The sequence below is a fragment of the Salvelinus alpinus genome, chromosome 15, assembly GCF_045679555.1.
Source record: "Salvelinus alpinus chromosome 15, SLU_Salpinus.1, whole genome shotgun sequence".
NCBI classification, from domain to species: Eukaryota; Metazoa; Chordata; class Actinopteri; order Salmoniformes; family Salmonidae; genus Salvelinus; species Salvelinus alpinus.
This window is the reverse complement of record NC_092100.1, coordinates 16,852,877-16,969,689: the sequence shown is the minus strand read 5'-3', so window position 1 is coordinate 16,969,689 and position 116,813 is coordinate 16,852,877. Positions and strand designations below refer to the sequence as shown.

Below are 116,813 nucleotides of genomic sequence, written 5' to 3'. Positions count from 1 at the left end.
CAAAGTGAGATCGGTTCTGCTTGCTCTGTCCTGCCGGTTGCTAACCAAAGGTTTGCAAATTATAAAGTAGCTACACCACATTATTGATATATAAAGATACCTCAATAATTTTGGAAAAATGAATAAATAGAATTGTTAATGAATTGATAAGATAAAGGATTTGACATTTTTCTGTATGAAATAATTGGAATTCTATAATCTGCCTAAATGTGGCTGGCTGCACACACCCTTTCACATGATGACGTCTTCAAATGTACAGTGTGCTCTGGATGAGCCATGGCATTAGTTTGCTTTAATACCAGATGTGATATTACATAAAACTGATATTCAATTAGAACTTAGAAACTAAAGACAATGTGAGATCTGTATGCTTGTATAACTCTGCAAATGATCACCTCAACTGTAGCAAAAAAATAAAGTTGTTCTAAGAATAAGAGTTATCCAACTCAAGTAATAATAAATGTTAAAATCCTTTCATATTCCTTCTCCTTGAATAAAATGAAAATATCCTTAGCAATAAAGAGCATTATAACACAGTGAGTGCTTGGTCCACAAGTAATGTTGTGGGCATGGTAGTGCAAGCATTGGTGGCATGCATTTGGACCCAATCTGTTTTGATAGAGGCTAAAAGCGTCCACATTCACAGATAAAGCCGTCTACTGTACATTCTACTGCTATTAACTGAATACACAAACGATTGCTGATATAACAGATTTTTCTTTCTTGTTAAACATCTGTTTTAGCATTTATTCACTTATGCACAATAATAAGCCACTGATATGTATGTAATGTCTTGCAAAGTATTTCTCATGACTTCCCTATTAGCATATATAAGCATCTCTCTTCAGTGAAGCTTACCCTCTATGTGACATACAGTGGTCCCATTGATATGGTATATTTACAATTAGAAGAAAATCTGGTCTTGGAGAGGGACTCAAATATGGGTTTGGTTACAGTTGATATCCTGGGCACCAATGCAAAATATTATTGAATACAAACAAGATTGAGTGTTAGGATTTTCTTGACCTGACTTGTCATAATCAGAAATGCTAGACCTGCCGGCGGTAGACAGTGTTTCACAAAAAACGGATTTATTAGTGTGGAAATATACTGTAGGGTTTACACTTCATTCAGTGTCCTTTCTAATGAAATAACTACTAAGTAGTAAAGCTGTAATTCAGTAAATACTGCATTTTTTATTTCCTTCCATCAACCAATACGTATTAGTAGTTCATTTTAGTATAAATCATTACCTAGAATTTACCTAGTTATTTCATTTAAAAAGACAATGTCAAAAGTGTATCCCCATACAGTATGTACTCTACATGAAGGGTTAAAGTGACTGATATAAATGTTATACAAAAAACGATTTATTGAAACTTGGACACTTTTGTCAATGTTGGGGTAATTCTTCTGTTCACATGCATATCATTACCTGCAAAGACATCGGCCATCTCCTCAATGTTCATAGACCGTCTATGAAACTAAAATGGGATGCAGAAACATGTTGTCCTTCAGTAAGTGCTGAGGGTTTTACCAGTGCTCCAGGAGACATCTGTCCCATATTCACCTCCTCACACACAGCCTCTGCCTTTTAACATCATATTCTATTGTAACACTCCTTCACTCACTGTGGTTCCCTTGTCTTTGGAAATTGATAACTGTGCAAATGGGTGTAGGCCTAAATATACCTATGAAATGTAATATGGATGAAATAATCGTTGAAGGAAGAACTCATGAGTTCAGTCCCATTGAGGCAGAGGGTTTCCTACAGCTGTCGACTAGTCTCCTTTGAGCTGTCACGGATTTGGATCACAACTACCTGGCTAATGGTAAGAAATGTGAGGACCTTCGATTACTATAGACATTCTACAAGCTCCACCTTACCTAGCATTCATAATGAACAACCTTTCTTCATGTTGGTAGACCAAAGACTCTTGGACATATTCATGTTCTGCCTTCATTTCCATGGCATAGACGTACCCAAGACAAAGATGGGTCAGAGTGTTTGCTGGGGTCTTTTTTATATTGATAAGATTGAAAGGATGAGCAAGGCCTGCTAATCCACCAGGCTATACTTGAAGCATGCTAGGGTGGGAAATCATCAGTTGTAGATGGGGGAAATTAGTCCATCACAATTTAAGAGAAGGTGAAGGAGGTGAGATACTTTGGTGGGTGAGAGGGCAGGGATTTGTAGCTTCATCTTGTTTCACCCCTCTCAGAACTCAACTTTGCAGGCAGGGAAGGTCTCCTCCTGCATGGCCACAGTGCTGTTGCTGCCCAACACGGTGATACCCAGCTCTCTCTGCCTCTCATGGGTTTCCTGGTACCACTCGTGCATCGTCAGCGAGTCAAAGGTGGGGATCAGGGTCACCTGAGAGTGGAAAGGTAGAAGGGCAAATTCAAATGAGAACATAGTAGGCAGACTTAAAGGTAGACTCCGCGATATGACGTAGATGCAGAAAGAAAACAGCGGAGTAGGTCAATTTCAGCAACAACTAAGAGCATTGAAGTGTGAGGCTCAACTTCTCCACTGTTTTGGTACCCTGGCTAACACACTGTAAACAGCATGAAGCGAACCTGTACACATACGCAAATACTGCATCTCTCTCATCTCAATATCTCTGGTGCTGCTCGTGGCAATGTCATTTAGCGGAGTCTACGTTTGTTGACATTCTACAAATGTACATAGAAAAAGATAAATGAGAAGATTGGGGGCTGACCTGCACATCGGGCCAGGCAGTCTTTCCCTCCAGTAGAGCGTCGAGAATGGGTCTCATGACTGACTCCTTCAGGGGCTCGTCGCCACTAACAATGTAGCAGGAGGAGCGCAGGCGTCGGAAGAACTCCACGTCAACGGTGGCAGAGGCACAACCAGAGGGGAGATAAGCCATGTCCAAATAAACTGGTGCACTTCCAGCTGCACTGACCTTACTGCCCAGAGAACCTGCAGGACAGATAGCAGAGTTAGACATAAGAAGACTAAATGTATTGCAATAACTTGCAAGTACAAATAATTATTTTAGAAAACAAGTAATGAAAGATGCTAATATGCCATCATTCAAAGTGTAAAACCCTGTCTGTGCCTACCTGAAGAAACTGACTTTGAAGTTCCAGGTCTGGAACCACTAGTGGTATTGCGGGATGAAGGCCTTGTGTCAAGGCTTGAGGTGGTCTTCAATGTAGCAGTTGTGCTGCCAGCCTTGGTCTTGCTGTTCAGAGCTGTACTGGTGGCTGACGTTGACCTCTGTGTGACCCCGGCTGGTTTCTTGGTTTTTGTGGCGGCACTCTTTGAGGTCTTGCTTGGCGCATCAGCCTCAGGGTCAGTCATGCAGGTACCGGGCTGGGGCGGCAAGGGGGGCAGATCCTTCATTGGGGCTGGGGGAGGGTCCTGAGAGGAATATTGTGCTCCCCTGTTGGAGGAGTAAGAGCTGGGATGGTCATGTGGATGGTGGGGCGGGAAACTCCCAGAGTCCTCGTCTGACTCCATGTCTGCAGTGATGGAAGGGCAGTCCTCAGTCCCTGGGGGTATGTCTGAATCTGTGGCTGTGTTGAGGGATTCACTAGCAGACGTGGGAGGAGTCTCCTGGCCTTGAGGTGAATGTCGATCACTATTAATTCCGCTTTGTGGCTTAAGTAGCTCCTGGGAGTGGTTGCTGTCTTCAGAGAGTTCTCGCGGGCTACCCGTGGCTAGCCCTAGAGACAGATGCTGCTGTTGGTTCTCTGGGGACTTTGAGTGCTTGAATTCACAGGGTGAGACCAGGCAGAGGTCGACGTCATGGGGAACGTCAGGGAGAAGACCATGTAGTCCAGGAAGGCGTTCCTCTGAGCCATCCCCTGGTGGACGCATGTTATGAGATGTACTCAAGGGTAAGGACATCCCAATTTTGGGGTAAGAATCGGCAATATGCCCGTTTGAGTAGGACCTGTCCATATGGTCTCCCTTGGGTGACTCATCAATAGATGGGATCACCTGTTCAAAAGACACGGAAAGAGACTCGTCAACTTCTGTCGAGTGTGGGGAACCGATTTCAGCAGGCATGGAGGTAATATTGGGTGAGACAGAGTCAGGCAGCATGAAGGGACTCAGTGTCAAAAGACTTGATTGTTTGTCCTGGGACGATGTGGAGTTTTCTAGGTTCCCCCTCAAGGAGCCTACCTCGGAGTTCCTGCAAGAACCCATGACGTGGCAGTCTTCAAACCCAAGGCTAGGCACCCTTCCCCCGAGACTACTGTCCTCACCAGAGCACTGAGCATCCTCTTCAGGTGATTGGTGGAAAGGGGTATGCCCAGCGCTATTAGGGGCTGAGTCGGCAGGGGAGACCAACTCTAAAGTCTTCTCATCTGAGCTAGCGCAAACATCTTCTTGCTCATTTCTCAGGGCCCCATCAAGTAGCCTGTATTCAGTTGGTGTGAGATCAAAGTTCACGCTGTGGTCACTTTTAGGAGTTTTGTAAAGAGGCAAAGTGGTTCCCAGGGCTTTCTCTGGATTTGGCATTGTCTCCATGCAGGTGAACTTTTGTGGACTTTCCAAGATGTCCCCCCTCTCTACATTTGCTCTTGATCCCTTCTCTGTCGCAGGTTGCTCTATTCCTTCAATGTCCGCTATAGTGTTCACTACAACAGCAGTCCTTTTCTCTGACTTTGCATTTTCTGCTCTGAGGTTCTCGAATTCCGCTGTCATGTCTTCAGGCGTTGACATTTTGGAACGATCAGCATCCCCCTCAGAGGCAGAAGCTTTTTGATTCTCCGGCTCCTTTTTATCCGTCTTTAGCTTTGCTGCCTTGTTCAATGAGTCTTTCTTGGGGATTGCATCCTTCTTCAATGTTCCATTCTTGACTAAGGGCTTTTTTGCCTCTGCGTTTCCTAATGAAGGTACAGTTGTCGCTTTTTTGACATCCTTGTTGAGAGGTTTTGTTGGTTTCTTCTCCTCTGGCTTTACCTCCTTCTTGATATCTTTCTTTTGATCATGTTTGATGTCTTTCTTTGGTCTTGGACCAAGAGTTTCTTTCTTAACTGGTTCTTTCTTTTTCTCCAAATTCTCTTCCTTTTTGACAACACCTGTGGAGGCTTTCTCATCCTTTTTTACTTCTTTTTTCTCATCCTTTAAAGGTTCTTTCTTTGGCATAAGCTTTTCAGCCTTTGGAGGCCTTTGTTTAGCATCCCCATCCTTCAATTTGGACTTATCTTCCCCTTCCTTCCAATCTTTATTAGCAATGTCACTTGGAGCCTTGGGTTTGGACTTCATGTCTTGTTTTTTAACATCCCCACGTCCAACTTTGTCCTTCAGCAAGGCACTGCTAGGTCTTGAATCCTTGGGCAGGGACTTAAGGCTCTCCCGACTCTCTGCACGTTTTGGTTGTTTATCTGATTTGGATGCTTCAAGGTCCCTGAGGCTCACGGCTGGATGTTTCAGGAATTCTAGATGCTTTACTTTCTCAAGTCCTTCAAGAATCTTGGCCTGCGGAGTACACCCAGGGAAGAGAACTCGAATGATCTTCTCTTGAGGACTGGCAGGATGCCACACCAGTAGAGCAGAGATGGAGACAAGGCAAGACAGGGGCATCTCTGAGCTTTTTATGTTAGATCCATTGCCGGGCCAGGTCTTCATGAAAGCCTCAAGATCTTTACTGCCTTTGACTGGGTTAAGAATGTACAGCTCTAGTCTACCGACTCCCATCTTCTGGAAAAGAATAACAGGATCAATGCTGGGTCCATTTGAGCGACTAAGAGGTTCTGGATTGATTGTTAGCCTTTCAAGGTGTTGCAAAGTGAGTGCCACTTGGTCGCAGCTCCGCAGTTCTTTGGGATCACTCCGGAATGACTTCAATCTCTCTGGAGCATTAAGGAAAACGACCCCAATCTCAGGGGAAATTTGATTTTTCATCCAGTCCTCATTGATCTGAGAGTCAGTAGAATGTTCCTCCTCCAGTTCTACTGCTTTCCTTTGGAGAAGACTGTTCACCCCTGGCAGATTGTCATCCCCAATGTGGGTGAGGAGCAGGGAGTCAACTCTATCCAAATGTCTAACCAGTTTCCAGAAACAGGAGCGAGAATCTGACCCACCATTGACCAGCACGTTGAAACCGTTAACAGCAAAGAAGGCAGAGTCTCCTCTCCCACCTGGAAATACGTAGCAGCAGGGGCGGGAGAGTTTGAGGAAGCCCACAGTACTGGGGGGCTCTAGCAGCTCAAAAGGAGACTGTGGCTCCAGGGACTCTGAAAGGTATTCTGTGAACTCTTGCAGACCTTCCATTTCAGGTAGCACTGATGGTGGGTTTGTTTTGATGTTGATGAAGTCTTGTAGGTTATGTTTCTCCAACACAGAGTTCTTCCACACCCCAGAGTTGGGACAACTCAGCGTGAGGTTAGCTTTTTGTGTGGGGTCTGCAGAGCTCAACAACTCTCCAATCTGTTCAAAAAGATAGAATGGTTTGATGTAAATCCCTTCACCAGCTTATGAATAATGCTTTTGAATTTAGATTGATCTGTAACTTTGAATGAATATTACAGTAAAATATGAATTCACCTCCTCATCAGCAAATATCTGAATGAAGTCACTCAGAGAAAAACATCCTGTTTGTAAGACCAGATCTCCTGCCTCTTCAACACATTGTCCAGCAAGAACCAACAACTTGTGGCGAGACACATCAGATATAAGCCGGCGCACCTAGTGAAATGGAAAGAAAAAGTCATGAAAATTAAGCTCCATTTAGTTGCCTTTACTACTCCAAATAGGGCAATAGTAGACTGTGTTCGTGTTACAGAACACAGAGAAACAAGGCCTCTCATTCAAGTTTTTTTTGTCAACATCCAGCCTGTTTACAGTCTATAATATGACAAAAAGACAAAATGGCATTAAGTTATGGCCAGATAAGACCTTCATTTTGATCCAAATTAAATGCATACCAAAGGCCACAAACAACCCAGATGTAAAGGTATACAATGTAATCAAGTGATCAAAACAAAAAGGATACAGTCCTAGATGTTTCCACTTCACAATAACAGCACTTACAGTTTAACGGGGCAGCTCTACCACCGCAGACATTTTACAAAATGACTTGTTGGAAAGGTGGCATACTATGACGGTGCCACGTTGAAAGTTACCGAGCTCTTTAGTAAGACCATTCTACTGTCAATGTTTGTCTATGGAGATTGCATGGCTGTGTGCTCAATTTTATACACCGGTCAGCAACAGGTGTGGCTGAAATAACCGAATCCACTAATTTGAAGGGGTGTCCACATACAGTTTATATGTTAACATTTTCATGATAAAAAGGCAATCCATCAATAAACTCTCTATGGCAATATTCTACTGTTAATGGTATAAAAATAATCTCAAACTCACACTGATGACAAACAGCACTTCAATGTGGAAAAATCCTCACCCCCCCACCGAGAAAACATTTCAAGAATTACTGTTTACATATCCAGTACGAAGCCTACTGCAAACTTTGTTCAGGCATAACATTGAAAAAAAATACCTGAAATTACCAGCAGATGCGCTTGCAGAGAACACAGATAAAGCAAGAGATCGACTTTTCAATTCGCCATTTAATGCATTCTAAAATATCACAAGCGCATTAAGCATCAGGGACAGGCTAAAAGAGATTATGTTGGTTCGAATGAGGAGGGTTTTGTGAATCATTACAGCAGCAACACAATTTGATTTCCAGTATGAAATGAGAGCCAGATGGCAGGGAAAAGAAGCGTGTTATGCGATGGCAGTGTGTAGTGCAGATGTCATATGAGAAATTGGATCCTTTCCATTTCAGAACAGAGCAATAGCTATGCAAAGCAGAGCAAACCTTAGGAATATTGCTATTGAACAATAATCAAACATTACTTCAAGGCGAAGTTCAACAATTAGGATATTTTGTTTAATTACAGAGAAAATTTGTAGACATTTTGCTGAGTTATCACTTGCCATCGACTACAATGAAAATGTCAACCAATTTTCGCATTAACAAAACATAAATACGTTTTTGGGGGGGGGATAAACTACACAGGAGTGTAAATAAAGCCATGTGTAAAAATGGTTGAACTTCCCCTTTAATACTGACTTTCATAAAGATGTGATTTTATCATTCTGAACATATTCATTTTAAAATACTGGAAAATGAACTATAGACTACCCACAACATACCTTGAAACTGAATAAAGACTTCAACAACAAGGTCTGATGCTAACAGTGAGAGATTTAGCCTAATTAGGTCTCACCTCTGAGCAGACCAACTCATGGGATGGGTTCACCATCACCTGGGTATCCAGAATATCTCCACCGTGCTGCAGTGTCCTCTGACCTAGAAGGAAGGAGGGAAATGGTGGTCAGAAACCTGAGAGTAATGAGAAGCAAAAATGCGGCCTCCAGGAGATGAGGGGTTAAAAAAGGAACATAGCCTGTTCCTTTAGACCGGCAAACAATGGGTACTAGGCAATTAGTCTGTTTCATTTACAGACTACACTAAAAGAGACAGATGGTCTGAATGAAACTGCCCATGCAGGCTAATGACAGTAGGCTATATGTGGAGAGTTTGGGAATAACAGACTATGCATCCACTAAAACGGTTCAACAGGTTGTGCAAATCAGAAGTCAAAATCCAATCTGAAAGATCTTACAGTAAACCGTTTAGCAGATGTAGAGGCCTTCAGCGTACAGTTAAGTCTTGAGCATAGCCAGAGAAAGAGCTCTGCAAGCATCAGAAACAACCAGACTATAGACACTTCCCTGGGTGGAATGCCTCTAAAGAGAAGGTAACAATGCCGATTACATTAAGGTACAGAGCTTTGCATAGCCTAAAGATAAACCCTGGGCCAGCAGTGTGACTGTACCTTTCAGTGCAGGTCTGAAGAGAGAATAGGACAAACACCAGGCAAGGTACTGAAACGAGACAAGGCTGAGGCAAAAAACAAAATACCCCAAATAACGGTCTCAACAAAACATGACTTACAAGTAGTTAGAATGGTATTGATTCAACGGTCTTGAATAAGACAAAAACAAACAAATTGGTTACCAAAAAAAGCCAACATCTACACAATAATGCTATACAACTCAAAAAGAACAAAAAGGCAAAGCTTTTGAAATACCATATGTTTTTGTTTTAGGCTATATTTGTAAATAATTCTAGTTATTCACATGCTCCAAAAGCTGCAATGACATACTGAGGCTATTCAGGCTGAATAAACAACCTGTGATCCACACTCCTCCTACTGCATCACATGCCAGAATACAGGGACATTCACTCATCCACTGCACCAAACATCTCCATTTAGCCAACAATTTGCCACAACGACTCACAAGACGAAATGGGAGGGGTGGTGAAACGGTTTCACGACTGGGGCTACATGCTCTAAAAGGTAAAATAATCATGGAAGTCCTGGCAGAAAGCAAGGACAATGTTTTTTATGGGTTATATAGATAGCCTAACACACTATAAGGCTGTGGGAGAGGAAGAAAAGACTGCCAGCGAGATAAAGAGGAATAACTCAAAGTAAAAGTAACTGCACAAGCAATTTATGACTAGCCAAGCCTATAGTTGAAGATAAGAGAAGCCGACAAAAGACCAAAGTCTCTAGAGTGTATCCAGTATCACTATTGAAGCTGCAAAAGTTGTCACTTAATGCACCATGTCTTAACATATGAACAACAGCTCAAATGCACATTAACCAAAATCTCAGTAGATCCAAAACCGAGTGGACAATTACCCAAAGGCCCAGTCCAAGTCAGGTTGTTGGTGTAGATGGTCCAGCCAGTCAAGAAGGGAGATTGAGTATGTGATTGTTGCTTGCTGTAGTCATATGTGCTAGCAGGCATTGAGCATTTAATTGGATTACCACCCCATTAGGAAAGTAACTAAAGCATTACCACCCCCATTAGGGAAAACATCGTCGGATGTGGCAGGACTTAAACTATTACGGACTACAAAGGGAAACCCAGACGCGAGCTGCCCAGTGACGCGAGCTTACCAGACAAGCTTTTATGCTCGCTTCGAGGCAAGCAACATAGAAGCATGCACGAGAGCACCAGCTGTTCTGGATGACTGTGAAAATGCTCTTGGTAGCCCATGTGAGCAAGACCTTTAAACAGGTCAACATACACAAGGCTGCGGGGCCAGACGGATTACCAGGACGTGTGCTCCGGGCATGTGCTGACCAACTGGCAGGTGCCTTCACTGACATTTTCAACATGTCCCTGATTTGAGTCTGGAATACCAACATGTTTCAAGCAGACCTCCATGGTCCCTGTGCCCAAGAACACGAAGGCAACCTGCCTAAATGACTACAGACCCGTAGCACTCACGTCCGTAGCCATGAAGTGCTTTGAAAGGTTGTAATGGCTCACATCAACACCATTATCCCAGAAACCCTAGACCCACTCCAATTTGCATACCGCCAAACAGATCCACAGATGATGCAATCTCTCATCATTAAGTTTGCAGACGACACAACAGTGGTAGGCCTGATCACCGACAATGACGAGACAGCCTATAGGGAGGAGGTCAGAGACCTGGCTGTGTGGTGCCTGAATAACAACCCAGCCCTCAACGTAACCAAGACTAAGGAGATGATTGTGGACTACAGGAAAAGGAGGACCAAGCACGCCCCCATTCTCATCGATGGGGCTGTAGTGGAGCAGGTTGAGAGCTTCAAGTTCCTTTGTCCACATCATCAACAAACTAGAAATGGTCCCTACACACCAAGACAGTCATGAAGAGGACACGACAAAGCCTATTCCCCCTCAGGAAACTAAAACGATTTGGCATGGGTCCTCAGATCCTCAAAAGGTTCTACAGCTGCAACATCAAGCGCATCCTGACTGGTTGCATCACTGCCTGGTACGGCAATTGCTCGGCCTCCGACCGCAAGGCACTGCAGAGGGTAGTGTGTACGGCCCAGTACATCACTGGGGCTAAGCTGTCTGCCATCCAGGAACTCTACACCAGGCGGTGTCAGAGGAAGGCCCTAAGAATTGTCAAAGACCCCAGCCACCCCAGTCATAGACTGTTCTCTCTACTACCGCATGGCAAGCGGTACCTGAGTGCCAAATCTAGGACAAAAAAGCTTCTCAACAGTTTTTACCCCCAAGCCATAAGATTCCTGAACAGGTAATCAAATGGCTACCTAGACTATTTGCATTGTGTGCCCCCCCCACCCCCTCTTTTACGCTGCTGCTACTCTCTGTTTATCATATATGCATAGTCACTTTAACTATACATTCATGTACATACTACCTCAATCAGCCCGACTAACCGGTGCCTATATATAGCCTGTTATTTTTCACTGTCTTTTTTTTACTGTTGTTTTTATTTCTTTACTTACCTATTGTTCACCGAATACCTTTTTTGCACTGTTGGTTAGAGCCTGTAAGTAAGCATTTCACTGTAAGGTCTAGACCTGTTGTATTCGGTGCACGTGACAAATACACTTTGATTTGATGCTGACAGATGGTATCTGTTTTGAATAAGGGGACTTTGGCCCCTGTTAGGCTGGCTGTCTCCTTTTATAGTGGGGGGACTGGGGCGGTTTACTGGCTGCCCTGGTTACTTGAGCAGCTGGTGCACTCCCAGCAACATGTCATGTAGCTCCTCCTGTGATTTACAGCTTAGATTGTTTTTTAAATACCTGCCTCTATCCCGGCAGAGTGCACTGCAGACACATGGGATGGTGGGTGGGGGGGCGGCTGTCAGTGTCCCTGTGTGTAAGTTTGCATTCCTGTGAAATATTGAAGCAGTGCTTTTGCATGGTTGGAGTCTGATTGAGTGCGGTCTTAGTTCCAGCATCCGTCTGTGGTGGTAAATAAACAGCCACGAAAAGTATAGCTCAAAACTCTAGGCAAATAGTGTGGTCTGCATTTTAATCACAACATACTCTACTTCAGACGAGCAAAATCTAGAGACTTCCTTAGATTTCATGCACCAGCTGTTTACAAATATGCACAGACCACCCCCCCTCGTCTTACCGGGGTGTGCTGTTCTATCTTGCCGGTGTAGCGTATATCCTGAATATCCATGTCATCATTCAGCCATGATTCCGTGAAACACAAGATATTACAGTTTTTGATGTCCCGTTGGTAGGATATTCGTGATCGTACCTCGTCTAATTTATCGTCCAATGATTGCACGCTGGCGAGTAATATTGACGGTAACGGCAGCTTTCCCACTCGCCTTCTGTGAATCCTTACGAGGCACCCCGCTCTGTGTCCTTTGTACCTGCGTCTCTTCGTCTTGCAAATACAGTGGTGCAAAAAAGTATTTAGCCAGCCACCAATTGTGCAAGTTCTCCCACTTAAAAAGATGAGACCTCTGTCATTACGTTTGACCTCTGTCAATGCCAACAAAGGGTATATAACAAAGTATTGAGATAAACTTTTGTTATTGACCAAATACTTATTTTCCACCATAATTTGCAAATAAATTCATAAAAAATCCTACAATGTAATTTTCTGTTTTTTCATTTTTTTCATTTTGTCTGTCATTGTTGAAGTGTACCTATGATGAAAATTACAGGCCTCTCTCATCTTTTTAAGTGGGAGAACTTGCACAATTGGTGGCTGACTAAATACTTTTTTGCCCCACTGTAAGTGGGATGTTGGCCTTGTCGGGTGTTCGGAGAATGTCCTGTGCGTTCTGCTTGTTGAAGAAAAGATCTTTGTCTAATCTGAGGTGAGTGATCGCTGCAAACTATACAAATAACGGTCTGAAGGAGCTACTCAGCTGATGCTGTATGGTTGAGGTGTAGAGGAATAAAACTTCACTGCAATGTTTCTCCTGCTTTAGTCTTGTGTGCCAGGCTTCTAGGTTCTACTACAAAAAGAGGTTGCTTGTTGGCCTCTGGATATCACAGAAACCAATTCAAATTGTGGGACTTCTCCAACCCTGAGCAATCTGGCATTTCCAGGCTTCAGCATACAGAGCGAATATGAGAATACTGTGGCTATGAAGGAAAACTCCTGCTATAAATTAGGCGGGACACTGGGCTTTGGAAAATATTACTAGTTGAAACCATTAACTGACCTCACATAAATAAACGGCCTGCTGGCCAGGGAAAATGGACAGCACCAGTACCACCCATGGCATTGCGTACACAGTCCCAGGCAAATGAAAACATTGACTCATGTCTATCATTAGTGTCCGATGGAGAGTCCAAGAGGGGGCATGTAGTACAACGTGCCTTTTGTATTTGTCAACGAACGTCCATCCCTGTTCGCTTCCAGTTAACATAAAAAGGCCTATGGCCTCCTGATGCTTTTCCAGAGAGCTAAAACACTCTCACTGTTGTCACACTCTCACCTCATAGACAGTTTTGTTTGCTTCGATCATAAGGAGTGAAAAGCAGAAAGGATGCTGTCAAAATGCAGTGTCAAAGTCCTTTTAGTGCTGCTGAGAATGGTCACTGAACGAAAGGTAGCGCAAACAAGATTGAAGATGGGGAGAATGCCACGTGTGTGTATGTACACACCAACACACACACACACACACACACACACCTCTCCAGAACTGATGAAAAGAGTAAAATGGGCCCAAGGGGTAGTCTTCGTCAAAGGTTTCTGCAATCCACTTGGAATGTTATGCAAACGTTAGTTTGCTATTCTTCTTGAATGCTCTCATTTTCCAACAGAAGAGTATTTGTTTGGTTGTGTTTTGTTTTGCATTAACAGATGAATACACAAGCAGTATTCAGTCAGCTGAGTTAAGTTTCTCAGTGTTACGAGAACAACAGCCTGTGGCGAAAACATTGATGAATGGTAATGCAGTGTCCACAACATAATAAGAGGGCACACGCTTTCTGCCATAACCTCCAACCAAGGCTGGCGACTAAGGAGAAGTAAAGGCAATCAAAGCTTTTTCTCAACGTAATTTGTATAATTTCCCCAGATTGTAGATTACCTGGATGATAGATAAATATACATGCAACATGTAAAGTGTTGGTCACATGAACTGGATTAAAAGAGCACAGAAATGTTCCTTATGCACAGAACTCTTATTTCTCAAAAATGTTGTGCACAAATGTGTTTACATTCCTGTTAAAAGGATTTCTCCTTTGCCAAGATAATCTATCCACCTGGCAGGTGTGGCATATCAAGAAGCTGATTAAACAGGTGCACCTTGTGCTGGGCATTTTTGTCACACAACACAATGCCACAGATGTCTCAAGTTGAGGGAGGGCATGCAATTGGCATGCTGACTGCATTACTGTCCACTAAAGCTGTTGTTGGAGAATTAAAATGTTCATTTCTCTACCATAAGCCTCTTCCAATGCTATTTTAGAGAATTTGGCAGTACGTCCAATTGGCCTCACAACCACAGACCATGTGTGACCACGCCAGTCCAGGACCTCCAGATTCGGATTATTTAACTGCGGGATTGTCTGAGACCAGTCACCCGGACAGCTGATGAAACTGTGCTGTCAGAAAACATCTCAGGGAAGCTCGTCGTCCTCACCAGGGTCTTGATCTGACTGCAGTTCTGCGTCGTAACGGACTTCAGTGGACAAAGTCTCACCTTCAATAGCCTCTGGCATGCTGGAGAAGTGTGCTCTTCATGGATGAATCCCGGTTGCAACTGTACCGGGCAGATGGCAGACAGCGTGTATAGCGTTGTGTGGGCGAGCGGTTTGCTGATGTCAATGTTGAACAGAGTGCCCCATGGTGGCGATGGGGTTATAGTATGGGCAGGCAAAAGCTATGGACAACAAACACAATTGCATTTTATCGATGGCAATTTGAATGCACAGAGATACCGTAACGAGATCCGTGCCATTCATCTGCCGTCATCACCTCATGTTTCAGCATGATAATCCACGGCCCCATGTCGCAAGGATCTGTACAATTCCTGGAGGCTGAAAATGTCCCAGTTCGTCCATGGACTGCATACTCACCAGGCGTCACCCATAGAACAAGTTTGGTATGCTCCAGATCAACGTGTACGACAGCGTGCTCCAGTTCCACCAATATCCAGCAACTTCACACAGCCATTGAAGAGGAGTGGTGCAACGTTCCACAGACCACAATCAACCGCCTGACCAACTTGCAGTAAATAGTGTTCACACCAGATACTGACTGTTTCCTGATCCACGCCCCTACCTTTTTGTTAAGGGTATCTGTATTCCTAGTCATGTTAAATCCATAGATTAGGTCCTAATTTATTTATTTTAATTGACTGACTTCCTTATATGAACTATAACTCACTAAAATCTTTGACATTATTGCATGTTGCGTTTATATTTTTGTTCAGTGTAGATATCAGATGAATGTGCTAAGTTCAAAGAGTCTTTACAGCAACCAGATGGAGTTATCATGGGATAGACAATCTCTGGTGGGGAAGGAAGCAAGCTCTATCTCCACTGGCGTGTGAAGACGCTGAGCGAATGTAATATCACTGGTGTTTGCCAGGCTGAGCAGCCCCTGACCTGCCGAGCAAGACAGACTTTCTAATCCGCCAACGGTCAGTCCATCTAAGTGCTGCTACTGCTGATCTGCTAGATAAAGCCTCTCCACACGCAAACATCTAGTCCCAGGGCACCGCTGTGTTGCTAACCACTGTGGCCCAGCATGCCAACAGCAGGGAGGAAGCCCAGGGACAGACACACACCTAACAGTGAATAACATGAGAACGGGAACTGGAAGCTATCGGTGGTTCCAATGGCTCAGTTGGTTGGAGCATGGTATGTGTGGGTTTGATTCCCACATGAGTTCTCTAAGTGGCTTTGGATGAATGACCATATAATTATTCTCATTTAAAGCAACTTTCTCCTACCATTTAGAATGTTTGACTAATTTATGCTTATGATGTCTTCTCTGAGAATTGTGATCGTCATGGGATGTAACAGTGTGTTGGACAGAAAATGTGTAATGTAATTTTTTTTTCATCTTGTGTCCTCAATTTCACAGCTGTCAAGTTTGAAAAGTGGGTCATGAACAGCATTCACACAAATATTCAATGGGACTCATTTAATAGACTGACGGAAGAAAGTCAAAAAGGAGTCGAAGAACATAACTAAAAGAACAGCAGGCATTCACGTGTGAGTCATAAGTTTGAAAGAATGGCACGGGGTGGTGGTTTAGGGGTGATGAGGATTTCAGCTGTTCACTCAGCTGCCTAACACACCCAATTCCATCTTGGAAATGTACCCCATAAAGAAGAGTTGCTGGTACCAGTCTGTTCAGCCAAGGCAGACTGACTTGAGACTATGGATCCAAGCAATGGTGCAAGAGCAGTTGACAAAACAAACAGTGTATGAAGCATCTAATCTTCAATAGGCTTGAATTTTTATTTAACAAGGCAAGTCAGTTAAGAACAAATTCTTATTTACAATGACTGCCAACCAAAAGGCAAAAGACCTCCTGCAGGGACAGGGATAAAAATAAAAACATCACGACAAAAGAAAAAAACTACATAAAGAGAGACAAATTACCATTAACATCATCCCTTCAACCACTATTACATGCCTTGTTAACATACAGTGCATTCAGAAAGTATTCACACACTGACCTTTCCAACATTTTGTTGTGTTACAAAGTGGCATTACATTGATTTAATTGTCAATTTTGTCATCGATCTACACCAAATACTAATGTCAGTGTAAAAATATTTGTAAAAAAATTAAATAAATATTGATTAGATTAGTAGTCTATACATGTAACACCCGGATTATGCAACATTTGCCCATTATTATTTTCAAAATTCTTCAAGCTCTGTGAAATTGGTTGTTGATCATTGCTAGACAAATTTCAGGTCTTGCCATAGATTTTCAAATAGACTGAAGTCGAAACTTCAAGTCGGCCACTCAGGAACAGTCACTGTGTTCTTGGTAAGCAGTGTAGATTTCGCTTTGTGTTTTAAATAGCCCTGCTGAAATGTGAATTCATCTCCCAGTGTCTGGTGGAAAGCAGACAACCAGGTTTTCCTCTAAGATTTTGACTGTGCTTAGCTCCATTCCATTTTTTAATACTGAAAAACTCTCCAGTCCTTAACAATTACAAGCATACCCATAACATGATGCAGCCACCCCTACATTGTATGGGATTTGACCTAAAAACATAACCTTTATTTAACTAGGCAAGTCAGTTAATAACAAATTCTTATTTACAATGACGGCCTACCGAGGAATAGTGGGTTAAATGCCTTGTTCAGGGGGAGAAGGACAGATTTTTACCTTGTCAGCTCGGGGATTCGATCCAGCAACCTTTCGGTTACTAGCCCAATGCTCTAACCACTAGTGGTTATATTTTTATAACACTTTCTATTATTAAGGACAAAAAGTTAAGTGCTTTGCCACATTTGCAGTATTACTTTAGTGCCTTGGTGCAAACAGGATGAATGTTTTGGAATATTTTTATTCTGTACATGCTTCTTTGTTCCAACGTTGTCTCCTATCAAAGCCATTAAACTAACTCTTTTAAAGTCACCATTGGCCTCATGGTAAAATCCCTGAGCGGTTTCTTTCCTCTCCGGAAATAATTAGGAAGGACGCCTGTATGTTTGTAGTGACTGGGTGTATTGACACCATCAAAATTGTAATTGATAACTTCACCAAGCTCAAAGGGATATTCAATGTCTGCTTTTTATTTTTTTATAAAAATATTTATATATATATATATTTTTACACATCTACCAGAGGGGCCCTTCTCTGCGAACCATTGGAAAACATCCCTAGTCTTTGTGGTTGAATCTGTGTTTGAAATTCACTGCTTGACTTAGGGACCTTACAGATAATTGTATTTGTGGGGTACAGAGATGAGGTAGTCATTCAAAAAATCATATTAAACACTATCATTGCACACAGAGTGAGTCCATGCAACTTATTATCTGACTTGTTCTAAAAACATAATTCCACTTTGACATTATGGGGTATTGTGTGCAGGCCGGTGACAAAACATCTCAATTTAACAATTTTAAATTCAGGCTGTAACAACAATGTGAATCAGTCAAGGGGTGTGAATACTTTCTGAAGGCTCTGGACATGGGCCAAAGCAATGTGTTCTTAACCTCTCTTGGGCATGTGAGACGGTAGCGTCCCACCTCTTCAACAGCCAGTGAAACTGCTGAGCGTTATTTCAAATACAGAAATACACATAAAAATTCAGAAAACAAAACATATTTAAGGTTTAACCTTTACCGAACCTCAACCCCGTATCCGGGATCACCCCCCACCCCCCACACACTGATTAGCATAGATAGCATAGCTTCAGAAGTAGATAGTAGCATCTAAATATCATTAAATCACAAGTCCAAGACACCAGATGAAAGATACAGATCTTGTGAATAAAGCCACCATTTCAGATTTTTAAAATGTTTTACAGGGAAGACAAAATATGTAAATCTATTAGCTAAACACGTTAGCAAAATACACCACTATTCTAACTCCATCAGTTTCTTACTCCTTCAGGTGCTATCACCAATTCGGCTCAACTAAGATATTGATATCCACTAACCAAGAAAAAACCTCTTCAGATGACAGTCTGATAACATATTCATGGTATAGGATAGTTTTTGTTAGAAAAAAGTGCATATTTCAGGTAGAAATCACAGTTTACAATTGCACCGACCATCGCAAATCGACTAGAATTACTAGATAGAGCAACGTGTATGACCAATTTACTCATCATAAAACATTTCATAAGAATAGACAAAGCATAGCAATGGAAAGACCCAGATCTTGTGATTCCAGACAATATTTCAGATTTTCTAAGCGTTTTACAGCGAAAACACAATAAATCGATAAGTTAGCATACTACATGTGAAAACGTTACCAGAGCATCGATTCCAGCCAAAGAGCGCTATAACGTAATCACCGCCAAAAGATATTAATTTTTTCACTAACCTTCTCAGAATTCTTCCGATGACACTCCTGTAACATCATTTTACAACATACATATACAGTTTGTTCGAAAAGGTGCATATTTAGCCATACAAAACCGTGGTTACACAATGAAAATACTAGGAAATCAAGCCTCAATATGTCTGACGTCATCTATCAGAGTGATCTAGTTTAATTAAAAGCTAATCATATACTTGACTAAAAAATACAGGGTTGACAGGAATCGAAAGACAAATTAGTTCTTAATGCAACCGCTGATTTACATTTTTAAAATTATCCTTACTTTTCAATACAGGGTTGGCCAAGTGAAGCTATACAAAACAAAATGGCGATGTATGCGTTTAAAATATTTCGACAGAAACACGGTTTATCATATTAAATATTGCTTACTTTGAGCTGATCTTCCATCATATTCTTGGGCAATGTATCCTTTCTATGTTATAAACGTCTTTTGGTCGATAGATGTCCTCTGTCCTTCGAAATGTCCACTAACAACGACCGAGACCGCGAAACGTTCCCAAAGCTAGAAAGTGCACGACAAAGAAATTCCTCAGAATCGCACTAAACGGATATAAATTGCTATAAAACGGTTTAAATTAACTACCTTATGATGTTTCTAAGTCCTATATCGAATTAAATTACAGACGGATACATTTCAAGTTGATAACCGAGCCTGTGAAAATGGCGTCCGGAGGTCCCATCCTGCGTAAGGGCTTGCGTCGAAAGGGGGGCTACTCTCACTCCTTGGTGTTTTATAACCTCTGAGAGCTACCTAGAAGGCCCATTCCACTTCTCATTGGTTACTGACATCCAGGGGAAGGCGGGTGCAGTTCGTGTCGTGCCATAGGATAGACAGAGACCTTAAAAACTGATCTGAAACCAGAGCTTCGCTCTCAGACCTTTCACTGTCTGTCATGGATTTCGCTGTAGAAATTTTTCTGGGTCACCCACAGACATAATTTCAACGTTGTATGAAACTAGAAGGTGTTTTCTATCCAATATAATTAATAATATGCATATTGTACGAGCAAGAATTGAGTACTAGGCAGTTTAATTTGGAGACGACAAAATGCTAATTCGGAACAGCACCCCCTGTAGTCGCAAGAAGTTAAAGATTAACTTCTTGTGAATCCAACCACAGTGTCAGATTTAAAAAATGCCTTACGGCAAAAGCATACCTTACGATTATTTGAGAACATTGCCCACTAGACAAATCATTACAAACAGTAGCCAGCCAAGTAGAACAGTTACACATGTCAAAAATAGAGATAAAATGAATCCCTTACCTTTGATGATCTTCATATGGTTGCACTCAGCAGACATTCATTTACTCAATAAATGTTCCTTTTGTTCGATAAAGTCTCTTTATATCCAAAAACCTCAGTTTTGTTCACGCATTTTCTTCAGTAATCCACAGGCTCAAACGCAGTCAAAACAGGAAGACAAAAAAATTCTAATTGTATCCGTAAAGTTCATAGAAACATGTCAAACGATGTTTATCTTCAAGCCTCAGGTTGTTTTTAGCCTAAATAATCGATAATATTTCAACCGGACAATAACATTGTCAATTTAAAAGGTAAACAAGAAAGGCACTCTCGGTCTCGCGCATGAAAAAGCTCTGTAACACTTTAGGGTCCACTCATTCAGACTGCTCTTACTTCCTAATTTTTCAGAATACAAGCCTGAAACAATTTCTAAAGACTGTTGACATCTAGTAGATGGCATAGACACTGCAATTTGAGTCCTAAGTCAATGGATACTGTAATGGCATTGAATAGAATACTACAAAACCCCAAAAAAAACTACTTCCTGAATGGATTTTTCTCAGGTTTTCAGTTCTGTTATACTCACAGACACTATTTTAACAGTTTTGGAAACTGTAGAGTGTGTTCTATCCAAATCTACCAGTATATGCATATCATATCTTCTGGGCCCGTGAAGCAGGCAGTTTAATTTGGGCATGCATTTCATCCAAAATTCAAAATGCTGCCCCCTACCCTAGTGAAGTTAACCTGCAGAGACTACAGGCACTTTTAATACATCATACATAAATTGGTCAAATATGACCACACAGAGAGAGGTTAAATAAAAAGTAAAAAAATATGACAGATGAATGTACATGTTTTATTTCAGAGGTCAGTGGTGGGGAAAGTCCCCAAATTCTCCTTACCTTTTATTTCCTCTGAGAAGAAGGCAGAGTGTCGTGACACAAATAGCTTGAGCTGCTCATCCAGGTTACAGGCTGTCAGGTCCACGTCCCATGAGCGGATGCCTGTTGAAACACACGGTTAGGAGCACACTCAATACTCAGGTCAACAGCATTTTCAATTATTCAAACCAAATATTCACTTCTTAAAACTTCATATGGATCAGTGTCCCGTCAACGGGACAGTTGTTGCTCAATATGAATAATGTGATGTCGTTTTATACAAACAAAAAACAAACAAAATTGTTCAGTGTAGATAGCACATTCATCTGATAAGTTCAATCTGTCTTTACAGCAACCAGATGGCCGTGAATGGGAGTCCCATAGGTCAGCGCACAATTGGCCCAGCGTCGTCCGGTTTTGGCATCAATGTAAATAAGAATCTGTACTGACTTGTTTTAAATCTTCAATAGTGGTAGACTGACTTCAAAGAGACCATATTCAAGTCCTCCATCCCCAACTTAGTCTGACTGCTGCTCTCTGGCTCCACAACAAACCCCCTCCCAGCCATCTAGAGGTGTGAATACCCGGCCAGCCTACAAGTAGAGGATGCCATGTGCTTTACAGCAAAAAGACTTGGGACCAGCAGCACAATATTGTGTAGAGGGTGTTCTAAATACTGTAATTGTAAATAGTGTGTACATTTTAAATATCAATTTTTTTACTTTGTGTGTGGTTTGTTCACTTATGACAGATCAGTGTTGGCTGCTAACTTAACCCTTAAATATAACCCTTTTATATTCACTTTGTGTTTGGAGGCATTGGATAAGCATTCTTGTCGTGTCTCCTGTTAGTACATTTTATGTATGGAAGCTAATAATCCATAATGTATGACATTCCTGGGAGTGGGTAAACTTGTATTTTTTATTAGCATAGCATTTTTGTATGTTTTCTGTAGTTTGGTTCTAGAAAATTTACCAATTCGGCCACTTGGGTACATTTGGGAAAATCGTGAAGGACACCTGGGTGACTACACACTAAATGTCATGTAGCTTGCTCATTCTTGAAGTTATAAGTCTGAAACTTTGCACACACTGTTGCCTTATTGTGGACACCATCTAAATTACAGCTTCCTAGCTGAATGTGTGACTTGTCTCTTGCATTTCAAAGATGGTACCAAAAAAATAAACTTCTTTCTTTAACCAGATCTAATGTGTTATATTCTCCTACATTCATTTCACATTTCCACAAACTTCAAAGTGTTTCCTTTCAAATGGTATCAAGAATATGCATATCCTTGAATCATTGCCTGAGCTACAGGCAGTTAGATTTGGGTATGTCAATTTAGGCGAAAATTTTAAAAAGAGGGGCTGATCCTTAAGAGGTTCACGAGATAGGCACTTTTACTAAGCAAGGCCACAAAGTGAGATCCCAAAGGACTTACGAGGAATGTCAAGTATGAATTTAACATCTAAATATAATATCCCATCCTCATAATGAAAGACAATGCTAGCTACATTATAACAAAGCAATGAAAACAATGGATGCAACAGGAGGAGCTTAGCTGCACCCTGACTAGGGTTGCAAAGGGTAAGAAACTTACCGGTAAATTTCCAGAATTTTTCCATGGGAAGTTAAGCCCTGGAATTTGGGGAATTTTGCTGAAATTCATCAAAAATGTTAGCTTATAACAGTGCACCTTTTTTTGTGGGATACACAAGGCATATTTTGGTTAAACTACCCCCAATTCAATGGAATTGCAACCCTCTGCATGCACAGTGCATTCTTCCATCACATGGTACAGCTGATTCTCAAGATCTTGCACACTAATGAGATGCTATTGAGCCCACACTACCTGAGCCAAGGACTACATGTTTTCTGGTAAATTTTGATTACAATACTGGGTGGAGTTTAAATATTTTATATGACATACATTATTTTTGTTAACTAGTAAATAGTAGCCTACAGCAAAGTGTGTTTAAATCATGTCTAATTTCGGCTAGTTAGTTTTTGCTACCATGTGGGTTTTAGCTTGCTTGAGCCTGCTAACAGTGTTAACTCACCTGTTTCCATACATGTTTCATTTTAAAACATTTCTTACAAAAGGAGTTGTTTAATCTAACTGCTTAACTATTTATCTGTACATGGAATTGTATTCATTTTATTTCCCCCTCCTCACTCATTCTTTCCTAATGTTTACAGGAAAATGCTACGGACACTGATGTGTGGAGACATTTCACTGCAGCTAACGTAGAAGGAAAAGCTGTGTACATTTGCAAATACTGTGCCAAATCATATGTGAAGAATGCAACAAAGATACAGAATCATCTGGCCAAGTGCATAAAGTTCCCTCAGCGCTCACAACAACCAACTTCTGACAAAAGTCCCTCTACTTCTATTCGAGGTGAAAATGATGAATCAGACACCTTATCGATAGCAACAGCTCATGGTCCTCCTGGAATCAGAAGTTTTTTTGACTCAATGGAGGAACGTAGTCAGAGAAATGCTGATGAATGTCTTGCTCGAGCTGTGTATGCAACTGGTTCACCTCTGATGCTCACAGGCAATGTGTATTGAAAGAGATTTCTCCCTAAATGTTCTTCGCCCAGCATACACCCCTCCAACCAGACATGCTTCATCTACTCATTTGCTGGATGCAGAGTTCAACAGAGTTCAGGTGAAGGTCAAGCAAATCATAGAGAAAGCAGACATCTGCAATCATCTCTGATGGGTGGTCGAATGCTAGTGGGAAAGGAATAATTAACTACATCATCTCCACCCCTCAACCAGTATTCTACAAGAGCACATTGGAGATGAGCTGAAGGCAGTCATCAATTACCTTGGACCACAGAAGGTATTTGCACTGGTGACAGACAATGCTGCGAACATGAAGGCTGCTTGGTGTAAAGTAGAGGAGTCCTACCCTCACATCACACAGATTACCCTCACATCACACACATTGGCTATGCTAATCATGCATTGAATCTGCTCCTCAAGGACATCATGGCACTGAAAACAATGGATACACTACAAGAGAGCCAAGGAAATGGTTAGGTATGTGAAGGGTCATCAAGTTATAGCAGCAATCTACCTCACCAAGCAAAGTGAGAAGAATAAGAGCACCACATTGAAGCTGCCCAGCAACACAGGTGGTGTCATGTTTGACAGTCTCCTGGAGGGGAAGGAGTCTCTCCAAGAAATGGCCATATCACAGTCTGGCGATATGGACAGGACCATCAAGAGGATCCTCCTGGATGATATATTTTGGGAGAGAGCGGTAAGCAGCAGGAAACTCCTGAAACCTATAGCAGTAGCCATTGCACTGATTGAGGGAGACAATGCCATCCTGTCTGATGTTCAGACTCTGCTTGCAGATGTAAGAGAAGAAATCCGTACTGCCCTACCCACTTCACTGTTGCTCCAAGCAGAGGAAACTGCAGTTCTGAAATACATCAAAAAGTGTGAAGACTTCTGCCCGAAGCCAATTTTACGCCGCAGCGCACATGTTGGACCCCAAGTACGCTGGTAAGAGCAATCCTGTCTGGTGCAGAGATCAACCAACCCTATGGTGTCATCACTACTGTGTCTTGCCACCTTGGCCTGGATGAGGGCAAGGTTCTTGGCAGTCATGCGAAGTACACTTCCAAGCAAGGGCTTTGGGATGGAGATGAGATATGTTGGCATGACAGCCATATTGCATCAGCCACCTGGTGGAAGGGACTTTGTGGACCTGAGGCTCTTTCCCCCTGTTGCCGCCATCATCCTCTACATTCATCAGCCTCCTCAGAGCGCAACTGGTCCTTGTTTGGGAACACACCAAAGCACGCAACAGGCTGACCAATACAAGGGTTGAAAAATTGGTGGCCATCCGTGCAAATTGGAGGCTTTTTGAGCCTGACAACGAGCCATTGTCAACAAGGTTGGAAAGTGACAGTGAAGATGAGGCCTCAGAGTCTGATGTTCAAGAGGTGGACATTGAGGTCCAGGGAGAAGACATGGAAGCCTGAGAGGAAGACAACCAAAGCTTTAGTTTGTAGACAATTAATTTACAGATGTTTGTTAAAAATGTTTTTGGGAGATACGATTTGATCTTCGGGGATCATTCAATATTCCCTTTCTTTTGTTGTTCAGTGAAATCATCCCATGTGAAGAGTCAACTCATTTAATTAAAGTTCAATTCATAACTAAATACTTTTAAACATTTATATTGGAAGGATTTAATCATTTGCAATTAAGTCCACTTATGATAAGGTAAAAGGTTTATGTTTCTGTCTCCATATGATATGGTAAATATATCCAATGCAAAATAAGCTACATTTAAATGGTATTAATAATAATTTGCATATATTCACATATATTCCCACTTAAAGTTTCCACCTCTGAATATTCCCCAAAATGTGCAACCTAGCCTGACAGAAGCCAGGAAGATTTAGGCTTATATGTAATTAGTCCGTGCTGAAAGTGGAACCTACCCAGGCTCAGCAACCTTGACTACCTTATGTAGATGTAACATAGTAAATCTGTCCCTCTCCATTTAGTATGATACACAAATGAATACATATATTACGTTTCATAATGTATGTCCATCATCCATTTCGTATGATATGTTACAAATAGCAATATGTACAATGTGTTATGAATTTGCAATACGTATAAAATGTTACAAATTCCAACTTGTTGCCGCTAATGTTAGTTAGGCTAATAATAACAACAACGCAAGCCTATAGATACACTTTCCTACTCATTCATTACTGCTGCACTGCTTGTTGCAGCCCTGAGAGGAGGAAGAACACACATTGTATGGCTTATAAAAGTGTTGACAGTGCTGAGTAAGAACTTAAACATGAACTCACTCATAAAAACATCAGCTCTTTGCTGTATTCATTGACATTCTCTCTCTAGTCATGGTGTTAAACGTTTTGAAATCTCAGTATTAATTTTGCCATTGCTTTTTTATTGCCTGCTACGTTACTGCTGCCTGTGACTGGAACGAATTGCAAAAATCGCTTAAGTTGGAGACTTTTATTTCCCTCACCAACTTTAAACATCTGCTATCTGAGCAGCTAACCGATAGCTGCAGCTGTACATAGTCCATCTGTAAATAGCCCACCCAATTTACCTACCTCATCCCCTTACTGTTTTTATTTATTTACTTTTCTGCTCTTTTGCACACCAGTATCTCTACTTGCACATGCTCATCTGATGATTTATCACTCCAGTGTTAATCTGCTAAATTGTAATTATTCGCTCCTATGGCCTATGAATTGCCCATCTCCTCATGGCTTTTGCACACAATGTATATAGACAATTTCCCCCCCCCCTACTGTGTTATTGACTTGTTTACTCCATGTGTAACTCTGTGTTGTTGTCTGTTCACACCGCTATGCTTTATCTTGGCCATGTCACAGTTTTAAATGAGAACTTGTTCTCAACTAGCCTACCTGGTTAAATAAAGGTGAAATAAAAATAAAAAATAAATAAACTGCAGACTCGGTCATCTGAGCAATCTGATTGCCCAGCGGTAGCATAGTGCACTTGATTTCCTCACCAGGCCCACCGGGAAGGCAGAGTTGGTACCTTCAGACACATGAAATGGCAACAGTTTGCCTACCTGGCACGCAGGGCAGCGGAATTGGCTGCACCTACCACCAACAGCCCGAGACTAACAAAACAAAATAGGAACACAAGGCTTTATCGTTAGGTTTTTTACAGAAATGTTTGGCATTCAAATAGAAATGCCTTAGAGATCGACAAGTCGATCAACCGGTTGGTGACCACTGGGTTAGGAGAAGTGTTAGCTAACATGCTGCATAGTAACTAAAAAGTAGTAGCTAAGTGCTAAATTAGTGTAAATGTTAAAGTTGTCCGTGATCAGATTCGAACACGCAACCTTTGTGCCGCTTGACGTTTGCATTATACGCCCACACATCCACCTCTCCTTTCCGTTAAGTAACCACACCAAATGTAACATACAGTATCATACTCATTTGAGTGTCCCGGATTTAACTTTACTATGTTACGTATAGTTTATGAGACCAGGCTGGGCTCAGTGATTCCATAATAACATATACAGACACTCCCTGCCATTCTACAACCCGAGTATCGGGCGACTAAGACTATTTTAATTACATGGTTATAGCTGTGTTAATGCTGGTCAGGCTCAGAGGTTGTTTTAAGAGAAGGATTCAAAGTGAAACTAACTGGAAAGCATAGACTTAAGGGATGGGCTGAAAAACTCACTCACTCCCACAACTAGACAATGCTACTTGTGTACTCGTAATGAAATAAATCTATTTTCAGTTAATAAGTAACTCACAGTAAATAATTGACAGGTTCCATTATGGATCTGTCACTGTTGGAGGTACTTTCTGTAATGTCAACATGCTATGCAGCTGATATGTGAACAGAAGCCTCATATTACTAGCATCAGTGACAAACAAGAGTTACAATAAAATGCCATAATGTACAAAAAGAAACAATAAATAAATAAAAAATATCAGTGAACTAAGAGTATGACAATTTGATAAAATAGAATTGATATGTTTAATCTCCAATTAATTAATCTCCAATCTCCAATAAGCTACAGGCTATATAGAGTTGAAATCGGAAGTTTACATACATTTAGGTTGGAGTCTTTAAAACTCGTTTTTCAACCACTCCACAAATTTCTTGATAACAAACTATAGTTTTGGCAAGTCGGTTAGGACATCTACTTTGTGCATGACATGCATGAATTTATCCAACAATTGTTTACAGACAGATTATTTCACATATAATTCACTGTATCACAATTCCCGTCGGTCAGAAGTTTACATACACTAAGTTGACTGTGCCTTTAAACAGCTTGGAAAATTCCTGAAAATTATGTAATGGCTTTAGAAGCTTCTGATAGGCTAATTGACATCATTTGAGTCAATTGGAGGTGTACCTATGGATGTATTTCAAGGCCTACCTTCAAACTCAGTGCCTCTTTGCTTGACATCATGGGAAAATCAAAAGAAATCAACCAAGACGTCAGAAAAAGAATTGTAGACCTCCACAAGTCTGGTTCATCCTTGGGAGCAATTTCCAAACGCCTGAATGTGCCACGTTCATCTGTACAAACAATAGTACGCAGGTATAAACACCATGGGACCACGCAGCCTTCATACCGCTCAGGAAGGAGACGAGTTCTGTCTCCTAGAGATGAACGTACTTTGGTGCGAAAAGTGCAAATCAATCCCAGAAGAGCAGCAAAGGACCTTGTGAAGATGCTGGAGGAAACAGGTACAAAAGTATCTATATCCACAGTAAAACGAGTCCTATATCGACATAACCTGAAAGGCCACTCAGCAAGGAAGAAGCCACTGCTCCAAAACCGCCATAAAAAAGCCAGACTATGGTTTGCAACTGCACATGCGGACAAAGATCGTACTTTTTGGAGAAATGTCCTCTGGTCTGATGAATCAAAAATAGAACTGTTGGCCATAATGACCATTTATGTTTGGAGGAAAAAGGGGGAGGCTTGCAAGCCGAAGAACACCATCCCAACCGTGAAGCACAGGGGTGGCAGCATCATGTTGTGGGGGTGTTTTGCTGCAGGAGGAACTGGTGCGCTTCACAAAATAGATGGCATCATGAGGATGGATAATTATGTGGATATATTGAAGCAACATCTCAAGACATCAGTCAGGAAGTTAAAGCTTGGTCGCAAATGGGTCTTCCAAATGGACAATGACCCCAAGCATACTTCCAAAGTTGTGGAAAAATGGCTTAAGGACAACAAAGTCAAGGTATTGGAGTGGCCATCACAAAGCCCTGACCTCAATCCCATAGAACATTTGTGGGCAGAACAGAAAAAGGGTGTGCGAGCAAGGAGGCCTACAAACCTGACTCCGTTACACCAGCTCTGTCAGGAGGAATGGGACAAAATTCACACAACTTATTGTGGGAAGCTTGTGGAAGGGCTACCCGAAATGTTTGACCCAAGTAAAACAATTTAAAGGCAATGCTACCAAATACTAATTGAGTGTATGTAAACTTCTGACCCACTGGGAATGTGATGAAAGAAATAAAAGCTGAAATAAATCTCCTCTCTACTAATATTCTGACATTTCACATTCTTAAAATAAAGCTGTGATCCTAACTGACCTAAAACAGTGTATTTTTACTAGGATTAAATGTCAGGAATTGTGAAAAACTGTTTAAATGTATTTGGCTAAGGTGTATGTAAACTTCAGACTTCAACTGTAGGTTAGTGTAAATGTGGACCTCTACAGCTTGACAAATGTAAGCATGACTGTCATCATGGTAAATGTGGTACACTAGTGCAGCGTAAAACTAAAATGTGAGGGCATAGCATTCATACAATCCATATGACGAGCCCTACATGACAAGAGGGCTACTGCCAAGAAAGGGCACTGCAGTAAAGGGATTGGCTTTTTGAGGGCTTAAGCATTACATATGTTAATGATATAATTAACTTTGACAGTGGGAGGGCGGTATCAGATTCAACTGTAGTAGAAAGAGTCATGAATGCTAAACCGCAAAGTAGACCCTGGAATAGAGGTTGACCGATTAATCGGCGTGGCCGATGAATTAGGACCGATTTCAAGTTTTCATAACAATTGGTCATCGGCATTTTTGGACGCCGATTACATTGCAATCCACGAGGAGACTGCGTGGTAGGCTAACCACCTGTTACGCGAGTGCAGCATCAAAAGGACCTGTGGCTGCAAGGAGCCAAGGTAAGTTACTAACTAGCATTAAACTTTTTTTAATTTTTTTATCTAACTTTACATAATCACTAGTTAACTTCACTAGGGTAGGGGGCAGCATTCTGAATTTTGGATGAAAAGCATGCCCAAATTAAACTGCCTGCTACTCAGGCCCAGAAGTTAGGATATGCATATAATTAGTAGATTTGGATAGAAAACTCGAAAGTTTCCCGAAACTGTTAAAATAATGTCTGTGAGTATAACATAACTCATATGGCAGGCAAAAACCTGAGTACGAAGTGTGAAATCTGAGGTTTGTAGTTTTTCAAGTCATTGCCTATCGAATATACAGTGTTGATGGGGTCATATTAGGCTTCCACTAGATGTCAACAGTCTTTAGAACCTTGTCTGATGCTTCTACTGTGAAGGAGGGGGGAATGAGAGCTGTTTGAGTCAGGGGTCTGGCAGAGTGCCACGAGCTCAGTCTCGCACGCTCCCGTGAGAGTTAGCTGCGTTCCGTTGTGCATATTTAGTTAAAAGAAATGCATGTTAGCATGCAATATTAACTTCTCTTACGTTCTGTGCAAGCAGAGTCAGGGTATAATGCAGCAGTTTGGGCCGCCTGGCTCGTTGCGAACTGTGTGAAGACCATTTCTTCCTAACAAAGATCGTAATTAATTTGCCAGAATTTTACATAATTACGACATAACATTGAAGGTTGTGCAATGTAACAGCAATATTTAGACTTAGGGTTGCCACCCATTCGATAAAATACAGAACGGTTCCGCATTTCACTGAAAGAATAAACGTTTTGTTTTCGAAATGATAGTTTCCGGATTTGACCATATTAAAAGGACCAAAGGCTTGTATTTCTGTGTGTTTATTATATTATAATTAAGTCTATGATTTGATAGAGCAGTCTGACTGAGAGGTGGTAGGCAGCAGCAGGCTCGTAAGCATTCATTCAAACAGCACTTTACTGCATTTGCCAGCAGCTCTTAGCAATGCCTGATGCACAGCGCTGTTTATGGCTTCAAACCTATTGACTCCCGAGATTAGGCTGGCAATTCAAAGTGCCTATAAGAACATCCAATAGTCAAAGGTATATGAAATACAAATGGTATAGAGAGATTTTTTCTCCTCATTTTGTCTGTCATAGTTGAAGTGTACCTATGATGAAAATTACAGGCCTCTCATCTTTTTAAGTGGGAGAACTTGCACAATTGGTGGCTGACTAAATACTTTTTTGCCCCACTGTATATATATATAATAAAATAAAAAAATATTTTAAAAAATTGTCCGATTAATCGGTATCGACTTTTTTTGGTCTTCCAATAAATCGGTATCGGTGTTGAAAAATCGTAATCGGTCGACCTCTACCCTGGAGAGCAAATTCATTGATATGAATAATTTTATAGCCTAAATATCTTAAGACATACTGTAGGTCTATTTGAACACAAAACACTAAATACAAAAACCTCACTCCCTGCCTATACTGTTTGTATGATGAATCTTCAGAATTTTTTTTTTCATGAAGATCTGCTTTTTGCTCCTGAGAGATCAAGTGAGACGTTGACAAACCAAGAGGCAGCAGCCTCCCCCCTTCTGTCTGTCTGGGACAAATGTAGCCCTGACATCATCATATGTTTTTTTTTTTACTGAGACTTCTCCAAGAAACAGAGAGAGAAAAAAAGGCTGAAATAGCAGAAGCAAAAAGTGCTTTGTGCGAGGCAGGCGACTCGTCTCCCAGTCTTCAGAGAGTATCTCCTGTCACAGCCAATCGTATTCATCGGTCAGATCGTGACACAGGCCTATAGGCTATGGTGGGTAACTCACTTCCTGTTTTATGTAACAAAAAGTTGAGAACACTGTCCTGGGGTCATTTCATCTCATTCTGGAACTACTAAAGTAAGTTGGGATGATTTCTATAAAATAATTAACATACTCTGTGGCACTCTAGTTAGGCTACTGTGTGTTACCAGTGTTAAGACATTTGCACAATATACAGAATGGAGCTATCAAGTACATTTTTATTATTTGAAATATTTGAGATATAAAATAAACATCTGAATTCATCTGTGTTCCGATCTCCAGGGTCAGCATTCCATTCTGAACGGTTTGGAATTACGATCAGCCATTCTATTCTGAGTTTCTAGACTGAACTGCCACTACAGACATTGTGATGATATGATTTGTCATTCATGTTAAATTCAGTTGAAATATTGCTGATGCAATGCTACAGTAGCCTACTGTTATCTTCATTGAGGATTTTAGCATGCTCATTCAAATCCCCCAGAGAGCACAAGGATATACTGTAAGTGCCACAATGATTTAGCCAAGCTGAGAGCACTGTTACAGTACGCATCCCATCTAAAAAGAAAAGTTTTCTAACACTGAAGGATTTGGGCAGCACAAAATATATTATTGCCCTTTGGCAGGAAAGGGCGATCCAATCATTGAATACAAAGCCCATATATGTAACAATTACTATGACAGAGTATCTCTAGACTGAGAAGCCTTTCTTAAAATCAATACACAGAAGTACAGTGGGGAGAACAAGTATTTGATACACTGCCGATTTTGCAGGTTTTCCTACTTACAAAGCATGTAGAGGTCTGTAATTTTTATCATAGGTACACTTCAACTATGAGAGACGGAATCTAAAACAAAAATCCAGAAAATCACATTGTATGATTTTTAAGTAATTCATTTGCATTTTATTGCATGACATAAGTATTTGATACATCAGAAAAGCAGAACTTAATATTTGGTACAGAAACCTTTGTTTGCAATTACAGAGATCATACGTTTCCTGTAGTTCTTGACTAGGTTTGCACACACTGCAGCAGGGATTTTGGCCCACTCCTCCCTACAGATCTTCTCCAGATCCTTCAGGTTTCGGGGCTGTCGCTGGGCAATATGGAGTTTCAGCTCCCTCCAAAGATTTTCTATTGGGTTCAGGTCTGGAGACTGGCTAGGCCACTCCAGGACCTTGAGATGCTTCTTACGGAGCCACTCCTTAGTTGCCATGGCTGTGTGCTTCGTGTTGTTGTCATGCTGGAAGACCCAGCCACGACCCATCTTCAATGCTCTTACTGAGGGAAGGAGGTTGTTGGCCAAGATCTCGCGATACATGGCCCCATCCATCCTCCCCTCAATACGGTGCAGTCGTCCTGTCCCCTTTGCAGAAAAGCATCCCCAAAGAATGATGTTTCCACCTCCATGCTTCACGGTTGGGATGGTATTCTTGGGGTTGTACTCATACTTCTTCTTCCTCCAAACACGGCGAGTGGAGTTAGACCAAAAAGCTCTATTTTTGTCTCATCAGACCACATGACCTTCTCCCATTCCTCCTCTGGATCATCCAGATGGTCATTGGCAAACTTCAGACAGGCCTGGACATGCACTGGCTTAAGCAGGGGGACCTTGCGTGCGCTGCAGGATTTTAATCCATGACGGCGTAGTGTGTTACTAATGGTTTTCTTTGAGACTGTGGTCCCAGCTCTCTTCAGGTCATTGACCAGGTCCTGCCGTGTAGTTCTGGGCTGATCCCTCACCTTCCTCATGATCATTGATGCCCCATGAGGTGAAATCTTGCATGGAGCCCCAGACCGAGGGTGATTGACCGTCATCTTGAACTTCTTCCATTTTCGAATAATTGCGCCAACAGTTGTTTCCTTCTCACCAAGCTGCTTGCCTATTGTCCTGTAGCCCATCCCAGCCTTGTGCAGGTCTACAATTTTATCCCTGATGTCCTTACACAGCTCTCTGGTCTTGGCCATTGTGGAGAGGTTGGAATCTGTTTGATTGAGTGTGTGGACAGGTGTCTTTTATACAGGTAACGAGTTCAAACAGGTGCAGTTAATACAGGTAATGAGTGGAGAACAGGAGGGCTTCTTAAAGAAAAACTAACAGGTCTGTGAGAGCCGGAATTCTTACTGGTTGGTAGGTGATCAAATACTTATGTCATGCAATAAAATGCAAATTAATTATTTAAAAATCATACAATGTGATTTTCTGGATTTTTGTTTTAGATTCCGTCTCTCACAGTTGAAGTGTACCTATGATAAAAATTACAGACCTCTACATGCTTTGTAAGTAGGAAAACCTGCAAAATCGGCAGTGTATCAAATACTTGTTCTCCCCACTGTATATATTTTTTTAAACCTGCATATTTAGTTAAAATAAATTAATGTTAGCAGGCAATATTAACTAGGGAAATTGTGTCACTTCTCTTGCGTTCAGCGCAAGCAGAGTCCGGGTATATGCAGCAGTTTGGGCCGCCTGCCTCGTTGCGAACTGTGTGAAGACCATTTCTTCCTAACAAAGACCATAATTAATTTGCCAGAATTTTACATAATTATGACATAACATTACACAACCTTCAATGTAACAGCAATATTTAGACTTAGGGTTGCCACCCGTTCGATAAAATATGGAACGGTTCCGTATTTCACTGAAAGAATAAACGTTTTGTTTTCGACCATATAAATGACCAAAGGCTTGTATTACTGTGTGTTTATTATATTTTAACTAAGTCTATGATTTGATAGAGCAGTCTGACTGAGCGGTGGTAGACAGCAGCAGGCTCATAAGCATTCATTCAAACAGCACTTTACTGCGTTTGCCAGCAGCTTTTCGCAATGCTTGAAGCACAGTGCTGTTTATGACTTCAACCCTATCAACTCCCGTGATTAGGCTGGCAATACTAAAATGCCTGCAAGAACATCCAATAGTCAAAGGTATATGAAATACAAATCGTATAGAGAGAAATAGTCCTATAATTCCTATAATAACTACAACCTAAAACTTCTTACCTGGGAATATTGAAAACTCATGTTAAAAGGAACCACCAGCTTTCATATGTTCTCATGTTCTGAGCAACGAACTTAAACGTTAGCTTTCTTACATGGCACATATTGCACTTTTACTTTCTTCTCCAACACTGTTTTTGCATTATTTAAACCAAATTGAACATATTTATTTGAGGCTAAATTGATTTTATTGATGTATTATATTAAGTTAAAATAAGTGTTCATTCAGTATTGTTGTAATTGTCATTATTACAAAAAAAATATATAATAATAATAATAATTGGCCGATTAATCGGTCTCGGCTTTTTTCTGGTCCTCCAATAATCGGTATCGGCGTTGAAAAATTATAAAAATCGGTCAAAATACTTAGTATTAGGTCATTAACCTCTTTGGGCTGCAGGGGTAGTATTGAGTAGCCTGGATAAAAGGTGCCCATTTCAAACGGCCTCGTACTCAATTCTTGCTCGTACAATATGCATATTATTATTACTATTGGATAGAAAACACTCTCTAGTTTCTAAAACCGTTTGAATTATATCTGTGAGTAAAACAGAACTCATTTTGCAGCAAACTTCCTGACAGGAAGTGGAAAATCTGAAATCGATGCTCTGTTCTAGGGCCTGCCTATAAATGTGCTTGATATTTATTAGTATACATGCACTTCATACGCCTTCCACTAGATGTCAACAGGCAGTGAGAGAAGAAATGGAGTGTATAACATCATCTGAGGTCGAATAAAAGCTCTTGGCATGACGTGACCCCAATTTCCTGTTTTCTGGAACGCGCGAGAAGTGACCTGGTATTGCCTCCTGTAAAGCTGTCGTTATAGACAACTAATATCTCCGGCTTTGATTTTATTTGATACATGTGACAATATCATCGTAAAGTATGTTTTTTCAATATAGTTTTATTAGATTATTGAAATTTTTTTCGGGATGTTAGGCGTGTTGCTTTGTCTGCGTATGTTCAGGAAGGAGAGCTTCGCGCCACTTTGCTAGCTTTCCGTGCTAATTGACTGGAGAAGAGGACATTCTAAATCCAAACAACGATTGTTCTGGACAAAGGACCCCTTGTATAACATTCTGATGGAAGATCATCAAAAGTAGGACCCATTTTATGATGCTATTTCATATATCTGTCGAACATGTTGTACTAGTAGTTTGCGCCCAGATTTTGGGCACTCTCTCGCTATAACTAAGCTGGATGTCGTAATGAAGTTATTTTTAGAATTCTAACATGGCGATTGCATTAAGAACTAGTGTATCTATCATTTCCTATACAACATGTATTTTTTAGTAATGTTTATGAATAGTTATTTGGTCAGAATATGTGAGTGTCAGAAAAATATCCGGACGTTGTGGAAAAAAGATGCTACGTTAGCACAATGTATAACCACTGATTTCAGCTCTAAATATGCACATTTTCGAACAAAACATAAGTGTATGTATAACCTGATGTTATAGGACTGTCATCTGATGAAGCTTATCAAGGTTAGTCAAAAATGATATATCTTTTGCTGGTTTGTTACGATCGCTAACTTTTGCTGCTGGTAAATGGCTTGTGTTTCTGGCTATTGTGGTAAGCTAATATAATGCTATATTGTGTTTTCGCTGTAAAACACTTAAGAAATCGGAAATATTGGCTGGAATCACAAGATGCCTGTCTTTCATTTGCTGTACACCATGTATTTTTCAGAAATGTTTTATGATGAGTATTTAGGTATTTGACGTTGGTGTCTGTAATTACTCTGGCTGCTTCGGTGCTATTTCTGACGGTAGCTGTGATGGTAGCTGCAATGTAAAACTGATTTATAGCTCAAATATGCACATTTTTCGAACAAAACATAGATTTATTGAATAACATGTTATAAGACTGTCATCTGATGAAGTCGTTTCTTGGTTAGTTTGGTTGGTTCTTGGTTAGTTAGGTTGGTTTTGTGCATGCTACCTGTGCTGTGAAAAATGTCTGTCCTTTTTTGTATTTGGTGGTGAGCTAACATAAATATACGTGGTGTTTTCGCTGTAAAACATTTTAAAAAATCGGACATGTTGGCTGGATTCACAAGATGTTTATCTTTCATATGCTGTATTGGACTTGTTAATGTGTGAAAGTTAAATATTTCAAAAAAATATATTTTGAATTTCGCGCCCTGCACTTGAAGTGGCTGTTGTCATATTGTGCCCGGCTTCGGGCTTGCAGCCCAAAGAAGTTAATATGGTCGAATCCGGAAACGATCATCTCGAAAACAAAACGTTTATTCATTCAGTCTAACGGGTAGCATCATCTAACAGGTAGCATCCGTAAGTCTAAATATCCCTGTTACATTGCACAACCTTCAATGTTATGTCATAATTATGTAAAATTCTGGCAAATTAGTTTGCAATGAGCCAGGCGGCCCAAACTGTTGCATATACCCTGACTCTGTGTACAATGAACGCAAGAGAAGTGACAATTTCACCTGGTTAATATTGCCTGGTAACCTGGGTTTCTTTTAGCTAAATATGCAGGTTTAAAAATATATACTTCTGTGTATTGATTTTAAGAAAGGCATTGATGTTTATGGTTAGGTACACGTTGGAGCAACGGCAGTCCTTTTTCACAAATGCTCACTGCATCGATTATATGCAACGCAGGACACGCTAGATAAACTAGTAATATCATCAACCATGTGTAGTTATAACTAGTGATTATGATTGATTGTTTTTTATAAGTTAAGTTTAATGCTAGCTAGCAACTTACCTTGGATTCTTACTGCATTCGCGTAACAGGCGGGCTCCTCGTGAGGCAGGTGGTTAGAGCGTTGGACTAGTTAACCGTAAGGTTGCAAGATTGAACGGCCATCTTGAAGTCGAGGCACTCCAGGTGTCCTGGACATGCGCTTCAATCAAACAGAAGGCATGCTACATATCGTTTTAATCCTGTATTGAACACAGATCATCCCGTCTTCAATTTTATTGATTATTAACGTTAAAAAATACCTAAAGTTGTATTACATAAGTAGTTTGACATTTTTTGGCAAAGTTTACAGGTAACCTTTGGGATATTTTGTCTTCACGTTTGAGCAGGTTAGAACCAGTGTTTTTCTGGATCAAACGTGCCAAATAAATGGACATTTTGGATGTATATCGACAGAATTAATCGAACAAAAGGACCATTTGTGATGTTTATGGGACATATTGGAGTGCCAACAACAGAAGCTCGTCAAAGGTAAGGCATGAATTATATTTTTTATTTCTGCGTTTTGTGTCGCGCCTGCAGGGTTGAATTGTTTTCTCTCTTTTGTTTACTATGGTGCTATGCTCAGATAATAGCATTGTATGCTTTCACTGAAAAGCCTATTTGAATTGTGACATGTTGGCTGGATTCACAACCAGTGTAGCTTTAATTTGGTATCTTTGATGTGTGATTTAATGAAAGTTTGATTTTAATAGTAATTTTCATAGTAATTAATTTTAATCTGGCGCTCTGCATTTTCTCTGGCTTTTTGCCAAGTTATACAGTAGCGTCTTGCCTAAACTCAGATTTTTGGATATAAATATGAACTTTACCGAACAAGAAATACATGTATTGTGTAACATGAAGTCCTATGAGTGTCATCTGATGAAGATTATCAAAGGTTAGTGATTCATTTTATCTCTATTTCGGCTTTTTGTTACTGCTCTCTTTAGCTGGAAAAATGGCTGTCTTTTTCTGTGACTTGGCTCATACCTAACATAATCGTTTGGTGTGCTTTAATCCATTTTAAATGCAGGCTGTAACAACAAAATATGAAAAAGGCAAGGGGTGTGAATACTTTCTGAAGGCACTGTAAATGACCGACTGCTAAAACTCACTTCAGCCGTTACCATGAACAAACATTCAAGGACTGAACTTTACACACCCAGTCTCCTTATGGGGGTACAAGCTCAACAAGTCGCAGCCTAAGTCTAGCGTTTGGACAATCACACACACAGCTGCATTGACCCCAATACCCTACGCCAGCCCAAGCTGAACCAGATATGTGACCGACCATCTTGATTCGGTCTTATGAAGCAAAATTTGTGTTTTTTTACATTGGATAAAAGCAGAGACACAGAGCTACAAAATTGTATATCATACACTGCATTTGAAGAACAATGGGAAAGAATTCTGCTTTGAAAGTTGATCAACTTGTAACCTCACTTTTGAGAAAATGGCTTTGAATGTTTTGGTAGCTACTAGAGAGCTCTTCGTCTACACCAATTCAGCATTGTTCACATCCTCTTAAGCTTTAGCCCCACCCATCTCTTTAAGGGTTGATCTGAGAGTTCTGTCCTAACAACAACAGTCAAGCACCCAAGCTAACATGCTAATGTTGGCTAGCTTGCTAACTACTTCCAGACAAATGAGAGAACAGCTCAGACCATTTTACTCACCCTAGCAGAGCTGGTTAAGCTGTTTTTATGTTATCCAGAGTGTTGCTGACTGCAACTGTGCTGCTGGCAACAATTTATGCTTTTTTTGCCAACGTTTGCTGACAGACATTGGCCATATTCAACAGGTGTTGAGCTTTCGGGAATTCGTCAGTTATTCTGTGCTCTGGCACACAGACGAGAGTGGTCTGAAATCGGAGTAGATCGAATTTACCAGCTAAGTCTCTCTGGCTATCAACAGTTGTCGCAGTGACATTCTATTGAAATGGATCCTTGCATAGTGGAGTCTTTTGTGAAGATGTGTTGCTAGCTAGCTAAACAATTAACCATAATCCCAGCTCATGACGTTACTACCCTGCATGAATCTGCAGGTAGCTAACCAACCAGGTTTAACGTTAGCTAGCTAACATTAGGCTATAACTAGCAAAGCAAATGGCTCTGACATACAAATAATAAGATCATACATGTAACGTTAGCTGTCTGGCTAGCTAGCTAACAGTACCCTTTAACTTGAAATGAAAATGATCACCTACACATACTGACCAGCTCAAATAGACAGAAGCATGCAATTTGGAAGACCAATCCAAACTCTCTCAGCATGTCCAGCCCAAAAATTCTCTCAGCCAATCATGGCTAGCTGGAAGGTTGCTGTCTTTTTCTGTGGCTAAACCAACTAGGCTCGTAATTTAACAATTGTATTCATATTTGTAGATGGCATACAGGTCTGTTATTAAGGCACATTAAAGTTCACATGTTCCAGAAGGCATTTCTGCCAAAAAATGCATTTTGATATAATAAAAGTGTCTCTCCTGTAAAGTAGTGACCCGGGACGTACACATTTTCCTGTTTCCTGAAACTAGTCACAAATGGCTGACAACATTGAATGTGACTGCCAACTTACCTAACGCCTGCATTTAAGGACCACACACTCCTAGCAAGCAATGCAGGGTATTCTGGGTAGCACTTTCTCACCTCTGGACTGTAGGGTTGATGGAGTCTGTCTGGACGGTGATAAGTAACTCTGAATAGCCCAACACTAAAGGTGTGGCGAAGGAAACAACATGTACATCCTGCCGAAGAAGACACTTCCACTCACTGGCACTCTGGTGAATCCAAGCTGAAGTAAATGGGCTGCATTATTTATGCTCTGCAGTGTGGGATGGGCTCTCAGGCCTTCTGGCTTCTACAAGCCCAGAGCTGGGAGTCCGAGAGACTTCACCATTCCATCACACGGAACGACAAGACAATTATAGCACAAAACTATTCATTGACATTTGTAGTCAATTCCTGTAATGGTACACAAGTCACCAACTTGCATGAATTGATGGGAATCAAGTAATGTTGGTTAGCATGGGGAAACTATTAGAACGAGAACATGCTAAATGTAGCAGCAGAGTCTTAAAGCCTACGCAAAAAGCATGGAAATCAAATCACCATTTGATTTGTTACTTATTTTCCAAGTAGCCCAATGCGATGGAAATCTCATATGCTTCCCGTTAACTCTAACGCTACACAGGGGTGACACACAAATCAGGATGTTGACATTATTTGGGAATATAATTTCCTGCTATTCACTGAAGCATGAGCGGAAAAAATCCTAAATTACAAGCAAGAGGCAAACAAGCTGTGTTAGTGATACAAGCTAGCATTGGAGTGGTTAACTTCTTGAGAATACAGGGGGTGCTATTTTCTATTAGCATAATTTGCTCTACAGATTAAACTGCCTCTTATTCAATTATTGCTCTTACTATATGCATATAAATAATACCATTGGAAAGAAAACAATCTCTAGTTTCTAAAACCGTTTCAATTTTGTCTCTGAGTGATACAGAAGTCATTTGACAGCACTTTCCATGACCAAGAAGAAAAAAGCAAGATGTGTATGCCAGCTTCAACGCTCTGCCTATATATGGTCGTGCCCCCTATGACCCGAAACACACCTCATTGGCCTTCCTCTGGGTGTCAAGAGGACGTCAGAGGAAAAATATCTTGTTTATCTGGGACTGACGTGAAATGAGAGCTAATTCTTTGGCGTGACCGACAACTTCCGGTTCTCTAAATCGTGCGACTTGTAGCTGCGATTGTCTTCTGTTGTGCGGCCATTATGGATGAAAACTATCTCCGTCTCGAAGTTTGTTTGATACATGTGACCAGATCATCGTAATGTATGTTTTTTCAATATAGTTTAATCAGATTATTTGAATTTTTTCGGGAGTTTTGTGGTGTTCCGTTGTCTGATTTTATTTACGTTTGAGAGATCCGTGCCACTCGACCAGTACCTGTGCTAAATGGAGTGGGAAAGGAACAATTCTGAACGGAACCAACGACTCATCTTGACAAAGGACACTTTGATCAACATTCTGATGAAAGATCAGCCATAGTAAGACCCAATTTACGATGTTATATCATATCTGTTGTGCATGTGAACTGGCCGTGGGCGCCTAGCCGAATCTGCCTGGTATAGCTATGCTAATTTAGCGCTACATTTTGTTTTCGTTATAAAACATTTAATAAATCTGAAATATTGTTTGGATTCACCAGATGTTGGGCTTTCAATATCTGTACGCTGTGTATTTTTCTGAAATGTGTTAAGATGAGTAATTAGTTATATGACGTTGGTCTCTGTAATTGTTCTGGCTGGGTAAGCACTATTTCAGATTGCAGCTGCAATGTAGAACTGTGATTTATACCTGAAAAATGCACATTTTTCAACAAAAAAAACTATGCTATACCATAAATATGTTATCAGACTGTCATCTTATGAAGTTGTTTCTTGGTTAGTGGCTATATATATTTTTATTTAGTCGAATTAGTGATAGCTACTGACGCAGGAAAAAGCTGTTGGGAGTAAAAAAATCGTGTCCTTTGCTAACGTGGTTAGCTAATAGATTTACATATTGTGTCTTCCCTGTAAAACATTTTAAAAATCTGAAATGGTGGCTTTATTCACAAGACCTGTATCTTTCATCTGGTGTCTTGGACTTGTGATTTAATGATATTTAGATGCTACAAGTTACTTGTGACGCTATGCTAGCTATGCTACTCAGTGGGGGGGGGGGTGCTACCGGATCAGGGTTGGTGACTCGTGAGAAGTTAAAGCTTACTACAAACTGTCTCTACTAGTCAGAGCTAATAATGCAACACTATGACAGATGCTAACAGGTTGACCGCTCGCGTTGCAAAATAAAATTCTGAAATCTATGTTTTTCAATTATTGCATCCACACTGCTCGCACCACCAACGAGCGTCTGCTTTGCCAAGGGCTAAAATAGAAATCAGTTCCATTTCTGACGCAGATCGCACTGCAAGTCCTGCCTCTCCTATGTCATTGGTTTATAGAAGCAGGTACCCACGTGCCATCTCCTCATTGGTTATACCCACGTGGGTGACTGAAAGAAATGAGGTCAGTGGCGGTAATGCACCTAATTTATGAAAGTTGCCAATCACAATATAAAAAGTCAAGAGAAGAAAAAGCCTGGAAGGAAGAGAGATGACTAGAAACGATTCGGTTGACCGTTGGCGGAGTAGAGGACCTTGTGCATTTCAGGTAAAATAACTCAATGTTTATATCCCAGGACAAATTAGCTAGCAACAGAAAGCTAGCTAAATAGGACATATTAGCTAGCAAGTGCTATGCTTTTCGACCTGTCCCCAAATTAATATAATTGGTTCAGAGTTTGTTTTGATATTTTAACCTGCGTGCCGTGATCGCGTTTGGTGTGGGGGGACAAAATGTATTTATGCACGATGGCGCACGTGCGCAGCCGGTTTTGGTTCCGTGTAAGGGTTGCATGTTCGTAACTAAACTAAAACAAACAGCAAGAAGACACCCTTTGGAGAATAAAAAAACAAAAAAACACTTGGAAGCTCGAGAAAAAAAGCACTCCCTTTCTGTGCTGCCTGGTGCATTCACCTGACGATGACCCTGATGATTTTGTGTTAGACCAGAGGACCCTGAAGTCTTGAGTGGTCTCGAAAAGCAAAACCTTTACAATGATGTGTTGACCCTGAAGCAGTCAGTGCACAGTGGAGTTCTTCCCAGTGAGAACCCTCCAGAAGTCCAGCACAGTGGCATCTTTGAACCAGACAGGCGTCATTAAAAACACAGTGCATCTTATGGATGCAAGCCAAGATAAACCTCTCTCTAAAACAAGTTGTCTTAAAGGGATGAGGAAGATACAACGTACAAGCAAGATAAACACTGGGCAATGGTAAAACCTAGACTAATGTAATCTAAAAAGTATTTTCCCCTGCTCAATATGTTAAGTCTAATTAACAAACATCACACCATTTCGCAATGTCCTTAGAAACTGAGGCAAAAGCTGTTAGTCTTCTTAGATAGGGCTCAACATCTGTATCCTCCTCTCTTCGGTGGGCTTGTTGCCATGTGATAAAAGAGTGATCTGCAGTGTGGCTGGTAAGGCTAGTCTGTACAAGACGATGAGCTCAGCATAACTAGCTAGATGTGTATGCTAATAGCCTAATATTTACATATCGTTAATATGATTCATTCAGCTATACCATGGTGTTAAGTCAATTTTGTTTTGTGATCTTACACTAACACGCCATGCAGGGGCCCACTGCTAACCATCTACTAGTAGATCCAAAATCTTTGTTGTTATCCCTTACTGGCGTCCATCTCCCTCATCTTTCCATTTTCTGTCTGCTGAAAACAGGGTTCCATGTGGCATCATATTTGATTATGTACTTGGTCACAGAGGTGTCACGCCCATAGGGGGCAAGTGCCCCCTCAGATTTGTCCCGTTTAAAAAGATATATATCTGTAACACTACAAGCCACCTAGCAATTTTATGAAGTTGGCTTTACCTAGCCCAGACAGGTTCCCAACCTTCTAACCTCAACCTAGCTACCAAGAAGCAATTTCAAGCTATCAATCAAGTTAAAGTAGCTAGCTTGTCTAACTATCTTAGCTGGCATGCCTTCCAGCAAAGTTAGTAGACTTTAGAAAAGCAAGCAATAATATAATAAGAAAATACCGAATAAGGATGGGTTCATAAATTCACTCTGGAGTGCCATTGTGTGCTCAGAGTGCACTCTGGGCATTCGTAAATTCGGAGTGTTGTTGGATTGTCTGTTCGTAAATTTAGAGTGTTACGCTCTCAGAGCGCACACTGGACGATCTGGCCGAGAAGTAGGTTTGATCTGAGTGTTCTAATCTCACAACGACAGTCAAGCACCCAAGTTAAATGGCTAAAGTTGGCTAGCTTGCTAGCTATTTCCAGAAACAAATGAGAGAACACCTCACTCTGACCATTTTACTTACCCTAGCAGAGCAGAGCAGGTTAGGCTGTTTCGTTATCTGGAGCGTTGGTGACTAACTGTGCAGCTGGCAACAATTTAATAGTAAAACAATTTAAGAACGCACCCTAAGGCTCACATTCCTTTCAATATCTTACCCAGATTTTAGCAGACACACAGAGAAGCATATTTAGTTTGTTTTTAAAAAAGCAACACCTGTCAAAAGGATACAGACCGCTCAAGAGGAATGCTTAGAGTTGCAGGAAAATATACCTTTTTGACATAGAATTAAGCATTATGATTGAGTTTATTTTATTTTTTACAGTTACAGTGCACATTAACTTCTTATGGCTGCAGGGGCAGTATTGAGTAGCTTGGATGAAAGGTGCACAGAGGTGCCCAGAGTAAATGGCCTGCTCCTCAGTCATAGTTCCAAATATTTGCATATTATTATTATTAGTATTGGATAGAAAACACTCTGAAGTTTCTAAAACTGTTTGAATTATGTCTGTGAGTATAACAGAACTCATATGGCAGGCAAAAACCTGAGAAGTTCCACTTCCTGTTTGGATTTTTTCTGAGGTGGCAGATTTTCAACCAAGCTCTCATTGAAATTACAGCGAGATAGATGAATTTTCACTTCCTACGGCTTCCACTAGATGTCAACAGTCAATAGAACTTTGTCTGATGACTAATGTGAAGGGGGGCCGAAGGAGACAGGAATTAGTCACCACTGCCACGAGCTGACCATGCGCGTTCACGTGATAGGCAGCTCAGTTCCATCGCTCAACTGAAGTCAATCTAATTCTCCGGTTGGAACGTTATTCAAGATGTATGTTACCTGTTATGGCTGCAGGGGGCGTATTGGAAAAACTGGAAAATATGTGCCAATTTTCAAACGGCCTCTTAATCAATTTTTGCTCTTACAATATGCATATTAATATTAATTGGATAGAAAACAATCTCTAGTTTCTAAAACCGTTCTAATTTTTTCTCTGAGTGGTACAGAAGTCATTTGGCAGCACTTTCCCTGACCAAGAAGTAGAATGTCAGAAATCTATGCTCGCTTCAACGTTATGCCTATACATGGTCATTATACGTAAGACCCTACGTACACTCCGTACGCCTTGCTCTGGGTGTCAAGAGGGTATGAGAGAAGAAATTTAGTGAATATCTTGTTCAGAGGTTGAATAAGAGCTATTTCTTTGACGTGACCGACCACTTCCGGAAGTCTGAAGCGCGCGACTTGGGAGTGATATTGCGTTCTGTTTTGCTGCTGTTTTGGACGGGAACAATCTCCGGCTGGGTTTTTATTTGATAAATGAGACCATATCATCGTAATGTATGTTTTTTCAAAATAGTTTAATCAGATTATTTGAATTTTTTTCGGGAGTTTTGCCGTGTTCCGTTCTCTGACTTTTTTTACGTTGGACAAATCCGTGCCAGTCGACCAGTGCCAATGCTAAGTGAGAAGGGAAAGTTGCCATCCTGACTCCAAACAACGACTCATCTGGACAAAGGACACCCTGATCAACATTCTGATGAAAGATCAGCCAAAGTAAGACCCAATTTATAATGTTATTTCATATATCTGTCGTGCATGTCAACTGGTCGCGGGCGCCCAAGTGTGTCTGGCTATTGTGGCTATGCTAACATAGCGCTACATTTTGTTTTCGCTGTAAAACATTTAATAAATCGGAAATATTGTCTGGAATCATAAGAATCCTGTCTTTCAATTGCTGCACAGTATGTATTTCTCAGATATGTTTTATGATGAGTAATTAGTTATTTGACGTTGGTGTCTGTAAATGTTATGGCTGCTTTCGGTGCAATTTCTGATTGTAGCTGAAATGTAATTTATACCATAAATATGCACATTTTTCAAAAAAAACATATGCTATACAATAAATATGTTATCAGACTGTCATCTTATGAAGTTGTTTCTTGGTTAGTGGCTATATATATCTTTATTTGGTCGAATTAGTGATAGCTAGTGACGGAGTAAAAAACTGATGGAGTTAGAAAAGTGCTCTCTTTTGCTGACGTGGTTAGCTAATAGATTTACATATTTTGTCTTCCCTGTAAAACATTTTAAAAATCGGACATGTTGGCTTGATTCACAAGATGTCTACCTTTCATATGCTGTATTGGACTTGTTAATGTGTGAAAGTTAAATATTTTAACAAACTAGATTTTGAATTTCGCGCCCTGCACTTGAGCTGGATGTTGTCATAAGTGTACCGGTGTCGGGCTGCACCCCAAAACAGGTTAACAACATTCTAAAGATTGATTCAGTACATCGTTTGACATGTTTCTACTGACTGTTATGGAACTTTTGGACATTTCATCACGTTATAGTGGACGCGCTTTGTGACTTTGGAATTGTTTACCAAACGCGCTAACCAAAGTAGCTAATTGGACATAAATAACGGACATTATCGAACAAATCAAGCATTTATTGTGGACCTGGGATTCCTAGGACTGCATTCTGATGAAGTTCATCAAAGGAAACATTTATTATGTATTTTCTGGTTTCTGTTGACTCCAACATGGCGGCTAATTTGGCTATTGTTCTGAGCGCCGTCTCAGATTATTGCATGTTTGCTTTTTCCGTAAAGTTTTTTTGAAATCTGACACAGCGGTTGCATTAAAGAGAGGTATATCTATAATTCCATGTGTATAACTTGTATTATCATCTACATTTATAATGAGTATTTCTGTTGAAACGATGTGGCTATGCAAAATCACTTGATGTTTTTGGAACTAGTGAATGTAACGCGCCAATAAACTCAGATTTTTTTTATATAAATATGAACTTTATCAAACAAAACATGCATGTATTGTGTAACATGAAGTCCTATGAGTGTCATCTGATGAAGATAATCAAAGGTTAGTGATTAATTTTCTCTATTTCTGCTTTTTGTGACTGCTATATTTCGCTGGAAAAATGCCTGTGCTTATTGTGGTTTGGTGGTGACCTAACAATCGTTTGTAGTGCTTTCGCTGAAAAGCATATTTGAAATCGGACACTTTGGTGGGATTAACAACAAGATTACCTTTAAAATGATATAAAACACATGTATGTTTGAGGAATTTTAATTACGAGATTTCTGTTGTTTGAATTTGGCGCCCTGCACTTTCACTGGCTGTTGTCATATCGATCCCGTTAGTGGGATGCAGCCATTTAATCAACGTTTTAGTAAAAGTGCCGGTAATTTTCAACCGCAGTCACTGGGCAGGTTATTAAAAACAATTACAATACAGACAATCAATGAGCAGTGAGCACACGCAGAGTAACATAGGACAAACAAGACATAGCATGCAGACAGAGCAACAAAGCACAAAAAGCAATAAGACAAAATCCATAAAAACAACAAAGTGTTTCCACACGTCATGGCTCATGGATTATGGCTGTAGATTGCAGGAAAAAAGACATTTCAGGTGTTGGAGAATTTTGCATTTTTCCAAACTTTCGGACAGGGGGCATAGCCTCCCCTTCAAGACTTACCCCGACCCCCAACCCAACCATCCTCACACTTTGTGCCCCCTCAGATTTTGGGGATGCATGACGCCCCTGCTTGGACGTGGAAATATTGCATACATTCACGAGACTAGTGTGATATTTCAATGCCAATTACCAATTCGCCGATTTGTGCGTTGATTTGCAATTAGTTAGAACCATTTGTTGACGACGTATACTTAAAGGTTGAGTACTACAGTACAATATGCGCCTAGACAATGTCACCTGTGTTAACCGAGCTATAGCTCGAGCCAAGTCAGGACAGAAGAAAACGCTGGCAGGCGCTAATTCATAATTCGATAGACATAAAATGGGCCACATTACCTCTCTCTATCTCTGCAACCACGTAGTCCACAAGTCCAGTCCGACTATGTTCACCGACAATGACAAGCAGAGAATACTTGTCGTTGCTGAAGCCAGGATGCAAAGTTCGGTTCACATTTTCCATTGCTTCCACCTCTTCAGTTTGTTGTGTCGCCATGTTGAAAAGTTTGGCAAATAAGGCCATACAGAGAGACGCCCCTACTTTATGTATAGGGCGGAAACTCTGTAGATTGACACTTTCCAGACCAATCGGATCCCTGTGGTCAGGGATAAAGGTACAGTAACTACAGTAAATAAACTCATATTCAAGTATATTCTCTAGACATAAATCGAAAATAAAGTCTCAAATAGTTTGCCAAAAATCTCATATTAAGGCCTATTACGATTATTATGGTAACCTAATTATTATAGGATAATACGCTGTTATATATTATAATTAATATTATTATTCATTATTATTGACAACCTGGAACAAGATATAATACTTCGCTTTGAGATCATCTGTTGCAATATTCATATTCATTATTATCAGTTGTTACTCAGGTGGTTTCCTTTTCTCCAACGAAAATCTGTTGCGCCCTGTGGAGCCAGTTACTTCTCATGTCTCCAATTTCAATGCAGAGATGTGACATATCATTGTTGCATTACTCCCTACAAAAAAATCCGTTAAAGCAGGAAGTCTTCAGAAGTCTTCAAAAAAGTTATGTTTATTCCATTCTTACACATTTACATATCTAAAACAGCAAGATTTGAGAATACACTATTTGTCCTCATACAACATTGAGTCATCCCGATGGTAGCTGTCGTCCTCGATTCCCTAAAAGCATTTGAGGATGGAGAAGTTGCAAGATGTTCCCCGTGGACACTCGCACAACTTCCCAATTCTTGCACCTTTGCGAACTGCACATTGCTGACCCGCATCAGCATCACACTGTCAACACAGAGAACATACAGCCTACATTTATTTGTACTGTAGGTAGGCCGACTGGAGTCTACTATAAAATAACAGACACAGAATAATGGTCACGCAAAATATAAAAATGTCCATGTTCAGGCATATGTCTTACCAAGTTTCTACAAAACAATTCAATTTCAATTAAGTCAATCCTAAAACGATTCCTTACCATGGGAACCCAACCCAACTTCTTCTCATAGGCCGGCATCTGCTTACTCTGTAGTTTTTCAAGAACCTCTTGTAAAGCTTCAAACTATAGAGTAGAAGAAACATGTTAATTTTGACATGTTCATATCTATTCTCTGTCTGCAATGGTAGACTATAAACATATCGCCAATCTAAGTTTCACCATTATGAGGTGTGTATTAGCGTCCATTTGAGCAATCAATGTGCGCATGCTGTGTGAATTGATATACCTCAAAACCATCCGTCCAAGTTATTGAACAATGTACCTTTTAGAACCCTATTGGTAGGCCTATATAAAACCCTTAAAATTATGTAATTTTTTTGAGAATAACGAGTATGTTTTTATCTCACCAATTCTTGTTCTTCTTGTGTCTTGATGGAGTCTTCAGGGGAGCGTGTTTCAAGAAAGTCGTGGGAGCTGGCCAGCACCACCAACACCGAGCAGGTAGCGCAGAGGAGGAGGAGCAGGCTGCCGACCATGGTGCTGAAACGCGCGGAACCTGATTGGAAGTTGATAGCAAAGCAGACCGAATCAGTAGGTCTAGGCTAGTATTCTGGCTGGCAGACAACCTGGACCAAGGTTTTATACGTTGCTTTGACATCATCTGCTGCAATATTCATAACACTGAAATTATCGAATTATTTGACATGTAACATTTCCGGGCAAATGTGTTCAAATAGCCTGTACACGTGCTTATACTTTTGCTATTTTTAAAGGGGAACATAACGAACGAAACTCTGGCATTTTGTCTGGCAAAATGTCATTTCCCAAAAAGTATTCCCTCCAGGGAATGAAGAAATAGTTTGAGTTGAAGCCCCAAAATAAGGATTAATGAGGCTTCAATGTTCTTTATTAAGAACACATAGGCTGTGAAAATCACAACAGCACATTTTGAGTTGTTGGCTATATTAGCAGCTATTGTGCATCCTAGACCAAATCCATAGAACTCTCACAGCTTTACTGCTAAGGACCCTTTACAAAAATCTGCCTGTATCTTAACTTCAGTATTCAAATTCCCAATAGAGATTCTAAATCACTGCTATTTTGAGGGTCCTATGTGTCATCTGATCTTTTGACCATCTACGTCAAACCAGGTCTGCTTCCCATCTCCTCTTGTGCGCATAACCTTATCCTTGACCCAAGGTTTGTTCCAATTGACCCAGTGTCATACCCAGAACACTGCGTCATCCACAGAGATAGACAATACAAAATATACATTTTATGGTGACTGGTGAGGGTTTGTGTGATTTCAGATTCAAATCATTTTAACCACATTTTCTGCATTTAGGCTGCACATATATACTTGATGCAACTGAAAAACTGCATGCTAAACCTTTGTGTGTTATAAAGTATAAACATTTTACTACTCCCTACTCAATAGACATTTCCGAGAAACATGGTTTAATTATTTGGTCTAATATTGACACTATAGTTCTTATGTGCTGAAGAAAACCATGTGGTGAAGCTCAGGGTTAAAGGTGAGATGAAACCATGCGGGGGTGGTTTGAGACATCCAAAAACCTACAGTCCGATATTACATTTGCAATCATTTTCAACCATTACATTTTATCTACATAAAACATGTATAAGAAATGCAAAAGAAATGCCAAGGCATGCGATTTGGTTGAATAAATGTTCTCTTGAAAAAGAAAATTAAAAAAAGAATCCAAACATATTTGAAATTTACAGTAATAAAATAAACTCCCAAAATGAACTGACATTTAAAAAAAAGCAGGATTAACAATTCATTCAATTTTTTCCCCACTTGACCATAAACTAGCTGTCCCATTATTTTATTCCCCCCCCAAAAAACAAACATTGGAAAAGCTTTTTCCAACAGTAAAAAAATAAATAATAAAGTGCCAAAAACATCAAAGTAAAAATATCCTTCCAAAAAGCCTCTTGGAAGTGCTGAGTTAACAGCTTGATGAGCTAGGGTCACCGTACCCCTAACACCATACCCCTATCCACAATCATCTTCTGGTCACGACACCCATCTTCAGTAAGAAAAAAACCTGACAACTGCAATGCATCAGACACAGAGCCCTAACTGGACTACCTCTGTGTAGTACAAGAACATTCGCTCTTTGGAACTCGTCCTGTTTCAAGAGAACAGCTCTTTTCATCTTCTTCCCCATTCTAGGGTCTTAAACCAACCTGAAGGGGAAAAGGCAGGAAGACAGAGTTATGAGCACTTAATAGTACATAGCCTACCTGTAGAATCCTCAGGCTTGTATCATAGGTACTAATATATATATCATCATAGGATATTTATTCAGTCTACAATCTTCAGTGACTGCAAAATGCAGGCCTTTACTTCTGTAAGTTCCAAATAGACCTACAGTTATAATCAATTGCTATAGATCGATATACGTTAGTGCTATCCCGCCTTCTCCAATTAAAATATTACAATTATCCTTTGATAAAGCAGTTGAGTTACAGTGAGTTGGAATTGAAACCACATGAAAGATCACTTAACCTTATTCCTCTGCTCGTTTCTCTTTATGAGCCCTCTTGCGACTTGCCGCTGTCTGCTGCATTGCCTAAGTACCAAAAAGTACCGTTCCATATATCATTACGAAATCAGTTTCCTTTAGTAGTAACTAAATCATGATCTGATAAAAGGAGATTTAAGGAGATCTTAAGGTGGACGTCATATCCCATATGAGACTCTGAAATGTTAAATGGGGAGTATTGACATTGACAGTTGCCGCATTCAAAACAACTGGAAAACTATGAGGTCAAATCACGACGTCAGTGATATTCAGGTCGGAGCTCTAAAAAGAGGCCCAAGTTCCCAAGTTGGAATTCCGAGTTGGATGACCGTTAAAATCGATTTTTCCCCAGTCGGAGCTCGTTTATTTATTTAATTTTTCATAGTTCCTCTGAAGTCAGAGATTTCAGAGTTGTTTTGAACGCAGCAATAGAACCTATGAACATGGCAGTGTTTCCGTCAATCGGAACAAATGGAAGAGGCTCTTGCTAACCATGTAGCAGCCAGTGTGGTAGCCACACAGGTACCAGGACAGCAGCATGCTGGATAAGTCTGTAACGGACGAGTCTAGCCCATCGCCAGCATCCACCAGCCCTGCTCGGGGGGGCCATACACACGGTGGAGGTGGAGGAGGAGGCAGGAGTGACAGGAAGTCCTGGAGGAGAATATACCATTATTACACCAGCATTAAAAATACTCAAATACAAACTGTGAAGATCTCTTATTTATTACACCCACAACATATCACAGACATTAAATAATATTACTCTTGCTGGATGTACAAGCTTGAGGTAGCCAGTCTCACACAGGTTGAAGATAGACATGTAGGTAAGAAACACACACACAGCCTCACCAAAGACCCATTGGGAGGCGGCACTGGAGGAAAAAAAGGAAACGGGTGATCATTTGGTTCCTGACTCCGGCCATTTGGTTCCTCTTTCCGACTACTTGGCTTCTTCTTATCCCCCTGCTCATTGCCAAGGTTATAGCCTTTTCCCTGAAACAACACAGAGAGAAACATGCAAATATCACAATGTGTAGTTTGGGACATACCATAGTGGACAAGTCTGACATATTTCAATGCAAACGTCCTTATCTGTAAACATCAGACATCAGTAAAGCATAACCATGTGTCAACAATGTATTCCAGACGTCCTGAAAGAGGGAATAGTACCCAGACTCACTGGAGGAAACTCAGGTGGCCGAGGTGAGGAAGGCTCTTCTCGTCCCTCTTGTTGAGGTGTCCTCCACTCTCTATCCTTCTTCCAGTCTGCGCTGTTGTTACTAATGGACCTGAACCCTTCCACAGCCTAGGAGTGAGAAACTTGCCTTACTGGGCTGACCCACGCAGTGCTTCAATATGGAAGTTTTCGGGCAACCCGACCAAATGTACATAGAAATGTGTTTCATAGATGTCATTCTCATTGAAAGCAATTCTAAGAAGCCGTAGATCTGTTCTATATCCACTAATTCAATGCTTCCCGTTCTTATGTTTTTTTTGTTGTTGCGTATTTTACTTTCGTTTTTGTACGCCAGCTTCAAACGGCTGAAAACACTTTATTTTTGGTTATTGGAAAATATATTTCAGGATGGTTTAGATGGTACAATGATTCGCTACACTATAAATGGCGGAACGATTTCTGCATACTGCATCTTTAAAGTTTGAAACATCTTACCATCAAACTTTACTTGAACCGTCTGGCATCTGTCATAAAGGCCACATAAATGAGAGTTCAAGTGAAGTTTGACCCCTTGTTGCACCTTGGCAGTAGCTCTTCCACAGTGTCGCCCCAGGTCATCTGGCGATAGCAGGGTGCTCAGCTCCAGCTCCTCCTCGTTCCCGTAGCCTTCAAACTTCACCCGGCAGCGTTCGCCTCTCATCCACACCAGCACCGCTGGGTAGACCAGGCCATCCTCTGAGTACACAGCACGGCACCGGGAACCCAGCATCCACACCTGGTACACAATGACATACATACACACCATACGGGAAAATACATTTAATAGACCAGGTAGTAATGAAAGCAAGCTTGAGAAACAGAACCAAAAGAAATCAAGTTTTCAACAGTGCTATCATGACTCTTTTACCAAGGGTGTATTTATTAGTTGCATACTGTCGTAAAACAAAGTGTTCTTCTGATGACATTCATGCCCGTTTTGGTTTTAAGATATTCCTCCCTTCATCAATTCACAAGGGTGAATCACATGACTTGGAAGGGGCCACCCGCTGACCACATCCCAAAAATCTGTCTCCTGAAAAGCCTAACTGATTACTTTTGAGTTTGCCTTTGGGTCAACCGGTCCCTTATTTGGCACATCAGTTTCTGAGAGTTTCGATTCCATCAGTTTCTGTGGATTGTCTGCAAGCTTCTCATCGCTCTCCTTTTCATCGCTCTGAAAGATAAAGATGAAACAAAGGAAATTACTCAGGATTCAATGTTGGAAAATTGTTGTTCGGATTAAGACATTCATGTTATTTGTTTTTGGTTTGAGGACATCTCTCCCATCATCAATTCACAAGGGGTACATTTCTTGACATGGAAGGGACCATCTTTTTCATCATTACAGCTCTAAAGAATGAAACAACGACAAAGGAAATAATTCAGGATTTGATATTGGACCATTGTTCTTCTGATTAAAACATGGAGACATTCATGCTAGGCCTATTTGTTTTTTTACTTTGGAATGTATCCATTAATCAATTTAACTTTTTTTTACTCATCTAACTACATAATGGTAGTTGTTATACTTGGTAAATGAAGATGTAGCCTAGGCCTATTCACAATACAGGTGAATGCATACTCAATGAGTGTGTGCATGAATTGAGTTATCAATCTTGTTTTGGCTGATTTTATGAGGCTACAGATGAAATATAATCTGTTTACCTTCCATTTGGGACTTTTTTTATTGTACTGATCAACAACATTTGCATAGAAGAAGCAATCACTTATTTTCTAAAAGTGTGCACTGTCTCTTTAAGACCCATGATGTCATTCATACACAAAGTCTGTTTGAGGGTAGGGCAAAGATGATCTTGACTGGGAGAGACAAAGTGAATGAATACAGTTTTTGGTGACAATCAGCAATATTTTGCATTGTGGTTTGCATATTATCCCAAACAAGGGACTAGGGTAGTGAATTGATGTTGGCTTCAGTTGTAAGCTAGCAAGGAAAGGTAGCCTACAAAGCTGGATGCTACCGGTATCTTCTTGCACTGTAGTGTTCTAGCCTGTAATGAACATCGTTTTGGGAACAGTAATTAGTGGTTTCAAAATGTCTACATGCCATGTTTTATTATTCAAATGTGTTAACTTTTGTGCAGCATAAGTGGTTCCTCATGTCAGGCTAGAGCTAGCCATGAGTAAGTGGAGCAGGCACGGTGCTCTCGCGCTATAAGGGAACAGATCTGATCCTCTCTCAATCAGTAGACCAGGTGACACACATTTGACAGAAGTACCGAAAGTAATAAAAATTCTAGTACCAAACTGTTTATCATGTTCTAGTTTCGGTATACCGTGCAACACCATTGCCTATGGCTCACCCGTTTCTCCTTCCGGGGCTGGTCAGCAGCTTCAGGTAGCATGGCGCTCAGGTCCATCTCTTCCTCGTTTCCATAGTTGTCAAACTTCACCTTGCAGCGCTCCCCCTCCAACCAGACCAGGGTGGCAGGATAAACCCGCCCATCCTGTGACCACACAGCCTTGCAGTGGGACCCTATCTCCCACTGCTCAAAGAATCACAGATAGAAAGCGCATTAAGAAAAAGATTCAAGCTTTATACACCACAAAAATGTCAATCTTCCATCTATAGACTAACTGATTACCTTTAAGTTTGCCTTTGGGTCAAACGGTCCCTTACTTGGCACACAAGATTCAGAGAGTTTCTGTGGATTGTCTGCAAGCTTCTCATCGCTCTCCTTTTCATCGCTCTGAAAGATAAAGATGAAAGATTATTCAGGATTCAGTATTGGAAAATTGTTCTTCTGATTAAGACATTCATGTTAATTGTTTTTGGTTCATAAGGGGTCAATTTCATCACATGGAAGGGACCATCCTCTGACCACATGCCACAAATCTTATTCTTCCATATAGCCTAACAGTTATGATTCCGACAGTTTCTTTTTCATCATTACAGCTCTAAAGGATGAAACAAAGACAAAGGAAATGATTCAGGATTTCTTATTGGATCATTGTTCTACTGATGAAAATATGGAGACATTCACACTAGGCCTATTTTTTTCGGTTTTAACACATGCCCACCAATGTCCCCATCATCAATTCACAAGGGGTATATCTCGTGACTTAGAAGGGGCCATCTGACCACAGAGCATTAAGAGAATCGGAGACCAAAGATCATGAGAAGCTTCAAGCCTACACACACCAAAAACATTTGTGTTCCATCTACTGACTACCTTTGAGTTTGCCCTTGGGTCAACTGTTTCCAGACTTGGCACACAAGATTTGGACAGTTCTGACTCAAACAGTTTCTGTAGATTGGGGAGAAGCTTTGTGACACTCTCTTTTTCGATGTTTGAGCTCTGAAGGATGAATGAAACAAATGAGAGTCATTAGGTTGATATTCATGTATTGTTTTGGGTTTCAAGCCATTCCAACCACCATCAATTCACAAGGGGGAAAAGCTTATCCACCCACTAGTATACTTGTCAAACTTTACCCGAAATGTTTAAAGGCTTCGTTATAGGCCTTTACCAGTGCCGAGTTGTCAGTAACCACATACCCTTTATTCTACATCAAAACAGAAACCAAATTAATGCTAATTTAATAAGAAATTACCTAGCTAGCTAGCAGTTGACGGTAGCACGGCTAGCTGTCAACTTTATCAGTGGCTAACGTTAGCTAGCCTCATCATCATCATCTTGGTGAAGGGAGATGGCTTGCTAGCTATGCTATAAAACCCTTACCTCGACTCCTTCACTTCGCAATACAATACTTGCTGGACATTCAGCCATAACTGTTAAGTTGAATGAAACACACGTATTGACTTATTGTAGGTTGTTTCAAATGTAGAAACAAAAGCATTGATTACATGAAATTCCCGCGAGTGTGTCAAAAGCTGCAGCGCACCATGTGTATGCTACAATGCATTCTGGCAATTGTAGTTCTTAAATGGTTTTGTATTAATGGTTGCAATGGCGCCCCCTGTGGAACCGCAACATACCGTTCACATTATTATGACAGTATAGTATATTATTATCCGCGAGGATGCAAAATAGGCTACCATATGGTAGAATCAGAATGAGCAAGTTCTAAAACCGTTACATAGCAGCAATATAGCTTATTACCCAAATGCTATAACAGATTGCTTTTGGTTATGGCTTTCTTGGCTATTAACTGGAGTAGGCCTACTCAAAGTCATGCGAGTGACACATCGGGCCACTATGCTAGATAGCCTATAGGCTACAGCCAAAATGAGACCATGCATGTTCCCTACCCTCCTCCATCCATATCCTCTATCCGCCTCCACCCGTTCCATTCAAAGCATTCCATTAGACCAATGTATTTCATTCTGTCTTAGTATGCGCCGCTCACAATTACCATCTTAAACCGGGGAAAGTGTCAAGGCTAACTATATCGTGTCTCTGAGCTGTCCTACTTAATTTACTGGACAGGGGTGGTCCACCGAGGAGACAGGTGACATGCCAATAGGCTAGTCAACAGCACTTAGCCCTAATATACGAATTACCGTAGGTTGGTAAAACCGCAGTGAGCTCCCCATGGCGTCTTTCCATGCATTCCAATAAGGTGAAGAATGTGAGACGTGTGTATTGCCTGCTGCAGGCCTACACTCTAAAAAATAAAATGTTAATCGAGTATCCTTTAGGGGTTCTTCAAATTGAAACGGTGGGAGAACCCCTATAAATTATTCGAAAAACTATTTTAAAATATTATTCAAGGAACCCCTTTTATTGGATCCTCGAATAACCTTTTGGGGTACATTTTTTAACTACCCTGCTGTCCTTTCAAATTCAAAACCAAATGTTTCAGTTGGGCAGTTAGGTTCCTGCAAGAACCCCCACCAATTAACCTCGATTAACCCCACCTATGGTGTTCTTGGAATAACCGTTTGGGGACAATGTTCAGTGCCTGGTATCGATTTGGGAATCTAGCGTTTCACACTAAATTAATATAATCAAATAGACAATGGGGATAATGATCAAACGCAACTTGATACCAGCAGTAGGCCTGGTGCAGTTCAGGTTTGATAGGCCTATATCGTCAATTGGAAAGCGATTGGAAAGGCTAATCTTGAACTGTGAATTGCGCAGTTTTAATTCAATCAAATTGTAGCCCACTAGTCCCAAAAGGCTATCGATACTACCTCTAATCATTATAATAGATAGCCTAAAACAGATTATCTTCTCATGATCAACATGTCATGTATTTACCACTTTGTAACAGCTAATCATTCTTTTGATTCGTTTTTCGGCTGATTATGTTTTTGACGAATAGGCCGAGGGGTTATTGCTAAGGCTACTTGATCATTAGTAGTATTTCTGGGCCCGGGACTCGTAGGGCATCTGTGTGAAACACTAGTAACAGATGAAAGGGGAAAGTTGATATTTGCTCGAATCCCTATGCAGCCATTCCGATCGGTCTCTTTTTATTAGGGAGTAATTGCATCGTTTTTTGTCTCAATTTATCGTGGTACACTCAAAACAATTGGGGTTCAACAATGGTTCTTCTAAGATCCTCAAAGTTCCTCGAAGAACATTAGGGTTCTTGGCACTAAGGAACAAGTCAATCTTCACACTTGATATAAACTCCAGCTCGAGTAAGCTGCTTTTTCAATATCAGTCTTCGAAAGTGTAGCTATTCAGTTGACGACTAAGTGGCGCTCCACGCTAAGAAGAATAACGTTTTAGTATAGCCTCAATGTACAAAAGGCTTTCTGATAGAGCACTGTTATTGCACTCTCATTGTGAGTTTTGAGCAGTACTATTAAAATATGTATTCCTTGAAGTTGAACAATAACATGCGTTAGTCTTTATTTATTGAAAAGTGATACATTTAGTTAACTGTCTAAGATCCATATTTATCCATATGGGTTTAATCTGCAGAGTATCTGCATAATCTGCACTAATGTGGTTTTTGTAGTAAAACGTGAGAGCTTGGTTTGGGTCTCATGAAACAATTCAGCAAGGGGCATAAGGGGGAACAATAACATTTGCAAAGTGTGACAAGGTTCGTTCCACAAAATGAGTGTCCCTTTTATATTTTAGGTAGAAATTGTGCACAAATACTGAATTTCAAAAGCCTATTGTATTAAATGATGTGCTCTTTAATATAGACCACATGGAATATTCAATAAATATGATTTTTAATATGAATAAAGACTTGCTAAAGTGCCCAAATTCAGCATTTTGACATGTCCCTCTGTGCACCCTCTGTGACTTCTAGGAAGATTTTAACCCCAACATTTTCCATTTTTAGGGGGCTTTGACAAAGTCATTTCTGAAGATTATAATTTATTTCATGTGATTAGTGATTCATTTTCTGGGGTTTGTGGTTAAACCTAGCGGGTTGAGCATAACACATCAACCCTGTTACCTACCCATAGACAGGCTAGAAATTGCCCCTCCCTGTTGCACACAACAAGATTCCAAGTTGTCAACTCTGTTATGTCAACCCGGTTACTTTATTTGTCACTTAATAGGCACTTTACTTTGTTTACTTAACCTCTTCATATGGGAAAACGTGTAATTTATCAAGTTCAACATGTGCTCTTTATGACAGAATATACATTTTTTGTGAAATAAACGTTTTTTTTCACCAAGTTACATTACTCAAAAGGCACCTAATTATTGGAACGACCCACGTGTTCCAACTTGCAGTTTCGGTGCGATGCAGCACAGAGCTGCACCTGCAGTTTCGGTGCGATGCAGCACTGAGTCCACAGAGGGGCGACTAATGGTTAACGTTCTGAATGTCAGAAACCACTATTATTTCTTACCATCATCATACTGTATAGAATAGGAACTAGAAATATATCATTACAGTCTATTCAAGATTATAGGATACATAGATTTTTACATTTTGGCATATGCTATAAACCAATGCACATATTGCAACAATATAATACTCCTTCATCATCGATAGGCCTGTAGTCTACAGTAAACTGTCATGCAATGTAGATGGATTGAATAAGTAAGTTATAATTGAGACGAATGGAGTAGCCCTAGTTTACCTTTATTCTGTCTGTGAGGTGAGATTTCGTAATAGATTGATTGGATAAGATCCACTAACAGCTTGTAAACACTGACCCTGTGACTGCGATAAAATTAGCCACGGTCGAACTAGGATAGCTTGGTACAGGTGATGAAAGACCCAGATATGATGAGTTCACTACAGAAATCCGGGCACATTCTTGAAGATAGATGATTTGTCTTTCAGAAAAAATGGCAGTGGAGTAGATATCCCAATATTTCATTTACATTGGATGTGGACGCATCTTGATATAAGCATTTGGCTGCACCTGTAATAACATCTGCAAAATATGTGGTCGCGACAAGTACAATTTTATTTGATGTATTGTGTAATCAAGATGCGTCCACACATTGTTGCATTTGATTTACCACGAGGGAGGTCAGGTGCTATGGTAACAACGATGGACGTTAACAACGTACCCCTCTGCAAGCTCCTCTGACTACAACAATTGTATTTTTGCCATAAAAAAAAGTTTTGTATAAAAAAAATTGATGGAACAATATATGTAAAATCAAACATACTTTCATAGAGATGCTCACAGTGATCTTGCATATAGGCCAACTATATTCTGATAGGCTCAGACGACCCCAGTATGAAGAAATACGCAGCAATAGAAAAACTAAGGAAATTCCATGGCACTCGTAAACAAACTGATACTAAGCGAGGGAGGTGGGGGATTCTCTGAAGGAGCCCACGTGGCTCCCAAATTACGTTGGCGTAAACAGCCAATTATTGAAAAGAGTGGGGATTCTAGTACACCAATGGACCAATCAGGGAAGTAGTGGCTGAGTAACGCCACGCCTAGCATGAGCGTGGATATAACCCTTGAGTTTTGCACTGTTGTATCAGAAACAACTGATCCAGTCAGAGCTATTAGAAGGACTTTGCAATTCAACAGCGAGCGAGTTTACACTGAAACACTGCAAGGGAACCTATACCGTATTGGATTACTGATTTACCAAGGACGCTCTGTAAACCTCGATTCGGGAATATACTCATTGGAGATTATCCTTGTGGATTATACAATTAACGAACTTCATTATGACTCTGGAAGAACTGGGATGCAATATCACTGAGAAAAAGTAAGTTATTGCACATTTGTCGCGCAGAATAGCCCACCGCTTGTTGTATGCATAGTATGTGCATTGACAATCGGCTAGATGGTTTGGCAGTGGAACGTGAAATATAGCCTTAGCACTGAATAGTGCTCAGTTCACCAGTTTTAAGTAGCCTATTCGCAATTGTGGTGCATAACTAACAGAATGTATTTTTCTTGAAGGATGGAGACCGTAAGTCAAGCACTAGAAGAGCTGCTGGTGGCAGCGCAGCAACAAGACTGCCTGACTTTGGGAGTCTACGAGTCTGCAAAACTGATGAATGTGTAAGTGTTATTGTAAATTCTATCATATTATTGCCCATTTCGTAATATGGGTCAATGCAACATAGCTGCAACCATGATGCGCTATTTATCTATATTTGCTATATGGAAAATATAATGAATATGCTATTCTCTTTCTTTCTGCAGTGATCCTGATAGTGTAGTCTTGTGTGTTCTGGCGACTGATGAGGAAGACGAGGATGACATCGCACTGCAGATTCACTTCACGCTCATCCAAGCCTTCTGCTGCGACAACGACATCAACATACTGAGAGTCTCGGGCATCAGGCGCCTCGCTCAGGTTCTTGGCGAGCCAAGCACCGCTGACAGCAACGGCAACGAGCCCAAAGATCTGCACTGCATCCTTGTCACTGTAAGTACAGCCTGCTGTCTTCTTATTTTGATTACATTGAACGCGCATTAGGCCTCGTGCATAATTATTAATATTGTGCTCATTGTTAATATTGAATACATCAAAATAATCGAAATGCTCTAATGTCATCGTGATTTTCTCATTCAAGACATACCTAACGATATCTCCCACCTTTTGTCTACAGAACACCCAGTGCCAATCTCTGAAATGCCAAGCGTTGCAGGACGTGGGCAACTACTGCGAGGAGAGCCGCTGCAAGAACCAGTGGGTGCCTTATCTGGCCCTGCAGGAGCGCTGAATTAACGACCCTCGCTGAGAAACGTGAAAGTAAACAAGTCGTGAAACTAAACAAGTCGTCATTCTTCAAGAATGAGAAAGGCATTCAAGGGGCATTATCGATAGGCCTGTGTCTGCCTACCCCTTGCCGCTAGCCAGTGACGGAGCTGGGAATGCGCATGTTCCAAGGGACAATGCACATGCATCCATAACGCATCGGACCCCAGTTCTCTTCCTCTGCAGAAAGGAAAAGTATCCGCTGGAGTGGGGATTAAAAACGAACTGTAGAGAAGACTCACTGCTGTTTGCCCAGCCATTTTGGAGCAACCGTGGGCGACAGCATAGCGTGGGAACTGTATTGCAGTTTCGTTTATGCAGAGGAGGGACAACGCAGCAGAATCACTGAGAATACAGACTTGAAACTGGGTTTATGCTTTCCGACGTGGAAGTCGGGGTATTTATGATGAAATGCAATGTGAATGACTTCAATGCTCTATGGTTGGATGTTATGAGCATTGAAGAAGTGTCTTCAGAGCAACAATGCCTATGGATTGTTATTTTGGGAAATATATTGATCAGGTATTCTGGCTACACTCATAGCCAGATGCCTGTCAGTTAAGAGGGTCAAAACTTTGCCACAATGTAACAATGTATTTGACATTGACATCAAACTAATGTATTGTTATTATTTATGTTGAACCGAGTAATATATGACAGTGAACTAACTGCATTGCTGAATTTAATGTTAAACCTATTTGAATAAATTATTGAACTGAACGTTTGAATTCTCTGAGTGCTTTATCTTGTGGGAAAGGGGGGGTGCAATACTGTAATACTGTACAGTAGGCCCTAACCTAGGACTACTGTACAGTATGCCCTAACTTAGGACTACTATACAGTATTGTACATTCTGGACTTCACTCCAGCTGTGAATCAATCAGACAGTAATTAGTAGGCCTATACATTATACCTGCTTGATTAGGCAACAAATTATTTTTTATATTCACCTGTGTCCTGTCTGAAATTCAGACTTGGGAACAGCAACACTTCTTAAAACAGTTGAAATGCTGTACTTAGATGTTATACCATTTAATCTAGACCATAAATAAATAATATGTAACCTATATACTGTTTCTACAAGGATGGAGTTTGAATTGACACCCATCCTAATGTATATGAACTATGTTATAACTAATGTTATAACTAACTAATGTCTTGCTATTGCTCACCAAAATGTTTGCTTCACAACACCATTATTACATGCAATCTTACACTTTCATGCACATTGTTGAGATGTACTGTTTATTTCAGGCCAGACAGTAGCTTTCTGATGCTGTGATGCATCCACAGTAGTCTACAGTTTGATATCCAGAAAGCATTCATCACTCAAATGCCATGCACAGATGGCTGAAAGCATCTGATGTCTAAGTCCCTAATCGGCCTATATGTAAAGAATGGATCCCTTCACCTGAAACATAGTTGAATAGTTTCTTGTGCAATTCATATAAAAAGTCAGGTCAAATTCCAGTTAGGGTTTTTTTGTTGTGTAAAAATATAAATATGGACTAACCAAATGGGTTGAGACAAGGCAGTACTGTAGTTTCAACTTGATTTTCTCTCTCAATAGCCCCTCAAGGAGGAACTAACTGATGAAAGCCATGATTGTGGCATAGCTCATGGCATATCCTCCTTCCTTATATTGTTGGCTGAACTTAACCTCTTTCAAAACCACTTGTGCAAACCAACAGTGTGTATCTGCGTGTGGGTTTACAGGTAGTTGAGGGTGCAGCCACGTCTCCTGGCTTACTGGTAACTACGTCACATCCTGGATGTGACATCCTTAACGTGGTGACCAGTACTGTTGTGACACCCTGCCCCGGAGGGGACTGTGACTCCCTATAGGGCCAGTGACGTGGGACCCTTGTTTGACTTGGCAGTTGTCCTGAACCATTTGTGTGCCTCAGAGTACAGCGAGAAATTATCACAGACTGCAGTTCATTTAATGTCTTTGAAAGCACACTTCTCTGACAAACACAGGATCTGCCATAAAGTGGGCCTGGCTAGGACACCGGTAGCAGACAGTTGGTTGATGTAGATAAGGCTTAGGGTTTGGGTTTGGGCCATCTCAGGTTGGGACATCAGAGACACAAGGATGCCACTGGGTTAAGCACTCACTGGTTTGACTGGTATAGCTGTAGCCTAGTAATAATGTTGTAGTAGACAATTAGCACAAAATATTCTCGCCAAACAATTGGACAGAGAGCTGCAATATAGACTAAGAAAAGCTGCAGAATGCAGAGGTGGTTCAGGGACATAAGCAAATGCCTCTGGGGAGGGGGAGGGAGGGGAACAAGCTAAACTGTACATCTGCAGTCCATAACTACATAGTGAAGGCTAGAGAAAGTGAACCGTGAAAGTAGCCCTAGTAGTAGGTGTGCTGGATCATTGGTCACACACACTATAATTAGGTCACTATGGTAACCACAGGTCAGTGTCCAAGACTAAATAGGCCATAAGCTGGTATGATAAGGCTTTAGAATAGACTGTGTCATTCATCCCTGCAGCACGTTGCACATGTCGGGAGGCGTTACATGTAAGCAATGATACCATGACAAGGGGCACTGGGTAGCCCTGGGCTGGCGTTTGCCATAAACATTTACTCTCTATCAGCAGAGCATGTGATTTAGAGTTTAAAATGGAATCCAGTGTGTGGCTCCAAGGTATGCATCATACTTGTGTACTGGCTCGTGGCTGTCCTGCAACCAGACAGACATCCAAACAAATGGCCCTTTGAGTTCTCCACATGAGGCAATAACATCAATAACATGTGTGTTATGTGTGTGTGTGTGTGTGTGTGTGTGTGTGTGTGTGTGTGTGTGTGTGTGTGTGTGTGTGTGTGTGTGTGTGTGTGTGTGTGTGTGTGTGTGTGTGTGTGTGTGTGTGTGTGTGTGTGTGTGAGAGAGAGAGAGAGAGAGAGAGAGAGAGAGAGAGAGAGAGAGAGAGAGAGAGAGAGAGAGCAAGCGAGACAGAGAGCGAGAGATAAATCAATATTCTACATTTGAAATTGAATCACCCTTCTAGCTATTAAGATGTATTGGAATAAGAGAGGCAAGCACGAGGCACTGTATAGCCGATATGCCTACTTCTGTAGACAGGTAGGACAGGGATTTTACACTACAAAGCAACCAAATTAGCTCTGATCATCCTAAAATAGAGTTTCATGCATTCCTTAAATAGAAGGCATACTTTTAGTTGCAGAGACACAGGACGATTATAGAAGTGTTCATTCTCAGCATCATGCCCAGATCTGAGCCTATTTCTGCTCCACTTTAATGGAGTGGGATGGCCACATACACGATGGCCATGTACACGTACAACGTGAATCCGTAAAACGTGCGTCACATTGCCATAGAAACTGCAAAGGGTAGCCAGAAAATCGTTGCTGGCTCTCTATTGGTGTTTCAAGACGTTTTCTTTTTTAAATAATGATCACAACCTGAACCAATCGCATTTGGCTACTGACGTGTATTCCACTACGTACGGGTATCCTCCGGATTCGTCATTGTCCATGTAAGGGTGGATTTGATACATTGGATGCTGCATAACAGTCACACAGAGATGATGAGTCATAGCACAATTGAGAATTCCTGCCTCTGCTGCTTATGCATGCATGATGTTGAGAAATGTGTGTGGGCTTTAAAAATAAATGTGTGTGGGCTTTAGAAAAAACGAACTAATTAATAAATCACGACATATCCCTGAAGGAAAACGTTATTACAATACTGAATATTATTAGAAGTCACTCAGGACATGGAAATGTGCTATTATTTGCTCTAATTGAACATATTTGTTATTGTTGTTTAAATTACACATCATCACTTTGAGAGAACGAGAATCACCCACGGTTTCCTCCTAGGTTGTCACGTCTTGCACCTCGTGCCTGGGATTGTCATGTCTAGATGGGATACCGCTTTTGTCAAATTTAGTCAAAAGTGTATATATTTTACCATTTTAGCTAGCCCTGACTTTTTTCTTAACCGTAACCTAATTCTCATAACTTGTTACGTTCCTTATCATAGCCTGATGCGTACATTTTCCTAAACCTGCTATGAAAAGTCTATATTGACAAAAGCTATAACCCTTCTAGACAACACCACCTGGAAGCAGCACCGCTGGAATGTAAAGAATGCGGGTGGAGTGGCGCGAAAAGTGCGCGCGGGTTTCTTTTTCAAACGTGCATTTGCATGGCCCAATATGGCGCTCTTTTCCAGCGCGAATCATTGTAGGCAGGCAAAAGACACACACACACACACACACACACACACACACACACACACACACACACACACACACACACACACACACACACACACACACACACACACACACACACACACACACACACACACACACACATAACACCAAATGGCAAATCATGAAGGATCCCAATTAGGCCTACAAAAGCCATAATCTAATAGAGTAAACTGCAGAATCAATACTGCCTAATAAAATAATAGAAATCAAAGTTTATTTGTCCTGCTCACAGATTTGCAGATACTATCGCAGTGTAGCAAAATGCTTGTGTTTCTAGCTCCTACAGAGCAGTTACACCTAACAATACAAACAATGCACACATAATCCAGATTTAAAACAAATAATAATAAGAAATTAAGAAATATCAGAATGAGCAATGTCAGAGACCGGAATATAAATATATATATACATATAATGGTGTGTAAAGACAGTATGGAAAGTATATGACTATAACATGGGTGTACAGCAGAAGATATATAGGATGAGCTGTGATTAGAATACAGTATATACATATAAAGTGGGTTAAACAGTACGTAAACATTATTAAAGTGACCAGTGTTCAATGACTCTATGTACATAGGGCAGCAGTCTCTAAGGTGCAGGGTAGACTACCAGGTGGTAGCCGGCTAGAACAGTGACTAAGGTTCAGGGCAGGGTACTGGGCGTAGGCCAGCTAGTGGTGACTGTTTAACAGTCTGATGGAGATAGAAGCTGTTTCTCAGTCCACCATCGGCTCCTTCGTTTTGTTGACGTTGAGGGGAGGTTATTTTCCTGGCAGCACTCCACAAGGGCTCTCACCTCCTCCCTGTAGGTTGTTTCATCGTTGTTGGTAATCAGGCCTACCACTGTAGTGTCGTCTGCAAACTTGATGATTGAGTTGGAGACGTGCGTGGCCCGCAGTCATGAGTGAACAGGAAGTACAGGATGGTGCTCAGCACGCACCCCTATGGGGCCCCCGTGTTGAAGATCAGCGTGGCGGAAGTGCTGTTGCCTACCTTCACCACTTGGGGTCGGCCCGTCAGGAAGTCGAGGACTCAGCTACACAGGGAGTGATTCAGACCCAGGGCCCTGAGCTTAGGATGAGTTTGGAGGGCAGTATGGTGTTGAAGGCTGAGCTGTAGTCAATGAATAGCACTCTCAAGTAGGTGTTCCTTTTGTCCAGGTGGGATAGGGATACTGCAGTGCAATGGCGATTGTGTCATCTGTGGATCTGTTGGGGCGTTATGCGAATTGTATTGGGTCTAGGGTAGGGCTGGGTGGTATACCATATTTTATTACCTGTATTGATGCACGGACCAGTTTGGGTTTTTACTTTACCTTCTGTAACGGTATTTGAATGTTTAGTTTGTTAAATGTGATATGCCCTGTGTGACATACATTTTTATAGTTTACACTGCTACTTGAGTCATCCCTCTCAGCTCATTCTCTCTCTCTCTCCATGCTGCTTTCCACACAGACCTAGCTCCACCCCCTGTCACTCACACATTTGTTGTTGCTTGACCAGAAGACACTTGCGTTCAGTCTGCATGTTCAATGATGACAACGATGTTGTTTCCACTTTACTTCTTAATATGAATCAGTATGAATCCATAAGTGTTCTATAAATACACTATTAGTTTGTGTTTCTTACATCTGCAAACAGCTAGTTTGTCTTTTCTTAGCAAGTTTTAGCTAGATCGTGTAATCCGCAAATGCTCATCACTAGTTAGCTGGATAGATACCTCGCTAATAAATGTATTGAGTTAGAGCAAACATAGCTAGCTAATACAGCCTGATACCAGTGCCGGTGTAGGCCTAATTGGCATGTTGATTGTGCAACAGTATCTTCTAAATCAAAGAGGAATAGGCAAAGCATGAATATGTTGGCCACATGAAGAAACATTTAATGTAGCCAAAGATTATAGGGTCCCCCTGTCACGAATATCACCGAAGGTGGCTCCCCTTCCCGTTCGGGTGGCGCTCGGCGGTCGTCGTCACCGGTCTACTAGCTGTCACCGATCCCTTTTTCGTGGAGACAGGGAGCTCTCCAGGGGTGGTCTGATGAGTGTTCAGGCAGGTGTGTAGGAGTTTCCATCGGTGCGACGACGGTGGAGAGTCCAGACCAGGTTTCCACCGTGCGCATTCCCGCTGAGTATGCCGATTTGGCTATCGCCTTCAGTAAAACGAAGGCGACCCAATTACCACCCCATCGACAGGGATATTGCGTGATAAACCTCCAGGTAAACGCTGCACTGCCCAGGAGTCACGTGTATCCTTTGTCCCAGGAGGAGACGTTGGCTATGGAGACATATGTCACGGAAGCTCTGGGACAGGGGTACATTCGGCCCTCCATGTCACCCGTCTCCTCGAGTTTCTTTTTTGTGAAGAAAAAGGAGGGTGGTTTGCGTCCGTGCATTGATTATCGAGGTCTCAATTCCATCACGGTGGGTTTTAGTTACCCACTACCTCTCATCGCTACGGCGGTGGAATCATTTTACGGGGCGCGGTTCTTCACGAAACTGGACCTCGGGAGTGCGTATAATCTGGTGCGTATTCGGGAGGGAGATGAGTGGAAAACCGCGTTTAGTACCACATCTGGCCATTATGAGTACCTCGTCATGCCGTACGGGTTAAAGAATGCTCCAGCCATCTTTCAATCCTTCGTCGACGAGATTCTCAGAGACCTGCACGGACAGGGTGTGGTGGTGTATATTGACGATATCTTGATCTACGCCGCGCATGTGTCTCTGGTGCGCAAGGTTCTTGGGCGACTGCTGGAGCATGACCTGTACGTGAAGGCGGAGAAATGTGAGTTTTCCAAACGAGCCGTTTCCTTCCTGGGTTATCGCATTTCCACCTCGGGGGTGGTGATGGAGTGTGACCGCGTCAAGGCCGTGCGTAATTGGCCGACTCCGACCACGGTAAAAGAGGTGCAGCGGTTCTTAGGGTTTGCCAATTACTACCGGAGGTTTATCCAGGGTTTTGGCCAGGTAGCGGCTCCCATTACCTCACTGCTGAAGGGGGGGCCGGTGCGTTTGCAGTGGTCAGCAGAGGCGGACGGAGCTTTCCGTCGGTTGAAGGCGCTGTTCACCGACGCACCAGTGTTGGCGCATCCGGACCCTTCTTTGGCGTTCATAGTAGAGGTGGACGCATCCGAGGCTGGGGTTGGAGCCGTGCTCTCACAGCGCTCGGGTACGCCACCGAAGCTCAGCCCCTGTGCTTTTTTTTCGAAGAAGCTCGGGCCGGCGGAGCAAAACTATGATGTGGGGGACAGGGAGTTGTTGGCTGGTTAAAGCCCTGAAGGTGTGGAGACACTGGCTTGAGGGGGCTAAGCACCCTTTCCTCATCTGGACTGACCACCGTAACCTGGAGTATATCTGAGCAGCTAGGAGACTGAATCCTCATCAGGCAAGGTGGGCCATGTATTTCACCAGATTTCGATTTACGATCTCGTATCGACCAGGTTCCCTCAACACTAAGGCCGACGCGCTGTCCCGTCTCTACGACACTGAGGACCGGTCCATCGATCCTACTCCTATCATTCCGGCGGCTAGGCTGGTGGCACCGGTAGTATGGGAGGTGGATGCGGACATCGAGCGGGCGCTAAGGGAGGAACCTGCGCCTCCACAGTGCCCGGAGGGTCGTAGGTACGTGCCGCTCGCTGTTCGTGATCAATTGATTCGGTGGGCTCATAGTCTACCCTCGTCAGGTCACCCGGGTATTTCGAGGACAGTGCGAGGTCTTAGGGGCAAATACTGGTGGCCCACCTTGGTGAGGGACATGGGATTCTATGTCTCCTCCTGTTCGGTGTGCGCCCAGAGTAAGGCTCCTAGGCACTTGCCACGAGGGAAGTTACAACCCCTCCCCGTTCCACAACGGCCGTGGTCCCATCTATCGGTGGACTTTCTCACTGATCTTCCCCCGTCTCAGGGAAACACGACGATCCTGGTCGTTGTGGATCGGTTCTCGAAGTCCTGCCATCTTATCCCGTTGCCCGGTCTCCCTACGGCCCTACAGACTGCGGAGGCTCTGTTCACCCATGTCTTCCGGCACTACGGGGTGCCCGAGGACATCGTTTCTGATCGGGGTCCCCAGTTTACATCCCGAGTGTGGAGGGCGTTTATGGAACGTCTGGGGGTCTCGGTCAGCCTGACCTCGGTGTATCACCCGGAGAGTAATGGGCAGGTGGAGAGTGAACCAGGAGGTGGGTAGGTTTCTGCGGTCGTATTGCCAGAACCTGCCAGGGGAGTGGGCGAGATACATCCCCTGGGCTGAAATGGCCCAGAACTCACTAAGCCACTCCTCTACCAACATGTCACCGTTTCAGTGCGTGTTGGGGTACCAGCCGGTCCTGGCACCATGGCATCAGAGCCAGACCGAGGCTCCTGCGGTGGAGGAGTGGGTACAGCGCTCTAAGGAGACCTGGAGGGCCGTCCAGGAGTCATTACGTCAGGCGAGTGGATGGCAGAAGAGGAGGGCTGACCGTCACCGCAGTGAGGCCCCCGTGTTTGCACCGGGGGACAGGGTCTGGCTCTCGACCCGAAACCTGCCCCTCCGCCTGCCCTGCAGGAAGCTGGGTCCGCAGTGTGTGGCGCCATTCAAAGTCCTGAGGAGAATAAACGAGGTGTGTTATCGATTATTACTTCCTTCGTATTATCGTATTAACCCCTCGTTTCATGTCTCTCCTCAGGCCAGTGGTAGCTGGTCCCATGCAGGAAGGTGAGGTATCCGGAGGTCCCTCTGCCCCCTCTGGACATCGAGGGGTCCCCGGCGTACACGATACGGGCCATTCTGGACTCGAGACGCCGGGTGAGGTGCCTGCAGTACCTCGTGGACTGGGAGGGGTATGGGCCGGAGGAGAGGTGCTGGGTCCCAGTGGGGGACATATTGGATCCATCTATGCTGAGGGAGTTCCATCGCCTCCATCCGGATCGCCCTGCGCCTCGCCCCCCGGGTCGTCCCTGAGGCCGGTGTCGGCGCGCTGCGGGAGCCGCGCGTCAGGGGGGGGTACTGTCACGAATATCACCGAAGGTGGCTCCCCTTCCCGTTCGGGTGGCGCTCGGCGGTCGTCGTCACCGGTCTACTAGCTGTCACCTATCCCTTTTTCCCTTTTCGTTTGGTTTTGTCTAATTGTTTTCACCTGTTCCTTGTTGGGGTTGTTGGGTTGGTGTTATTTAAGTTCGATTAGCCCGCTTGTGTTTGTGCGGGCTTGTTTCTGTTATGGAAGAGGTGTTCTTTATTATTGTGTGTTTTCCGCTGTCCAGTTAGATACCAGTGTGTACTTAGGTGGAGTGTGTTCGGCGTCACCTCTTGTACGTTTTCGGTTGGACATTAAAGCGTGTTTTTTCTCGTATCCTCTGCTCCCTGCGCCTGACTCCACACCCATTCACTCTTTGAGCGTTACACCCCCATGAAACACTGACCATCAATTTGGTTCCTACTCTTTCACAGTAACTTCTCCCTGGCATTTCCATTCATTGTCATGTCAAACAAAACTGTATTCAAAGTGCCCACTATTATTTATATTCTAACAATAGAATTAGAATAAACATTTTATTTCGATGATTCCAACAGTTCACCCAAGTGTTTTGATTTAAATCAAAGTCAATGTAACGGCTTTCGTTGGTGAAAGGAGAGGAGGACCAAAATGCAGCGTGGTACGTATCCATAATATCGTTTAATCGAGAATGAATACAAAATGAACAAGAGAATCAATGAAAACCGACACAGTCCCGTATGGTGCAAACACTGAAACAGAAAATAACTACCCACAACCCATAGTGGGAAAACAGGCTACCTAAGTATGATTCTCAATCAGAGACAATGATCGACACCTGCCTCTGATTGAGAACCATACTAGGACAAACACATAGAAATATAACATACAGAACAAAACATAGAAAAACAACATAGAATGCCCACCCCAACTCACGCCCTGACCAAACTAAAATAAAGACATAAAAAAGGAACTAAGGTCAGAACGTGACAGTCAAATCGCAATTGCAACATTTGTTTAAAAATAAGGCCTCGTTTTTTTGCCCATATTGTGCAGTCCTACCTGGCAGTGTGGGAATGATCTCAAATTAGTGCAGGAAATGAAGAAGTTGATGGAAATGCATGAAATTGTTTTGGGTTGATGTTTAATTGAACAGTAGAAAACTATCAGAATGGAGAAAGACCCCTTAAAATCACTTAGAATTGATGTGTTGCCACCGTAGGGTCACGCACTACTCATAAAGCAAATGTAGAACTTTTATTATTCAAAAACATAAAATACAGTCAAATATCGACATTCCATTAAAAAAAAGAAAAATACTGTGATATGATATTTTGGCCATATTGCCGACCCCTAGTCTAGGGTGTTGGGTAAGGTGGCGGTGATATGGTCCTTAACTAACCTCTAACCTCTCAAAGAATATGCCTAATGGAATAACACTGCTTGTCTCTCATTACCATCTCAAACATAGACAGCTATTTATGCAATTAATAATATAATGAGTTTAAAATAATTATAACATGCTGTTTTATTACTTTAGTTGGCATTGAGTGTTCATAATATAGCAGTCCTTCCATGCAACACATGTTATGTTCCGAGTGCAGTAAAGTAGAGTCAGACTATTCTAAAGTGTGTAGAATGAGAGACTGGACCGAGACTTGCAAAGGAAAACAGCTGAAAAGAGAAGTTTGGTTTTCTCTCCACACTGACAGACAGACAGACGGAGTTGGAGACATACTAGCATAGCCTACCACCCAGTTTAGCCTACTTTTTTAATGCTCACACACATAAAGCCTTGATCTGTGTGTGCAGCTGTGATGGCTGCCACCCACCCTGCCACTGTCTGTCTGCCTTCTAGTCTGTCGGGGTAGTTCGGCAGGTACAGAATGTCTGCTGTCAGTGCCACTCATAACCCCAGAGTCTCATAGCCCCACTACCCCCCGTAGCTAAGAGACAGCGTAGTCAAGTAACGTTCACCTAGACTAGCGCCAGACTAGAGTCTGAGGTCACAGAAAAGCTGCTCATAAACAGAAATGAAAAGACACCAGGCGCGTTTTATGATCTCATGCCATGCTGCAATCTAGACCAAATCAAACAGGCGCTACACAAAGAATCCCATTCGTTTTATCATCACCCCATTCAACACTTTAATCAGACTAGGATCAATGCTTTGTTTCAACATCATAAACTGTAGCGGAGTAGTGCTAAACCGGGCCTCAATTACACACAGAGAAAGGAGGTTTACAGCAGATGTGAGTGAACAGAGTGTTCTCTCTGCCACTGTTGCATGGCGGTCATATGGGTACTCAGTATTGAGAGAATGGGGTCAACACTGAAGTGTCAGGAAATGAAGAAACAATGAGAGGTTATTTTGGTCCAACATTCCCCCCAGGCATGTAACAAGGCACCGCATGGTGCTGATAAAGTGGTGCATCGTTGAACTTGGTCTGACAGACTGACTGCGTCTGGAACTGTCCTTGCCCACAGGTTCCAGTTGACTCAAGACACAGAGGCTGCAAGGGAGTGGATAGTGTTTTGCTGTGTAAGGCAGGTCCCATGGCAACTACGCCAACAGCACACCAAACAGTCTAGAATCATGTTGTTTGACTTTCCCTTGTTAAACTATTGCTAGTTAAGTCCCCTGTAGCCCCTCAGTGAAAAAAGAGCTTAGCATAATGACAATGAACCATGACAAAGCAACAATGCAAGTGCGTGAGCAAAACCACAGAATACACACATTATTGTCAACTGGGCAGGGTACTTGAAGTAAAATGGCTAAGTTTGATCAACCTATGGTAACTGGTGAGGGCAGCAACCTTTCTATCAAGTGTCAACTTAGCACAGTCGTGGAATTGGCTTTGTACATGTGACCTCCTTCCAAAAAGGTCTTCAAATGACCGGTTGACCTGACCTTTCGACTCTCTTACATCTAGGCTTCTGGGCACGCATAAAAGACCCACACTCCCTCACTGTCTGAAGCATGAGTTCCAATGAAGCATGGGCCAGATACCTTTCTGACTTGGAAGACTCCCTTCAGTGTCATTATTGTTTTGATGGTGATGGTCAGGGATAGGGCTTTTTTAGAAGTCCTTCAACCTCCAAAGACTTAAAAGCAGCAAAGGTAACATAGCGTCAGTGGAGAGTGTGATTGTGTGAACCCTGCGATAATAGGACCTATTGTGCAACATGCTCTTCTGGCACAGCGAGACAATGCCTCGCTGTGTGTTACAACAGTCCCTCTGCAAAAACGGTGGAAAATGTTTTAGGAGCTACCCTGAAGCCTCCGGCCGACACACTGAAAAGCACAATAGCTGTGTTCATGAGAGTGTCTCCACACGCAGGCTCCACTGCGGGACAGGGCGGCTGCCGTCTGGAACCGTGTATGCTGAACCCAGCTGACGTCAAGCCAGCCGAGCTGTAAAAAAAAAAAAAAACTGGAACAGGAGACCTTTTCTTTCCAGCGTAGCCTCGCTCTGCCCCATTGAAAGTTGCTGACAGAATTAAATCAGCAAGACTCCAACTAAAAATAGAGGGCTGAGAGGACTGGGCTATTTTTAGAAGGCTCAGGCTATATTTAAATGTAAAGGGAGTGGTCTGCGTTTTAAACTGGGCCGTCCTGAAGAAGACCAGAGGGATTTTAAAATTTCCTCTCCTTTAAAAAATGTTTTTAATCCAACCCTCAAGGTTCCTTTTTTCCCTTCCACCTCAAATGGCTCTTTCTCCCTCTGAGCAAGTTGCTTGTGTGTTTGGCTGGGCTGCAGTGAAATGTGGCGACACTTCTGCCAAGTGAGGACTCGGTGTCTGTGAGGTGGCTGGGCCAGTTTAGAGCAGTAGCTCTAAATTACAGACCCACGCTAGGGGCCCCCAACCCATCTTTCCAACCCCTCCACCCTACTCCTTAACCATACCGCTCTCCACCCACCCAACCTCCCCTTTCATCTAAACCAACTCATCCTCCCCCGATCCTAAAGACATGGCGGCATGGCGCTGGCTGCAGCCGTAGCGCACGATACATGCAATTATCCTTTACTGCATGCAACCAGGAGACACCACCACAGACGTTGCCCCTACGTGCACTTGATGACACAGTTTCTGTGCCCTCCGAGACCATTCATCCTCCTATATCAAATCAAATGAAATGTTATTGGTCACATACACATGGTAAGCAGATGTTAATGCAAGTGTAGCGAAATGCTTGTGCTTCTGTAACGGATGTGAAATGGCTAGCTAGTTAGCGGGTATGCGCTAATAGCGTTTCAATCGGTTACGTCACTTGCTCTGAGACTTGAAGTAGGGTTTCCCCTTGCTCTGCAAGGGCTGCGGCTTTTGTGGAGCGATGGGTAACGACGCTTCGTGGGTGACTGTTGTTGATGTTTGCAGAGGGTCCCTGGTTCGCGCCCGTGTCGGGGCGATGGTTTAAAGTTATACTGTTACATTGATGCTGTTGACCCGGATCACTGGTTGCTGCAGAAAAGGAGGAGGTCGAAAGGGGGGTGAGTGTAACGGATGTGAAATGGCTAGCTAGTTAGTGGGTACGCGCTAATAGCGTTTCAATCGGTTACGTCACTTGCTCTGAGACTAGAAGTAGTGTTTCCCCTTGCTCTGCAAGGGCCGCGGCTTTTGTGGAGCGATGGGTAACGATGCTTCGTGGGTGACTGTTGTTGATGTGTGCAGAGGGTCCCTGGTTCGCGCCCGTGTTGGGGCGAGGGGACGGTTTAAAGTTATACTGTTACACTTCTAGTTCCGACAATGCAGTAATATCTAACAAGTAATCTAACAAATTCACAACAACTACCTTATACACACAAATGTAAAGGGATGAATAAGTACATATAAATATACGGATGAGCGATGGCTGTGTGGCATAGGCAAGATGCGGTAGATGGTATAGAACACAGTATATACATATGAAATGAGTAATGTAAGATATGTAAACATTATTAAAGTGGCGTTATTTAAGTGACTAGTGATACCTTTATTAGGTCCATTTATTTAAGTGGCCAGAGATTTGAGTCTGTATGTTGGCAGCAGTCTGTATGTTGGCAGCAGTCTCTCTATGTTAGTGATGGCTGTTTAACAGTCTGATGGCCTTCAGATAGATGCTCTTTTTCAGTCTCTCGGTCCCAGCTTTGATGCACCTGTACTGACCTCGCCTTCTGGATGATAGCGGGGTGAACAGGTAGTGGCTTGGGTGGTTGTTGTCCTTGATCTTTTTGGTCTTCTTGTGACATCGGGTGCTGTAGGTGTCCTGGAGGGCAGGTAGTTTGCTCCCGGTGATGCGTTGTGCAAACCGCACTACCCTCTGGAGAGCCTTGCGGTTGAGGGCGGTGCAGTTTCCGTACCAGGCGGTGATACAGCCCAACAGGATGCTCTCGATTGTGCATCTGTAAAAGTTTGTGAGTGTTTTAGGTGACAAGCCAAATTTCTTCAGCCTTTTGAGGTTGAAGAAGCACTGTTGCGCCTTCTTCACCACGCTGTCTGTGTGGGTGGACCATTTCAGTTTGTCCGTGATGTGTATGCCGAGGAACTACTTAAAACTTTCCACCTTCTCCACTACTGTCCCGTCGATGTGCATGGGGGGGGGGGGGGCTCCCTCTGCTGTTTCCTGTAGTCCACAATCATCTCCTTTGTTTTGTTGACATTGAGTGAGAGGTTATTTTCCTGACACCACACTCCGAGAGCCCTCACCTCCCCCCTGTAGGCTGTCTCGTTGTTGTTGGTAATCAGGCCTACCACTGTAGTGTCGTCTGCAAACTTGATGATTGAGTTGGAGGCGTGCATGGCCATGCAGTCATGGGTGAACATGGAGTACAGGAGAGGGCTGAGAACGCACCCTTGTGGGGCCCCAGATGTTGAGGATCAGCGGGGTGGAGATGTTGTTTCCTACCTTCACCACCTGGGGGTGGCCCGTCAGAAAGTCCAGGACCCAGTTGCACAGGGCGGGGTCGAGACCCGGGGTCGAGACCCAGGGTCTCAAGCTTAATGACGAGTTTGGAGGGTACTATGGTGTTAAATGCTGAGCTGTAGTCAATGAACAGCATTCTTACATAGGTATTCCTCTTGTCCAGATGGGATAGGGCAGTGTGCAGTGTGATGGCAATTGCATCATCAGTTGACCTATTGGGGCGGTAAGCATATTGGAGTGGGTCTAGGGTATCAGGTAGGGTGGAGGTGATGTGATCCTTGACTAGTCTCTCAAAGCACTTCATGATGACAGAAGTGAGTGCAACGGGGCAATAATAATTTAGTTCAGTTACCTTAGCTTTCTTGGAACAGGAACAATGGTGGTCATCTTGAAGCATGTGGGGACAACAGACTGGGATAGGGAGAGATTGAATATGTCCGTAAACACACCAGCCAGCTGGTCTGTGCATGCTCTGAGGACGCAGCTAGGGATTCCTTCTGGGCCGGCAGTCTTAGGATTGTTTTACTCACGTTGGCCACCTAGAAGGAGAGCCCACAGGCTTTGGTAGCGGGCCGTGTCAGTGACACTGTATTGTCCTCAAAGCGAGCAAAGAACTTGTTCAATTTGTCTGGGAGCAGGACGTTGATGTCCACAACGGGACTGGTTTTCTTTTTGAAATCCGTGATTGACTGTAGACCCTGCCACATACAGTACGTATTCTGACCCAACTGCCTTGTTCCATTGCACTCGTGTTCGACTTGTGTTACCAGAGGCAACAGCACAGAGTTCAGTCCAGGTGCTTTGGTCAGACAACAAATAAGTTGATTATTGGTCAAATTCCATTGGGTAACAGGTCCAATACTGTAATAGAACGAACTGTGCTCTTTGCTGCCCTTCACATTCCTCCTGGTTTATTCTCGGACATCTTATTAGATACACATGAGAGAGGAGAGGTCACTAATTCAATGTTATTGTACCGCTACATTGTCATACCAAAATGTATAATTTTGAATTGCATTAGACATCTAATTGATCTGGCATTCAATAGAGAACAATCTGTACAATCTGACTGTGTTCTCTTAATACCATCATATTACCCGTAATTCTCCATCGATTGCACAACAAAAGAGACATTTATTACGATTTCTCCATCTAATGATGAGATTGACTTGACTGTTGTATTTTGCGGGGTAAACGTTGTGTATTTTATGGCTTTGCAGTCATTGTGCTAGTCCTTTCTGTGACTTGTAAAGCCTACAACCCTTTCTGATGAATGTTCATTTCCGTATAAATTATAGAATATTTTAACCAAAAGATTAAAGTTTCAGTTCTCAAATGGAGAAGTCATGTTGCAATTTGCATCTCATGACCTGGTCATCGTGAATAGTGAGTTGAGTGAAATTCCAAGTCAAGGGGAGTTTTTCAGCGCCTAGGGCCTCGGGCAGTCTTCACCACATGACTCAGCTGGATGCCCTGGGGGTCCATGTAGGGAAACCATTATAGACAGCACTTTGCATATTCGCTGAAACACAACACTGAATTTGTCACACTGGTATGAATGATTCGGGAGACAGGCACAGGAATGCGTAATAGTTTTTTTTATTACACCCAAATTACGGCGTGCCGTGTAAAGGCACGGGGACGAAAACCAAACAAACACTATACAAAACACAGGGTTGAAACCCAAACAAAAGAGCGAAGAGTACCTAAAATAAATAACACAAGCGCACAATGATTTACACTAGGGACGAGACCCGTAATCATCTGTGCAATCCACAATGCCACGAAAGCCAAAACACCCAGCACAGGTACTCACACGAACCAACTGACATTGTAACAATAATCGACAGGACACTGGTAAACCAAGGACACACTTATACAATCACTAATCACTTGGAATAGGGGCCTGGTGCGCGTAATGAAAGTTCCGGAGAATTCAAGATTTCAGAATTCAACAGCTGTGCCCAAGAGGAGATATCTGTGGGACTTTAATGTTCTATAAAGAGTGAAGAGCATTTGCCTAAACAGTATAACCTCAGGCCCTCACTTATAGGGATCCTATCACATTCACTACTAAGCCATGATCTTTTGTAATTATATTGAACAAAAGTGAAGATAGTCAAATCAGTGTTCTGCCCAGGATCAGTTTGGATGATGTAGCTCACAATGGTTAAAGGAATCAGTTGTTATGGGCTGAAAGCACTATAATCTGCTATCTGCCCATACTGAATAGGGTCTCCATTCAATCCGTAGCGCAGAATATCTGCATTGTAGCGTGGTTCACATTTAAAGATAATTTACGATTGAGCCGATATCTGCAGCGTTTACAGTTTATGCAGTCTCCGCGACCGTGGGAATATTGCATTTAATTGTCAATCGCGCTATAAAGCGAATCTTCAGCGCTACGAATTGAATTGAGCCCTAGATATCTGTTACAGCGGGGAATGTATCATTATCATTAGGCAAACAAATGAAATAAGGATAATATGGAAATAAGGCTGTATCCTACTGTATCCTGCTCTATCCTACTGTATCCTCATGTATCCTGCTGTATCCTGCTGTATCCTGCTGTATCCTGCTGTATCCTGCTGTATTCTGCTGTATCCTGCTGTATCCTACTGTATCCTGCTGTATCCTGCTGTATCCTACTGTATTCTGCTGTATCCTACTGTATTTTGCTGTATCCTGCTCTACCCTACTGTATCCTACTGTATTCTACTGTATCCTACTGTATCTTGCTGTATCCTACTGTATCCTACTGTATCCTGCTGTATCCTGCTGCATCCTGCTGTATCCTACTGTATCCTCATGTATCCTGCTGTATCCTGCTGTATCCTACTGTATCCTACTGTATTCTACTGTATCCTACTGTATTCTGCTGTATCCTACTGTATCCTACTGTATCCAGCTGTATCCTACTGTATCCTGCTGTATCCTACTGTATCCTACTGTATCCTACTGTATCCTACTGTATTCTGCTGTATCCTACTGTATCCTGCTGTATCCTGCTGTATCCTACTGTATCCTGCTGTATCCTGCTGTATTCTACTGTATCCTGCTGTATCCTACTGTATCCTGCTGTATCCTACTGTATTTTGCTGTATCCTGCTGTATCCTGCTGTACCCTACTGTATTCTACTGTAATCTACTGTATCCTGCTGTATCCTACTGTATCTTACTGTATCCTGCTGTATCCTACTGCATCCTACTGTATCCTGCTGTATCCTACTGTATCCTCATGTATCCTGCTGTATCCTGCTGTATCCTACTGTATCCTGCTGTATCCTACTGCATCCTACTGTATCCTGCTGTATCCTACTGTATCCTCATGTATCCTGCTGTATCCTGCTGTATCCTACTGTATCCTACTGTATTCTACTGTATCCTACTGTATCAGTGTGTGTGCATGTCACTTTTTTCCTTCTTTCATCTAAATGGCTGTTAACAATAAAATTTAGCACAGTCATATCTTGGTTGGTCTCATTAACTGTGTTGTACAATGACTGGCTTACCGCCCTGACATTTTTTGTGTGTATTTTCTTTGCTCCCAATCAATTATAAAAAGAAGCTGTTGCAAGAGGGAAAACATAGCCTAATGCAACACCCAATAGGAAGTGAGTTGAGTACCTACATGGCCATGTATCACTCACCTGCACAAATGCTGCAGCCCTTTTATGACCGCACATCCCATAAAAATATGCTACTTTAGCTTTTAGGGTGCCAGTTATATAGGGAAGCATGTTATAAAATGCCTAATAGAAAGCATACACCCTTGTTATAGGTTTGTTTCCCTAGCAACAGGAAGCTTACCCCAGAAATGTTTTTCTCCCTCCTTTTCCTGAACTGATTGCCTAATGTTTTGCACGCTTTGCATTATGGGTAAATCGTTTGGTTGTCATTGGTTCTCACAGTAAAAAAATGTCCTCATTGTTCCTCTGTATTTTAATCATAAAGCCATTTTTGAGAACAGCATGCAACAAAAAAAACATCACATCAATGATGACAATAGATAAATGCTGTTTGGATTGTACTTTGTCCTATAACTTAAAATAAGTTGTTAACTTTCTGGTGGGGTTCAGAAGTCACTGAAATCCAGTTGACCTTTGGATTTGGCGACTGAAGTCAGGCCATTGTTTGCATTGTCGTCCTTTTGTTTGTCTAAAATGGCCGCCTAATTGAAAGGTGCCAGTGAAACCAGGGGAAGCCCATAAAGTCATGAGGAGTGCTGCATGGTCTGGTTGCCCATCAGCTGAGGATTCAGCGAGAATCAAGGCTTTGTTTGCGTCCTCCCCCTCTCTCTCGCTCATGCGGCCACAATCGGTAGATAGTGGGATGTTGGGATGGGGTGGGGCTGTGGTGTGTTGGGGTGTTATTGGGATAGAGTTGAGTAGGGTGGGGTTGGATGGGGTGATACAGAGGCAGCCAGACTTGGAGCGGGAGTAGTGTGTGTCTATAGAGGATAAGTTAAGGGATGTCGCTGGAGAGGAAAGGCTTAAGGACATAATGCGTAATGTGAAAGAGGCCAAGTTGGCCAAGTGGTTTCAGGTATAGATTTCTCAATGGCATCAGTGTCTTCAATTCTTTATGTGCTTGTGTGAACTAGCTTCTATATATTTCAAAGTATAAGAAATAATGAGAGAGAGTGAGTGAGAGAGAGACAGAGTGAGAGAGAGACAGAGAGAGAGAGAGAGAGAGAGAGAGAGAGAGAGAGGAACGGTGTATAGCACATAAATGTAGACACTGTCTATTGAAATGTACTTGAGGAAGAGAAAATATGCTTCTAATATGCTTCTCCTCCCAATGAGAACCAAAGCACTTTACACCGCATTCTGTACACAGTCCAATATACGCTGTTCCTTACTCACCAAAGAGACAAGACACAAACTGTCTGAGCTGTAATGTAATCAAAGCCTGAGAACTGGAAAGTGACCAAAAGAACATCATGTGACCCGTGCTGCTTCGCTATATCAAAAAGACATTACTCTTCTTATTTGAGTTTGTGTACTCATGTTGATTAGTTAGTCAATTTGATTGCTGATAAAAGCACTGGCACATTCCTTCTGATATCTATGATATGCCCTTGGAGGACTTTCAATGCTTTGGAAGACGATCGTTACTCAATGTGCCCTCATTTCTTTTGTCATGTGACCTGACATGATAGTGTGAGTCAGATGAAATGCTATTTACAGCTTTACTCCCAGTTATAAAGTGGTGAGTACCTTGTTCTTGGCAGTATTTTTGTGAAGTGGCTGATGGCTCTGGTTGGTTTCCTGTTTGTGTAAATGATCGATTCAAGGTCAGATGGTGTTAACAGAAGAACCTGATATAAGGTACAGTGCATGGCCTTCATGTCGGCCTTAACCTTTGCAGTGTGGCTACATACACTACATGAGCAACAGTATGTGGACACCTGCTCGTTGAACATCTAATTTCCAAAATCATGGGAATTAATATGGAGTTGGTCCCCCCTTTGCTGCTATAACAGCCTCCACTCTTCTGGGAAGGCTTTCCACTAGATGTTCTTGTGGATTCAGCCACAAGAACATTAGTGAGGTCGGGCACTGATGTTGGGCGATTAGGCCTGGCTCACAGTTGGTGTTCCAATTCATCCCAAAGGTGTTCAATAGAGTTGAGGTCAGGCTAGTCAAGTTCTTCCACATCAATCTCGACAAACCATTTCTGTGTGGATCTCGCTTTGTGCACGGGGGTATTATCATGCTGAAACAGGAAAGATTCTTCCCCAAACTGTTGCCACAAATTTGGGAGCTCACAATCATCTAGAATGTCATTGTATGCTGTGGAGTTAAGATTTCCCTTCACTGGAACTAAGGGGCCTAGTCCGAACCATGAAAAACAGCCCCAGACCATTATTCCTCCTACACCAAATTTTACAGTTGGCACTATGCATTGGAGCAGGTATTTTTCACTTTGCATCTGCCAAACCCAGATTTGTCCATTGGACTGCCAGATGATGAAGCGTCATTCATCACTCCAGAGAACGCGTTTCCACTGCTTCAGAGTCCAATGGCGGCGAGCTTTACACCACTCCAGCCAACGCTTGGCATTGCACATGGTGATCTTAGGCTTGTGTGCGGCTGCTCGGCAATGGAAACCCATTTCATGAAGCTCCCGACTAATAGTTATTGTGCTGACGTTGCTTCCAGAGGCAGTTTGGAACTCGGTAGTGAGTGTTGCAACCGCAGACAGACAATTTGTACGCGCTACGCGCTTCAGCACTCAGCAGTCCCATTCTACCACTTCGCGGCTGAGCCGTTGTTGCTCCTAGACGTTTCAACTTCACAATAACAGCACTTACAATTGACTGGGGCAGCTCTAGCAGGGCAGAAATTTGACAAACTCACTTGTTGGAAAGGTGGCATCCTATAATGGTGCCACGGTGAAAGTCATTAAGCTCTTTAGTAAGGCCATTCTACTGCCAATGTCTGTCTATGGAGATTGCATGGTGGTGTGCTCAATATTATACACCTGTCAGCAACGGGTGTGGCTGAAATAGCCGAATCCAGTTATTTGAAGGGGTGTCCACATACTTTTGTATATAAAGTGTATTTAGTACTACACGCACACACGCACAGACGCACAAACACACACACACAGGAACGCATGCACAGGAATGCACGCGACACACACACACACACACCACACACACACACACACAGCCAAAACTCGTAGCACAGTAGTTGAGTGAAGAGAAGCCTATTGCCTAGTCGGCCTAATGGTAGCAGCTTATTCATTAGTCTTTGTCCTCTTACAAAGACATCTCACTTGTAGTGAAGCATCTACAGAGGAACTGAAGGTGTCTCCTGAACTATTTCACTTATTTCTCTAAGACCCAGCCGTCGTTAATTCTGCAAAATCGGACTACTTCAACATTAATCTTGCCCTTTGTGCTGTTGTCTGTGCCCAATAATGTTTGTACAATGGTTTGTGCTGTCGTGTTGTGTTGCTACCATGCTGTGTTTTCATGTATTGCTGCCATGCTATGTTGTTGTCTTAGGTCTGTCTTTATGTAGTGTTCTGATGTCTCTCTTGTTGTGATGTGTGTTTTGACATATATATTTATTACATTTTAAATGTTTAATCCCAGCCCCTGTCCCCGCAGGAAGCCTTTTGCCTTTTGGTAGGATGTCATTGTAAATAAGAATTTGTTCTTAACTGACTTGTCTAGTTAAATTTAAAAAATACCCCCTTAATAGTGTCATTTGTGCGACTGTGAGGGCCACCATTGCAACATTGACAGATCTTACTGCCAGATGTTACTCTGAACACCTTGAGGAATATAACCTACAGCCGTTGGTAAGGTTACCTGGGCTGTGTGGAGTGACATGTCAAACCCTCAACAATAGTGTTGCCCTCCATCCCTATATGTTGATACAGTGCCTCACTAACCATTGGTTATGGATTTCCAAACAATCCTCCCACTTTTTGTCACATTCAAAGACCCCCATTTTGATTCTTAAATCAACAAACTGTCAATGGCCTCTTCACTGTAAATTCCTACCGCTCTATCCCTTTCCTCTCCCTCTGCCCTCTTCTCTCTGTCTTCCCAAACAAAGAGAGAGACAAAGGCGGACAAGGTCTCTGCGTTGGATTTGTCGACAGTGGCCGTGGGCCGGCCTATCTAGCTGGGCTGACACCTGCTTTGTCCCAGGGCGACGTGTGCCGCGGCCGCCCACCCGCCTGAGCGCTTCATTCGCCACCCCAGTGGGTGTCAGAGGGTCAGGTTCGTCCTATTCACTGGCACACTCTCAACTTTCCATGGCTCTCATGGTGTACCAACGACAATTAAGCTAAACTGCCCCACACCCAAACTCCACAGTGTTCAGTCACAGTACTAAAGACAAGAGTAGCACAGTGGAAAGAGGATTTGACTTGTTTTTATCGCTTGAGATGTGGTGTATCAATAGGTAGTTGGTTGGCAACTCACTGAGTCAATGGATATGACTTCCCACGAAAAGCAATGTTCCTCGTAAAGGGAAAACTAAATGTACAATTGGAGATATATCGATGTGAAGAGCTAGTTAGTCTTAGTGTTCATGGTTTGGTCGTGGTTCCTGGTTTGGACATTCTTAGTGTTCCTGGTTTGGTCGTGGTTCCTGGTTTGGACATTCTTAGTGTTCCTGGTTTGGTCGTGGTTCCTGGTTTGGACATTCTTAGTGTTCCTGGTTTGGTCGTGGTTCCTGGTTTGGACATTCTTAGTGTTCCTGGTTTGGTCGTGGTTCCTGGTTTGATCATTCTTAGTGTTCATGGTTTGGTCGTGGTTCCTGGTTTGATCATTCTTAGTGTCATGGTTTGGTCGTGATTCCTGGTTTGATCATTCTTAGTGTTCATGGTTTGGTCGTGGTTCCTGGTTTGATCATTCTTAGTGTTCCTGGTTTGGTCGTGGTTCCTGGTTTGGTCATTTACAAATCACATGTCAAACTGAGACAGCTTTCAGTGGCTTTTCACAAGGCCTGTGAATATATCAGGGTGGATGAAGCATCAATCTGCAGCATCCTACCCAAACTGTCCCTACCCATTCTCAGGACACACATCAGTGTGCGTGTCTAAACTACGCTAATAAATGTGGTTGTTGGTGTGTTCAGAGTATAGTTTGACTTTGTGTGTATCCTAACTCCCTGGAATGGTATCAGTGTGCAACAGGAGAGAAGAGCATGGCAGAGCCCGCGCTTTCCATCCGTCGCCACAAGGCCAGGGGCCAAATCTCTACATAAAATACCAATTTGGCACTTTGGAGAGCCAACTCAAACAATGCCAACTCCCCCCTCCCCCCCCCCCAGTTCTGCACAACAGCATGTGCCACTATTTACATCGCAAAGCTCCAGCAACCCCAACGCATCCCCCTCCTCCCGCCCGCCTGCCTAGTCCCTCAAAATAGACACCCACCCCTGGTGCACTGACCCTGCCTGTCTTACCTCCCTCCTCCCCAGTCAATGCCCTCTCCATGCTGTTCATATTTTCTAGCCAACAAAGGCCAAGGGGGTGGGGGGATACTACAGTTGGAACTGAACTCATGCTGCTATGATGAATGTTGGTTGAGTGAAACCTCCCCAGGCTTGTATAGTAAATGTATCAATTCCCACTGCATTTACTTGTTGGTTTGGTATGCTTAGTGCATGCAAGCACTAAAGTAAGAAAGGAATTTAGTCAATCTCTCAGGGAACAGGACAAGCAGGAGTTGAAGCAGACATCCTTGGAATCTTGGGTCTCACAGCAGTATCTGAGGGCACGTTTTGCACACAAACAACCCTCTCTGACTCATACCCACCACAGGCGGGGATACAGGCCCAGTCTGAAAGTGTCTGGAAAGTCAGCGCTCCACCCCGTAATAATAACGATGATTGAGCAGGCCACATGAACCAAACAATTGCATACAGAGTCCCAGACTAGACTCCCACCCAACCACCAGGCCCGTCAGTCAGAGTAGACTCCCACCCAGCCAACAGGCCAGTCAGTCAGAGTAGACTCCCACCCAGCCAACAGGCCAGTCAGTCAGAGTAGACTCCCACCCAACCCAACAGGCCAGTCAGTCAGAGTAGACTCCCACCAACCCACCCACCCACCAGGCCCGTCAGTCAGAGTAGACTCCCACCAACCAGGCCGTCAGTCAGAGTAGACTCCCACCCAGCCACCAGGCCAGTCAGTCAGAGTAGACTCCCACCAACCAGGCCAGTCAGTCAGAGTAGACTCCCACCCAACCACCAGGCCCGTCAGTCAGAGTAGACTCCCACCCACCAGGCCAGTCAGTCAGAGTAGACTCCCACCCAGCCACCAGGCCAGTCAGTCAGAGTAGACTCCCACCAACCAGGCCAGTCAGTCAGAGTAGACTCCCACCCAACCACCAGGCCCGTCAGTCAGAGTAGACTCCCACCCACCCACCAGGCCAGTCAGTCAGAGTAGACTCCCACCCAGCCACCAGGCCAGTCAGTCAGAGTAGACTTCCACCCAGCCACCAGGCCAGTCAGTCAGAGTAGACTCCCACCAACCAGGCCAGTCAGTCAGAGTAGACTCCCACCCAACCACCAGGCCCGTCAGTCAGAGTAGACTCCCACCCACCAGGCCAGTCAGTCAGAGTAGACTCCCACCCAGCCACCAGGCCAGTCAGTCAGAGTAGACTCCCACCCACCAGGCGAGTCAGTCAGAGTAGACTCCCACCCAGCCACCAGGCCAGTCAGTCAGAGTAGACTCCCACGCAGCCACCAGGCCAGTCAGTCAGAGTAGACTCCCACCCAGCCACCAGGCCAGTCAGTCAGAGTAGACTCCCACCCAGCCACCAGGCCAGTCAGTCAGAGTAGACTCCCAGCCACCAGGCCAGTCAGTCAGAATAGACACCCACCCACCCACCAGGCTCGTCAGTCATTCAGTCATTGAGACGTCTGATCCCTCTGACTCTCCCCACTGTCTTCCCCCACTCATTCCTGGGCTGAGACTACACACACACACACACACACACACACACACACACACACACACACACACACACACACACACACACACACACACACACACACACACACACACACACACACACACACACACACACACACACACACACACACACACACACACACACACACACACACACACACACACACACACACACACACACACTCCCTCAAGGGTCAACATAATAAACCAAACGCCCCACACTCAGCCGCCCCACAGCCCCACAGATGCACAACTTTGCTCATAAAACCAAAGTTCTTACTCACTGGTTATTGCACATCACAAACCCACCCTGACTCCCCCGCAGCTTCCTTTGGGTTGGTGTAAATAGCTTGTGTCTAAATGTCAGAAGCCTGTTGGGAAATAGAGTCTCCTACATAATCTCTACACAAACGTCAAATCCCAAAAAGAAATACAATGTTCCAGACGGTGGTTTTGCCACTGGTCTTAGTTATGCAGCCGAAATGTCTAGCACTTCTGTGCGAGCATTTAATGTCAGGGTCGAAGACAAAATGCGTTGTAGCACAATGTCTGGCTACCAGGTAATAGAAAAAAGGGGATTGGCAAGCTTAGCTGCTTCTGCAGTAGTAAACCTAGCAATCCGACATAATAATTATGTGTGGGAGAAGAATGTTCGAGACAGTGTGGAAACAGTATCTGTTTCGCCTGAAGTACTGTATCTGTTTTGCAGAACACTGACAAACATGAAAATCTGTCAACTCCTGTCTCTGAGTGTTGCAGTGCAGTAGTATTACTTGTCACTCCCCTCTTGCAATGAATTGACCAATTCATGCTGTTGGTTAGCTACTTCTAATTTAAACCATTTCCGGTCCTCCACCTGATTTAATGTGGCCTACACTAGTGCTTCTCAAATCATCTACAACATTTAGAGAGTTTCGATGAAGCTTTGGGCTCAATCAGGGGGATCACCTGGCCTAACTAATCACACTGTGACATAGGTTTCGGTGGGATGAGTGGGATTTATGCGAGCTTCCCCAGATCCCCCACCTTGCTGAACGGATGGTCAACCAGTCACCTGTTGTCGTTTACCACTACTGTCACCCTACCGCCGGTCCCACCTGCTCCCATTCTACAGCATGATAGTCCCACCGGGGCAAAAGGGCCTGCTTTGTGTCCAGGCCTTCACTGTGGTCTGGCTCTCAGGCGGTCAGTCACAGGGGTTAATAAGCACGGTATGATGGCCCAGTAACTCTCACACACAGATGCTGCCTCTCTGGCTTTGTGTGTGTGTGTGTAGGGCTCCCTGCTGCTCAGTCTAGGCTGCCTGCCTGCTTGCTGACTCGCCCAGAGACCCCATACGACCAGACACAGCTGTAGAGGTGGGAGTTGGAGGGGGTGGGGACAAGGGAGACCGTTTCAAATTAGCAAATGTCCTTGTCCAGACTCCCCACACCCCCACCCTCCAACCCAGACCACTCCAGTTGCTAGGCAATGTTAGCTTGCAGGCGACCTACTTCAGAAACAACCTGCTTGTCTGTCCTGGTTTCCTCTCGAAGTACAGTTTATTTACCTCTCCTTCCTTTCAATTGCACTGTCATTTCAATTAGCCTCAGAGCCACTGACGTGCTCCAGTAAACATTGAGAGAGAAAGGAGGAGTTATTGGAGGTTACATTTTCTTTAAGGAATTGTCGTCATGCGCAGGAGAATTCCTGCTAAGCGCAGCGTGAGTGGTTTTCTGAGAGATTTCAAGAGAGAAGTCTCCTCTGAGTCTCAGGAAGCCTGTTCACGGCCTAATTCACATTCACAGGGAAATAAATCAATTGATTGACTATGAGAACTGTATCTTTCTTCAAAATTATCCAAAATCCACACAATTTCAACATACTTTCAATTAGGATTACAATTTATCATTAGAGGTAGTATGCATTTTAAAACATACAGTTGATGCAATTTGACGCTACCATGACAAATCTGTCATATGCATTATTTGTTACTTTTTTTTCATTTTTTTTTTCATTTCTTTCTTAAAACGGCATTGTTGGTTAAGGGCTTGTAAGTAAGAATTTCACTGTAAGGTCTACACCTGTTGTATTCGGAGCGTGTGACAAATACAATTTGATCTGATTTGATTTGATATGCATACAGCATAGTATATTCAGTTGCCATATCATTTTCAAATTCGTTGGTGCATTTTAGTTGGTGCACCCCATTGATAAACATTGCCCTTCCCAGACAGAGAGAGAAACCTTTGTCGTGCTGACAAGAGAGAAACCTTGTCAGCTATATGATCTGTTACACTAAGACAGCATGCCTCAGTAAATCTGAATAGGAGTGTGTGAGCAGGCTAGGCACACCTATGAGAGTGGGAGAGATGGTGAACTCCCTCACTGTGTCTCAAACAATGACAAGACCTACAGTATACACTCTGCTGGAAGGCAGTAACCAAGACACCGGCGTACATAAGGCTTAGTGAGAAGAGATCAGCTCTTAAGAGCAGGACTTTAAAGTCAGAATGTCAGGAATGTGTCAGTTAGAACTAGATGCCTATTCCTCTATTGAATGCAGACATTGGTGAGGAATTGCAAAATTGTAATATCACATGCTTGCCTGCATAACACACATTCCAATCTCAGTGGTAATGACAAATGTATGTGGAACTGTAGACAACACCCAGAAACGTTTCTTAGCCTTTGCACCAGCTGCATGTGATATCTCTAGCTAGGGCACTGAGAGCAAAGTCCATGTATAGCCTGTATGTCTTCAATGACTTACTGGTTTCAAAGCTAATGACGTGATCTGTTCCGTTAAAAATGTTTAGTGTTTGGTTGATGGCTACAGCCCAGGAAGCAGGAACCATTTATAGTTCTCTGTGGGGGATAATAACATTCAAATGGACCTATAGAATCTCCTTGACGTGGTTGAATAGGAATACACGTTTGTTAGAAGGGAGAATCCCCCTGAATAAAAAGCATAGTGGCTGACTGTAAGGTCATGTCGCAGCATGTTTGTCTGCAGCCAGGTCCCACAATGCAAATCATCTATAGTTGGGTAAAACCCTGTCAGATGTAACAAAAAGCATCCAGGTAGGCAATAATGTCGCTAATCTAGCTATTTGCATATTTATTCATGACTTTGCATAGCAAATAATATACATTAGCCATGCTGGTCCCCTCCCCTTAGTCTCACCCCCCCCCCCTGTCTGTTTAGTCGTTACTCTTCCTTTCTTTCCCTGTCTCGTTTCTCTCGCTCCCTCCCCCTTCCAGGCCCGTTCCATGGTGGCACTCCCCAGTCTCAGTCTGCTCAGCGAGGGAGAAAGAGGTTGGAAAGGAGGGAGGGAGGCTGGATTAGTTCTGAGTCACGGAGAGAAAACCCAGACACATGTGCCAAGAGAGACCACAACTCAGACCAGACTCTCTTTGCTTTAATCGTACAGGTGGCTGGCAATGTCTTTCCTTGCTCCCTCACTGTCTCAAGGCAGTAGTACATAGACTTTTATAGACCAGACAGCATGACTCGATCTAGTCCAAATAAACAGTATTTTCTAAGAGTCTGACACTGGCAAAGTCTTGAGACACTTCATATTTCTTCCCAAGCCATGAACGATTTTGTACATGGAAAAGTACTGAAACACATTCTGGTTACAGATTGCTCTCTTATCCACAATTTAGGAATAATTGATTGCATTTTAGCTTTATACGCTATGCAAGAACAGTCCAGTGTGGACTCATTGAACAAGAACAGTCCAGTGTGGACTCATTGAACAAGAACAGTCCAGTGTGGACTCATTGAACAAGAACAGTCCAGTGTGGACTCATTGAACAAGAACAGTCCAGTGTGGACTCATTGAACAAGAACAGTCCAGTGTGGACTCATTGAACAAGAACAGTCCAGTGTGGACTCATTGAACACGAACAGTCCAGTGTGGACTCATTGAACAAGAACAGTCCAGTGTGGACTCATTGAACAAGAACAGTCCAGTGTGGACTCATTGAACAAGAACAGTCCAGTGTGGACTCATTGAACAAGAACAGTCCAGTGTGGACTCATTGAACACGAACAGTCCAGTTTGGACTCTATGAACAAGTACCTTCAACCCTGTTCAAAAAGCATCTTGTATACTGCATGTCTTTAGTTACACCGTTTATACCTCAGCTCTACAGCACTATTTCATAACTGACCAATTTCTCCCTGCAACTTCTGCTACTGTTCAAAGGTACTACCCGCACACAATATATATAATATAGCCCAGGTATAACCAGACACAGGTATAATGAGATATGACACAGGTATAACCAGACACAGGTATAACCAGACACAGGTATAACCAGACACAGGTATAACCAGATAGGACACAGGTATAACCAGACACAATTATAACCAGACACAGGTATAACCAGACACAGGTATAACCAGACACAGGTATAACCAGACACAGGTGTAACCAGACACAGTTATAACCAGATATGACACAGGTATAACCAGACACAGGTATAACCAGACACAGGTATAACCAGATAGGACACAGGTATAACCAGACACAGGTATAACCAGATAGGACACAGGTATAACCAGACACAGGTGTAACCAGACACAGGTATAACCAGATAGGACACAGGTATAACCAGACACAGTTATAACCAGACACAGGTATAACCAAACACAGGTATAACCAGACACAGGTATAACCAGACACAGGTATAACCAGACACAGTTATAACCAGATATGACACAGGTATAACCAGACAAAGGTATAACCAGACACAGGTGTAACCAGACACAGTTATAACCAGATATGACACAGGTATAACCAGACACAGGTATAACCAGACACAAGTTATAACCAGATATGACACAGGTGCAACCAGACACAGGTATAACCAGACACAGTTATAACCAGACACAGGTATAACCAGACACAGGTATAACCAGACACAGTTATAACCAGACACAGGTATAACCAGACACAGGTATAACCAGACACAGTTATAACCAGACACAGGTATAACCAGACACAGATATAACCAGACACAGGTATAACCAGACACAGTTATAACCAGACACAGGTATAACCAGACACAGATATAACCAGACACAGATATAACCAGACACCATTATAACCAGACACAGTTATAACCAGACACAGGTATAACCAGACACAGATATAACCAGACACAGGTATAACCAGACACAGATATAACCAGACACAGGTATAACCAGACACCATTATAACCAGACACAGTTATAACCATACACAGTTATAACCAGACACAGATATAACCAGACACAGGTATAACCAGACACAGTTATAACCAGACACAGGTATAACCAGACACAGGTGTACCAGACACAATTATAACCAGACACAGGTATAACCAGACACAGTTATAACCAGACACAGGTATAACCAGACAAAGGTGTACCAGACACAGTTATAACCAGACACAGGTATAACCAGACACAGGTATAACCAGACACAGGTATAACCAGATATGACACCGGTATAACCAGACACAGGTATAACCAGACACAGGTGTAACCAGACACAGTTATAACCAGACGCAGGTATAACCAGACACAGGTGTAACCAGACACAGGTGTAACCAGACACAGTTATAATCAGACACAGGTATAACCAGACACAGGTATAACCAGATATGACACAGGTATAACCAGACACAGGTATAACCAGACACAGTTATAACCAGACACAGGTATAACTAGACACAGGTGTAACCAGACACAGGTATAACCAGACACAGTTATAACCAGACACAGGTATAACCAGACACAAGTATAACCAGACACAGGTATAACCAGACACAGGTATAACCAGACACAGTTATAACCAGACACAGGTATATCCAGACACAAGTATAACCAGACACAGGTATAACCAGACACAGGTATAACCAGACACAGTTATAACCAGACACAGGTGTAACCAGACACAGGTATAACCAGACACAGTTATAACCAGACACAGGTATAACCAGACACAAGTATAACCAGACACAGGTATAACCAGACACAGGTATAACCAGACACAGTTATAACCAGACACAGGTGTAACCAGACACAGGTATAACCAGACACAAGTATAACCAGACACAGGTATAACCAGACACAGGTATAACCAGACACAGGTATAACCAGACACAAGTATAACCAGACACAGGTATAACCAGACACAGGTATAACCAGACACAGGTATAACCAGACACAGGTATAACCAGACACAGTTATAACCAGACACAGGTGTAACCAGACACAGGTATAACCAGACACAGGTATAACCAGACACAGTTATAACCAGACACAAGTATAACCAGACACAGGTATAACCAGATATGACACAGGTATAACCAGACACAGTTATAACCAGACACAGTTATAATCAGACACAGGTATAACCAGACACAGGTATAACCAGACACAGGTATAACCAGACACAGGTATAACCAGATATGACACAGGTATAACCAGACACAGGTATAACCAGACACAGGTGTAACCAAACACAAGTATAACCAGATATGACACAGGTATAACCAGACACAGGTATAACCAGACACAGGTATAACCAGACACAGTTATAACCAGATACAGGTATAACCAGACACAGTTATCACCAGACACAGGTATAACCAGACACAAGTATAACCAGACACAAGTATAACCAGACACAGGTATAACCAGACACAGGTATAACCAGACACAGGTATAACCAGACACAGGTATAACCAGACACAGTTATAACCAGACACAAGTATAACCAGACACAAGTATAACCAGACACAGGTATAACCAGACACAGGTATAACCAGACACAGTTATAACCAGAAACAAGTATAACCAGACACAAGTGTAACCAGACACAGTTATAACCAGACACAAGTATAACCAGACACAAGTGTAACCAGACACAGGTATAACCAGACACAGGTATAACCAGACACAGGTATAACCAGACACAGGTATAACCAGACACAGGTATAACCAGACACAAGTATAACCAGACACAGGTATAACCAGACACAAGTATAACCAGACACAGGTATAACCAGACACAGTTATAACCAGAAACAAGTATAACCAGACACAAGTATAACCAGACACAGTTATAACCAGACACAAGTATAACCAGACACAAGTGTAACCAGACACAGGTATAACCAGACACAGGTATAACCAGACACAGGTATAACCAGACACAGGTATAACCAGACACAGGTATAACCAGACACAAGTATAACCAGACACAGGTATAACCAGACACAAGTATAACCAGACACAGGTATAACCAGACACAGGTATAACCAGACACAGGTATAACCAGACACAGGTATAACCAGACACAGGTATAACCAGACACAAGTATAACCAGACACAAGTATAACCAGACACAGGTATAACCAGACACAGTTATAACCAGACACAGGTGTACCAGACACAGGTATAACCAGACACAGGTATAACCAGACACAGGTATAACCAGACACAGGTATAACCAGACACAGGTATAACCAGACACAGGTATAACCAGACACAGGTATAACCAGACACAAGTATAACCAGACACAGGTATAACCAGACACAGGTATAACCAGACACAGGTATAACCAGACACAGGTATAACCAGACACAGGTATAACCATAGGTATATCAAGCAGCACACTGCAGGCTCTGAAGATTGTCTAGCCTATGTCATAACAGATGGCTATCATGAAGCTATCTCCTCAAAATCCCTGCAGATAAAATAAGATTAAAAGGAGATCTGACAGTTTCTCTAGTTTCATAAAGCGGGCAAGTATTTTATGACATAAAACTGCGAGAGATTGAGTCAATCCCACAGGCAATGGCTGAATCATGTGTAGTGAAAATAATCATTACATTTTCAACAAACCCACATTGTCTTTCTCTATTAGTAGTAGATATTATGCAATGGCTTGTGGACTCGTAATTCATGTCAGATATGCAATGTTGTTATCGTCGTGGGCAAAAATAACACCCCAATGATCCACTCAAACTGTGTAAAAATAGAACTCACGTCCACAATGGCACTAAGTGATGCAAAACGGAGGTGCAATGACCTAAAGAGTCATGTTTCCATCCTCATTTTGTTGTAAACAAGTACATGTCTGAGTCATTAATTAAAATGGCTGTGTGTGTGTGTGTGTGTGTGTGTGTGTGTGTGTGTGTGTGTGTGTGTGTGTGTGTGTGTGTGTGTGTGTGTGTGTGTGTGTGTGTGTGTGTGTGTGTGTGTGTGTGTGTGTGTGTGTGTGTGTGTGTGTGTGTGTGTGTGTGTGTTCCTGCCTGCATGTGTGCGACTATTAAGTGAATCCAAGCCCACGGTCTTTAATCTCAACCCAAACTTTCTGATGCATCACGACTATAAACACAAACATATTCCCACCCCTTCTTTATCCACTTGCTATGGATGCCTTTGAACTTCTTCTCTCCTATTGCTCAAGCTGTGCACCTCCCCTGGAGTCCTACTCATAGCCACTACCCCCAGCCATCCTAAACAGTTCAGCTGTGATGACGATACACAAAGGTCTGGATGTTGCTTGAAAGGTCGGGCTGTACCAAAGGTCTGGGATGAGAGGGTCCCTAAACACAACTCACAACACCAAGAGGTTGACTGACTCAGACAGAAGAAACACATCGTACCCATTTCCAGACAGCAATATAGTCATTTACGGGCCCGAGAGTAAAAAATACTTTCAAGAGGAAGCTTTCTGGTGATTCAACCACAAGAAGTGAAAACAGTGGACTCACTTAAAACAACGGTTTTTGGCCTCCCTAGTGGCGCATGACTCCACCTTTGCCTCTCCCAAAGGCAATTGGGGAGTTGCAGAGATGAGACAAGATCGTAATCACGAAGTTGCGGAGAAAAAGGGTGTAAAAATGTGTTTCTATAACAAATAAATCACCCTTAATTATAGCTGTATGTGGGATGGCTCCAAGTTCCAGACAATTATATGGCACTTACTCAGCCAAAGCCTGTAAGACCTCCAGTAATTTCAACTAGCTAATATAATTAATAAAAAAACATATAGAACACACAAGGAATGTGTGAAGAGTGTGTGACTAAACTCAGGTCTCATGAACCATGTGACTACAACATCCCCTTCTACAAAGGACATGCATGTCTTTCTGATTAGATGATGAAATGCTGAATTGAGATGAGTAATCAATGACCCAGTCATGCTAGTCATGTCGGTCTGTCTGTCTCCAGGGTGCTTCTTCTGTCCCCAGTCAGAGATTGAACTGTCTCAATCTTCCTTGAACTGCTCTCCAGCGTAGGAGGGGACTAAAGGCTTCCAGAGGCTAAGAAATCAGTCACACACACACACTTACACACACACACCCCGGCCTGGCTTTAAATATTCTGCCAGAGCTGCTGCTCACACACATACTGTATATGTGCAGATACACACTGACTCAGATGCAGACACAGATATACTCATCATAATCTTTACTCTGCACAACAGCACACACTGCTGCCAACTTCTTACTGGAACTGAACGACTGTCATCTCGTGTCAGAAAACTCATCTTATTTTTTTATGTTAATTTGTCTCTGCTGGGGAAAGCTACAGGCAAGGATCACATAGAACACATGCAAATTCTGCTCTTTATAGCCTGGGTCCTCTCTGCTCTTTATAGCCTGGGTCCTCTCTGCTCTTTATAGCCTGGGTCCTCTCTGCTCTTTATAGCCTGGGTCCTCTCTGGTCTTTATAGCCTGGGTCCTCTCTGGTCTTTATAGCCTGGGTCCTCTCTGGTCTTTATAGCCTGGGTCCTCTCTGCTCTTTATAGTCTGGGTCCTCTCTGGTCTTTATAGCCTGGGTCCTCTCTGCTCTTTATAGCCTGGGTCCTCTCTGGTCTTTATAGCCTGGGTCCTCTCTGGTCTTTATAGCCTGGGTCCTCTTTGGTCTTTATAGCCTGGGTCCTCTCTGCTCTTTATAGCCTGGGTCCTCTCTGCTCTTTATAGCCTGGGTCCTCTCTGGTCTTTATAGCCTGGGTCCTCTCTGCTCTTTATAGCCTGGGTCCTCTCTGGTCTTTATAGCCTGGGTCCTCTCTGGTCTTTATAGCCTGGGTCCTCTCTGCTCTTTATAGCCTGGGTCCTCTCTGCTCTTTATAGCCTGGGTCCTCTCTGCTCTTTATAGCCTGGGTCCTCTCTGCTCTTTATAGCCTGGGTCCTCTCTGCTCTTTATAGCCTGGGTCCTCTCTGGTCTTTATATCCTGGGTCCTCTCTGGTCTTTATATCCTGGGTCCTCTCTGCTCTTTATAGCCTGGGTCCTCTCTGCTCTTTATAGCCTGGGTCCTCTCTGGTCTTTATATCCTGGGTCCTCTCTGGTCTTTATAGCCTGGGTCCTCTTTGGTCTTTATAGCCTGGGTCCTCTTTGGTCTTTATAGCCTGGGTCCTCTCTGGTCTTTATAGCCTGGGTCCTCTCTGGTCTTTATATCCTGGGTCCTCTCTGCTCTTTATAGCCTGGGTCCTCTCTGCTCTTTATAGCCTGGGTCCTCTCTGCTCTTTATAGCCTGGGTCCTCTCTGGTCTTTATAGCCTGGGTCCTCTCTGGTCTTTATAGCCTGGGTCCTCTCTGGTCTTTATATCCTGGGTCCTCTCTGGTCTTTATAGCCTGGGTCCTCTCTGGTCTTTATAGCCTGGGTCCTCTCTGGTCTTTATAGCCTGGGTCCTCTCTGGTCTTTATAGCCTGGGTCCTCTCTGGTCTTTATAGCCTGGGTCCTCTCTGCTCTTTATAGCCTGGGTCCTCTCTGGTCTTTATAGCCTGGGTCCTCTCTGGTCTTTATAGCCTGGGTCCTCTTTGGTCTTTATAGCCTGGGTCCTCTCTGCTCTTTATAACCTGGGTCCTCTCTGCTCTTTATAGCCTGGGTCCTCTCTGGTCTTTATAGCCTGGGTCCTCTCTGCTCTTTATAGCCTGGGTCCTCTCTGGTCTTTATAGCCTGGGTCCTCTCTGGTCTTTATAGCCTGGGTCCTCTCTGCTCTTTATAGCCTGGGTCCTCTCTGCTCTTTATAGCCTGGGTCCTCTCTGCTCTTTATAGCCTGGGTCCTCTCTGCTCTTTATAGCCTGGGTCCTCTCTGCTCTTTATAGCCTGGGTCCTCTCTGGTCTTTATATCCTGGGTCCTCTCTGGTCTTTATATCCTGGGTCCTCTCTGCTCTTTATAGCCTGGGTCCTCTCTGGTCTTTATATCCTGGGTCCTCTCTGGTCTTTATAGCCTGGGTCCTCTTTGGTCTTTATAGCCTGGGTCCTCTTTGGTCTTTATAGCCTGGGTCCTCTCTGGTCTTTATAGCCTGGGTCCTCTCTGGTCTTTATATCCTGGGTCCTCTCTGCTCTTTATAGCCTGGGTCCTCTCTGCTCTTTATAGCCTGGGTCCTCTCTGCTCTTTATAGCCTGGGTCCTCTCTGCTCTTTATAGCCTGGGTCCTCTCTGCTCTTTATAGCCTGGGTCCTCTCTGCTCTTTATAGCCTGGGTCCTCTCTGGTCTTTATAGCCTGGGTCCTCTCTGCTCTTTATAGCCTGGGTCCTCTCTGGTCTTTATATCCTGGGTCCTCTCTGGTCTTTCTATCCTGGGTCCTCTCTGGTCTTTATAGCCTGGGTCCTCTCTGGTCTTTATATCATGGGTCCTCTCTGGTCTTTATAGCCTGGGTCCTCTCTGGTCTTTATATCCTGGGTCCTCTCTGCTCTTTATAGGCTGGGTCCTCTCTGGTCTTTATAGCCTGGGTCCTCTCTGGTCTTTATATCCTGGGTCCTCTCTGCTCTTTATAGCCTGGGTCCTCTCTGGTCTTTATATCCTGGGTCCTCTCTGGTCTTTATAGCCTGGGTCCTCTCTGGTCTTTATATCCTGGGTCTTCTCTGCTCTTTATAGCCTGGGTCCTCTCTGGTCTTTATATCCTGGGTCCTCTCTGGTCTTTATAGCCTGGGTCCTCTCTGGTCTGTATAGCCTGGGTCCTCTCTGCTCTTTATAGCCTGGGTCCTCTCTGGTCTTTATATCCTGGGTCCTCTCTGGTCTTTATAGCCTGGGTCCTCTCTGGTCTTTATAGCCTGGGTCCTCTCTGGTCTTTATAGCCTGGGTCCTCTCTGGTCTTTATAGCCTGGGTCCTCTCTGGTCTTTATAGCCTGGGTCCTCTCTGGTCTTTATATCCTGGGTCCTCTTTGGTCTTTATATCCTGGGTCCTCTCTGGTCTTTATAGGCTGGGTCCTCTCTGGTCTTTATATCCTGGGTCCTCTCTGGTCTTTATATCCTGGGTCCTCTCTGGTCTTTATAGGCTGGGTCCTCTCTGGTCTTTATATCCTGGGTCCTCTCTGGTCTTTATATCCTGGGTCCTCTCTGGTCTTTACAGTCTGGATCCTCTATGGTCTTTAAAACGTACACACACACACACACACACACACACACACACACACACACACACACACACACACACACACACACACACACACACACACACACACACACACTAAAAAAGTTAACGGATAGTGAACACTTCGCTCCCTTTCGCCAAGGTCCGGAGCAATCCATCCTTATGTACAGTAAGCCAACCAACTGTGCAAATGTTTCACTTAATATTATAAGTAGGTTCTTTCATGCTTGACCTTTCCAAAGGCCCACATTCTACCTTTACAATACAACAGAGCAAACCTTGAATGGAAGTCCTATTTACCCAAGAAGTAATCAGCGTTCTCCACATGCGCTCTGGACAACAATACGCGTGTGTGTGTGTGTGTGTGTGTGTGTGTGTGTGTGTGTGTGTGTGTGTGTGTGTGTGTGTGTGTGTGTGTGTGTGTGTGTGTGTGTGTGTGTGTGTGTGTGTGTGTGTGTGTGTGTGTGTGTGTGTGTGTGTGCACGTGCGTGTATGCGTGCCTGTGTGCGCTTATGTGCCTGTACATGCTTATACATTATGTATGAACAATCAAAAGAAGTCTGGAAACAAAATATGAAAACAAAATATGCGTTAGCTAGACGACTACACTTGTTGCATGATGTCTAAAAGAAACCTATAGCATAATGTTTGAACTATCGAAGACAAGCTATCTTCTGCTGGGTCTCTGCTTCTCAATAGGAATCTCTCGTTTGAATAGCCCCTCTGAGGAATAACCAGTTAGGGTGGTAGCAGGAAGCACGGGGAGCCTGGTGGCTAATACCTTTGTTTACACAACAAATACTAATAGAAACTGCCTTTTCTTTTTCTTTTTGTGTAATTTTTCATTTTCAGAAGGGGTTACAGGTACAAAAAACAATCAAATAAATGCATGTAAAGGTAACCCCGATCCATCCTCCCTCCTCAGTCCCCATCCTCCCTCCTCAGTCCCCATCCTCCCTCCTCTGTCCCCATCCTCCCCCCTCAGTCCCCATCCTGCCACCTCTGTCCCCATCCTCCCCCCTCAGTCCCCATCCTCCCTCCTCAGTCCCCATCCTCCCTCCTCTGTCCCCATCCTCCCTCCTCAGTCCCCATCCTCCCTCCTCTGTCCCCATCCTCCCTCCTCTGTCCCCATCTTCCCTCCTCTGTCCCCATCCTCCCTCCTCAGTCCCCATCCTCCCTCCTCTGTCCCCATCCTCCCTCCTCTGTCCCCATCTTCCCTCCTCTGTCCCCATCCTCCCTCCTCAGTCCCCATCCTCCCTCCTCAGTCCCCATCCTCCCACCTCCGTCCCCATCCTCCCTCCTCAGTCCCCATCCTCCACCCTCAGTCCCCATCCTCCCACCTCTGTCCCCAACCTCCCCCTCGGTCCCCAACCACCCCCTCAGTCCCCATCCTCCCTCCTCTGTCCCCATCCTCCCCCCTCAGTCCCCATCCTCCATCCTCAGTCCCCATCCTCCCACCTCTGTCCCCAACCTCCCCCTCAGTCCCCAATCTCCCCCTCAGTCCCCATCCTCCCTCCTCAGTCCCCATCCTCCCTCCTCAGTCCCCATCCTCCCCCCTCAGTCCCCATCCTCCCTCCTCTGTCCCCATCCTCCCTCCTCTGTCCCCATCCTCCCTCCTCAGTCCCCATCCTCTCTCCTCTGTCCCCATCCTCCCTCCTCTGTCCCCATCCTCCCCCCTCAGTCACCATCCTCCCACCTCAGTCACCATCCTCCCACCTCAGTCCCCATCCTCCCCCCTCAGTCCCCATCCTCCCTCCTCTGTCCCCATCCTCCCACCTCTGTCCCCATCCTCCCTCCTCAGTTCCAATCCTCCCTCCTCAGTCCCCATCCTTCCTCCTCTGTCCCCATCCTCCCCCCTCCGTCCCCATCCTTTCCCCTCTGTCCCCATCCTCCCCCCTCAGTCCCCATCCTCCCTCCTCAGTCCCCATCCTCCCTCCTCAGTCCCCATCCTCCCTCCTCTGTCCCCATCCTCCCTCCTCTGTCCCCATCCTCCCTCCTCTGTCCCCATCCTCCCACTTCTGTCCCCATCCTCCCACCTCTGTCCCCAACCTCCCACCTCAGTCCCCATCCTCCCACCTCTGTCCCCATCCTCCCCCCTCAGTCCCCATCCTCCCTCCTCAGTCCCCATCCTCCCTCCTCAGTCCCCATCCTCCCTCCTCAGTCCCCATCCTCCCACCTCAGTCCCCATCCTCCCTCCTCAGTCCCCATCCTCCCTCCTCAGTCCCCATCCTTTCCCCTCTGTCCCCATCCTCCCCCCCCAGTCCCCATCCTCCCTCCTCAGTCCCCATCCTCCCTCCTCAGTCCCCATCCTCCCTCCTCTGTCCCCATCCTCCCTCCTCTGTCCTTATCCTCCCTCCTCTGTCCCCATCCTCCCACTTCTGTCCCCATCCTCCCACCTCTGTCCCCAACCTCCCACCTCAGTCCCCATCCTCCCACCTCTGTCCCCATCCTCCCCCCTCAGTCCCCATCCTCCCTCCTCAGTCCCCATCCTCCCTCCTCAGTCCCCATCCTCCCTCCTCAGTCCCCATCCTCCCACCTCAGTCCCCATCCTCCCTCCTCAGTCCCCATCCTCCCTCCTCAGTCCCCATCCTCCCCCCTCAATCCCCATCCTCCCTCGTCTGTCCCCATCCTCCCTCCTCTGTCCCCATCCTCCCTCCTCTGTCCCCATCCTCCCACTTCTGTCCCCATCCTCCCCCCTCTGTCCCCATCCTCCCTCCTCAGTCCCCATCCTCCCACCTCTGTCCCCAACCTCCCCCCTCAGTCCCCATCCTCCCTCCTCTGTCCCCATCCTCCCACTTCTGTCCCCATCCTCCCCCCTCTGTCCCCATCCTCCCTCCTCAGTCCCCATCCTCCCACCTCTGTCCCCAACCTCCCCTCTCAGTCCCCATCCTCCCTCCTCTGTCCCCATCCTCCCACTTCTGTCCCCATCCTCCCTCCTCTGTCCCCATCCTCCCACTTCTGTCCCCATCCTCCCTCCTCTGTCCCCATCCTCCTTCCTCAGTCCCCATCCTCCCACCTCTGTCCCCAACCTCCCCCCTCAGTCCCCACATTCCCTCCTCTTTCCCCATCCTCCCACTTCTGTCCCCATCCTCCCTCCTCAGTCCCCATCCTCCCTCCCTATCTGCAAACCTTCGATTTTCTTCAATGGATTCTAAACAACAATGCTTCTGTGAACTGTAGTAGCACAATGACAACGCTGAGGTAACCAGGACATGCTATTGGAAGCTGTTGGCCGAAGGCTGGCATGAGATGCAGCTCAAACACACTAGGAGGTGTGCTTTGTTTTCTCTCATTTGGTTTAGCCAACTCTACACACGCAATAGAATGATTAGTCAACCACTGTCAAACAACACTACTGTTCCTACTGATACCACTGTTATATTTATTCAAATACTACAATAACAACAACAATTACTACCACAACTACTACAACTACTACAGTACTACTACTACTACAGTGCTACAACTACTACAGTACTACTACTACTACAGTACTACAACTACTACAGTACTACTACTACTACAGTACTACTACTGCTACAACAACAACAACCACCCAAGCTTCCATATATTATTTGTTTGTCAGGACAATAACTCCTACCTCTACTACTTCACCACTACTTCAATGCATGGGCCCCACAGATAACTACTTTTAAAATGATGACGTGAGGGTGTGTGTGTGTATCTTGATTGGGGAGGATGGGCTCGTGGTAATGGCTGGAGCAGAATGGGTGGAATGGTATCAAATACATCAAACACATAGTTTGGTGAAATTCCATTGTCTACGTTCCAGACATTATTATGAGCCGTCCTCCCCTCAGCAGCCTCCACTGGTGTCTAATGGGTGTAATGGAGAGCCACTGGAGGTTGGGTCCTTAGTGACAGATGTGGGGTGACCAGGGCCGGACAGGGCCAGGCCCAGGTCAGTCAGGGTGAGGGGCCAAACCGGGCCAGTATACCGTGCTTTGTATTTGATTGATTTGATTTGATTTATTAGGATCCCCATTAGAGAAAGGGGGATTCCTAGTCAGTTGTACAACTGAATGCCTTCAATTGAAATGTGTCTTCCGCATTTAACTCAACCCCTCTGAATCAGAGATGTGTGGGGGGCTGCCTTAGTCGACATCCACGTCATCGGCGCCCGGGGAAAAGTGGGTTAACTGCCTTGCTCAGGGGCAGAACGACTGATTTTTACCTCAGCTCGGGGATTCGAGCCAGCAACCTTTCGGCGACAGCTAGTCTTACTTGGGTCCGACACATAACGAAAAAGACATTACAGATAAAATACTTAATTGACACCCTGTAACACACCAGACGCATCTCACTTTCTCAACTAACATTTGGACAGACCGAGAGTTAGGAGAAAGAGAGACAGAGGGAGAGAGAGAGGTAGAGAGTTAGGAGAAAGAGAGAAAGAGAGAGAGACAGAGGGAGAGGGAGAGAGAGAGATAGAGAGTTAGGAGAAAGAGAGAAAGAGAGAGAGACAGAGGGAGAAAGAGAGAGAGAGTTAGGAGAAAGAGAGAAAGAGAGAGAGACAGAGGGAGAGAGAGAGATAGTAAGAGAGGGAGAAAGTGTCAGAAAGAGTCAGAAAGTGTCAAAAATAGTCAGAAAGAGAAAGAAAGAAATATAAATAAAGTGTCAGAAAGAGAAAACGATAGATAGACAGAGAGAAGGAACGAGACATGGGAGAGACGGAGGCACATTTCCTGCTTATGTCTAACTCCTCCAAGCGTGAGACAAAGGCACTTCCTGAGTCTGAAACAGCCGTCATGCTTCCCTTCACCCATAGGCATCACTTTAAACCAGAATGCATATGCAGGTCAACAAATTGTATTATCTTCAATGTCCAATCTTCAATAGAATTAAGTCCAAATGCCATTGTCTGCTATTTATAATTTTCATGTCATCACAAACAATGAGAAATGAAATGTCATTTTCCCCATCTAAACTTTGTAATGCTGCCCTGTGTGGTTATTGTTAGTAAAGAAAAACATCTATTGATATTGATGATGACGTGCAAAACTTCAGTCATTCATGTAACAGGAATCAGTGTGTTATCACGGTCTCAGCCTGTCATTAAACATATGCTCATAACTGCGTCAAGGAAACCTCTGATGCAAATGCAAGCAAACATTTCCCATATGCACACATTATAATCTTCATACAATGTTCTCTCCCTTGCAGGATAAATGTCAAAGCAGGCTGTGTCAACGGTATGAATATCCTGCAGTAGCGCGTGTGTGTGCGTGTGCACGTGTTTATGTAGGTATGTGTGTGTGAGTGAGGAGGACACACACTCAGATGTGTATCCTGACCCCTCTCAGTGAATCATGTACAGTAGCCTGGAGCCATGGGAGTAGACACAACATCAACCAGCACAGCAGCACAGATTTGGGTGGGATCACACACACACACACACACACACACACACACACACACACACACACACACACACACACACACACACACACACACACACACACACACACACACACACACACACACACACACACACACACACACACACACACACACACACACACACACACACACTGCCTTAAATGTTAAATGCCATTTAGCTGGTCAGGGACAGACAGATAGATAGACAGACACTGGGCAGAGACCAGGATGTTTTCTTTACATTCTCTTTCCTCCGACCCCATAACCTCCCTCCTCTCTCTAACCCCGCCTCCCTCCCCTCTCTAACCCTGCCTCCCTCCTCTCTCTAACCCTGCCTCCCTCCTCTCTCTAACCCTGCCTCCCTCCTCTCTCTAACCCTGCCTCCCTCCTCTCTCTAACCCTGCCTCCCTCCTCTCTCTAACCCTGCCTCCCTCCTCTCTCTAACCCTGCCTCCCTCCTCTCTCTAACCCTGCCTCCCTCCTCTCTCTAACCCCGCCTCCCTCCCCTCTCTAACCCTGCCTCCCTCCTCTCTCTAACCCTGCCTCCCTCCCCTCTCTAACCCTGCCTCCCTCCCCTCTCTAACCCTGCCTCCCTCCCCTCTCTAACCCTGCCTCCCTCCTCTCTCTAACCCTCCCTCCCTCCCCTCTCTCACCCTGCCTCCCCCCCCTCTCTAACCCTGCCTCCCTCCTCCCTCTGACCCTGCCTCCCTCCTCTCTATAATCATCCATCCCTCCTCTCTATAAGCCTCCGTCCTCGCTCTAACCATCCATCCCTCTCTAACCCTCCGTCCTCGCTCTAACCATCCATCCCTCTCTAACTCTCCGTCCTCGCTCTAACCATCCATCCCTCTCTAACCCTCCGTCCTCGCTCTAACCATCCATCCCTCTCTAACCCTCCGTCCTCGCTCTAACCATCCATCCCTCTCTAACTCTCCGTCCTCGCTCTAACCATCCATCACTCTCTAACCCTCCCTCCTTTCTCTAACCATCCGTTCCTCCCGCTAACCTTCCCTCCCCCCTCTAACCCTCCCTCCACCCTCCCACTCCCCTCTGCCCAGGAAGTGAGCCGTGACCCACAAGTTCTTTGTGGGTCACGAAGCAGCACTTGTGACCTCTGGGCGACCCTGTGGGGAACCCTTCAGCTCAAAATGGCTGACAGACATGTTGAGGTACTTCAGTGCAGGCAGAGCCATGCTTCAGCCAAGAGTGCGGAGTGGCTCAGTACTTGTCATTGTTTAGAAAAGATGCATAGGAAGCAATAGAGGGACAGTAATTTACCACGAGAGGTTCATAGGAAGTTGAACTAACTCAATGCTCAGTGAGACTTAATGAGTTGAAGACACAAGTATTGTTCATCAATACGTCTGAAAGTAATTTGTGTTGAATAAATATAGGCTTTGCATTGTTGTCTGCAGAGTAACATAGGATGCAATATTTGATACTGGGGAATGCTGTGTGTCCACTTTCTCTCTCTCTCTCTCTCTCTCACGCACGCACGCACGCACGCACACACACACACACACACACACACACACACACACACACACACACACACACACAAAAAAAGCTTCCAGCTGCCATATGGGCAGCGGTTGGCCAGTGCTTTAGGCTAAGGCACTGCAACGGGAATATTTCCCAGAGCTGTCAACAGTCCAACCTTGTACAACTCCAATAAATCACTTCCCTGGCTAACTTCAGAAGAAGCCAAGCAGAAACAGCACGTGGGAAAATACTTGAATGCTGCCGAGAGGAGCTAACAGTGGGACAAACACTTTAGCCACACCAGTTCATCAGTGTTAAGATAGGCTAAGCGTGAGGAGCCAGTTAATGCTTTTAGCGGGGATCTAATTTCACCAGAACACTGAGGCTAATAATAGCCGGGGAGGGCTTTCCTAAGGGCTGTGAAAGACTGAGGAATCTCCCACCTGCTCCTCCCACCACTGTTAGATTACCGTACTTAAATAGATGCTTTCAGGCCAGACAGTCCCTTCTGGGAGCTTCGCTAATGCTAATTGACCGTCATTAGTGCTACCTTTAGCAAACAATACGAGGAAAACAGGAAACTACAGGCTGCTACCAGATGGCTATTGATGCAAGTAGCTAGCCTAGCGTCACATGGATGTTCTGACTATGCTAGGAACAGAAATGCTGAGGCCAGGTATAGCCAGTCTAGTTGAATGCTACAGCTAGCATAGCACACATGCTAAATCCTTGCATATAACGAGTGTTATGTCACTGAATCTTACTATTTGAACTCAAAACAGCAACTTTACTCAGTAGACCAATGTCATTAGCATACTTCACATACAGTCCACATACAGAGAAAACCTGGCCTCTGACAAAGGTAGAGATATAATAAGATCACTCAGCTTTTTGCAGTTGGAGGTACTTTAAGGTGAGCTAAACAATCTTATTCTCAACAGTGGGTGAGACATCACTATAAAGGAAGAAAGCCTCTTAAAGGGATAGGTCACCCAAATTAACCAATTACATTTTGGTTTCCTTACCCTGTAAGCACTCGTTGGACAAGACATGACAGCAACCCATGCATTGGTTTAGTTTCCCTGGCATTTCCACATGCTGACGTTTTTTTTAGCATTTGTGGCACAAATCCCGTTCAAGTCATGGAACTGATATGAGCATTTTTGTATATAAAATTGATTGTGAAGCTCAACAAAGTCATTTTTAGATTATTTGGTATTTGGTATTTTATTAGGATCCCCATTAGCTTTTGCAAAAGCAGCAGCTACTCTTCCTGGGGTCCACACAAAACATGAAACATGACATAAAACAGAACATGAATAGACACGAACCATCAACGACAGAACTACATACATTTTAAAAAGGCACACATAGCCATCATCAATACATACACACAAAATAGGAGAAATAGAGGAACATGATGCGCGATAAATGATAATATTGGTCCCATGACTTGAATTGGATTTGTGCCACAAATGCTAAAACGTTAGCATGTGGAAACCATGCCAGGGAAACTAAACTAAAGCATAGATTGCTGTTATACCTTGTCCATAGACTGCTTACAGGGTAAGGAAAACAATACGTGACTTTGTAATCTTGGTAAACTATCCTTTTAAGGCTGCACTCAAATGACTAGGCAGCTTCATTGGCGAGACTGTGTGTGTGTTTGACAGCAGTGGGTTAGATAGGGTGAGGTTATGTGAGGTAAAATAGGATCACCCGTGCACAGTCGGACTCAGGTCTTTTTATTTATATATATTTTTTTTTTACCCCCTTTTCTCCCTAATTTTCGTGGTATCCAATCGCTAGTAATTACTATCTTGTCTCATCGCTACAACTCCCGTACGGGCTCGGGAGAGACGAAGGTCGAAAGTCATGCGTCCTCCGAAGCACAACCCAACCAAGCCGCACTGCTTCTTAACACAGCGCGCCTCCAACCCGGAAGCCAGCCGCACCAATGTGTCGGAGGAAACACCGTGCACCCGCCCCCCTTGGTTAGCGCGCACTGCGCCCGGCCCGCCACAGGAGTCGCTGGAGCGCGATGAGACAAGGATATCCCTACCGGCCAAACCCTCCCTAACCCGGACGACGCTAGGCCAATTGTGCGTCGCTCCACGGACCCCCCGGTCGCGGCCGGCTGCGACAGAGCCTGGGCGCGAACCCAGAGACTCTGGTGGCACAGCTAGCGCTGCGATGCAGTGCCCTAGACCACTGCGCCACCCGGGAGGCCAGGACTCAGGTCTTTAATGAGACTACGAATTGACTGTACGTATTGACTGTACGTATTGACTGTGCGTATTGACTGTACGAATTGACTGTACGTATTGACTGTACGAATTGACTGTACGTATTGACTGTACGTATTGACTGTACGTACTGTACACAAAAACCCTAATCTTTGACACAGGGTCTTATGTGTTTGAACATCTGAACTGATATGTTTTTGCAAATCAAAAGAACATAAACATTGGTTGGGAAATTCTTGGGAGAGGTCTTGCCGCCTTGACCTTAAATGTACTCCTGTCATTTCCATACTTTATGCTGCTCAGAGAAATCTGTGTCCCAAGTCCCAATGTTAGAACCAGGTAGAAAGGGTTCGCTTTGGATGTGAGGGTCCTTTCGCCAACTCTTCAACAAATCAAAAAAATAAGAATATTACAACTAAAGCATTTTAAACAGAATACAGCAGAAGTTAATGATATAAGTATAATTTAAGTATAATTTAGATATTCTTGAGAAATGTAATGGACTGCATGTTTGAATCTAATCATAATGTGCTGTTACCACACCTGGACTTAGATATGTTACATGGAAGTTGTCTTTCTTGAAGAAAAAAAAGACTTCTGTGTCACGTTCTGACCTTAGTTCTTTTGTTATGTCTTTGTTTTAGTATGGTCAGGGCGTGAGTTGGATGGGTTATCTATGTTTGTGTTTCTATGTTGGTTTTTTCGTTTGGCCTGGTATGATTCTCAATCAGAGGCAGGTGTCGTTAGTTGTCTCTGATTGAGAATCATACATAGGTAGCCCTTTTTCACCTGGGTTTCGTGGGTGGTTGTCTTCCGTGTTTCTGTGTTCCACATGGAACTGTTTCGGTTTTCTTATCTATTCACTTTGTTATTTTTGTATTGTTGTCGTGTTCAGTATTATTAAATATAATGGACACTTACCACGCTGCGCATTGGTCCGACCTTTCTTACTCCTCGTCAGATGAGGAGGACGAATTCCGTTACATTCTGCAGTAATGTACAATGAATAATGCACCCTAAGGGCGTGTTTGGGCAGAAACAACTGGGGTTGTTTGTGTAATAAGACTCTCTCTCACACACACACACACTCACACTCACACGCACGCACGCACGCACGCACGCACGCACGCACGCACGCACGCACGCACGCACGCACGCACGCACACACACACACACACACACACACACACACACACACACACACACACACACACACACACACACACACACACACACACACACACACACACACACACACACACACACACACACACACACACACACTGTTTGTGCGTTGATGAAAGACGTATTTCCTGAGAATTCTAGCTGAAAATTCCCACAGAAAAAAGCCCATAAACCAGGGAGACAGTCCCCTCCCTTTCTACATTCCCAGTAACCCAGCATCTCTATCAAAGACTTGTGCAGACTGCAGAGAGACAGGATTATCCCAAAAGGAACTGGGAACAAAACAGGGAAGTTCTCCGATGAGAACTAACTGAAATACATTCACACACCCTTGCACATATTAATAATCTACAGAACCCACTGGGCACACACTGTTTGAATTTCAATTCAATTATGTTGAACCAATGTGGAATAGACGTTTCATTGATGTCTGTGCCCAGTGGAACTGCTCTAAGGACAATTTGTTTTAACACAATGTACAACAGGATGTTAGAGTTGAGGTTTTCAGATTAGATTTTTAATTACATGCACCAAAAGTGTGCCAAGAGAGGATATTGAAACTTCAATAGAGTTGAATAGAAATACATTTGAAAGTGAATGTCTTTCCCAAGAACTCAATTGAGTGTTCCACATAACCCTAATCCTTTTCCTTAAAGGCACAATCAGCAGTTGCTAAATCCATTTTTGGACTTATAAATTAATAATATGTACCCATTGATTCTTGAAGAATATAACTTAGTGATTCTAAATTAGCTTAGTTTAACTGGCGTACCCCATCAGAACCCAAAATACAAGTTTGTTTTACTCCAATGTTTGTAAACAATGTAAATGTAACAGACACTGTAGAACCTCAAAACATGATTAAAACTATAACGTTATGTCATGGATGGTCAGACCTTGCATCCATAGAATGAATTTTGAGTGTGATTACATTTTTCCAGCCCCATCCCTCAGCTTTTTACCGAAACAGTGGCAGGGAATATGCTTTGTTATTGTTTCAACTGCTGATTGGCCCTTTAAAGGGGTGCACAGGCAGGAGAGGGGTGAGGGATACTGAGGGACAGTGTGCTACAGTAGTGAGTGAAGGAGTAAACAGAAAAAAACTGAAACCCACTCCTCTGCCATATCATTCTCTCATCTCAGTGGGAATGCTCTTATCTGCTGACCAGCACGACCAGCACGAGCACAAGGTAGAGGTCCCATGCCTCTGCAGTGGTGTGTGTGTGTGTGTGTGTGTGTGTGTGTGTGTGTGTGTGTGTGTGTGTGTGTGTGTGTGTGTGTGTGTGTGTGTGTGTGTGTGTGTGTGTGTGTGTGTGTGTGTGTGTGTGTGTGTGTGTGTGTGTGTGTGTGTGTGTGTGTGTGTGTGTGTGTGTGTGTGTGTGTGTGAGAGAGAGAGTGAGTGTGAGTGTCTTATTACATAAACAACCCCAACAAAACCAATTAAAGTAGTGGGTGGAAGAGGTGAACAAGCTCCTCCTCCTCTGTCCTTTCCAAAGAGCTGTACTACAAAGCAGGATCAATGAGTTAGCCAGCTAACTCTGATAAACAAACAGAAATAACTACTGATTGTATGGTTCATTTTGAACGCTAAACTTTGATATGTGTTTTTGATGGTTGAGTGAATTAGACCATGCCTATTTCAAGCTTCTCTTTCATTTTTTATTTTTTAATTTCAGAATATTTAGGCAAGGTAGCTGGCTAACTCCTTGATCCTGCTTTGTAATGTCTCAGCTGTCTGTTTCTCTCGAGGCATTGGTCCAGAGCCAGAGGGTGAGGGAGAGAAGAGCTGCAAGCCAACAGGGCCTCATTTCCTAGAAAACCAGACCTCTGTACCGGTTGTATAAAAGAACCGGGGGAATGACCTTTACATTGAAGCATGCTGAGAGTTTGGATCGCATTCACATGAACCTGAATGATACCATGTCTTATTATAGACTCAGGAGACGAGCTACATAAGATGTTTGGATGTTCGTGTGGGACAGCGTGTAATAAAATGTTGGTATGCACAGTTGGATGGCCGGTGTATTTCAAATTTGGGGAATATTTATTAGATAAAAAGGCATTATGATTTCAAGTAGTGCAAAATATGCAATCCACAGATTACTAGACTTTGATTGGAGCATATTCCCACAGATAACATTGCAGCAAGTCTATTCAATCGATGTTCACAATGACACAATAAATAATAACTACTAAGATAAGATTAACTGTTTCATTTATTCATTAAAAACAATTACCAATCCTAATTTGTGGTCCATTGTCCTCATTACAGATACATCATTTTGCATTGTGCCCTATTTTATGCATGTTTTTCCCAGAAAGCCATTTGTCAGTGGATTCGGCGTGTAACATTTAGTCACTCATAGGGATGGGGGGGGTCAGGGGAGAGGTCTGTGAGCGGAAGTGACCACTGCTCATATGACAAAGGGGTATTGTGCAGAGCTGACGGTAAGAACAGTGGGTAAGTTGTTGGGAATGCCCTGGCAGAGCAGCATTCACATCACAGGGACAATATACAACACGGGGGCCAAGAAAGGGAGAGAAAAAGAAGAGAGAAAGAATAGAAAGGGGTGTAGAATCAAGGTTAGGCTACTCATCCTCCAGAAAGGTGACCTCCTCTCTCATTGTTCCTCCTCATCCTGCAGGAATATGGGGCTCTCAGTTCTCAGGAGTCACAGTGAAACGCCACAGCGTCACAAACAGAGGAAGAAATAAAAAAAGACACCAGGGTCCCTGCACTGCAGTAATGTCTGTCAGTGGTTGACAAATATCAGTATTTACTGTATATGTCAGGTTCACACAGACAGAAATGCACTGATACTGATGTCTTCATCCACATCCATTGCATTTACTAAAAAAAAACTAGAATAATACAGACTAAAAGTTAGTAAACATCCTGTCTGCTGTAACGAGCAATGAAAACTGAATAAATTGCCAGCAGCTAGCATTTAGCCCACATAGAGTCGGAAGAAGATGGACAGCTTTTGCAAAGCATGAGGCAAATGCCCCCACTTTCCATGCAGCCTGGCCTGATATGTGGGGATGTGCTGTACCAGCCTGGTATGTGGGGATGTGCTGTACCCAGAGGGAATGTTCAAAATGGAGGGAAGAAGGGGAGGGGTCACGCTATAGGCTCCGAGTCCTCTAGGACAAACTCTGGTCCGCCCCACACACATTCACTCCTGGGGGACTTATATAACCACTGATGACCTGACGAGGATAACAAGCACCAGGGGTCACATGCCATGATATACCTCTGCAGAGAGACATCATTCTGTCCCAATGAAAGTGTGTGACTAACGGGATAGCAAAAAGGTGACTGAAACAACACAACTGATTGGAAGACAATCAGTCTGGCTTAGCAGCAGACATTTTTTCACCTTACCAAATAGAACATGTGCAATGTTTATGATCATATAGGAGAGACTACATGACAGAATCTACTATACAGTGTGTCAGTCCCAAATTCTAGTCAGTGCAACTGTGATAGAGACAGTTCCACGTGGATTGCAGTGACCTTTATTTTTGTCCATGACCAATTCAGTGAGGAGTCAAATAACAGTTCACTCTAATTCTCTGTCAGCTTCACGTCTATAATGATGATGTATGGATTATTTCTAGAAGGCATCCAAGTCATAACAATTTTCATCATCAACTGTGCAGGTTTGAGAATAGATTAGCCTATCATACCATTATTAACTGTGCATGTTTCAGCATTCATTAGCCTATCATACCATTATCAACTGTGCATGTTTCAGCATTGATTCGCCTATCATACCATTATCAACAGTGCAGGTTTCAGCATTGATAAGCCAATCATACCATTATCAACTGTGCAGGTTTCAGCATTGATTCGCCTATCATACCATTATCAACTGTGCAGGTTTCAGCATTGATAAGCCAATCATACCATTATCAACTGTGCAGGTTTCAGCATTGATAAGCCAATCATACCATTATCAACTGTGCAGGTTTCAGCATTGATTAGCCTATCATACCATTATCAACTGTGCAGGTTTCAGCATTGTTTAGCCTATCATACCATTATCAACAGTGCAGGTTTCAGCATTGTTTAGCCTATCATACCATTATCAACTGTGCAGGTTTCAGCATTGATAAGCCTATCATATCATTATCAACTGTGCAGGTTTCAGAATTGATTAGCCAATCATACCATTATCAACTGTGCAGGTTTCAGCATTGATAAGCCAATCATACCATTATCAACTGTGCAGGTTTCAGCATTGATAAGCCAATCGTACCATTATCAATTGTGCAGGTTTCAGCATTGATTAGCCTATCATACCATTATCAACTGTGCAGGTTTCAGAATTGATTAGCCAATCATACCATTATCAACTGTGCAGGTTTCAGCATTGATTAGCGAATCATACCATTATCAACAGTGCAGGTTTCAGCATTGTTTAGCCTATCATACCATTATCAACAGTGCAGGTTTCAGTATGGATTAGCCTATCATACCATTATCAACTGTGCAGGTTTCAGCATTGATTAGCCTATCATACCATTACCAACTGTGCAGGTTTCAGCATTGATTAGCCTATCATACCATTATCAATTGTGCAGGTTTCAGCATTGATTAGCCTATCATACCATTATCAACAGTGCAGGTTTCAGCATTGATTAGCCAATCATACCATTATCAACAGTGCAGGTTTCAGCATTGTTTAGCCTATCATACCATTATCAACTGTGCAGGTTTCAGCATTGATTAGCCTATCATACCATTATCAACTGTGCAGGTTTCAGCATTGATTAGCCTATCATACCATTATCAATTGTGCAGGTTTCAGCATTGATTAGCCTATCATACCATTACCAACTGTGCAGGTTTCAGCATTGATTAGCCTATCATACCATTATCAATTGTGCAGGTTTCAGCATTGATTAGCCTATCATACCATTATCAACTGTGCAGGTTTCAGCATTGATTAGCCTATCATACCATTATCAACTGTGCAGGTTTCAGCATTGATTAGCCTATCATACCATTATCAATTGTGCAGGTTTCAGCATGGTTTAGCCTATCATACCATTATCAACAGTGCAGGTTTCAGCATTGATTAGCCAATCATACCATTATCAACTGTGCAGGTTTCAGCATTGTTTAGCCTATCATACCATTATCAACAGTGCAGGTTTCAGCATTGATTAGCCAATCATACCATTATCAACTGTGCAGGTTTCAGCATTGTTTAGCCAATCATACCATTATCAACAGTGCAGGTTTCAGCATTGATTAGCCAATCATACCATTATCAACTGTGCAGGTTTCAGCATGGTTTAGCCTATCATACCATTATCAACTGTGCAGGTTTCAGCATTGATTAGCCTATCATACCATTATCAACAGTGCAGGTTTCAGCATTGTTTAGCCTATCATACCATTATCAACTGTGCAGGTTTCAGCATTGATTAGCCTATCATACCATTATCAACAGTGCATGTTTCAGAATTGTTTAGCCTATCATATCATTATCAACTGTGCAGGTTTCAGCATTGTTTAGCCAATCATACCATTATCAACAGTGCATGTTTCAGCATTGTTTAGCCAATCATACCATTATCAACAGTGCATGTTTCAGCATTGTTTAGCCTATCATACCATTATCAACTGTGCAGGTTTCAGCATTGTTTAGCCTATCATACCATTATCAACTGTGCAGGTTTCAGCATTGATTAGCCTATCATACCATTATCAACTGTGCAGGTTTCAGCATTGATTAGCCTATCATACCATTATCAACAGTGCATGTTTCAGCATTGTTTAGCCTACCATATCATTATCAACTGTGCAGGTTTCAGCATTGTTTAGCCAATCATACCATTATCAACAGTGCATGTTTCAGCATTGTTTAGCCAATCATACCATTATCAACAGTGCATGTTTCAGCATTGTTTAGCCTATCATACCATTATCAACTGTGCAGGTTTCAGCATTGTTTAGCCTATCATACCATTATCAACTGTGCAGGTTTCAGCATTGATTAGCCTATCATACCATTATCAACTGTGCAGGTTTCAGCATTGATTAGCCTATCATACCATTATCAACTGTGCAGGTTTCAGCATGGTTTAGCCTATCATACCATTATCAACTGTGCAGGTTTCAGCATGGTTTAGCCTATCATACCATTATCAACTGTGCAGGTTTCAGCATGGTTTAGCCTATCATACCATTATCAACTTTGCAGGTTTCAGCATTGTTTAGCCTATCATATCATTATCAACAGTGTAGGTTTCAGCATTGATTAGCCTATCATACCATTATCAACTTTGCAGGTTTCAGCATTGATTAGCCTATCATATCATTATCAACTGTGCAGGTTTCAGCATTGATTAGCCTATCATACCATTATCAACTGTGCAGGTTTCAGCATTGATTAGCCTATCATATCATTATCAACTGTGCAGGTTTCAGCATTGATTAGCCTATCATACCATTATCAACTGTGCAGGTTTCAGCATGGTTTAGCCTATCATACCATTATCAACAGTGCAGGTTTCAGCATGGTTTAGCCTATCATACCATTATCAACAGTGCAGGTTTCAGCATTGATTAGCCTATCATACCATTATCAACAGTGCAGGTTTCAGCATTGATTAGCCTATCA

The 116,813-nt window shown here is 43.2% G+C and overlaps 4 protein-coding genes across 5 annotated transcripts; 1 reads left to right on the top strand and 3 right to left on the bottom strand.

The window, feature by feature from the left end:
• Positions 1–697: 697 nt before the first annotated feature.
• On the bottom strand, positions 698–48,179 carry LOC139539571 (microtubule-associated protein 1S-like). Its single transcript, XM_071342638.1, has 7 exons — positions 47,970–48,179; positions 20,990–21,091; positions 8,221–8,303; positions 6,530–6,670; positions 3,091–6,412; positions 2,724–2,947; positions 698–2,374 (listed from the first exon to the last, which is right to left on the bottom strand). The coding sequence occupies exons 1-7, from the start codon at positions 48,151–48,153 to the stop codon at positions 2,219–2,221; spliced, it is 4,212 nt and encodes a 1,403-aa protein (XP_071198739.1). The 5' UTR covers positions 48,154–48,179; the 3' UTR covers positions 698–2,218.
• A 476-nt stretch (positions 48,180–48,655) lies between these two features.
• cart1 (cocaine- and amphetamine-regulated transcript 1) lies at positions 48,656–49,711 on the bottom strand. The gene is made up of 3 exons (XM_071342641.1): positions 49,462–49,711; positions 49,094–49,177; positions 48,656–48,900 (listed from the first exon to the last, which is right to left on the bottom strand). The coding sequence occupies exons 1-3, from the start codon at positions 49,588–49,590 to the stop codon at positions 48,787–48,789; spliced, it is 327 nt and encodes a 108-aa protein (XP_071198742.1). The 5' UTR covers positions 49,591–49,711; the 3' UTR covers positions 48,656–48,786.
• A 780-nt stretch (positions 49,712–50,491) lies between these two features.
• On the bottom strand, positions 50,492–56,703 carry LOC139539572 (survival motor neuron protein-like). 2 transcript variants are annotated; one of them, XM_071342639.1, is made up of 11 exons: positions 56,527–56,703; positions 56,017–56,142; positions 55,429–55,533; positions 55,147–55,329; positions 53,880–53,999; positions 53,367–53,561; positions 52,790–52,915; positions 52,459–52,602; positions 52,099–52,260; positions 51,591–51,654; positions 50,492–51,268 (listed from the first exon to the last, which is right to left on the bottom strand). In XM_071342639.1, the coding sequence occupies exons 1-10, from the start codon at positions 56,572–56,574 to the stop codon at positions 51,592–51,594; spliced, it is 1,272 nt and encodes a 423-aa protein (XP_071198740.1). In that variant the 5' UTR covers positions 56,575–56,703; the 3' UTR covers positions 50,492–51,268; position 51,591. The 2 variants fall into 2 exon arrangements, with proteins under 2 accessions (XP_071198740.1, XP_071198741.1); XM_071342640.1 differs by lacking the exon at positions 56,017–56,142 and having other exon boundaries at positions 56,527–56,692.
• A 3,974-nt stretch (positions 56,704–60,677) lies between these two features.
• On the top strand, positions 60,678–62,634 carry LOC139539570 (growth arrest and DNA damage-inducible protein GADD45 beta-like). Its single transcript, XM_071342637.1, has 4 exons — positions 60,678–60,912; positions 61,110–61,211; positions 61,356–61,581; positions 61,766–62,634. The coding sequence occupies exons 1-4, from the start codon at positions 60,872–60,874 to the stop codon at positions 61,877–61,879; spliced, it is 483 nt and encodes a 160-aa protein (XP_071198738.1). The 5' UTR covers positions 60,678–60,871; the 3' UTR covers positions 61,880–62,634.
• The last annotated feature ends 54,179 nt before the right edge of the window (positions 62,635–116,813 follow it).

Excerpts from the sequence above, each read along its gene's own strand:
- LOC139539571 (XM_071342638.1), bottom strand. The coding sequence starts at position 48,153 with ATGGCCTTATTTGCCAAACTTTTCAACATGGCGACACAACAAACTGAA. Across the intron at positions 21,092-47,969 it reads GGTTGCAGAGATAGAGAGAG|GCATCCGCTCATGGGACGTG; the intron begins GTAATGTGGCCC and ends GTGTTTCAACAG. Across the intron at positions 6,413-6,529 it reads AGATATTTGCTGATGAGGAG|ATTGGAGAGTTGTTGAGCTC; the intron begins GTGAATTCATAT and ends CTTTTTGAACAG.
- LOC139539570 (XM_071342637.1), top strand. The coding sequence starts at position 60,872 with ATGACTCTGGAAGAACTGGGATGCAATATCACTGAGAAAAA. Across the intron at positions 60,913-61,109 it reads TGCAATATCACTGAGAAAAA|GATGGAGACCGTAAGTCAAG; the intron begins GTAAGTTATTGC and ends TTTTTCTTGAAG. Across the intron at positions 61,212-61,355 it reads TCTGCAAAACTGATGAATGT|TGATCCTGATAGTGTAGTCT; the intron begins GTAAGTGTTATT and ends TTCTTTCTGCAG.
- LOC139539572 (XM_071342639.1), bottom strand. The coding sequence starts at position 56,574 with ATGGCTGAATGTCCAGCAAGTATTGTATTGCGAAGTGAAGGAGTCGAG. Across the intron at positions 52,916-53,366 it reads GTGGAAGAGCTACTGCCAAG|GCTGTGGAAGGGTTCAGGTC; the intron begins GTGCAACAAGGG and ends TCTCACTCCTAG. Across the intron at positions 51,655-52,098 it reads ACCACACTGGCTGCTACATG|GCAATGCAGCAGACAGCGGC; the intron begins GTTAGCAAGAGC and ends TTTGGTACTTAG.
- cart1 (XM_071342641.1), bottom strand. The coding sequence starts at position 49,590 with ATGGTCGGCAGCCTGCTCCTCCTCCTCTGCGCTACCTGCTCGGTGTTG. Across the intron at positions 49,178-49,461 it reads CACAAGAAGAACAAGAATTG|TTTGAAGCTTTACAAGAGGT; the intron begins GTGAGATAAAAA and ends TCTACTCTATAG. Across the intron at positions 48,901-49,093 it reads AGTTGGGTTGGGTTCCCATG|TGTGATGCTGATGCGGGTCA; the intron begins GTAAGGAATCGT and ends CTGTGTTGACAG.